Below are 144,179 nucleotides of genomic sequence, written 5' to 3'. Positions count from 1 at the left end.
AGGGAAGGATGGGTGTGTTGGGGAAAAAGACAATTGCATCTTTTAATTGAATCCCTGGAGCATTGAAATGCTCGAAGGTTGATTGGAATCCAACCGCCCTCAGCCTTTGTTTCTCCCCTCTTCCATAAACTAGAGCAAAGCATTCTGGGATATGATCATCTGAGAACTTGTATAGTAAAGATCCATAACCCCCAACGTATCTCTGTCGCTCTACTTTGCCCTCTGCTTTATGATCTTCCTCAGTTCACGTTTGTGCACAACTCTTTTCTCCCATGTGTTCTCCTCCAGTCGCTCCACCTCTGTGTGTGTGTGTGTGTGTGTGTGTGTGTGTGTGTGTGTGTGTGTGTGTGTGTGTGTGTGTGCATGCCTCCCTTTGTTGTTTGCTCGTCTGCGTTGTCATGTCCCAATCCATCGCAGAGCAGCAAGTCAAACTGCCACTTCAGATTCCCTTCTCCTCTGTGTTGTCTTGCCTTTCCTTTCTCCCTCCCCAGTATATTTTCCTCCCCCATAGCCTCACTCTCTCTCCTCCCTTCTCAGTTCAGGCCTAATTAGCGAGATTCATCCCTGATCAATAGACCTTCCTCATGGGAGCACGAGAGGCAGCAGCCCAGAGTGACGACGTGTGTGTGTGTGTGTGTGTGTGTGTGTGTGTGTGTGTGTGTGTGCACATGCATGCAGAGTGGGGTGTCAAAGGGTAATGTGTAAAACCAGCTTAGCAGACAGATACTGTATGCGTGCACACACATCTTTGTTCTTGGCAAATATCCTGCTTTTAACTCCACACACAACTTTATTTGTGCACATAGTATCCATGACACAACAGATTACAGCAACTTCAATTCATGTCTGCACCAGCCATTGACATGCAATATTGATTGTCCAAAACTGTTACCATCAATGGCACATTGACCACAGACTGGATATAAGTAGTGGATGTAGTCAACACATTGGTTTATGGACTGTAGTTTTGAAGCTTGAGTTTGGCGTTTTGTCATCATCTTGGTTTTAAGTACAACTGAATAAGGCCGTTTTAAAAGATCAACATGTTACAATGAACTTTTATGAACTGAAAATACAGTGGAAGGGTTACATTTGTGAGACGAACTTCCAGACTGGACAGCACAATGGAAGCGACCCGTAGATAGAAAGGTAGCCCCGCCCTAAAATACGGGTCGACAACCTTTTTGATCTGAAGTGCCATTTTTAAATTAGTTTGTTAATCAGTGTGCTGTATCAACATTGAGGTTAAAATTAAGTTTAATTATGTCACCATATCATATATGTTAACCTCCCACAGATCTATAATCATATTCCATCCATATAGGCAACGTACATAGCACCATTATTAAAAAACTAAATGTCTCAGGACATTGTAATTGAATACAAGGTTGCCATCCTTACAAGAACATCCACATCTGAGTTGAGATCATTAACCTACCAACCTTCCACCAATCTTCTTCCTCAGCAATAAACATCTGCCATTAAAGCAACAAGTATTAGCCAACCAGAAGCAGAGAAGGGCGGTCTTTGCAGTATGCTAGTGGGAACCTACCCCCGTCCTAAAGCATCCCCTGCTTTATGGTCTGTTTGACTCTAAATGGACCATAATGTGCTAAATGAACATCATGCTGTATTGAAGAAGACTTGAAACTAGAGATTGAGACCATAAACTCATGTTTACAATGTTTACTGAGATAATAAATCAAGAGAGAAGGAGAGTAATTTTCTCATTGACTTCTATACAACCAGAGGAGTCGCCCCCTGATGGACACTAGAGAGAATGCAGCTTTAACACGTGAAGCTTTGACTTCACGTTTCAGACCCGGAGGTTTCCGCCTGGCTGATACTGCAGCATATTCTGATGCAAAACAGTTTGTAACAAAGATTGTATTTGTCGGGAAATATGCTCATTGAACTCCATAGAACAATTGCATAATAATTATGACGCTGTGAAGCTGAAGTGTGATGATTCATATCTGGCTGCATGATCCATCCTTTGTTTATCCGCTACAGTCTTGTGAACTTGCCAATGTGCTTCATGTTGGCTCTGAGGAATTCAGTTGAGGAATGAAACTGGCAGCTGAATTCTACTAAGACATTTTACATTTTATCTGTGTCTTTAGGTAGCCAGGTAGGCAGGTAGGCATGATCATAAAGCTTCAAATAAATTATTGTTATAACATCAGCCAAACAAAGCCTGCCACTCTCTCCATATCCATAATTAACAATACACTTTTGCTAATTTCCCTTTTTAAAGCTGACGAGGGACAGACTCTGCCTCAAGGTCACAGCAGAGGCAGTGTATTAACATTTAATGGCAGTCATATACAGATTTAAAGCGAGCAGTGCGGGGAATTAAAAAAAAGGAAGGCTTGTATCTACAGTAATGAGTCGGGAGTGAATGGTGGGAGCGTGTTTACGTGCCACCGATGTGAGAGCAGAGGGCCCAGGGTCGCGGAGGGCCATCTGGGCCTTACCATTTGATAATTTCACGGAGCCCTGTGGCCACAGGCACATTCTCTTTGCTGCTGTGAAAGAATGTGCGTGTTTGTGTGTGCGTATGTGTGCCTCTGCTCCTCTATTTTCATAGAAATCCCTCATAATCTTATTGGAAAACAACAGCCAATTAAAATAACTGCAATTCATATGCACAAGCCTCAGCCAAATTTATCCGGGGAGCCTCGCAAAAGAGCGCGGTTTCAATATGGCGACGTGCGTCGTACTCGGCTGTGAGTAAGCGTTAGCTATATATGCACAGCGCCGGGGAGACGGAGTCAAAGAGAGCTACGAGAACCGGTCGCCACCGTACATGGGCTCCAGAGAACAATCCCAAACCACTCATCAGCTATTCTGGGAGTAGAATACATTCAGCTCAATTAGTGCGGAGGGTTGGATATGTGTTTAGTTGTAGAGAGTGAAATTTTACATTTAGAATATCATGATCGATATCTTGCATCACTTTTTTTGTAATTTGTTTGATCACCTTCACATGTATCCAGTGATAATCACACATATCACTTCAGCGATAATTTGATCATATTTTATCCACTTTTATCTCAATCACATGAATTATTTGTGTGTTCTACCTGTGTGTGTGTGTGTGTGTGTGTGTGTGTGTGTGTGCTGTTGCCTCGGTGCCCTGGCGTCTTTAGGCTGATTACTGCAATGCCTGCAGGGAGTGCTCCATTGTTTATGTTATTTATGAGCTTCATATAATTGGGCTGAGAGCGGCGAGGCTCCGTCGGCGGCGTGCTCCTGTTGGCTTAAGCACAACGCTGTCTCAGTCAGCACTGCAGGCTGTGTGGAAGGTGAGGCTACAATTAATGTGATTTACTATGCGGACGCGTGATGTGGCGGTTCACGAGGACCAGTTGATTGTCACACATGGAACCAGAACTCTCACCTCTGCGGTTCATTTCATTTGGAAGCTGTGAAACAAGTCGTTTAGCTCGTCTCACTGGCGCTGATGATTGCGTGGGTGGATGTCTCTGTTAGAGGAGGGTTAGCTTTTTGTTTTGCATAAAGACTTACCTTTGCCAACATGCGCGCCTTGAATCAATACCAATAAATGAATAAATACCAGCACCCCAGTTCATTTAGACATTTTAGAGCCCTTGGTCTCATTCTGCATTCTTGTCGTCTCCTGGCTGTAACACAGGGGAAATTATGATTATAAAGCCTCTAAAGTCAGGAGCATGTCAGCAATCTCTAAAGCAACTCAAAGAACTCAACACGTATGAATTATATTTGCCAGTGAATTATTTTCTATTCTCTCCATCTCTTTTAGGGATGACATAAGAGGTGAAATAACTAGTTGATTCATATTTTTGATAACCATTTATCAATCATAATCTCCAATCATTTTCTAGTTCCAGCCTCTCCAGTGTGAACATGTGTTGCTTTCATTGTTTTATATTAATGTTAACTGGATTTCTTTGGGTTTTTGAACTGTTGGTCAAACAAAGAAAGACGTTTGAAGACGTCGCTTAGACTTCAGGGAACTCTGATGACATTTCTGACCATTTTTTCCACATTCTAAAAACGTAAAAAAAGAAATCCATGAAAATGGTAATTGTCAGAGTCATCATTAAAGACAATAATTGTTGGTTGAAGGCCTACATACGTTCTTTAATGTGTATTAAATGGATGAATGTTTTCCTGAGAAGATGAGTTGTTTTTTGTTTGCAGCTTTGGGTTAGAGTGACTTTCTAATGTATTTCTTTGCCATAAAACCTTGAATTGCAGCTGTGTTTGAAAGGTGCTGTGACATTAAATGACCCTTCTTGCCTTAACTTCTTAAGCCACTTTAGACTCGTACTAAACCAGTAAAATGTTGCAGAAAGTAATGTTCAGGTGTTTTTAATTGAATTATTCTCTTTAGATGACAAAATGTAACTAAAGACACTGTATTTGGACCAACATGTCAAATCAGTTGAGCTAACTTACTGTATATTTTCAGGCTGTTGGGTGTAAATGAGAACTCATCAGTGATTGTCCCTGAATTTACACATCAAAATGTATTTTTACACATTAAAATATTAAACATGACAGTAGTACAATTTAGAATGTGCCGAGGGGCACTGAGCAACGTCTGTATTTGTCGAGTTTGGAGGAAGAACGTGTCATTTGCGACTGTCTGTGAGCAGTTTTCCATCTCACATTGTTATAATCGTTCTGAAGAGATAAAACTACCTAATATAAGCAGAATGTGGTCAAAAGGTTTTTTATTTGTCTTTGTGACTTTGTCGATCATTTTGTGACCCCTGGATGAAGTCCAACCCCCAAGTAATTGGGAATTCCAGCAGTTTTATGGGTTCCCATTGTTTGCAATGTGAGAGACCATGTCCAACACAAAAAATACATTTTTGAGTTTTCTCACCCAGCCTTGTTTTGGACATGTTGGAGCCCAGCTCGGGGGAGACACAGCCAGTCATATCCTAATGAGTTGTTGGCAGGCCAGCTCTGCTTCGCCTGTCCAGAAAGAAAACACTGGCAGATAATTGATCAATTTCCTTGCTGGGATGTTTTCTCTGGCTTTGAGACTGCGAGTTAACGAGCTGACCGTCATAATATCATGGGTCATTTCCAATGAAGAAGACGGAGGCTAATGACACTTTAGCAGTGGCAGCTTTGACAGTGTCCAACAGGACAGCGCAGCGCTGGCTGTTTTGATTGCATCACGAGTCACCTGGGGTTAGTTAGTGAGAGGCTGTTATTATGTCTCAGAGCTATTAAATAGGTACTTAATATAAGGAGTGAGATGATGTTTCACTTTTTACTATTCATGACTAAAAGCCTTGGGAAAAAATGATTCACTACTTGGAAAATTGTTTAAAAGTCTTCCTGAGTGTGTTTAAAAACATCTGTAGTGACAGTTTGATGAGTACGTTGGCAGTCTTGCAGTGTGGACTTTGTTGCAGTAAGTAGCTAGGGACTGACAGTAAGCGTCAATGAGCAGTGGCTCTGATATAAATCAATCAATGCAGTCCGGTCTCATTCCTAGGTGGTCAAATACCAATGCTTTGTTGCGCCCCTTTGTGTCTGAAACCAACGCACAATCCAACTTTTAGCATATCTGTGAAGCGCACCAAGCTTTCAACTACACTGTAGACCTATCGCCGTCATTATGCTCTACATCTCCACAAAGGCCATTACCCCTGCTACTCACTCCACTCTCACCAACTGCCTCACTGACATTAAATCATGGATGCAAAACAACTTCCTCAAACTCAACTGTGATAAATCTGACATGATCATCATCGGTCCCAAATCCCTCACTAAAACCAATCACAACTTCTGCCTCACCATCGACAACTCCACTCTGTCTCCCTCCCCACACATCCGCAACCTCGGAGTCATGTTTGACAGCAACCTCTCCTTCGAGCACCACGTCAAACAAATCACCAGAACTGCCTTTTTTCACTTAAAAAACATAGCCCGTCTCTGCCCATCACTCTCCTCATCTGCTGCTGAAACTCTTATCCACACCTTCATCACCTCCAGAATCGACTACTGCAACAGCATTCTTCACAGCACATCATCCAAAATCCTAAATAAACTCCCGTATATCCAAAACTCTGCTGCTCGCCTGCTCACCCACTCCCGCTCCCGTGACCACATCACCCCTGTTCTCCAGAACCTCCACTGGCTCCCCATCCCACAACGGATCGAATACAAAATCCTTCTCCTCACTCACAAAGCCCTCCATAATCAGGTCCTCTCTTACCTCACCGACCTGCTCCACCACCACACTCCATCCCGTCGGCTCCGCTCCTCTGATGCCAACCTCCTGTCCCTTCCACCCAGGACCAAGCACCGGACATGGGGTGACAGAGCCTTCTCCGTATCTGCCCCCTCCCTCTGGAACTCTCTCCCCAAACACATCCGAGACTGCACTGAACTTTCCATATTCAAATCCCAAATCAAAACCCACCTTTTCAAAACTGCTTTTAATGTGTGACTATTATTTTTTTATGTTTTTTATAGTGTATAGCTTTTGAGTGTCTTTGAGTACTTTGAAAAGCGCTCGATGAATAAAATGTATTATTATTATTATTATTATTATTATTGGATGAGCAGAGAAGCTGCTTTGGTTGTCCATTCACTCAGCAGACCGGTGTTCGTGTCCCGCATGAAAACAAAACTCAACGTTGACTCATTTTTACCAATGTAATTAACCCATGTCACTATACGTATAGCGTACTTAATTAAAGTACATAACAAACATACCTGCTGTATTTCAACCCAAACCACAACCTCTTCCTAAACCTAACCGTGCACTTATGTTGCCTAAACTACTTCAATGAAAGAGAGTGTGACAACGTATGAAGTTTCACACTCTCTGGAACTGCCATACAAGGCAACCTCTGCAGAATGTTTCACAGCTGTTCTTCAATGCCACCGGTGTGAATAGGCAGTGTATGAAACAGGGAGTGATGGGCACTGGGCAGCTGGTGCTGTGTAGTTCACTGACCAAGTAGACTTGAGGTTTCATGAGCGACACTAGGTCAAAGAGGTCAGTCAGCTGATTGTTTCAGTCTGTCATCCTGCAAACCCCAGGACACCCATTTTCTCCACACTTCTTAAGTAACATTTCACTTTGTCTAGTCAGCAGACCTGCAAAACAAGTAACCTGAAAATCACAACTCCCAGTGCACACTAGTGTATTCATTGGAATACTACGTATTACAGCAGTGTTCAAGAAAATGTTTTGGAAGCATGATTTAAAAGAGAAATTGTAGAGCAAAAAATAAGCAGTGCAACATCCACCGAATACTTTGTGATCTATCCACGTTTCACAAGCACCAGGTCAGCTTCATAAACTCCCACTGCTCCGCTCTTTTTCAATGCCAGAATGAAAACAACGTCTCTCGAGATGCATCTCCTCTCAGCAGAGACCGCTCATTTGCACTTCTCTGTGCCCACGCAACTTGGCCTCAGTGCAACTAATGCTCTCATGACTTGTTCACAGTTCGCCCTGCCGTTTCTGTTCCATCCTGCTATGGTGAGATGTGGGAACAATAAGGATGGGAATCGCTGTTGACGCACGCTGGCATTCAAAATCTCCTCTTCCTTCTGCTTCATGCGTGAACCAGTATTAAACTCTGCTATTTTATCTTTGTGTGCATCCATTTATCTGCAGATGAACAGTTTATGCTGTTGTTGTATTTACTGCCAGCAGGAGTGATGCACACCGAGGGCTTCTTGTCCTTCCATTAGTGTCCAACAAACAGTGCTTACCCACCTTGTTTACATTCTGCTTTTATTCTCTTTAAGTGTCTTAATGGACATTGGATTTTCAAGTGTCACCAGGCCCACAATGCACTTCAAGTGGATACAATTCAAGAAGTAATGAGAAATGTTGATTAAAGCTGATGTATGGATTTATTGTTGAAGATGAGCTGAAACCGTTTTATATCTTGAACTCATCTTGTAATCACTCTCATAAAAAAAAAGAAGAAACATCCTCATTATGAACCAGTGTGAGGGCATGCATCAGAATGAGGAGAGATTTAATTGGAAGGTCCTCATCACAATCCTTATCTCGGTGTATATCCATCCGTGTTTCCTAAACAACCTGCGCGGTATGTTTCCAGTCCAATTTACAGGATCCAGCGTGTAGATTTTCTAACTCAGCGTGCGTTCTGCCTCATAAATGTTAACCAGACTCGATGAGGAACTAAATGTAAAGACGGGCGCACGTCCTTTCTACTGGAAGCTCTTTACACCCGGTGGTTTAGAGCACAGTGAATGTTTTTACATTAAACGGCGACCAAATTATGCTTTGAATCATAAAATCTCTTTAAATATTCATGTGGAATATTGTAGCGGAATGTCGGTCTGCTGCTCTGATGAACCCTGTTTGCCCTCTGGAACACTGACTGAATGAGTAAACACTGTCATGACCACAGCCACAGGACTCAGGAAGAGGTAATGGACTGTAAGTAATGTGCAACAACAGTTGCCTGAACAGCTGTAGGGTTGCTTCATATCAGGTGTTGTGTTTATTGAGGATGCTATTCTCAGCAACTTCCTATGCGCCACGCAGCAATGGTTCACCTCTGCAAACTGCTTCATGGGGCCTTTTTTTGCTCTTTGGCCCGTCCACCTGCTCTAAAACTCAGTCAAACAGGTGTTTGTGCTCTGACAGCCTATTACACAGTCTGTTTAACAACTGCAAGTAGGTCATTACCTGCATTAGTTCTCTGTGGGCTTGTGTCTTGACATGAGTTGCTGAGTCAGAGCTGCTGTGCTGTGTAGGCATACCTTTCAAAGGCAGTTGTTCAAGACAAATGTTTTTGCTAGAATCGTGGCTATAGGGACAGCAATGTTGGTCCGCGGGTGGCTTGGTCCACCACTTTGGTCCAGACTGAAATGCGTCAAAATCTCCTTCATGGATTGACATTCTGTACAGACATGCACGGTCCACATGATGTATCATAATGAGCGCCACCAGAATGCTCATTACTGGGCTTTAAGTGAAACGTGTCAAAAATGTTTGGAGGGATTTTCATGAAATTTGGTCCACCCATGTATGACCTCATCAGAATAGATTGTGATGATCCTCTGACTTGTCATCTAGCCATCATCAGGTCAAAATTGTAATTGGTCCAATACTATTTATGAATAAATACCTGCAAAACTAATGACGTCCGACTTCGCTGTGTTTTGCGTTTAGTGCTATTTAGCAAACAGACACTAAACCTAGATTGTGAACGTAGTAAAAATACATACAGTATACCTGCTAAACATTGTCACTGTGAGCATTTTAGCATGATGATGTTAGCATTTAGCTTATAGTACAACCTAACAGAGCTGCTGGTTGGACCCTTCAGTAAGGTCACACCAACAAAGCCAAGTCATCAGATCGCTGCTCTGTTCAAATTACACAACTTGCTGTCTTGAAATGGGGAGTCCTAACCTTGTGGTTTTTACACTACCTGACTGACTGACGACAGGGGGACGTATGACTTAATATGTGCATGGTCTTGCTTGTTGAGGTTCTCGTTGGCACATGTGTAGCCTCTTTCCACACGTGTTTACTATAAAACTGTATTCCTCTAGGAGCGACGACAACAACTATGATCCGTGTTGCAAATGTAAAACATAGCTCACACCGATACAGGTGTCACCAACACCCTCAACCCTGTCTTGCGCTCTCACTGGCTCTCAGACTCGCCGACATAGCCAAATATTCTGCATGCTAGATATCTGGAATGTGTCTGTGATGCATCAGCTCGCGTGTTTAAACAGTTCACACGTAGCACTCAGATCACACAGATCCAACTGTCCTTGATTTGGGGCTTCTGTGGAGGAGCTCCAAAAACGGTTGGCGAGTAGAAAATCAGGACTTAAGTCATATAGTGCGAACTAAGCTCCAGATTCTTGCATAACCAAACACTAAAATGACTGAAATAATTTCTTCTAGAGATTCCAATATCATTTATCAGTATGGTATTTGTAATACAAAAAAGGGGGAATTGGAAGCAAACCACCGTCCAAATGTTTAAATGTTTCAATTCTGTCTATTGATCGTCACTACTGCTTAGTGAGACAAGGGAAACCCAATGCTACAATATTGGCCTGTACATGTGTAGGTTAAATAGATCAGGAAAACACAAATACAGACCAAACAGATGGTAAAGAGAACATGTCACAGTGATCCCTTCTCTGTCCTTCAAATTGTCCGGTCTGGGTTATAGAAGCATCCGGGTTGCTGTTTTCCATCAACAAGATTGGACAACAATACAAAACATGTGACACCTCCCTGAGGGGCGATGTCAGATGACGGCGGCAACACTCATTGTTACACTTTAATGCATCAAACCTCCCACTCCCCCTTTTACTCCCAAATATATCCATTATTCACCCCTCATGGTCTGACCTTGCGTGCAATCCTGTGATAGCTCTCATTCACCCGAACTTCAACCCAGCTGACTCCCTCAGAGTGATGGGCAGGGGGGCTATTGTCTTGTGATCAACCAGAGAGCCGCAGCACTCGGCTGGGTCTCGCCTCGGGAGTCGCTGTCACTGGTGTACTAGCGTGCTGCACGTTCTCCCTGGGGTCACGCCACGTCCCCGGTCAGGCTGGAGGTGGCATAAATAAAAAGAGACAGGAGAGAGGAGGAGAACAATGAATCCCCCTCTTTCTCACCCTGCTTCCAGCCTTGTCTCTCTTCCCCGTCAGCCACCGGGAACGTTGTAAATCAGAGGGCAGGGGTGGGGAGAAACCTGAGCCGAGAGCAAGGGAGTAAGGCAAGGAGACATTAAAGTGGGAACCTGGCTCTCTGGGAGCCCGGCCATTCCTGTCATCATTAGGGAGCGTGGGAGACAAAGGCAGGAAGAGATGATGATGAGGCATGGGATGAAGGGAGGGGGGGTTGTGGGCTAGAATACACACTCTCAGATGGGCGTATATAATAAAAACAGCAAAAACAAATATGCGTATCATCTGTCTAGTGCTTTTCTGCGTCAGTCGCACAGGTCATTAATCCAGATTGGCTATAGGTTTAGCTCTGACAGCGCGGCCGCTGGGAGACAAAGGTAATCCAGCAGTAATTTTCAGCGGACAAGGGATTTTGATTTCTACCCTGCCAGGAGGGAGAAAGCCAAAATCATCTAGGCATGGCTTTCTTTCGGTGCAGCGCTGCGTAGCCTACAGCCAAGCAATGTCCTTGCATTCACAGGATAAAGCCATCTCTGACAATGGCAGGGGGGGGGGGCTGATGGAGAGGGAAGAGGGAAAAGGCTGAACTGAGGCACTGATGAAAGGGATAAGACAGTGTGTGTGTGTGTGTGTGTGTGTGTGTGTGTGTGTGTGTGTGTGTGTGTGTGTTAGGGTGTTTGTGTAAGTGTGTGTGTGTGTGTGTGTGTGTTAATGGTTGTACCTTTGTGTCTTTGTGTGACTCACTCTACTGACATTTTTATACCAACCACATTCACAACAACAAATGTCTTTATAGGAATGAAAGCATAACAAAAAATGTAATGATCCTGACCTTATCAGTTATTTATTAGTTATTATATATAAAGGAAAGTAAAATCAAAACAATCTATAATCACAAACAGTTTCACATCAATAGAGTGAATGAGTCAAATAAAGGTTAAATAAAAACCTTTATTCATTAATGAAAAGTCAATTAATTTGTATGTGTTTTTGGCTAGATGCTTGAAATAAGGTCTGTGGTTAACACAAGCTGACATTTTAAAGATTTGTTGTACGATATAAAATACATCAGTAAATACTTCTCTGGTGAATTTAGAAGCCTTTACGTGTCTTAAAAGGTGGTTGATAACAAGAGTCTAGATGAGACGACTAAGCGTCCTCACTGGAACACTAGTCCTCCTTCAGTTTAGTGCTGGACATGAAGTCATGTGGCCGTGGTGGAGTTGATTTATAATAGCATTAATAACGTTAGCTTTTTACTTCTGGTATTATGTATTTACAACAATTACAGAAGTGGTGTTCATTTGTGAAGTGTATCTTGCAGAACAGAATCTGTAAGTATCATCAACGTTTCTTTGTCACAGAGATTATTTTCTGCAATAATTCCAAATCCCATTGTCTTTTTGAACCATTGGGACGCTGACTTCCTGGTTGGTCTATAAAAATACATCATCCCTGCAGCAGTCTGTCCAACCACCTGATACAGCCCCAAATCATTCCTGGTTGATAAATGTTCTCCCTGTTCTTACTGCTTACCAAGGCTGTCGAGGTAGGTTTACTCAACTCTCTCTCGCTTTCGCTGACACAGATCACTGTCCCTCTGGCCCCAGGTATCTCCCTCCTTCCCTCTCTCTCTTAGAGGTAACTAAGCCCTGTGGAATGTTTCGCGCCCCTCTCCACGACCTCTGCAAGTGTTTGGACTTGGCTCTCACCCATCATCTCACGTTTTCCCCCTCGAGGTAGTGAGGCTTAACCCTGACAGCTTACGAAGAGGGTCGAGGAGGAGGAAAGCCAGTGCCGCTTTTCACCGGACTCTTTACATTTACACGCCAGACAGAGGGAGGAGGTGTTGCGAAGGAGAGCGCCGAGAGGCATGGAATGGAGCTCCGTGTAAAAAGAAAAAGCTCCTCAGGGAACCTTTAGGGCTTATCCACACTAGAGCAGCAGAAGTACTTCTATTGGCCAGGTTTTTTTATGCACGGAGCTCAAGGTTTCACAGGTTTGATTTCAGCTAAGTAGGTGATACAATTGTCTCTCTTCATTACAGTATAGCTGTATCCAGTCTATCTATAATTAATTGCTCACATTTTTTGGTGCACGGTTTCTAAGCCAGACCATGAGAAACATACTGTTTTACTGATTACTGAAGTCAGCTTTATGTGAACGGATGCAAGGCTCAAACAACAGCTCTAACTTCTTAATTTTCACTCAAATATTATATGGACCCCTGACTGTAAATAAGAAGTGGTCGTACAGTTTTGAAGCTTCAAGTTTGACATTTTGGCCGTCGCCATCTTGGTTTTCGGCTGGCGCCATTTTGTTTCTTTAGAACCAGAAGTGATATGAGAGGATGCAGCTCCGCACAACCGAACACTAAATAATACATTTTCTCATTTGACTACGTGAACGGACAGTGAACCGTGATAGAGACCTGTCAATCACTGTGTAGCCCCGCCCTAAAGCATACCCTGCTTTATGGTCTGTTTGACTCTAAATGGACCATAATGTACTAATGAACATCATGCTGTATTGAAGAAGACTTGAAACTAGAGATTGAGACCATAAACTCATGTTTACAATGTTTACTGAGATAATAAATCAAGAGAGAAGGAGAGTCATTTTCTCATAGACTTCTATACAACAAGAGGAGTCGCCCCCTGATGGACACGAGAGAGAATGCATGTTGAAGCCACTTTCACATTGGCTTCACTTTTCAGAACTAAAGGGTTGTCATCTGGGGCACCCTGAGCCACCCAACCCCCCGTGTAACATGCATTTAGCTTACATGTACACAGATGCTTATCTATAGATTCAGGTCTGTCAGACTGCGTTGAGGACTGAGATATACCAGCATTTCTTTGAGCTGTGTTTACCGTGTTGAAACAATAATAAGGACATGGATGTTGAGGTGGTTCGCTCCAATAAATACATCGCAGTCTATTTATCTATCTGCCTATCGATCTATCTGTCTGTCTGTCTGTCTAGCCATCCATTTTCCATCCATTCATCTACCTAAAAACCACTGACAATGAGGCCATGGAGTTGGACTGGAATAAGAAAATTAGGGCCAAAACCTTTTTTTGTTTCTGTCATTTTGGCTTAAGACATTCCTACATGCCTGTAAATGGAATTACTTAACTGGCTGATCTAATTGAGAGTGACTTACAAAAGATCAAGCTCAAGTATTCCCGACCTTACACGCAACCTTCACAGTGCTTAATGTAGGAGCACATAAAAAAAAGGAGAAATAAGTTAACTTGAAATTCAAACCACAATTACTGCACGAACAAACCATCAGCGATCATATTTAATGTGGCAGTAACAGTCTGTGGCTTGAAGAAATGTAAGAGTAAAGACCAGATGTGCTTTCATGAATGTGACTCATACCACATTTAAGGTGTGGCTGGTTCTTTAAAGGTTCTAATCTTTCGACAAACTACTGCGTTACCGAGCGTCAGTATCTCACCATTTACTGCCATCTCCCATTAAAATGAGACCATCTCTGCTGTGAGTGTTATTTTTCTTTATTAGATCCATTTTCAATACTACAAATGAGCTGGCTGTGTATATTCATGGTGTAATTACTTTCCCTTTCCTGATTTGCCAGACACAACAGCTCTGTCCTGGAAAATATAATGGGCTATTTTGCACCAAACACCGCTAACGTAATAACAGAATATTAGCTTACCTCTCAGCGGGGGGACCGATGAGATGGGGTCAAATTCAATGCAGGAGACAAAAGCTTCTGGCGTTTTCTGTTTGCAATCAATGTTGAAAACATGGCATTGTCTGATCTGTATGTGTGTGTGTGTGTGTGTGTGTGTGTGTGTGTGTGTGATAATTGCTCCCAGGAAGTGGATATGATGAAACAAGGGTATGAAATGGCGACTATCGGGCAGCAATCTCTCTTCCTATTTCTCTCATCATCTCACAGATGCTATCCTCATCTTTTGATTTCATATGGCTTTCCCATCACATTCTGCTGCAGAACCGGTTGGAGAACACGTTAACTGATCAGTGCCTTTTCTTTCCACTCTTGCCGGTGGCATTCTATATATTCTTTCAGAAAATACAGGCAGGCCAACTAACTGCTAGGCTTGAATGGCTCCTGTCACACGCCGTAATAGCTTGTGTGAAAGGCCAGGGCTGCCTGTTAATGCCAGGTGAGAGAGAGGGGAGAGACAATTTTGTTCTGGCTCCCTGGGAGCTTTGTCAGAGTGTGTGTGTGTGTGTATGTGTGTGCGTATGTGTGTGTGTATGTGAGCATGTGTGTGTGTGTGTGTGCTGGAGGGAGGGCCGTAATTGCCGCCGCCGCCCCTCCTCTGCAGAGCGAACTGGGAGAATTGGAAGAGTCATTTTATCTCTGAGGAAGCGAACGGATGGGAGCTCTGCGGGGTGGGGAAAAGAGGAGGCTGAATTACAGAGCTGCGCGGCATGGCAGCCGGTAGTGTACTCTGACCCTCCGTCCTGACACCACTTGGAGCCTGAGAAGAAGGCTATTTCGAAAGAAGATGCACATCTTCTGCCAGAAACTGCGAGGGGGCGGACACAATAACATGACTTACTGTACAATGTCATGCAATACGACAGCCATTCACCAAATACTACCTTTGTGAAGATGATATTGTCCAAGGATGAGACAGAGACAATTTTGTTCCAGTTTTGTTCTGTGCCCAGTATGTTGTTAAGGTGTCCTAAATAATGGAACTACAACCTGTAGCTTTAAAGAAAAAAACACCTCATTGTCACAATTCCAACAAAAGCTGACCTTTACAAAGGTGTTCTTTGTTGCAGGGCTGCTGTATTCAAGATGGAATTACTATTATTGCACAAACCTTCGCTGCTCTCTTCTGTGTGCTTTGTAATAGTGACATTCAAATTAAGGTTGTTAGTTAGACTACACTTTCAGTAACTACTCATCTCATCTCATCTCATCTCATCTCATCTTCAACCGCTTATCCGGGATCGGGTCGCGGGGGCAACAGCTCCAGCAGGGGACCCCAAACTTCCCTTTCCTGGGCTACATCAGCCATTTCAGTAACTACTGATTTGGAATTATTTGTTTTTCATTGGAGGAGTCACAAGACGTTGTTTTGCGAGGTAAATGTGAGCATCGGTTGTTATAAAGGACGGGTCCGTTGGAGGTTTTCAAATGCCAAATACCAGTGAGCTAATCTTTAAAAAACCTATTAAGCCCCAGAGTGCCCCAATCGGGGCCAGAAAGAAGACTTTATGAAACACGTGTGAAACAATTTACTAATCTGGAACAGAGTATAATGATGTTATACATCTGATTAAACAGCAGAGCCTGGGCTACAAAGTCATGTCAGCTGTTTGTACACACTCCAAACACAACTCAAACAAAACAAAATATATTACCAAATATCAAAATCCATATACCCCTAGGCAAACGCACTCACCACATTTATGCCTCTAGCTCTGCGCTAACTAGCTCTGTGCTAACTCACATTAGCTCAAAACAACGGCAGTAACCTGAGGATTACGGGCATATGACTCATATTCTGCTACAATCACGGAGTTATGAGCAAAACAACACCAGAAAAGCAATCCTCAATATCGATTATGATCATAAACTGCACCTTACTTTTGGATGTTTTGAGAAAATGAAGCCTTTTTCCCAGTTAATCCATGCTCGAATCTGTTCACCGGATATTTTGTGTCGCACTCAAACTCATTTGGAACGTGTAGAAGGCTGTACTGACCAGATATCATGATTTGACTTTTTGGTACATGAGAAAATTAAAATAGCACACATTTTGGAGACCTCATCTGAACTCTCTGTACTAAAACTTCTAATGTTCTTGTGCTTCACTTTATCAAAGTCAAGATTTGCACAGAGACTGTTCACATATTGTGCTATGATTTGGGAGAGGTTTAAACCTTCAGCTACATAATTTCTAAGAAATGAATATCCGGAAATTGCTTTTTTTTTTAGGCGAAAATTACAATTTTCAATTTGTGCTGTGTGCCATCTTCATTTACTCTTAACGAATAACATATATACTGATATTTACACATCTGAACAAATCTCACAAGTGTTCCCTTTATTATAACGCCAAAAGTATTAAAATATACCTTGTAGTTGCAGAAATATACTCTTTTTAGTATGGATATGCAGTTTTTGAGCAGACACCTAAGCATAGGTGGGGTTTAAAATAATTATGTGAAAGCTAACACTAGCTGAATCAAGGTTAGTTGCGCTATGTTTGAAAAGGTGAAACTGAAAAGGTCAGTCCTGATTATTTGAATGGGGGTTGTGTGTAGATTCCTGTGTTCTGCAAGGTGAAAATACTGTTTTTATGAATGTGTGTGGCTTTGAAGAGAGCAATATAACAGCTTCAGTTCCCCGTCAGAAAAGACTGTCATGGCGGCGAGGTAAAGTGGCTGTGAATGGGAGCATATGGAAACCATATTTTAGCTCCTAAAGAAATTGTGTGTGCTCTATATTTAGAATTTCTTTACCACTTTGTTTGCCATCAGACAGCCCTTTACGACGTGGGAAGCCGTTATGTCGCTCACTTCAAAGCCACTATACTCCATTAACAAAAACAGTAATTTTGGCCTCACAGAACACAGGAGTTGCTGGTCTACAGCTGCCTCCATCGGTTACTTGTTATGTTATTTGGGACTTTGGGATCAGAACGTGGTGACAGCGGTGCATTGCTTAGCAGTGCAGAGCACCACTGCTCAAGAAGTTAGAGAGTTAAAAAAGATAAAACGTTTTAAATTGCATGCCATCTGTGTTACTAACGAAACCCAAGTGAACAATTAAGTCAGATTGTAGAGTGACACCATTGCTGTAATGTATTCCAAGGTGCACTGAAGCTCCTCTGGCCCGGGACCAATGAAAACATATTCAGGATTCCTCCGTGCCCTCATCGTCCAGCCAACTCAAAACACAGCCAAGTCATGAAATGCTAAATTATGGTTAGACATTCAAAATAACCATTTTCCTCACCCAACTCAGCCCCCTTTCATTTCCATTATTGGCAACCCACTCAACTGCTGTCTTCAGAGTGAGATCCATGGAGCTTACGGTGTGCGTGCCAAATGTAATCCCCTCATTACAACGTACAATCAGTGTATGAAACCAGTTGAATGGTTAAAACCCCGGAAGATAGACAAGAGGTTAATGTCGCCTTTGACGCTCCAATCTGCCCTCCTCATCATGAAGTGTGTTGGAAAACAGACGGGGACGCCCGGCCCACTCTGTCTTCATACACTCATATCAAATTTGCAGATTTGCAGAGAGAACGTGGTGGAGGTGGAGGTGGAGGGTGGGAGGAGACAGAGGGCGCGTCTCGCTTCAGAGCCCCAAAATTAATAGGGGGCCCCTCATTATGGAGAAACGGGAAAGACAAAGAGGTCTTGGTGAGGAAGGGGTGAGCTAGAGAGCTGGATTCTTATATAATGAGAATAGAGGAGAGAGTGTGAGACATGGGGAGAAATGAGATGATATCATGTGAAAGACAACTCCAGCCTGAATGCAGCCCATCAGATCGCTCATATTTCACACTGTGGGACTGGGTCCAAGCTGAGGGAAGCCAGCGAGAGACACAGGAAATGAGTTGCTCCCTAAATAGCTCTGCTTTACCTTCTCCTTTTCTCCCCCTCTTATTTTCTTCCCCCCGACCCCTTCTCCTCTCACCATCCCTCAGGGAGGTTGGGTAACAGCCAATCTCATTGAAAGGCAGATCAATAAAGAGATATATTGTCATCACGGAGCTCCACCCACTTAATCAATTAATCTATAATAAAATCCATTCACTGGAGCCTCTTAAAGGGCCCGTCCTCCCATTACCAGCTACGTGTCAAAATAAGGTGCAGACATATAGGGGTCTCATTACTAGTAATGATGGTGGGAGGGAAGGTACAGGTGATACGCACTCAATGGCATTCCTAGGGAACAGTGCTTATGTTTCACAGAATGGAATATACAGTATATATATATTTAAATTATATATATATATATATATATATATATATATATATATATATATATATATATACGTATATATATATATATGTGATATATATATATATATATATATATATATATATATATGTGATATATATGTGATATATATATATGTGATATATATGATAAGAATAATAGGTTAGCCAACCAACATTGCAAGCCTAATGAGTTATTGTCCATGCTCTGCTGCATCATCAGATAGGGACACATGCATTGTGCTCAGTGCACTATATGCTGTTGATGCTATCTTGTTATTTTCTGCCTCAAGCTTTAGGCCGTAGTGTTATAACCACGTAATAAACGCTCCTTCATGGTCAACCATGCGGCCATTGCAAAGGTACCTTAAGATGAGCATTCATTGTGGAACACGTAGTGTTTGAGCTGCAAATCAGAGTGCAATGTTTGTGCAAATAAAAGGTAGTATTTGCACACTTTATCTTGCACGTTTACTGTATGAAATTATTTCACAGAAAGCTAATCTTTGACATAAATAGCCTTGGGTGCACAGATATCAGGAGGACTTTTCTTCCCCATTCTCAACTTCTTCAGCTCTAATTGGAAGTATGCAAAATTGCCTCTTGGATTCTCCCAGCAGTATCAGAGCTGCCATCACTGTTGTTCATATAAGTTAAACATGATTTATACCCAGGAAGGAAGTGTTTCTGGTGACAGATGTTGGCCATTTATTTGTGGGCAGAGCAGTATATAATTTTATATGGCGTCGTAAGGACAAAAGAAGCTTGTTCCCTTTCCTGCAGCGAACAAGACGACCATTGTGTTTTGAGATTTGAGGCTTCTTTATAACGTGACGTATCCACATTCTTTCTCTAAAGCATGGATTTTTGGTTGCTTTACTGATTATGTGGGTTCTTTAGCACTATGCCCTATCATTTAATCACACAACATTGATCATTTCAGCCAATTCTACCTTTTATTCAGAAAATATTGTAGATGTTTCTTTTTTCATTCACCGTTGCTCTATAACATTATGTTCATGTGCAGGGTACTGCCTTAGGCACTACCTTGATGCACAGTATATGAAATGTAATGTGTGTATGAAATGTAGTATATGAAATGAAATTTGTTACCAAAAAAACATTTTAGTCGCCTAAAAATGGTTTTATTCAGCATTTAGTTGTACTTAGCTCCACCCTCTTGTGTCACTTCTGGTTGCAAAAAAACGACGGCCAAAAATGACAAACTGGAGGCTTCAAAACGGCAGTCCACAAACTAATAGGTGACATCACAGTGACAACGTCCACCTCTTACATCCAATCAAAAGTCATCCTTTGAGAGAGAACACACACACACCAAACCACAAAGAAATAATGCATGAACCCAACCATGTCTTTTTTTATTTAATGAATAGGAGGTGAGGACGTGAGTCTCGTTTATAGGTATCCCAGAACAGGAAACAGTTCATGAATCATGGAGCTACAGGTTTGACCTACTCAGGAAAATGATCAAGCAAATAGAAATATTCTTTTTCAAGAATATGTCTTTTTTTAAGAGCTACTTAAGGCACCCGCTGACCACTTTGTGACATTATCTCTTCTTTAAATGATAGAACAATACTATGGCTTCTGCATGAGGAGTATCAGATAACACCAAAGTCACTATACAGCAATACAAACTTAGGACGGCCTAAGTGTGTAATAAACACCTCTGCTTCATTATGTTTGGGGGCTGACATGCAAAGAGAGATGTGTGTAAGAAGTTAATGAGCTGCTCACTTTGTCTCCATGGCTATTACATTTGATTTGTGAGGAAAAAGTAGACTCTTGATATCGCTCTTTACTTTCATAAAAGCACTTAATCAACTCTTAACGGTGTGGAATAATGAAATAACTTGTAGCGGCAGCACGCTCAGCCAAAACAAATACTCAATCAGAGGTCAGGCATACATCATAGTTGGCCGCTAGTTCATTCACCATCAGAAGCCCGGTTGCCCACTGTGATACGCAAAGAACACATGTTGATATTTACTTCTTTCATGTTAAATGTTGGCTGTCTGTAGTAATTAGTTGCAATAATGTAATATATCTTTAAAGCTTCAGCAAAAATGTTTCAGCAAAGACTCGATCGTCCAATTCTTCCGATTTAGCACTTGTAAATTTCAGCATTTTACTCCAAACGTTGTAAAAGATGAATAAAGAAAAGTCAGTGACCGTCCACACCTTTCAGATTAACTAGACTCCATAGATCATAGAGGAGCTTGTCTTTTCATAGTGCTGCCAGGAAATGCTTTAATGCTGCATTTCCCGAAAGCTGAAGGCCTTTGCAATACATTCAAATGAATGGCAAAAAAAACAAAACCTCAGAAAACCAAGCCTTTCTGTATGGAGAGAGCATAATTCTATGATCTATGGCTCAGCTGCAAGTGTGCAGCACGGCACCAAACCTCTCTGATGGGCTGTCGCTGTAATTCAGCACCTAATGTGGATAATTAGTCTAAATTCATGGAGTGCTTGATTCCACTGACAGCTTCGCCAAACGTTTGACGAAGGCACCGCGGTAGCGGCATCAGTCACAGGCGAACGGAAATGCAGTTAGTGGAGGGCCTCTTCATGTTTTATTCAATCACAGAGCGACGCTCAATTAATCAGTTTCTGCAATTAAATTAAACATGTACATGCATAAAACATGGAAGAAATATCAGGGGTGTTTAAGCCCCGCTTGGTTCCCTGTGAACCCAAAATAGAGTATTTATGTTCAGCCCTCTACAACAGGCTCTGAGGCTTTAGTGATGTGGAATCACTCCTTTTTCAGCCGATGTCAGGAGCCAGACAGAATGTGCAAAATCTCAGCTCAGTATGTGCCCCTTGATGCATACCACCATCCAATGCATTTCTATAAATGTCAAGAGCTGAGTGTTTACTAGGTCTGTCTGACCCCTAATATTTATTCAGCTCAACAGCACTCTGCCCAATCACTCCATATTGCTTCATTGCAGAAGCGTGGCTCTCCGTATGTCAAGTCTCATTGGCTGCAGTTTGCCGTATCTCCTGGCACATGTAATATTGCTTTTCGCTTTCCATCAAGAGCAGGCAGCGCCTGCGCTCAGATAAATACTGACATTTTGCAGTGGTGTGTGGGGTTTGTTTGTATCTCCCGGTGCCTGCGTGATTTCCGTCGGCTGATTTGTATACATAGCACCACAGTCGGCACGATCAAAGGTCTTATACATGTAAGAACACATTTGCATTTGGATTTATACTGCCGCCAACATAACTTATGCCTCTGTGGTTAGATAACAGCTTTGAGATAAATGTTGACATTTGCACCACATTGAATAGTGTGACTTCAATTAAATTAGGTTCTTCCTCAACAGATTTAATCCAAGTAGAATTATAAAGAGCCTGAGCTACCGGTCACATTTCCTGGAAAGCCAAATAGGATTATATGTTATGTTATATTATGAAAATATTAATAATCATTCTCCAAATGATTCAAATATACAAGATGCTGCTATAGCCTATGATGATGATACTAGTTGTGTGTCTCTTTCATGTCACCAGAGATTGAACTCTTTTACAGCATTTAAGAGAAGTGAATATCAAATCTATTATGACCCAGGCGACCATCAGAGGACTGTAAACATGTGGCCAAATTAAAATAAAGAAGGCAATGATATGATGCAGCAACGTACAGGTAGTGTGGTTTGAACCAACATGGATTTAATTAATTGGGAGAATACAGGGAACCAGCATTTGATTAGTACGCATCTGTAGGCTTCCTGAATTCAGTGAGATATAATTCTTATTTTATTGTAAACATGTTTTATGTATGTAGTCTTTAATTAAGATGACAGACCAGTTTTGGTGTTTCGAGTGTGCTGGCCCTTTAAGAGATTGGATAGTGAAGCTACACAGAATTAAACCAGAACAAACCGGAAGCGTTGTGAATGTCCCTTCAACATAATACCACAATAGGCGATAACATGGAGACATCAAATGAGCACGTGTAGGACCACAAAACTGGAATCATTAAGTTGATAAAAAAAAACATTCCCAATGAGTGTCGAGTGTCTGTAAATTAATAATATAGATTGTATATCATCTATCTATGTGCTTAATTACAAAGGGTCTGTTTTTGGAGTGATGAAGACTGTGATAGTGTTTTCATTTATTTACCACAGATTGAGTTTATTTATGGAAATTGGTACAAAGTCGTTAAAGCGTCGCAACGCGTTAGAAAATCGTAGCTTTATTTTGAAAACGGGACCGGAAACTACATCTCCTACTGCATGGCACTTTACTCCCGTGTTTTGGGCTCCGGGAGCGTGCGGTGCTGTGATGGGGCCGTAGTAACTCATTCCTCGTAGCGGAACAGGGGGAGAGTAACAGAGACGAGGAGAAGAAGTAGAGCTGTGTGTTCAACAAAGTTCACAGTGTTTCCTCTCAGCGCGAGGACTTCACGCACGTTGAGACTCACTCACCGTCAGCTCGTTGTGAGGGTTTGTCCTGCTGGCGTTAAGACGGGACCGACCGACCGACCGGGCGCTGCCTGCCACTCACAGCCGCCTCTCCTCTCATCACCCGCGGCTCGCTTTTCACGGACCATCCGCCGGGTTTCACACGTGTTTTTTGGAGCAGTCAAAACAGAAGTTCCTATGCTTAAACCGGCAGTTTAATTGTACAGCGGCCGAGATGCTGCCTGTGGAGTTTGACGCTGTGTCCATCCCTTAGCCTGGAAGTCATCCGCGCGTCTCTTTGGATATATTACCACCGCTGCTGGAGGACCGACCTCATCTACCTATGAATCACCTGAGTGTATAATGGAGTACCGCCACACTTCGGTTCCGCTACTGGTTTTATGTGCACTCACAACTTTGGCATATGGTGAGTTGAACATGGCATGGCTGGTTGTTTTGGGGTTGTGTTTGCACAGATGGGCTCATGCTCCATATCAGTGGCTCCATGGGTCTCACTGACTCCCAGCGCTCTGAAGCGGGTCCCACAGCAAACAGATAAATCAGAAGAAATGAATTTCACTCGTAATTGTACTCGTGCAAAGTTACTATTCCATGCCCCCATGTCCTTGCATTAATGTCTGGAAGCCTTACATGTCAGTATGAGTGAGTAATAATCCCCCCGGATGATGTCATTTAAAAGGCCACTTAAACCAGCGGACAGCAGAGTGGCCCATGTGCAAGCTGCACTGTGCGTCTTGCCCAAGGGACCGCGGATTCGCACCAGCATCTGCTCCCCACAGACATGTGCCCGTGTGTCATGTTCTGCAGCCTGCTCATTCATCTCTATTATTAGGCCCATTAGGTGAAGACGTATCCTCGGCGCACAGTGCAACAGTGGAACAGAATTCAGCGTGATTGAGCCAGTTTCCGCTTTGCTGCTGCAGGCTACTGGAAGTGAGCAAGGCAGGGTGGGGGGTTTGATTCCCCCTCCGTGGACGGCGATGCTAAGAAATGCATGATTTATCTTTTCCTCTTACTGTGATGGATAACAGCCTTGGCCAGATGCTGCGTTTTGAATGTGAAACTCATCTTCTATACTTCCATCTGATCGTTGTGTTGTGTAGATCTGGATACAGATGTAGTATCCCTACATACACAAGGCCAAAAGCAAGCAGCATATGAGCCTTGTTGTTTAATTGCTTCTTTTTAATTCAGCTCCTCTCGCACTGAACTATGGGGAGAAAGCTACCCTCTGCTACCTGTAGCCCGGCTTAATCGAGACTGGATGCTGGATGCTGGATCCCCCATCAATCACAGATGCACGACTGGTAGTTTGTGACCAGCAGGCCCTCCTACGCGCCTCACTGTTCGCTGCTCTACACAGAAACACCACCCGTCTGTGACGCACTAAAGCATTTCTCTTCCACTCAAGTGGGATGTTGTAGTCTTGACAGCGTGGTGTCGTCGAGCCTGGACCCACTGCTGAGACTCCCCTCTCTTTTTTACAAGGCTGTAAACATCGACTATGAACCCAGAGCATCTGAACTCAGCATCTGTGAAAGTGCTCCTTCAGTGACTCCAGATGCTCCTCTGGGACTACACAGGCTGCATTAAAGCGTCTTATTTTCACTTGAGCAAAAAACACACAGTGACTCTTAAGAAAAAGCCTTTGTGTCACATTTAGAGCCACTTAGATTTAAAGGGTGGGGGGGGGCTTCAGATCAGTGGCAGCGGGGAGATGTCTGCGATAAGAGCTTTATTTAAGAGTCTCTCCTTTTGGTATCTGAAGGGCCCGGAGCCAGAGTCTCATATCAGGGCCCTGGTCTTCAGACTGTTTGCTCAGTAAGGTGACACTGGAGTGAGCCCCGCTTATTGTCAGTCATCTCTGTCACTGTCAGTCAACGCAGCGTCTCCGTCAGCTCCTCCTCAAAGTCATACAGCTGGGGGGGGGGGGGGGGGGGGGACCGCTGCCTTGTTGTCTCCTGACTGTCCCCCCAAGCGAACCGGTGAACTGGATCAAGTAGCCCTGCGAAACCACACAGTGTGATCACGGTCTGAGCGTACGACTGGTTTCCTTCAGGGAGGGGCTGACATAGCACAATTAACAAGACGTCCCATTGTTCAAAGGCCTTTCTCTGGTCTGCTGGCGGTTTTTCACTTAAGACATGCTGTCGTCCACAGTGAGGAACAGTGGAGGAGGTTGTAGCTGTGATTTAATCTGTGACATTGCAGTATGCTCTCTTTAAACATGGCATACATGTGTCACGTCTTTTATCCTAAAGAACCAAATAGTTAAAAATTATTTAATTTCTCTAACTCATAAATCGGCACAATGATCGTTTCCTTTTTGTTTTGAGATTTCTGCCTCAAAGCCGGTACATTGAGATTGAATAGACTTTAGTTTGAGATAAATAAAGTCAACAGCAGCATCACGGTCCCTGTTGCTCTGGATAATCAAAGACTCCACTGCCAGCAGGTTCAATTATTCACCAAGCTTTATGCTCCTCTCTGAAATGCCACAAAGAAGCAAAAAAACTGCTCATTATAATATCATTTCCCATGAACGTCTTCACACTGCCAGGTTTGTTTTCGATGTCAGAAATCCTCACGTTTGAGAGCTGGAATCTGGAAATATTATCTTTGATAAGTCGAAACCTGGACAGATTAAACCAAAACGATATGCATGGCTGGATATCACAGAAAAGTGTCAGTGTCTGAGATTAATATCCAGTTGGTTTGAATACTTATTCATTTGATCTTAACAAGCACCGCTTGCATTATTAGTGGCTATTAAAGAGTTTTCCAGCCTGAACTCCTGTGCTTTAAGTGACTAAAAGGGACAACAATGTATCAAATCGCTCCAGTATTTAGGGAGAATGTTGCTGACGCTGCAAAGCACTCCTTCCACGCAACTCCTCTCTGTCCATGTCCGCCCAGCAGAAGTGCTGCTTTTTGCCCCTGACGGGCACAGACTGTCATCATACGTGTTTGACCTTATCATGGACCAACAAAGACTTTGGCCTGGTCTTGTTTGGGATTGCGTCACGTGACCTGTTGCTGGACTTTGTTGTGTCGAAGGACAGACATTTTTTATTGAAAGTTTTTCAATATCGTGTGTGTGAATGAATGTGAATATTTAGCTGATATTCACAACGTGGGTGCGACGCGAGTTTAAAGAACGAGACTCGAGTGTGACTCGGGTAGAGACAATGATAAACAGATCGGATCAAGTTGAAGGTAAATAATAGTTTATTTCTCTGTAGGGTTCTTTCCATAATGTTGTCACTTATAATAACAATCTGAGCCTGCCAGTGGCAAAAAGCAGCACTTATAGAGGTATATACTGACGGAGAGGATTGGCCCCGAGCAGCTGCCGTCTGCAGCGTTCTCTGCATCAGTAACTCCAGAACACGGGAGAATAAAAGATACCATCGCTACCTTCTCTCTCCTCTGGTCATTACCACATTGGAACATACATTCTGCTCAGGTTCTATTGGCACATTGACAACATGTCTGACAGGGACAGCTCTGTAGTCTCTTTCTAACAACTAACACACTCCCTGCACCTTCCCCCTCCCCCACCCGCCTGCCCATCTGTTTGTTACAGATCAATTAGCCTGTCGATAGCTCAGCAAGCTTTTTGGTTTGATGCACGACAAGTGAGCGGCATCTCTTGGAAATCATCGCGGTACGAGTGAGTCTTCGTTTTCTCAGACTGAACAGCAACACTCTAAACCTCCTCTTCCTGTCATCACAGAATCAGCAGCACTAATCACGCGCTGGAACTGACGTTTGAAGCTTAGTTTGACTTTTTCTACCCACAATTTGCTAAATTTAGAGCTGAGTGATCAAAAAGCTTGGGTTGAGCTGTGTTTTTGGTTCATGCTTGTCACTGAGCAGCCACTCATTATGTATCCCCATGATAATAGAATTTCACAGGCCCAAATATTCATTATGCAACAGCTCGACGACGCCTCGTGGTGCATTATTAACAAGTCATTTGTGCGTTGGACTGTAGCAAAATGCAGAAAAACATCACTTTCTCTTTGCGAATGTAACTGCAATGCTCAGATATCTAGACTGCACACTCCCGCCACAGAGGGCCAAAGTAAACACGCCGTGGGTCGCCAGAGACTCTCCACCGGCCATCAAAGGGAAGGGGAATAAACTGAGCAGGGACTCTATTTAGCAGCGAGCGCTGACAGGACAAGTCAGCCAGTCCCTCTCCTTAAAGGTCTGCAGGGCGACTGCCCAAGGGGCCCGACACAATGCCGTCTGAGCGGCCCACCTCAGGCTGCAGACAGATGGATGGCCCCCAGACAATAGTTCCAGTGGTTCTAGGAGGGCGGACCCCTCTGTCGCCGGTCACACTGCTGAAATAAACCGACCCTCTGACCGCGATGAAGTGTCTCAGCGATGCCGTGTCGAGGCGCCGTAAACACAGCGGGATAACTGGACCATGCAGGTGGCATAGGTTGTTGTTTTTGTGTTCCACGCAAAGAATCCCAGCTCTAGTCGCTTTGTCGTCCGAGTGGAGACGCTTCCCTCGCTGTCGCTGGCTCACGATTAAAGTGATTTGACGTCCACATCGAACACTGACGGCAGCGGTCTGCCAACCTCGTCTCCAGAGAGGCCGCTTCCTCCCTGTGTGCTATTTCTTTTTTCAACTGCATTGTGTGGCACAATGAACAACAAGTATACCCCATGCCGCCCTAACAACCTCCACCAAGAAGGTAGGGCTGCCTGTGCGTCGCCTGATTCGCTGAATCCAACCGGTGTGAAGCTGGAGCGCTTTGACCCTGCTCGTCATATTTTGCCTCTTGGGCAGAAGCCTTTTGCGAAGTATCTCGACGCTGACGGTTCAGGCGTGGTTAACCTTGTGAAACAGTTGGCGTAGCACCACACAGTTGACTGTTTGGAGGTAGTTCAGTGAATGAAGAGTGAGGGGGACGTCTCCCCTCCCGATTATTTAATGTTGGGCTTCAGAACAGACGGCGACGGCTCTCTCTGAAAAGTGACAGCTGCTGGAGACCTGTTATTTTGTGATGGGAGTGTTGATACGCGACGAGTGACTCGGCTACTTGTCCTCTGTAGCGGCAGTTTGATGATTGACGGTCTTGCGTGATGTCCTGAAGGGAAATCGCTTATTAAAGAAATGGGACTTAGGCGACGAGGCAATTAGAGTCCTCTACTTGTTATCTCTTAAGTGCAGCTCAGTGATAGGCAGCTGGGTTTGAATCCTTAAACTTCCCCCTATTACATCAGTTTCTCCACTTTAATTAGACTATGCACCCAATGTTCCTCCAAATCCCTTCGACAGGGTGTGTGAGGGTAGCGTTTCTCAATTTTTATCTTTCACTGTAACGTTATCACACTCTTAAATATGAGGGATCTCTCACCCCTACAGTCACACAGTTCATCTGATTCATATTACCATGTCGTTATGTAGTCTCCTCACAGTGCCAACAGTCCATCATCTTAACAAATGATCAGTGAAACTTTATATTTTGTAACTTTTAGAAGTGGTTTCAATGCCGGCCTGCAAAGACGCCTGGATCCTCCTCACAAGACTTCACACGGTTCCTTTTGGGTTTTTGTTCAAATTAGAAACATATTTTAACGGTTCCTCGGTTGTTGTTCTTCTGAGTTGTGGACTCAGGAAGTCCCTGTCTCGAGCCTTTCCTCCCTGCTCAGACGGATAGGAGCAGATAGCAGCCTGTGTGTGTGTGTGTGTGTGTGTGTGTGTGTGTGTGTGTGTGTGTGTGTGTGTGTGTGTGTGTGTGTGTGTGTGTGTGTGTGTAGGCGGTCACAGATCTAATAGCAGCTAATCTTGAGATATGCTGCTGTGGGACAGGAAGCCACTGGCATTCCCCCACAGCTGTATTAGGCCACCCGCAACCATGAAGTCCATCCTCCCTGAAGTGAGGGAGAGAGCACATACACTGCTCAACCTCAAATGGACTGATGATTAGTGGGAATAAATCACGCAGTCCTCAGCATACAGCCGTGTCTTGTCCATCTTAATGTTTTTCTTCCGTTTGCTCCCTGGTGAACGTCTCTACAGCCAGATATGTCCTCGTCTCCTTCCTCTTGTCTTTTCTTGCTCTCATCACACAGAACACTCGCAGCAAAACAGAGCGAACGGGGAGTCTAGTCGCCACATGCAGTCGCTGCTCTGCCGTTTCTTCAAAGCCCTGTCCAAAAGAAAAATCAATGCTTGTTGCTGGTGGGCCGCTGGAACATAGACTGACAACTCTCAGCAGGATGTGTGATAACGTGAAGGATGCTGGTCTGGTTGTATTTATATGCTTTTTTGAGAAGTTGCATTCAAAGTGTCTGAATGCTAAAATATGAGAATAGTTTAGTCAAACCATCCTCTGCATCATCAAAGTTAATCAACTCCCAAGCCTCTCAGCCAGAAGTAACTGTCAGGCTGAGATGTCTGCCCGGTTGCTCTCTCTTTACAGCAAGCTGAAAGTCAACATCCAGCCAGAACTGATTTCAGCTGGTCCGCCGGCATGAGGGGCCACGCTCAGAGGGAGCATGAAGCAGAGTTGTTAGTGGAAAAGGGCATTTCTTTGGAGTCGCAGTGGGAGTTTGGGTCTCTTTGCTCTCAATTTCCACAACCCCCTCTTCTAAAGGCAGGGCAAAAAAAAGCAGTGCCAGCCCCTACTCATGAATCTGTTCATGACCCCAAGAGAGACACGATAAAAACACCCAATTTCTTTTTTGCAAAGTTGACCCTGCCCATTTAGAAGCTTAGCATCAACACAGGCTCAATTAAGAAGATCGTCTCTTTATGGCTGGCGCTCTGCATTCTCATGCGAGTGCCTCATTTTGTTGTCCCCACAGGGTCAAAGAGTGGGAGGCTGCAGAGAAAGCTCCAGCATGCCTCCCTCACTGCTGCCAATTTAACTATGAATTCACATTTGCAAATCAATTCCTGTGGCTGTGGTGGAGATCGAGAGGAGGAGGAGGAGGAGGAGGAGGAGGAGGAGGAGGCAACAAAGCTGTAAAAACAACATATTCTGTGAGAGGGAAGCCAGCCCGCTAAAAAGAATTGCAGATGAGGGGGAGATGGGAATGGGAAAGTTGTTGAGTTGTCTTTGATCGTCATCTCACGCCCTCCCCTCCTCCCGCGTCCGTTCTTTCAACATGATGAAGCTCGGTCTGCTCACCAGGTTTATTGTACTGGACGTTCAGCTTAAGAAGACTTTTCTTTGCCATTAACAGTCATGTCTTTTTTAAAGCAGAATTGGGTGGGAGGGTGGTTATCTGGAGTGCAGTGTGAGGGTTAGCTCAGCTTAGCCTTAATTTGAGTTGCTAAGCCAGAGCATGGCTTAATCTTTCTTTTTTACCATAACTCACCACAGAGTGATAAGTATTCAGATTTATTTTGTGCAGAGTGAAAGGCGTTTGTCACCCGGCCCCTGTGGAAGACGCTCCATCCGTGCTTCATGTCCTTTTGGCTGCAGAGCTGTAGTGGACAGAGTGCGAGGTGACACGTGCGCCTTTCCGTGAGCCGGGGGTGTTAGCTCGGGGGTGATTAGCACACTGGACCTTCGGCAGGGAAACGGTTGGTGTGAGGTTGTTTTTGTTGACCGCAAGATCGAGTCATTATCTGAGCATTATGCCATCTGTGTTCAGGGAACGGTGTCTCTGAACTGCAGTCTGGGGACGAGCGTATTGACATCCAGAGCTGTGGAGGTGCAGCGGTTTAACGGCACACAAAGCACACGACTTATCAAGTGAAATGACTTTTCACAGCGCTCCAGATTCCAAATCAGAAGATCTGCACAAGGAACCATCCTCCGACTCACTCACAGCTTTTTTTTATATTAAATTCTCTGTCTTTTCCTTTTTTTAATGGTAAACTGTCGACAGCAGCACCTTTCTAATCGCATGCTCGGAGCAAGTTGACAGTCTCTCATTTGACCTGTGACTTGTTAGCGGGGAATTATTTCACCATAATTGGAGCGGAATTGCTTTCATGCCAGGAGAGGCTGCATTATCATCACAGTAACTTTTAATGCAAGGCTTATGAAAATAGAAAAAAGAGATTTCAGTTTCACTGTGTTGTTCTGGTGTTTCTGCCTTTTCCAGAGGAAGTAAATCTGCTTAGTGATGAAAGCCCACTTGTGTGTTGTGGTGAGATGAAGCTGGGGGGGGGGGGGTAATCCACTGTAGATCTTTGGCAGTGGTCCTCTGTTTTAGATTCATATCAGCATGACACAACCGAGCCTCTTGTTCTTGTCCCCAGATGAGAAAAAGTTCTGCCTCAGCACTTTGCCATATCCTCCATTATGGAGAGGACATTGCAGCAGGAGTTTGTGCTCCCCGCGGTACTTTTCTTCACATTTTCTTCTTATTTGTTTTTGTGCACTATTTCTCCGTCACCCTCTCATACTGTAGTCTCTCCTCCACCCCAAGTTCAAATCACTTAGGAGTTGTTTGACAGTGATTCCACGTGAGCCTTTTGAGTCAGCTTGGACACACGAAGCAAGGGCCCGTTGTTTTCCATTGGTGTGAATGGGTCACCCATAGCCATTTATCTAGGCTTGGATATGGGCTATAGCATATGATCTCTTATTCATTTCATATTCATCATACTATTCACTGAGCCTTTTTGACCTGTGTGGAAGACTTTTCAGACATTAATGTGTCACCCTTTGTCAAAGGCCAGATAATGCGTCTTCATAAGTATCAATGACTGACAGCTCTCAGATACAAGGCTGCATGGGAATCACACATCTCTTTAGACAGTAAGTCATCTTATCTCCACGCACCTTTCTTGTCAAACACACTCTTACAGTCTGGACTACAGCATCCCTGTGGTTTCATTAGCTCACGTCCTGCTGTACTACACCACAGCCAGGAGCTAATAGGTCCTCAGAGGGTCCAGACATTCCTATTAGGCACCCTGCTCCAGACAGCCAGTCGTACTCTTCAGACTCCAGCTGTCCATTTTACCCAATTTGAGTTCCTCTTTTCCAGCCCTGGCCTCATCCGTTACACACATCTATACGCTCACTGTGAGCTCTGTAGCTAGGAAATACCACCCCGCTTACAAATTCAAATGTCCTTGAGTTGTGTGGCGGCGCAGTCGGTCTCTATCAACATACAGATCTGTACGATGTCATACTAATGTACGGCCTGCAGCCGCACAAAAGAAGCGTGTGCAAAGATTGCTATCAAGACAGCGATATCGGTGTAGATTCAGAAGATGTCTCGTCATCTTTGGAGAATAACTGGGAGATAATTTCATCAAGTCTGAGTTCACGTGGACGATAGAGCTGGTGTTCAGTGGTTTCCACCTTCTCGTCATGATATTCAGCTCAGTCAACATGGTGGTCTGTTCTTCTTTAAAAGCCTTCGCTTTACATTTCATTTCCACATGGCTTGTTCCAACCAGCTTGGCCTGTAAAATTCATGAGTCAGCTATTAAAGGCTCTGCCCCCCCCCCCCCCCCAAAAGCTATTAGATGGAATGTCTGTACCTACGAACGTAAATGTATAAATGTATCGCATGAAACCTTTGATCTGGTAGCCCTGCATTATAGAGCTCCATAGAAACAGACATGTATTAGGCCCAGATAACATTAGACTTTCATGGATCTTCCAGATGTTCATCCGTGAGGACTCAGCCACCATCAACATTTACCACTTTCAACCGCAACCACTTAGTACAGAGGGCCAGCTGCTTTCACTCTGCCAAACATGACAAGGATTTCTGTTTGATCCTGATATGTTGACACAGATTTGACGACGTAAAAATGATTTTATGAGCATATATTATATATACAGATTATTTAATTAATCCAAAAAATAAATTGCACTGTTACAGCTGTCACACCACACATAAGAATCACAAAATAACATGAGGAATCTCAAAGAAATGAGAAATAAAGTTAAACATAGTAAAACTAAAAAGTAGGACTGTACTGTAATTCTGAATGTATTCAGTAATATTCTTGACATGATTAGTGCAAGTATCGTACATGTTAGCTCTACATGTATCTATATGTATTTGTATTAACTGTCAAAAGCACGTCAGTGATGAGATAGTATCTGTTCTCTATAACTGTGATCGTCAGCAAATGTGGTATGGTTACTAGAAAGAAAGTAGTTGGTGAATCCAGTTCAGTTCAAATTTATTTACTGGTTTAGAAACAATTTCACTGCCATTCAGCTTATGCCAGCTATGAACTCAAGACAATATACTGTACATTTCCAGGTTTAAAAAGAAAACGACAAAAAAAGAACATTGTGTATTTCCCCTGTTAACGGCAGTGAAATAAAACCCTAAAAGGTATATCTGATCCTTTCTGCTGTGAGCCTGGATGTCAGACATAAACCCAGCTGCAATTTAAAACTAGATGCAACTTCAAAGCATCAACAGCATTTGCTCCTTTTTCAGAGCGATCTATGTCTGTGTGGTGAATGTAATTGCGTTGAGAGCAGGGCCATCAGACGGTACTCTATGTTCCCATCAGAGACAACAACTTCAGCCGAGTTCTTAATCCCCCAAAACCTCACCGAGGATTTGTCACTTTGAGGGCAGGAATTTTGACTGCTTTTCTTATCAGGTGTTATCAGGAAGCACTGAACCTTTGAACCCCTTCTCATTCATGCACCTGTGGGAAGAACCGTTATGACCATCTCTCTTGATGTTGGACCTGATTACGCTGTTATACCTGTGCTCTAGCCACATTCTCAGCTACCTTCCCATAGGAGAGGAAGAACACAGGAAATGAGTTTCTACCTTGAGGACCTCCTGGAGGTTTGAGAGTTACCCAAACTGCAATAGGCTCCTTCTTCTTTCTCTGCTGTTCAATTCCTATTTAATGGAACAAAAGTAAGGGGGAACCTGCCCATCTCATTGAGATATGAGGTTTGCGTGCAGCTTCTTGTATTACCATACAAACTTTGCATTGGGGGGCTTCATGAAATGGGGCTACTTGCTGGATTTCATGTACCTGTTAGCAATGGGTCTGTCTGAAACACCTGAACTCAATTAGAGTTACAACACTCCTAAACGCTGAACAAAGCCATTCATGTTTTCTGTCTTCCTGTTATCTGCTCAACCGTTCCTGCCAATCTCCTGCTGTGAATATTCTGAAAACACAAATTTGCTTAATATGCCGCTATATGGCACAGCTAAAGCACGCAACACTGTGACAGTTAAAAATGTCTTTAGTTTAAAAATGGTATTAAAATCCCCTGCAACAATCATCACTGGAACAAAACCTGGTTATTAAAAAAAACAACTGGCAAGACGCACCTCCTGTTGCCATTCTTTCATATGCCCTCCAGGGTGAAGTTCCACTTGTGCCTCATGGTGCTTCAGTTTGTGTCATTGGTTTTCATACATAATTGTACCGCCAACATGTTGTCATTCAAATTGGAGGAGGAAAAGGAAAGAGAGGCAGAAGAAAAAAAGCAATTTCAAAGCTTGCAAAATAAAAAACAACCCCTGTGGGAACTACCTCGTCTGTCTGCTTCTGTCTCTGTCTTCATTTCTTTCTTTCAATCAGACTTCCAATGGAAAGCTGGAGAGTCTACAGACTCTGACCAGTATATATTCTATTGATAAGTAACTTAGAGAAACACAGTGCTTTACATACACTGCCTGGCCAAAAAAAAAAACGCCACCAAAAAAAAAAGTTACACACTCTAATATTTCGTTGGACCGCCTTTAGCTTTGATTACGGCACGCATTCGCTGTGGCATTGTTTCGATAAGCTTCTGCAATGTCACAAGATTTATTTCCATCCAGTGTTGCATTAATTTCTCACCAAGATCTTGTATTGATGATGGTAGAGTCTGACCGCTGCGCAAAGCCTTCTCCAGCACATCCCAAAGATTCTCAATGGGGTTAAGGTCTGGACTCTGTGGTGGCCAATCCATGTGTGAAAATGATGTCTCATGCTCCCTGAACCACGCTTTCACAATTTGAGCCCGATGAATCCTGGCATTGTCATCTTGGAATATGCCCGTGCCATCAGGGAAGAAAAAAATCCATTGATGGAATAACCTGGTTATTCAGTATATTCAGGTAGTCAGCTGACCTCATTCTTTGAGCACATACTGTTGCTGAACCTAGACCTGACCAACTGCAGCAACCCCAGATCACAGCACTGCCCCCACAGGCTTGTACAGTAGGCACTAGGCATGATGATCCAGGTGGCGACTTTTTTTTTGGCCAGGCAGTGTATGATGCTATTAAATAGAAAACACCAGTTTAAATGTCCTAAGTATAGCGAGTTGGATCTATATGTTTGATATCTGAATATTTCCATGAGCTCGTGATCAGCACAGTTCTCCCATGTTTACGTCTCTCCTGCTTCCACTCCACCACTCTTCCTACACTAGCGCAGCTACACTCTTCCCATCCGACGCCTGTGAACAATCTAAATGTATTATCTTGTCACATGTGCTCTTTAACTACCCTTAACAACTCTCAATAACACAGACTGTTCATTTTGGGGCTTTCTTCTCAATCTGTTGTCTGTTGTGTAATCTTTAAAACACCATATGGTTCTGGTTTGGAGATGTGTTTGCTGTAATTATACCCCAAATTCCTTTCCTGTTGTCCTGTTGCTGACACATGCATATTCCAAATGTTTCCTATGATGGACTCAAACTTAACCCTTCCTCTTTCCTCTGTCGTTTTACCTCCAGGGTCCCGACCCAGGTTGGAGGATGCGCCTCCCCGGATTGTAGAGCACCCATCTGATCTGATCGTTTCCAAGGGTGAGCCGGCCACCCTCAACTGTAAGGCAGAGGGCCGGCCGACTCCGATGGTGGAATGGTACAAAGACGGCGAGCGCGTTGAGACGGATCGAGAGGACCCTCGGTCCCACCGGATGCTCTTACCCAGCGGCTCCCTCTTCTTCCTGCGGATCGTACACGGCAGGCGAAGCAAACCCGACGAAGGTGTCTACGTGTGCGTGGCGCGCAACTACCTGGGCGAGGCGGTCAGTCGCAATGCGTCGCTGGAGGTGGCGAGTAAGTCTTTCATGTTTTGCTCTTCCGGCTTGAGGGCATGTGTACTGGAACATCTATCTTTGTGAGGACCAATTGGAGTTTTAGACCTAGAGATTTTCGACTTGCCCTTCGGAACAGAGTTGATGGGTAGTGGTTGAAATCTTCCCCTATGAAATGGGACAACCCTGCGAGACCCTGATATGTCGTCAGTAGTTTTTGTTGGTTTATTAGGGAAACAGACGAGACGAACCCGCTCTTGACAGAAAACCCGGCCCAAGGAGAGGTAACAACTTCACTGCTGGACTTAAGTTAAATTTTGTCCATTTAGCGCCATCAACGGGGGGAAATGCAGCATGGAAATATGTTGAATGCAGGACATTCCTGCACAAATCAGCCTTAAAACAAGATTACCAAGCTCTTTTAAACCCTTATTAAACCCTTATTAAAATACTTATTTTCACAACACTCGCATATGAATAACCTCCGTTTGGAGGGCCATATAGCCCTACCGCTTCACCCTAGCCCTCCATCACAACAGGGACACCCCTATGTGTGGATGAGCTAATTGGAGCAGGGCTAGATAGTAGTTGCAATGGTTGTACTGAGATTGCGCCTTGGTTGTGATGGTTAAAGTTAGGAAAAGGGAATGTCAGTGTGTGTCCTCACAAAGATCGAAGTACAGCGTGTGTGTGTGTGTGTGTGTGTGTGTGTGTGTGTGTGTGTGTGTGTGTGTGTGTGTGTGTGTGTGAGTGTGTGTGTGTGGCTGTGTTTGAACCAAAAGACAGAAATGGAATGCTGCTCCGTGCTAATGCAGGGCCGACACATGGGAAGTGAACGCAAGGACAGAGGACATGTGATGCTACGAGGACATTGTAGAGGAAATGTAGAGCTGGAGAAAACATCAATGCAACACAAGTCTGTGTATAGGCGAGGGAGGAGAGGTGCTTGTCCACATATCAGGTGTCAAACATCATGTCATGCATCATGTAGCTCTGGTAATAACAAACACATGAAATCACAGATAGTTTCACGAGTAATATTGTTGGCTGCGGATACAGAAGCGGAGGCGGCTTCAAAGGGCTCTCTGGGCTCTTATCATCGCTGTTTCTCGGCCGAGTTAACTCAAGACGCCACCCCTGACCTTGGTGTCAGATCTCCTGGCAGCTTGCACCCCCCCCGCCACCGTCCTCGTCCTCCTCTCCGGCCATCAACATTGCATCCTATCTCCTCCTGCCCCAGAGAGCCTGGCCTCTGTCGTGTTGCGACGGGGCCTGTTAATGTAGATGGATGACAGCTCGCTCCTGTGAAGAGATAACAGTTGTCGCCACTGGACAGGAAAGCTAAAAAAAGGCCACTGGAAGTTGTCAGCTTCTCTCCAGCAGATGATACTCCCTTAAAATACGACAAAGTAGTTAGTCTCTATTCTACCAACACCTTGGGATTCTCTCTCTCTCTCTCTCTCTCTCTCTCTCTCTCTCTCTCTCTCTCTCTCTCTATAACAAGGCTGGTTGTGATCAGTGGCACTTGAGTGGAATGCAGATAAGGCCAATTCCCCATTACTTTTAGTTAGACTATTATAATGAAGTATAACTTTGTTTTGACAGCAGCAGCATGTCATTTCAATAATGCAAATAAAGTAGAGGACTGTAATGTTTTTTTTAAAGTGGACTATAAACGAAGTGCTGCTGAATGACTTCTGTAATGGACGATCATTATGTTGATGTTGTCAGCCCGGTTCCAAACTTAAGAGCGTCTTCTGTACTGTGACTGTTCCCCAGTGAAACGGAATATTTGAACGGTGTACACTTCCAAGAGGGATTTAAACCACATTCTTCACATTTCATTGGACTGGTACTGGACCTGTAACAGGACCTGTAATGACAGCAGGCTGGTAAACCATGAAGTATAGTCCCAATAAAGGTGCACTTGAGTCCTTGCTTATCTTCTAAGCAGCATGCTTTTTGCTGCTTGTACAGGAACGCCAGTCAATATCTAAACATGTTCTCAACCCTTCACTCCAACCTCTTCCTTTATCATCCTCCCTTTAAAAGAGAAACCAGCTCAGGAATTACTCATCGCACTAACACAAACCAGATAAAAGCAGCTGAAAATGAACTCCGTTCCCCTTTAAAGTAAATCTGTGAAACTCTAGCCTCCTGTCAAACACCTCACGGCCGGGCATCATATTTTCCTGAAAGGCTCCAGCCCCTAACTTAATAATGAGGCCGAATTTCCCCTGACTGCCTCTACAGGAAAAAAAAAAGATTCATTCTCCATCCTCCATCTTTGAAGTGTGTTTCTCACTTTCTTTTCTAAAATCAGCACCAAGACCTCACTTTCACCTCGCTCTGTTTAGATAGCAGCGTCAGGCGCTGTGGGTGATATACGTCACATAGAAACTGAGCAGGTAGACGAGGCGGAGGTGTTGTGAAACACTTTCCACACAGAGCTGGTGGTTGGCTGTTAGTTTAGAAATTTGATATGCAGTATGAGCTTTCTATGAGCAGAGTCAATATTGTAGCCCGATTGTGTTCATTTAATTGTGGGAACCCCAATTCGTGATGGCGAATAATTTCCGATTAATTGTGCAGCCCTAACCAATGCTAGAACGTTCTCACTCCCCCATGAATAACCCCTGATGTGTTGCTGTGCCCAGTGGGCCGACACAGACTCAGACGAGGCTCTGTGGGTTTGTTATGCATCTTTCAGTCTGCAAGGTATCCAGCTTTCCTTCCTGATGCTGTGGTCCTTTTGGAAGTGACATTCAGACACATGCACAGGGACACAACTTGGCGCTATTGGCAGTTGTTCTGACAGATAGCGCTCCCTAAGTCATGGTGGTAGAGGCACAACTGCAAGTGTGTGTTTGACTCGTCCTCCAGAGTGTGAGTCTGCCAGCACAACCACGCAAACCTACAAACCTCACTTTTGGAGCATCGCCTCTAGAGAGAGAGAGAGAGAGAGAGAGAGAGAGAGAGAGAGAGAGAAGAAGAGGTTACACAGAACAAAGCAGAGCCAGTGCCAGCTCCCAATCCCCCCCAGAGATAATGCCACGGGCACATAAGCCCGCCTGGAGCTGCCAGGGGGCTCAGCGAGGCACCAGAGAAGGCGCAAGATGGCACTTTGTGGCACGGTGTCACTTGGAAGCACCGGGGGCAAACGGAGAGGGAGAAGCGTTGTGTATTGGTGTGTATATTTGGTATCGGGGTGGAAGCCAACACAGTGGGAAGGGTGGAAGGTTTCGGGAGGTTTAACCCCTCACAGTCCATCTGCTGCAGGCTGAGAGGCAGGCAGGGCTGAGGAAGGCCACTGAGCCATGTGGACGAACTGGCAGGAAGTGCTGACAAACAAACCTGACTGGAGTGTTTGTCTTGAAGTGGTTTATTTCACAACGTGTGTTAATCTCTCTGTGCATGTACCAAGGGGCTGAGGACTAACGATCTCCTTTAAAGCATAGAGCTCTAACTGCAGACAGCCTGTCGAGACGTTTCCATGTAGAATTGAAGCAGCAGTTGATAAGCGAGTCCTTAGAAGTGACTCCATCGCCTTAGCTGTAGTTCTGAAAGTGCACAAAGTTGTGAATTTCAGCTTTAAAATGATACGTCACCCGGAATCTGTCCTTTTGAAGATCAAACACCCTGTGCAGGCTTAAAAGGTGGCTGTAAAAAACATGTAACAGATTCCTCATTGAGGAGAACTTCTGCTGTAGTCACCCTGTATCTCAATAGGGAGGAAGTGTCAAACAGCAACTTATGCTCACACTCCTCACATCCCACCTGTCATCAGAGTGTGGGCACAGGTTCTGTACCTTGGCCAATGGGAAATCTTGACCAGTTGGTGGTGCTAGATAAAAACTAAAAACTAGAATTCATCCTCTAATGACTGTAGGGACGTTTCACTCCAGAGCTTAACCGAGTGTGCAAGAGCATCATCTGCATGCCAAATGACCTCTTTCCCAACCATTGGCAGTTCAGCGGTTACTTTGATTGATTTTTTTCCCACCTACATTTCGTGAAGACCTGTCCTGCTCTGCCTCTGGTACTTGCTGCCCTCTTGGCCAAAGATCGCCAAAAGATCTGTAATTTGATCAAAACTTTGATGCGGTAATTCAACTTAATATTAGCCCTCGTGCTGATTAAGAAGATCATTTAAAAACGTCACCCTGGACTAGACCAACATGACCAACATCAGTATGGCGAGACCTTTGCCACTACTGCTAAAAATAGTCCAATTCTTCCAAAAAGACAAGTTCATTTAAGAATGATGCACATACTAATTGTATTTTGGGAATAATTTGACGGGTCGACATCATACCAAGGTTTTGAATTTTTGAATTATTATAAATGATGAACACAACTACTTATGGAAGCTGATTGTCTTTCAGTAGAAAGGATAGATCTCTTTGTATGTTAATACTGTCTGAACATAAACTGTTCAGACATAAAGAAGGCACACAGTGAAGTTGTTTAAAATAATGCTTGCTGTCACTAGCTGACGAATAGTCTCTATTTTGGTTAAAAACACTCATTAGTACCACACCCCACACAACAGTGCACGTGTGGAGTTTGTTTAATGATCTTGTGATAATAACTTTAGTTCTACTTTGGACAACAGACGTCTAAAGCAACGTCATACCGATGGCGCTGATGGAGTTCTCCCGTCCTCTCTTGAGGCAGCAGGTTCCAGTCCGACCCAGGCACACCTGAGACCCCACAAGGTTCTCTAGAACTTCTCTTACGTCAGAAGGTCACACTGTCCTTTTATAGCACAGACGACTGGCGGTAACTCTGCAGGCTTTAATATATATTACATTCATTCTGAATGCTTTGCAGGTTTTATAGATTCTCCCACTAGAAGTGTGTGCACACCATTTATCCTCTACAATTAGGCACTCAATAACTCATCAGAGATGGTTCCGCTTACATCTGTAACAGTTCCCACTTGTTGTTAATGACGTGTTTGCTGAAGGGCTTTGTGCATGACTTTTTTCAAGCTTCAGTGGGTGAAGCTTAACCTTGCATACGACCTATTCTCTAACCCTAACCCATTTCTTTCAAACAAACATTGTTGAAGATGAAGAGCAATACAAATGTGTCACAATTGTAGGATCAAAAGAATGATTAAGTCCTACAATACATGTGCTGTGAGTGTAGCTGTCATCCAGCAGATCTTTGCTGAGCCTTTCCTTCCAGAATGTGTGTTTTCTGCAGCCCAATCCTCTCCCATTTCACGCATTAAAAGAGATTCTTTGATCCTGAAAATGCGGGCCTGCAAAGTTCTGCGCCAGGAGCAGAGGCCAATTCATGTCAGATGCATAAAAGTCAGTCAGCCACAATAGAACTAACGGGCCAGACACCCCTGGGTGGGGATTTGACATTCAGAGCGAGTGTTTTATACCTCTGACGTTTTTATTATTCCTGCTCCGGCTCCACTGCCTGGCTTTATGGCTCATGAATATTCACGCTAACAGGGGAGGGGAAGAGGTGCTGGGGGGGGTGGAGTAAGAGGCATTTCAAGTGACTGGGGCACAATGCCCCCGAGAACAACCCCCACCCCACCCCACCCCCCTTTTCTTTGCAAAGGCCGTTAGGAGGTCGAGCCTCGTGGAATTTGGGGAATAAAAAGGTGAAGAAGCGATGACATCGTCCTCAGCCCTCCTGTGAAGTTGCTCTTGTGGGTGTGCACGACCTTAAGTCTTTCTCACCCGTTGTAACCCTAGACGCCAGTGTGGGAGAAACAGCTGAGCAGCACTGTCACCACTCGGTCCTCCTTTCCCTTTCTGTCTCCTTCACACACACACACACACACACACACACACACACACACACACACACACACACCTGTCACACTGAGCCCCATGTGCACGAAAATGGATTTCAGGGTTTTATGGATTTGAAAATGGGGAAAGGATTTTGTGGGTTGGGGGGCAGTTTGGTGTTTGGTATGAGAGAAGTGTGGGCTGGTCGGCTCCGATAAAAAAGATAAAGTAAACCCCCACCAGTCCCTCCCTCCCTCCCTGTGCTGTCCGTGCCCTCTGTCCCTGTTATTAACCCCGGCAGTGTGGAGCCATATGGGCTGTGATTGGAGCTCGGCGGTGCATGTGGTCAGACACAGTGGAGCGCAGTCACGCTGATCTGTACATCTATACGCACCGTACCTGCAGGCTGCAGGCTAAGTGAGCACTGACCTGCTGTTAGCTTCTGTAGACACCTGTTACTGGGTGAATACTGGAGGATGTCAGTGCTCTTCTTACCAGCAGGTACATGTTTTTTTTAATAAAGTCCTCCTAATCCCATGCCACGTTTAAAAGATGCTTTTGTTGAAATACAGCTTTCACCCTCAAGATAAAATGCCTCTTTTCCTATTAACCTAAACTATATATTGTATTTCTTCTAACCTGCTCTCAGTGAGCTGCTTGTAGCTGTTGGGCTGCTTTGAATGAGCTTATTTGAACTGCTTAGCAGTGACCTCTCAGTCACTGTTGACCTGTACTGCAACCCAACATTTAAACTGAATCTTCAGTGTGATCAGCACATATAATCTTTTCTTGTTCTTCTTCTATAAGCAGTCCATTGTAGATGGCTTTAATGAGTAGTGCTCACATTTTTCATCCTATTCGCCCAACTCTATGAATTAGCAGGTAAGGAAAGCGCTCTTATTGAAGATTCATCCCCTCATCTGTGCATTTAACAACATTAGAATCATTGCTGCTAACATTGATTCAAACATATTTTAGGTTTGGCACCAGTAAGTGGTGTATGAGTACACATCCAGCCGTCCCTACATCCACAGGAGCATGGCGATGTTTCCCCAGCTGTCCGAAGCACTTTGCCCATTCAGACCCATTTGTCAAGACAGCCACTGTCAAGTCCTGTTTCAGTTACCTCCTGCACTCGTCTGCTTTATAACAGCCGAGACGTCCTCGTGCTTCACCGTGTCCACGTGTGGATCGGTTAGTGTGGATAAGATACAGTAACACCATCTCCTCTCACGCACTGAATTCTTGGTTGTCGGTTGCTCGATGATGCGTCCGTCTATCTGTGTGAAGCTCCGAGGTGTGTTCATGCTTCACTAATGGGATTGCAGGTCCCAGGCTCGTGTAGGACAGAGCCAGTGGCAGTTTTGTTCTTATAAACGAGGCCTATTTGCAGGCCTCAGCTCGAATAAAGATAAGAAATACCTAATTAAGTGTATAATTAAATAAAAAAATTTAAAAATTTAAAAAATTAAAACTTTTTTTTTAATATATTTTTGAGATGTGAAAAATCATGGAACTATCAGTATACATGTTACAGGTTAACATAAGATAAGGATGGAACACAGCACAACTTGGAAAATTCAAAAGCTCGCTCTGGAAAAACAGCAATTTCAGGATATTGTTTTTTGGAAAGTATGGAAATCCAAGATTTTAAATATTCCCAGCTCTTATAACAACTGATAAAGGCTCTCTATACACAGTTATACATAGATACAGTGAAACATTTATAAAATATAGAGTATATAAAATTAAAAAAATGATTAAATATTCCAATATTTGAATAAAAAAATATTTTTTAAATTCAAAAACACTCTATATCACTTCTATGTATCACTCCTGATGTTCAATGAATCAAAAGACAGAAGATTGGACCTTTTTTGAGTGTTTTAAGCTCTTTCTAAGCCCTTTTTAGTTGTTTAGTTTGTGGTCACATACTGCTTCAGATTCAGCCCACTCTCTCTGCTTAGGGCTGTATCTCAGCCCCCCTTTCTCCGATTTTCACCATTGAGACATCCTTCGAAGGATGTGAGCCAATAGAATTGCCTGGAATTGAAAGCTAGATGATTGACAGCACTATTAGCCAATAAAGCTCAAAAACGTCCCATCTGATGGCAGATCTGAAATCTAACTTGCTGAGCTTCCAACCCTCCCAAGAAGCCGAGGAGTGTCGGAGAGACACGAATCGAACGGATTCACACGGAGCACATGCAGCTGGACATACCAAGCAGTGGAAGTACGGAGATATTTCATTTTTTCGCTGAGATTCGACCAAAAGTGAGTACAATATTCGATGAAAGCTGTGTGACTTTTTGTGTTCGAAGCTGAATATCTCTGCGATAGTTTACCGGAGAGAGAAATGGAAATTATGTCCGTAATCTCCGTCAGGCGGACATGCTTTTTCATGCTGCATGTTCGTAGGTAGCACGTTGCTAACGGAGTGTAGCAGCTGTTTTCTCCGGTCTTTTCCAGTCATATCGAGTATGATTTATGATATTTTGTTATTTGTTTGCTTGGCTGATGGGAGATGTGTTTGTCTCATGTAGAAGTGACCTAGTTCATGTTGTTCCCAGGACGCTGAGGTTTCTGCAGAACTATAACATCATTATATTCGTTCTTCGTGGGTTCTCTGCCAGTTACTTTTAACACAAAACTCTCTAAGTTTTTATGTACTCTGCGTCCAAATGGGGGACCCTCGGGTTTATAAGGTTTTAAACGAAGGAGATCAGATGGCCGGAGTGAGGCCACAGGCCTCTGGCTTAACCCCCCGCCCCACACCCCCCCGTATGATCCGGCCGTCTGCCGGTCATTGAGCCAGACCCACCAGCCAAACCCTCCTCCAGAGGATAGCCATGAATTAATTAGACCATACTAAAGGCGAGTGAGACCAGTGTGTGTGTGTGTGTGTGTGTGTGTGTGTGTGTGTGTGTGTGTGTGTGTGTCTCATAAAGGGTCAGTAGGACAAAAGCAGAAGGATGAGGGGTTGGGGTGGGGGTGGTGGAGGATGAGGCGTTGACAACAGGTGGTGTGAGGAAGAGCTTTAACCACCTCCCCCCTTTAACGACAGTGCAGCACAGGGGCCACGGGGGCCGTGGAGAACAATAAAGGCCCCTTGCTCCAACCGTTGGGACTCACCAGTACCTCTGTACTAAATGGCCCCCCTCATTGGTCCTTTCCTGGGGTTCTTCCCATGTGCTGTCTTGTGTGAATGTGTATTCATATTTCTGTACAGCAACATTTTAAGTCAAGTGAACTATGGATGCACCATGCATTTCAGAAGCGACAGTTATTACCCCTACTTGTTGGAATTTATTGTTCAACATGATCCCATTTTCATATTTTATGGACAATAAAACTCAAAGAATGGAAACAATAACTATTTTTTATATCCACACCATGAATATTTAATGTATTTTTGTATGCTGTTTTTTTCTGAAGTATCTTGATTAAATCTGTAATTAATGGGGAGTCATTAGTCATGGTCTTACAGAATGCAAATGACCCCGTTAGGGCTCACTGAGGCCAACAATAGCCCTCTGGCAAAATTACACAAGGGGCTGAGTGGTTGTGGAGTGTTTGCCTCGGGGTACAGATTATTAAGAGGAAGACATGCAAACCAGGAAGTCCAGTTGGAAGCCTTATCAGATGCAAAGACAATGTGCTGCAGTTTATTTGGCTCTTGGGCAGCGTTGGAACTGAAAATGATCACATCAGCGCTTATTTGCATAGGAGCAAAAGTGGAACCAGGATAAACCTTTTTCCCAGACTGCTTTGCATTTTTGAGCCAGAGCCCTCTGCAGCAGCACCCCCGCTGCACCACTGTAGCGTCCTCATTGAAATTAATGAGGAGCCTGTGTTTTTTAATGTATTGCTAATGTCGGCCTGAATGCGCCCGTAGGGGGCATCGTGATGAAAGGCAGCCAGTAAGGCATCAGTAGAGAAAGTAGAACAAAAGGCAACAGTAGTGTGAGGAGATGCAACATGGAAATAGACTGAACTGACACAAATAACACACACCACAGCAGAGGCAAACGGCAGACGGTTGAGCAGAAAGAAATTCATCCAGAAGCAGGATACATCTGGGGAGTTCCAGGCGTCATAATGATGGACAGGCCATCACAATCAATACAAGGTTCAAACGAATCAGTCAAAAGCAATCAGAGCATCGACACAGAGCGGATAAAAGAGGGAGGACATGAGAGAGAAGGAGCTGGTGGTCAGTTGTTACCGAGCAGGACAATCAGAGTAAGAGTTGAATCACCAAAATGGAGCCTTCTAAGAATCACAACGGCCTTTACCAGACGAGACGTTGTCTTTGCACAGCAAGTTGTAGGTATTGAAGCAATCAGTGGAGTTATTGGGGAAATCATTGCGTTTATTGAACCACAGATTGGAGTTATTATGAGCTCCTTTCAAAGGACAGCTCAGTGTACAGTAGCTGCATGTAGTTGTGGGACAATCCAGCGTAATTATTTGTGTCCACTTATTCTGGCAATTGGAAAACTTCATTAGACGACCAATTCCAATTGGTGGGACTCATTCTGACTAATGATGACTAATTCTAGGTTTTGCTATCTTATATTAATTATTGGACAATTTATTCTGGTGGTTGGATGAGTCATTCTAAGTTGGAAACTATATTTTGGTAATTTGTCAATTCATTGTGCTGTCATCAGGCTAACTCACTCCAGGAACTGACTAGTCAAAAAAAAAATTGGACTTGAGCACACACTGTGGTGTACGACTTAATTTTATGAAGGATATGGTTTCTATCAAGAGACGTTTGTTTTTATACCATTATGTTTTGGGCATTTTATACCTTCCTGCGATTGTGATAGTGGGGAGAGTCAGGAAACATGGGGAAAGATAGCAGCAAGTAGCAAGAATCTTGCATCTGCACCTATGTGGTAGCCTAACCATCGGGTCGCCACATCGAGAGACATTTTAAGCAATATTTTCAACTCTGATGCAGCATCTCGTAAGCACTTGGTGGAAAATTAATATTTGAGTGGTAGAAAATATCAGTCTATTCCAAATCACTGGTGGTGAATGTTAAATTAGCATTATGTAAATCGGGATGGTTCCCTTTCTGCATATGAATAAGGCTTATGCTCTTCCCTTGTATGTAGCAGACTACAGTTTGCTACAATTATGTGAAGAGCATCTTCCTGAGCAGTGACGGCATGTTTAACTCTAGATTGCCTAATCTCTAATGTCCTTGATGGATGTGCTTTCAGTATATACCTTAATGTATCTTTGTTGTCTCACCTTTCCAATTCCCTGACCATTTCAAAGGCAGTCTCTTGCCTAGAACTATCCTTTGGAACTTTACTATCGACAGAAGCGTTCACCCTCGAGCAGTTGGTATGGACAAAGTAATTCTGGTCGCCGGCTCTTTGTGGTGTAAAAGTTATTCCAGGGGGATTTAGGTATATTTGACCTGTCTGCAAATAGTAAATACGAGGGCAAACAGCTGTGGAAAATGCTTATTGATTTCCACTCGCGTGTATTTGTTCAAGATTAATTTCTCCTTAAGACGCGCCCCCGACTCTGAGTTATAAAAGGTCAGCGAATGGGGGCTTAAGTCATTCAAGTGGAGCTAAATGGATTTCTGCTCCAAGATCCATCTGTTTTCGGAGTTTGTTGACAGGGTGAAAATTGGAACTGTTGCTCTTCCCTACCCCCAGTCGTAACCCCCCCCCCTCCTGCTTTTCAGTGCAGGGGTTTGACCAGCACGGCACCCCAGCAGGGTAAAAAGTGTGCTGGGCACGAGGCAGGATACAAGGCCTGGCCATCTGCTGCAGCTATGTGAACACGTCTGTGATCGTTTGACAGGGAGAAGTGCGGCATTGGTCGGGCTTGGGCCATGAGTTGCGTTAGCAGACAGGGACAGGTGTGTGTGTGTGTGTGTGTGTGTGTGTGTGTGTGTGTGTGTGTGTGTGTGTGTGTGTGTGTGTGTGAGAGAGGGTGTGGGGGAAGGGGGGGGGGGGTCATCTGACACGAGCAGACTGGCTCTCCTCCAACAGGAAGACGTTGATGTCAGCCAGACAACTCACCTTCTTCACCTCTCAGGCACCTCACCGGCAGGGAAAGTGGACAGTGTCAGAGTGCAGCGTGCGTGTGTGTGTGTGTGTGTGTGTGTGTGTGTGTGTGTGTGTGTGTGTGTGTGTGTGTGTGTGTGTGTGTGTGTGTGTGTGTGTGTGTGTGTGTGTGTGTGTGTGTGCAAACAACAAGGGACGCTGCTGAAAAAATTGACAGGACTAACAAGTTGGTGAGACAGCATAGAGAACTGCTCACATACTTACAAGCGACTGTCAGGGTTCTCCTGCTCTGTATCTGGCTGTTTTTCCACCAATGAAAGAAGAAACTGTTATCAAGTCTAGCTGCATCATACTGTTTGATGTGATCCTACAATGGAGGGCTGCAGGAATGAGTCCTAAAACCTAGAAATGAGTCTTCAGGTTCCCTTGTCTTCAAAGTCGATGTTTTTTTTAATGTGTTTTTTCTCTACTTGTAAATTTGGTATAAAAAACGCTGAATGAGACTTTACTGAGATTTTACTCGTGTATTTCTCTCTACGGCGTTGTTACAAAGTATTGTCCAGGAAACAGTCACTACTCGCGGCCTCTTTTTCTCTGACAGCGCTTCATTGAACTGAATGAGGGGGCAGTGCTTTACGACCGGTGCTATAGTCGTTCTGAACACGGCCCAAATCACCCTGTTAAAGTTTCACCTCACATTGTTGGAGTGGAATTCTTGAAGGAGCTCATTGCCACAGTCCCACTACAGTGGTCAATGATGAATGGGTTGCCCTTGAGTGTTGTGGGTGATGGACCCATTGTCTTTCGGCACCTCTGTCCACCCCGTTCTCCTCGAGGTCGAGTTAAGGAGCGTCTCTGGGTGAACTACAGTAGCCTTGATTGGGCCGTAGGGTCGGCTGAGGGCGGGTTGGGGGGGTGACGGGGTAAAGGAGCAGGGCGGGCGATTTGCCTTACAATGGGCTCAGCAATTCTCAGTGACCCTTTTAGCCTGCTACCATAGGCTGCACGATGTCGGCCATTACTAGATTAAAGTAATCCTCTTTTCAGGGCCAGACAATTGCTTTATTAGCTGACCACACACAGGAGCCCGACCACCTCGGTAATGGTATTGTTGTCGGGGGGCCCTCGGGCTCCGGGGGTGGGTGTTATTGGTGGAGGGTGGGCCGAAGGGGGAGTGGAGGTCTGTCTCCGTCGTTGCAGCTCTCCTTAGCAATGCCATCGTTACTTCTCCTTGTTTAACCCGACGCACCCGCCATTTTTGTCTGTGAGGTTCTTTATTTTCACGGTGCGACACACACCACTTACAAATGTCCACACGGCCCCCTCCACACCCAGTATTCCCACACATTAGACATATTGCCTGAATTACAATCAGATTAAGTGCGGGTATGGATATGCATGTTTGCAAAGCCCCCTCCTCTTCCTCCAGCCTTCTTAGCATGCGGTCCAGATTTTTTTTTTCTCTGAAGCTCTCCCCTGGCTTGTTTTTGCCAACAGAAAATAAATCCCATCAAAATGCTGTTTCATCTCCTCTTTTCCTCAGTTTCTAAAGGCATGGTGCATTTCCAACTGAGCAAAAAAAATCCTTTCAAAATCCATTCCAGAATGTGTGTTTTTGCTGGCAGATTGTTCTTTGTCAAAAGGGCATAAGTTCTTTTTTACGAGCCTGTCAATCAGGCGCGTACGGCTTCACCTGATAATTTATTCAGCTGTATGAGGAGTGGGGAGCCACTCGAGCTGAATGAAGTATTGTCAAACAGTGTGAATGTTTCATGAATAACGGGGGTAATTTGAAGAGATGTGTCGTGGTTTTATCTTTACGCGGTAGTGTCCATGAGAGAGGCAAACACTCGCTCTTGTAACAGAGAGTTTTCATGGACTGAACCCATTCACCTTGACTGTACATCTTTCCCCCTTTAGAGGTTGTGAGCCTTCGCTTTTCTTCATCAGTTCCAATTAAGACACTAAAGAGAGGGAGAAATAAATCTGAAACACGGCTTTTTGATAATGTGATATTATTGATCCACGCCTCTCTCCTCGCTGCAGGAGGTCAGAAGGCGGGGTCGGCCGGAGTAGGAAACAAATGATTGCATTGCACCGAGGACGCTTGAGCAGGGTGGACGCTTGTGGCGCTAACCTGGCCTCTCTCACCACCAGTCTGCCCTGTGAGATCTTTTTACTCTCTTGGAGGAAAACCCCAAGCCACAGCGTTACTTTAATTCCCAGAGAATTACAGAGTCCATACTCTGCTGACTTTGGTCTGCAGGTTGTCAGGGGTCGGGGGAAGTCATGTGTAACCCATCAGGAATTGCAGAGATGAAACGCATAGATGAAAAAATTGGCAGAAAAAAAACACATGAACACACACACACACACACACACACACACACAGGGCCAACATGGCATGCCAGAGGAGGTCTGCGGTGGATTAACCTCAAGGTTGCCGGGTGGGTGAGCACAGCAACCGGCTCACAATTGGGATGGGAACCTGCCGCTGAGCCCCACGGAGGTGAACACTCCCCATGCTGCGAGATTGGAAGGATTTCCATGCAAATTGTTTGTGTGAGAGTTGGTGTGTGTGTGTGTGTGTGTGTGTGTGTGTGTGTGTGTGTGTGTGTGTGTGTGTGTGTGTGTGTGTGTGTGTGAGTGTGAGTGTGAGTGGACACGTGTTTACAGGAGAGTTCTATCTCTGCCTGTGCACATACCTTCTGTGGTAGCAGGCTAATGGGAGGAGCTGGGTAGCGGCTTCGGTGTGAGAAGTGTTTTTCTACGGCCTCCCTCTTGACTTGAAATATGGCTGTTTCAATCCAATGGGCCTGGCATGCCTCCAGCCGGTTCTGTTCTCTCTCTGTGTGTGCATGTGCGCGTGTCAGTGGGTGTGCACGTGTGACGGGGGAAGGGAAGGACAGGGGTTAAGATCCAGCAGGATGAATGGGCCTTTAATTAAAACCTCCCCACACACATACTGCATGCACAAAGTACAGCATGAGGCTCGTTTAATCATTTCAAAAGTACCTATGATATTTCATCTTTCATTTTCTTTTACTTTATTAGTGTCTTGACGGAACTACCTGGACAAACCAGATGAACCAGCACACAGTACTTAATAGACCAAATCTGTGTAATGGAGAAGTAAAGAAAACAAACTAATGACGTCCTCAAATGTCTTATGTTGTCCATAGTTAATCAGTTCACTGTCTTAGAGGAGTTAAGAAACCAGAAAATATTTACATTAAAGAAGCTTTGTTATATTTGATCATTTTACTAATAAATTATCCAAATAGACAACTAATCGATTCATCTTTGCACACAAGTTTTCTTTTTATATATATATATACAGCCAAAGTAATAAAATGTTTTCATCTGGAGAAAATCTTGGGTGCCGCCCAGAATCCACAGGAATTCTGTTTTTATTGAACAATTCTCCAGGACGTGATGTACACCAAGAGCCAAATATTCAGCCGGTGCAGGCCGTGATGGGCCCTTTGGGTAGCTGGGTTTCGGCTGGAGGCAGAGAGGATTAGGAGTGCAGCTGTATACAGTTAGTGTGTTTATGGTGTAGAGTTGGGTGTTGGATTTCAAGCATCGAAATGCTTGACTGCAAAACTAATCTATGAAAGTAATACGTGACTTTTCAAAAACGTGAAATATTAGCACTCTGTCAGTCCAGCGATAGGGTTGCTGCTACCGTACGCTGCAGCAGATATCACTTATTTTAGGCAAAGGTGAAGTCATGAATTGAAACATCCCTCAACTAATTTTCATCAGTAAGTCCTGCTCTCCTCTCCCTTTCTGAGGCAGCGCAGTGGTCTCTGCGTCTGTATTGCATACACCTTGCGAGACTCCTCAGCTTCCGGTCCTTTCTATGACTTGCATAACATTCACCACGTGCACTGGTTAGCATGCTCACCCGTATGAAACGTGAGCCAGTTTAAACATGTAATCTTATTGTCACATGATTAGCTCCGTGCTAACAGGGCGCCCGTAGGTCGGCCTGATCGTCCTCAACCTCAGTTCTCAAGCTCATGTTGTGGGCCATGTGCTTCATTATAACACACACACACACACACACACACACACACACACACACACACACACACACACACACACACACACACACACACACAGACACACACACACACACACAGACCAACCCCCCCATGAGCTTCCCTCCAGTGTTTGTGTGTGATAATGAGAGCCTCCTGCGCTGTCCCACCACTACATGTGGGGCCCACGGTCATATTGGCTGCAGACTACACCACTGCCAAGTATTACCCCCCCCCCCCCCCCCCCCCCCCCCCTACATGTCTGGGTGTGACAATACACTGCTGTGGTGGGGCCAGGCCCGGGTGTTTATAAGCGCTTAAAAAGCCATGAAACGTCACACCTTGACTGATAACCTCATCTATTTTCTTTTCCTCGGCAGTGGCGGGGGGCCGGGTGGGTGACGGCGGCCCCTCATATATTATCACCTAATTCAATTTCGGGCAGTATTTTACATAACGTGGCTACGGCGATAACACACAAACATGACGTGAATATGAATTGCACGCCGTTGTGTTGGGCTTGCCTGCTGATTGCGTCGTAAGAAGAGGTTCATAATCTGCTTCTAATGCATCGCGGTGACTTGTGGGTTTCATTCCGGTGTTATCTGAGCGCTGTGGCTAGTAATTGGTTTTCCTGAGGCTTCCACATAATGTTAATTTGCACTGCAGAGATTTGGCCAAGACCAATTTGGTAACTATTGCTCTATAAAAGTGATAGAGAAGTGATTTGTTTTGTTTTAAGGTCTGATCTCTTCACTGATAATCACATAGAAAAGCAGATTTCCTCAGCATTCATCTCAACCTGTAGGGTCCTATGCATGGAAATAACTTTTCACGCTGCTGTCATCATGACCAGTGGGACCAGCTGCTTCTCAACCATCAGTCCAGGTTTGGTGGCAGCATGGGTGGGAGGGCTCTGGTAGAGGGTGCTGGGGGTTTGGGTGGGTGGGGTCGGGGCAGCTTTTGTGACTGTTAAACGGATTCAGCTGACGGGACTAAGCAGCAGCTAAATGGCCATGCTGGCGGATACGCTGAGGGACAAAGGAAAATGGAGGGAGTAAATTTGAAGGGAGAAATGCGTCAGACATTGATGAACAGGGTGTGTGTGTGTGTGTGTGTGTGTGTGTGTGTGTGTGTGTGTGTGTGTGTGTGTGTGTGTGTGTGTGTGTGTGTGTGTGTGTGTGGTGTAGGTGACCCCTCTGGACTCGTGGAAGGAGTAATTGAAATGCCCTGTCGATGTGATTCCGATTCATTTGGCTTTAGCGCCAGCTCAATCTCGCCGTCGGCCACAGGAGCATTTCCAGAGAGCTAAACCATGTTGGGTCATTTACTCAAGGCCACACAGTACTGTCAGAGCCAATGACAGCGCCAAGAGAAAAGAAATAAAATGAAATTACACTTTAAACCAAGTTGGGGGTTTTTTCAGAAGGGGGGACATTACAGATCAGCTGTCAGAAAATGTTGGTAATGAAATGGTAAGGGCTTCTTGACTGTGTGTGTGTGTGTGTGTGTGTGTGTGTGTGTGTGTGTGTGTGTGTGTGTGTGTGTGTGTGTTTTGTCGGTACACTGCAGGGGGGGTTCCAATCTCCAGTCAGCCTGTATATTGGACTGAACTGGTGATAATATTGGACTCAGACAGTGTTTTGCTGTATTTGCTGCTACAGCTGCCGTGCAGCGTATCTGTGTTTGTATTGGGGGGGCGGGGAGGCGGTGAGTGCTTAAAGGCAGTGAGGACATCTGTCTCCAACTGAGAGACCTCCGCCCCTCCCTCCATCCTCTCCAGACCCTCCCATCACCACAACACATACACAATATCCTGCGCGGGGCCGTTTCATCATGGTGTAATGGCTGATAGGGATCAGAGGGGGTCCACTCTGGATAATGAGAGTGGCTGATGGAAGATGGCTTCTGACGGGGGCCCCTGTCGGGCCCAAGGGCTCGGACAGATATTGCCTTGGGGACCCGGCTTCACTTACAGAGAGGACAGAGAAGACGTTCAAGCGTGCACCTAAGCAGCCTTGTGAAAGGGATAGGAATGATGCATGTGCTCTGGCGAAGGGCTGAAACCTCGGCGTGCATTTGGCGTTGCGTTCACACCGAAGCAGATTGCTTCGTGTCGGGGACAAGATGGGAGCTGACGGATGGACGGAAGACGACCTCAGTTCCCCACAACAGAGCTTGAACCAGAGGACGCCTCTCTCGACTCCCCTCCCTTCATCCGTCGCTTTGCTCTGCCTGCCAAGGGACTATCCGTCATTCTCTCTCTGCCATCTGAATATTTATTCTTGAGGGGGTGCTGACACACACACACACACAGTCCTTGGAACATTAACGACAGCGATAAAGCCATTTAATTAAAAGTGAGCCTGAGCTCGCCCCAAAGGTGTTTTTTATGTCCAATTAAATGCTCAAATGATGCCCTGATATACAGCAGGGTCGTGGTACTTTGCCCATGTAGTAAATCACAAGTCCAGTGGTCACAGATACATATTATTTTACAATAACAATGCTTTTTTTTGGCGTAGAATGGTGTTTTTTTGTCTTTTGTAATGATTCAGTGTAATTTGTAGTTCACATATCCATCATTGTGCATCACAAGCTGAAAAATACTGCGTGGAGATGGTGTCATTTCTTTTCTTGAGACTAATGTGCTTGTCATTGTGTAAAGATACAGTCTGACAGCAATCTGTCGCAGACAGGGAAGCTAAACACACAGATCTGATTTGCATTATTAGATGTGGTTGTGTTTGGAGCAGATGATGAAATCTTCTCTCATGATTCATCTGACTTCATATCGTGACATTGATTTGTAGAAATTATCAAGAAACGGTTAGCGATGCGACTACCATTTGTTTTCTCGATTCATCGTTTTGCTCTAAAATGTCAAGAAACAGTGAAAATGGCTCCACACAATCCACACAACCCAAAGATATTCAGTTTAATCTCATGTACAACAAAAAAAACATAACATCCTCACATTTGAGAAGCTGGAACCGAAGAGTGTTTCGGCCTTTTTGCAAGAAAAATTACAAAAACTATTAATTTATCAAAATAGTTTCTGATTCATTTTCTTTTTGATTGACTAATCTATTCCATGGATCCATTGCACCTCCTAAAACAATAAATACATAAAGTGATCACATGATAATATGAGTTGAGGCTTAATAATTAATACCTGAAAAATCAACCCACTTGAGGGGCCAGGCCTGGTAGTAATTGTTCCTGTACAGCCCAGACAGCCACAACGACATACAGTTGAGCCCAGTAACAAGAGCTTTAAAGATACAAAAACCAAGCTTTCAAAGAAAACAATACTTGAAATGGTTCAACAGATATTGTCTTATGTCTGTATTGCCATGTGTGCTACTCTGTTTGTATCATGTATGGTATACATTTTCAGGGTTTCCATTCCAATCAGACCTATTTCAAACACACGCGCTCCTTATCTGTGTGTGTTACTGTGTGTCTGTGCTCTGATTAAAGCCCAGTGGTGGGGATTACTTTGGCTTTGTTGAAGGGCTTTAAAGAAAGGGTCAAAGAGCACCCACTTAATATGGGCCCCAAAGGGCCTCATGGGTAATTGCCAGTGCCTAATAAACTTCTAGACACCCTCTTTTCTGGAGAGTGCGGAGGGCAGAATGGGAAAAAGATCAGGGGCCCCTGGAGCCACGATCTCAGGGTGGTGTGTGACAGGTCATCGCGGCGGTCCTTTAACCCCGCCGCATGGTAAATCAGACCCGGGGTGCAACGCACCGCCCTACTTCCCTCCCCACTTTGCATGATGGGACAGGTTACTGAACAATTTAGTCAGGGTTTTGTAATCTGCCGTGAATAGCGATCGGGAGAAATGTCAGCGGCAGGTACAGATAAGGTCAGGAATGTTGTTCCGCATATCATTCCAGGATTGGAAGGGCCAATGGGATTTGGAGTGCCCCAAATGGTCTGTGGCTTAGTAATTGGCCATCAGGATATGGGTCTGACTGAAGACATAAGTGGCAATAAGAGACATGTTTTTTTTGGGGGGGGGGGGTTTTCAAAAGACCGCAACATAGTGGTTCAGAAGCCCACAATGAATTGCGTAGACGTGTTATCAGGCGAAGGCAAGAACCAGCTCCTTCCTCCTAATGAGGGAATGAAAAATCCCCCCTTAAACACGGACATGACCTTGATTACAAACAAAACAGGCTGATTTATCTCCGCGCGTACACACCCACGTTCACCCTCCTTCAAAGAGGACACCGCGCTATCTTGACAAGAAGAGAAATGAGTCTTTGCCGCGTACGGCCTGACATTGAGATACAATGCATTTTTCACACAGCCAGGTATTTCAGATAGAGAAATGTCAAAAGTCTAGCGAGGTTATATGGATTTATGGACACATGGATGTATGGATGGTGATGATAATGCTAATGTCTTGTGATGTCATTAGGGGTGGTGTGTCATTAATTAGATGAGGCGGTGACCCACCCCTGCTAGCCTGTGACATTACATCGGTGTTCTCACAAACTTACACACACTCTGGTGTGCATACCCACCCATGTATAAAGACATGCACGCATAAATAAAATACACAAGCACAGGTGTGCTGCTGTACACATTAAGTGATCTATGAGTATTGATAGATGCTGAGGAGAAACAATCACATGTGCAGCGTCTTTGCTTTACATTCACTTCTTTTAGCCACTGGCACCAATGAAAGATGACTCGGAGCATCCAGTTTTACACTTTTGCTCTCCACTGTAATAACACGCCATATATTCTTCTCCGTTTGCTTATTTTGGTCCTCAAGGCCTCCCATACCAAGTGAACATGGTTGTTTTGTATTCTATTAATTCTCAGGGCAAATGTAAATAGAAGACACATTTTAGAAGGACAAGCCTTTGAATCAAGTACACAAGAAATAAATCAGGTTTTACAGAGAGTCACAGGGGCATTGGAAATAATACTGTTACTTAACTTACAGTACATATTGCTTCTTTTTTTCACTATTTTACATACCTACGTATTGTGTCAATGAAAATGCCAATATGTATTCAATCCCCATCCATCAATCAATCTGACAACTCAGTGATGCTCTTAAATCGGCGTGACCAGCTTCTAGGGCTTTCTCATTCCCCAAAGAGGACAGAGTCTCCAATGTTAATGGAATGGGGACGGCCCATTATTCCAAAACCACAATAGTACGAAAAAATGTCCCGGTGGACTGAAAGCCCATTTGTCCCTCAGCCCGTTATCCTAAAGGTCCATTCCTCCGAAGGCCCATTGCTCCGAAAATACATCAAACAAAAGCAGATGGCTAATAATTCATCAACTGTATGGAGATGGTTGTGGGAAATATTGAGGCAATATGGGATTTACAGGATTTTTGCATTCATATAATGACGTAGCTTGATTTGTTAGGTATCTAATCACCTGTGTTCGCCTTAACTCACATTATCATTTGGTCATTTTGTAAGCGACGTGTGCAGGATAAGGAATAAATCAGTCCAACACGTTCTAGGTTTTCCTCATAACTTTAGTGAAGTCCCAGCACCGAACCAAACAAGTCTTTCTCTCCTTTCTTAACCCTATAACCTCCAGTTGCCTGAACAGCGCCCACTAGTGGTAATATCTGCTACCAGATCATCAACTTAACATTACTGCAGACACTAAATATGTGTAAACAAGATGATAAATTTAATATCAGAGTAAACTTACATTTGCACATGCGCAATTATGTTTAAACTGAGTTTACGTTATGTTTCTATCACACAATTTTACTTTAACGGCCATTGTTCCGAAGTGCTACCGCTCAGAAATACACACTCTAGCTGCAACAAACAGAAGCACATGGCTAATTATTATACAGAATAATTTTGCCTCTGATTGGCTAGTATTTGTTGCCTTTGTTGGTTAGGTTGGTTAGGTTTAAGCACGAGTGTGATTGGTTAGGGCTAGGGCAAGAATATTGGGCGAGCCAATCAGAGGCAGGCTGTCAGAATAGTGGCCATTTTTTTTCAGGATAACGGGCTTTTTGACAAATGGGACTTCGGTCTAATGAGACATTTTTCGGACTATTGGTGTTTCTAAATAATGGGTTGTAAAAACAACGGCATGGCACCAATTGAATAGCCTCATGATTGGACCATGACTTTGTCAGTGTAGGCTGTAATGTGTGCTAATTTGTACTTATTGCAGTAGGAGTTGAGTAGAAGAGTTTATTTGATAAATGTAGAGCACTATCTCAGAAGTGCTTGACAAAGCGGCTTAATCAAAGTAAAATATAGCATTTACATAAATATGTCATTTCCACCACTGGTCTTGAATGTGTGAATATTGCTGCTGTTAACACATTTCTCTTCAACCTGAAAGATGAGAATAATGCTAAATGTGTTTGTTTGAATCAGAAGATTATTGAAGACTTGTATGGCGTTAAAATCAGTCAAAGTCAGTTTTATCTTATTCTGCACGTCGCTTCTATCAGCCTTTACAGACATATGAGTTATGCAATATTAATACACTTTAAAAATCAGTTTCTCCCCAAACATGACAAGATGCACAGAGAGGTAAAATACTTGACAGCTTTTCTTTGAGCAGCAATGTTCAGAAGTCTGTGAAAAACGCAAACTACAACACCAGTTTCTGACATGACTTGCACTTTTTAAGTGAAGTAACTGATTTCTCTCTTCATGCCTCAGCAGCTCTGCAGATCTTGAGATCTCTCAGATCACACTCAGGAGAAATTTGATTCAGGACATGAGTGGAATGTCATTACGTTGATATAAGTTATTAATACCTCAATGAGACGTATCAATATAATGTTAGGGAGTATGCAAATCAGCCAAGCTCTCCTCTGGCATCAATTAATCATACACCAACTCCTTGATGTCCAAATCTCACATCTTCCCATCGCTTCAAAAGAGAACTTTGTGGAATATTTGAGGGTTGTAATTTGATACCCACCAAATGCTCTTTTAAAAGAGTTGCTGCTCGTTGTCAGACATTTGTTAATAAATGCCGAGGAGAGATTGTGATTTGAAAGGGAAGCTTTTCAGATCCATTTTGGTGTCTTTTGGGGGGATGGTCAGGCCGGGTAGGAATGCCGTGAAAAACCATCTCATTGGTTTATCCCCTTTGTAAGTCTCTCGAGTGGCTAAGGCCAGACTTACCCTGCAGGCCTGCATGGCTTTGGTCTCTTAGGGGTAGACTGATGCTGTCAGTACATCATTCTAGAGTACAAAACCATCCTCCACACCTGTAATCTGAGAGGTCACAAAGCCTCAGAGACTGAAATAAGATAGAAGAAGTCTAATGCCTTCAGGTAACAGGCAAGATGTTGACTGCAGAGAGATGCATTTGGAAGTAAAGAAGACAAATCTCTATTATTTTATACATGGATTCCAGGGAAGCAAAAGAAAGTTATTTTCTGGATTGCCATGGCTTCCTGCTATAGCACTGATTTACCCTGGTTGAATAGTGACTTGTTTTCTTGTATCCAAGTGTATTTATATATTTGCAAATGGTGTGTGTATCTGTGTGTGGGTCAGATTGAATAATGCATCTACTTTTGTGTGTGTCAGCTAGAAAAGCCTTCATTATTGATGTGCTGTGACGACACACACATGACACAGACTCAATGAAGACCGTAGGGACGCCATGTTAAATCCACAGTCATGCATTATGCTTTGTGTTAGTCCGCTCAGTCAAACAGTGAGAGATGATCCTAATTTGTGATTTGCACCTTTTTGGTATTCACGTTGTTGTTTGTGGTCCTTTCGAAGGCCACATGTCAGTACAAATCCAACAGGACTCCATGCATGCATAGACGGATAAAGAACAGTGTCATCGACAGGCTAAATGTCAGGACAAGTCAGCAGAACAACATTGAAGTCAAAGCCAGATAAAAGACAGTATCATCAACAAGGAAGTTCACACACTCTAACCATGCCTCTTCTCTTCTGTTTTTTTTCCAGTTCTGAGAGATGACTTCCGTCAGACGCCCAGTGATGTGGTGGTAGCAGCAGGTGAGCCGGCTGTCATGGAGTGTATCCCCCCCAGAGGCCATCCTGAGCCCACCATCTCTTGGAAGAGAAACAACATCCGGGTCAATGACCGAGATGAGAGGATCACTGTGAGGTTTTTTTTTTCTGTAGAATTAATATCATGAAGTTAGTGATTTGAACTGGAAACAGCTGAACCACCCATGCTTTTGTTAGAGTTCTTAATTTGTGCTTTTTTAAATTTTTATTTGTACAAATAATAAGTTGTTTGCAAGCTCTTAGCTTTGTGTATTGTGGCGTTAATGTCACACAAGCTAATTTTCATAATTGTTCAAGTGATCTTCTGTGATGGTTTTTTTCATTCAAACTAAATTCTGACCAATCAATAATTCAGAGTTTGATGAAGAGGTGCTGATTAAGAATCAATCCAGTTCAATCATGGTTGATAATCAAGAAGCAGCATTGCTATTGAACTACGTTGATTATTGTTTAATTGAACCCTTCAAGAGTGCTCATCAGAATCAGAATCAGCTTTATTGGCCATGTATGCATACAATAAACAGACAAAAATATATATAAAAAATAAAACAAGGGCAACAAAAAAAGTAGAACAGATGTAGGTATAAACATTTAACAACTATGTACAATATAAGTATAAATATTAGAGCTGGGCAACAATTACAATTTTTAATCGCGATTAATCACATTGTTATTGCGCACTTTTATTTTAAAGTACTGCTATATGAACAAAAGTACAATAACAGTTGGTTTGAAACACTTTAAACAGATCAGGTTCTTTTTAACAGCAGTATTCTTTACACAGTAGCAGTTATATTTCTTCACTATCTGTGCTCAGTGTGCTGACTTTATTTAAAACGATAATAACGCGTTAACTTGACCAACACTAATAAATATATCCAAAAAAACTATATATATATATATATATATATATAAACATAAACCTATAAACAGCAATGGAATTGAGTTGATAGTGCAAACAGAGGTAATAGTGCAGTATGTCTGATTAATTATTCATCAAGTGACGGCCAGTGGAAAGAAGCTTCTAGAACTAAAGAAGGTGGAATTCAATAAAGCATGCATGTGTGTGCACACCATGTGCCCAGAGCTAGACCCATTCAAACAGTGTAAATAACCAGCAGAGCAGCCATCTGTCATGAGACACTGAAAATGACAGAGTGGCCTCCCTCTTTTCTAACATGCCTCAATATCCTGTTTCCAACCTCTTTCCATTTGTCTTTTTTCTTTCACCCTCCTCCATCACCACTTCTCCTCCACTTCCTCGTGATTTGCTTCCTCCTCCTCCGCTTACCTTTTCATCCATCTCCTTTTGTGCCTCTCTCCTTGGTCTTTGTACCCTCTTCTCCTCTTTTTGCTCCTGAATCTTCAGATGCGAGGAGGCAAATTGATGATTTCCAACACCAGGAAAAGCGACGCTGGCATGTACGTGTGCGTTGGAACCAACATGGTCGGAGAGAAGGACAGTGATCCTGCTGAGCTGGTGGTGTTTGGTGAGTCGTTCTTACCGCATCTCATTAAATTACGGTCAACTTGCAAACACTACATAGAAAGTGAAACCTATATTCCCATGTTTCATTTAAGTAGTAATCTAATTTATTTTTACATTACAACTTCCTTTGAAAACAGAAGAATCTGGAGTATTGGACTTCAATAAATGTCCTTTCCTTTAATTTAGTCGAGAACATTTAATAATCCTGTAGAGTAAGTTAATCTAATTGAATCCATTTGTAATGGTTCTTACAGTTAGCCTCACAGAACACAAGTATCCTCTGGATGTCGTTCCTCCTGGCTGTACTCTGTCTCCTCAGCCGATGTTGTTGGAGCAGAAGACGGATGTTTCCCTCCCAGCTGCCCTTTGCGTTGCTCCCCTGACCTCTCTGCTTCGTTCCCTCTCTTTGATTCTCTTCTTTGCTCGCAGCAGAGCGGCAGAATAAGCGCTCCCCAAAGTGTGTATTGATCTGAAGAAACAGATTGAAGATTGATATTTTATTTTCAGGCCCACCAAACCCCCCTCCTCTTCCTCACCTCCTTTCCAACAACAGTAACCCTTAACCCAGTGTGTACCACGTAATGTAAAGGGTTACCTTTATATTTAATATTACTGCCATGCATGAAGTTTGCAAGATAATAGCCAGTGCACATCTGCACTAATTTCTCTCTGCTGTCACCATTTTACAATTTTGATTATAATAAGAGCTGACAATGCACATCTGTCTCTCTGGACGTATGTATCAAGATTGATTGACCTGTTTACCTAAATGTGGTTATGCACCTGCATCGGGCCTGGAACTCTATCAATGATGATGCCCATCCTCCTTTCTGTTACCATGTTTAGTTGTGGTGATTTTGTTTTAGTTTTCACTATTTATTTCCTCTGCGGTCACTATTTATTCTCATCTCCATCACAGTCACGGCTGCTGCAACGATCTAATTACCCTAAAGTTTCATACCTCGTGCGTTTTTTAATCCTCTCTCCGTCCTCTGTCTCGGTCTAATTTCAGAGAGGCCGGTGTTCACCAAGCAGCCAGTGAACCAGGTGGTGTTGGCAGACGACACGGTGGACTTCTTCTGCGAGGTGCACGGAGACCCGACTCCGACTGTCCGCTGGCGGAGAGAGGAGGGAGAGTTGCCCCGGGGCAGGTACGGAGGAAAGGACACTCGTTTGTTGTCTGATATCTGCTCCACGATTCACTACCAGCCTGGTGTCATCAGAATACGGTGGTGGTCAGGGTGTCACTTAACAACATGTTACTTTTCCCTGATAATACACCAGCTTCCAATGTTCTGTGCTGAGCTAGGCAACATGAGAAACAGATTGAATTATTGATTTAAAAGATGATTTTCTGCGAGTGGATGTATTCCCACTGTTTTGAGTTAAAGCTTAGGAATTTCAAATTAGAGAAACCAGCTAGAGTACGCTGGATTTTGAACAACTCTTTTCCAATGACAGTAGCTAGCAGCACTAGCTCCAAAAGTTGCTAAATCTAGCGAGGAAGTTGCCAAGCACCTCTCTCCAAAGAACCACCCCCAAAATGATCAACAATGTTAGTACTCATAGCCGTCAAGCTAGCAGCTTTTGGAAAGCTGTGGAGCAATGAGTGCACAGGCAGAATACGAGCAGGTAGACAGATTGGTAGGCAACCAGTCATTTCATTCAGGCCGAATAAAACGATTGGACGAGCTTACTGCAGTCCTGTGACAGCCACAGATACCAGAGCATTTCATTTATTGATTGATGTAAAGAGAATTTCAACAAATATACTCATCCTGGCTTTAAGCCAACAAAGTACACAAGGTTTTAAAAAGAAGATGTTTTGTAGGCGTAATGGACAGCAAATCTGAAAAATTCCAGCTCCTATGGAGCCAATACATGTCATTCCAAAGATACAAGGTTCTTCTAGGAATCCAAATGTACAGCCTCTTGTGACGGTCATCCAAATACAATGCAACTTATTTATTAAACAGCTGTGGAACTTGCCCTGTACCTTTTTAAGATTGTGATAGTAACAGTAATGCCAGTGATAGCAGTCATGAAAGTATTGCATGGTAACACAGTGATTGAGGAACAGTTAGAGTCTTTGTGGATTTGACTGCATGAAACTTTAATGATCCCTCAGGGGAAACGGTAGAAAATGTTCCCTAGTTGTCAGCAGGATCCAGATCTCCACAGGGAGCCTAAAGCTATAAAACAATAATCTGAGATTTACCAAACCCGGTCTCATACTGCCGACTGCATTACAGCAACTTTTCAGATAGTCAGAAAAGCAGCGTCATTCTCAGCCTGATAGCTCTGCATTTTGTTACTTTTCAAAGGTTTAATTAACCCAGATAACTTTGCAATTTGCATTCAAAAATGAAAATCACCAACGAGTGTAGTTTTCAAAAAAGTATTTGTGTGTGTGTGTGTGTGTGTGTCTGTCCAGATTTGAGATCCGCAGCGACAGCAGTCTGCACCTGACCCAGGTGCGAGGTGAGGACGAGGGCACTTACACCTGCGTATCAGAGAACAGCGTGGGCAAAGCCGAGTCTTCAGGGACCCTGCAAGTGCACGGTGAGACATGGGCATGCATCCGAAGAACGTATCGGTAGAATGCCGTCCCAGAAAGTTCCATCTCCGGCTGCAGTCACTGACCGTGCCAGCTGGCTGCACAGTCATGATGTAGTTGTTAAAATCTGAGAATGAATAGTGGACTCATTTGATTTACATTACAGTCATTTAGCAGACGCTTTTATCCAAAGCGACTTACAATTCAGTATCTATCTACACACCGTAGACACAGCTACGGGAGCAATTTTTGGGGTTAAGTGTCTTGCTCAAGGACACATTGACATGAGACTAGAGGAGCAGGAGCCGGGGATTGAACCTCTGACCCTCTGATTGAAAGACAGCCCTGCTCTCCACTTAGCCACGGTCACCCCGATTTAATAATATGTGTGAATAATGAGGAAAAAAAGTATAATTTCCAATATGTTAATGTTGTTGTAAATGTCTCGTTTTCTTAATACTTGTAGTTAATAAACCCTCCTTTATTTCAACACAAATCGTTGAAATGAAACTTCAATGAGGACAGAACATTAGATTTCAACACTGAATGCATGAGTACATGATGTGCACAGATGGACAACTTTGCTACGTTGCGTCACAAAACACCCCCCAGTGGCTTCTGTGTTCTCCTCTTCAAGAACACGTCCAATGTTATTATCAATGTCCAAGATGTGTATATGATATTGGCCATAAGAAGTCAGAATAACAGACGTTGTGGCTACTTCTGACTCTCCATTTCATGCCACTGATAACATGCCGATAGCTGAAACTATAAGAGAGGAAAAGTGAAAAATAGATTTTGAGTTCCTTTTGGGTCTCGACTCGTCATCCCTCTGGAGAGAGAGCCAAGATCAAAAAGCAGTGAGATTGCGTTAGAATAAAGCCAGCCCCTTGAAGAGAGGCACTGGGAAGAGAAATCTGTCATTTGAGATGATAAAAGGGATTATTTAGGGTTTTGTTCTGTAGCATTTAATCCTGTTAGCAGGCCCTAATCCTAGGGTTCCCTCACTGTGGACCTCACTGTGGACCTACAGTCCTGTCAACACACACATGTGCTCACGTACTTTATCCACATGCTTGCACTAACAAACAGATATACATAATCTATTTATAATGCATTATAATCAGTTAAAATGTGATACAAAATAAAAACATTTGACTCTAATATGTCAACAAAATATATATTTGCTAATATTCAGAAAATATCTGAAAATATCTGAAAATATCTGAAAATTAATATTTCAGAAAATATCTGAAAATTAGCAAATATTGAATAAAATAATGCCTCATTTGCATATTTAAACATACATTTTCAGAAAACTTTTAATACAAAAATTATTTTCTTATGTAATAATCAACTGGGGAAGTTCCATGGTAATAGCTATTAGTACGAAATATAATTAAATATGAATAATAATAAATCTATACTTAACCTTGTATAAGTACATTATAAAATGCTTTATACTTTGTTGTGATTGTGGTCATAAAACATTATTCTTAGTTGTTATAACTACATGTTTATAACACATAATAGATATGGATGCGTTGAAAGTGCTACTGAATTTAGCAGCAATGAAGAAGTCCTTCAGCAGCTGTTAGACAAACAGATCGTGGGCTGCTTCATGCAGCTGCAGTATTATGGATAATAGAACCCCCCCAACAAAACCACAGATCAATCAGAACACAACCTCTACTCTTCACCTGTATGTCCACATTCATCACTTCGTCTACCCGTCCAATCCTCCTTTCTTTTGGGAGCGCTTCCTTTAAATAGCCCCTTTTCACAGCGGTCATGTTGTCATGTCATGTCAGGGTAAACACAGGTGATCCTGATCATATTAATTATGGTTCTGTTTAGTGTGTCACAGTCATTCCAGGGAGACGGCTTGCTGTACGCTGGCCCACCTAAATGGAACAAGGCCATAATTAAGGTTATTAATCACACCTGTGTTTACCCTGCTGTGACTGTGAGTGCTGAATAGACGGCTGTGGCGCTGCAGTCTCACTCCGTCTTGTTGAAATATTTCAACGAGTGTCACCATTCATTGTGACCTCATCCTCTCATTCATCTCTCTTTTCTTTTCCACCCCTTTCTGCATCACTCCATCGCAGTCGGCCCGTCCAGTAAGTATTCCATTTCATCCCATCTTGTGTGTGTGTGTGTGTGTGTGTGTGTGTGTGTGTGTGTGAGAGGCTTAACGGACATGAGAGACAGTCATACACATTTATGTAGCGTATGAATCCAGAATAGTCAATTAGTTTTGAAGTAGCTCTGGAAACGCTGAGTAGGCTTTTGTTTTTCAGTCAGGCTTTAGCGCATCTTTAATTTTGTGCACAAATTGAAAACATAAAAGGTGAATGAAAAGACTAGCAGTCTACAAAATAAATAAAAGTACTGTAGTATCATGGTCCTGCAGTAATGTACGGATTAATCACACATACTCTGACAGTTCAATTTCCTCGCTGGGAAAAATAGTGCCTCTATGCTTTGAAAAATGCTACAGCTAACAAAGCTCTGTGGTTTGGAAGCTGACAAACTCATCATTTAACACCAGGCTGCTTGGGCATGATATCCAAGTGTTCTTGTGTACTTATGGTGATTAAATGGCACAAAGCTGTGAGCGGAAAGGGAGCACAAGACGCTCCTTTTGTGTGCCATGAAATAAAAAAAAAATACCAAAGTAGACCCTTTTTACCATGGAAGAGTTGTCTTCAGGAGCTTTTCATTGGCGATACTTAAAGACAAACGTGTAGTCTAGGAAAGTAGTTTTGCAGCTATCTGAGGAATCGACTGTCAGAGCAGACGGTTACTTTTTCCAATGTCACAACAAGAACAATGTTTTGGTAGCACAATGGAGAGAAGTGTGTGTTTGGAGAGATTGTCTTTGTGTTTAGTATATCTGTGGCTTTTGACTCTTCAATGTCTACATCTCTCTTTTCCCTGAAAGGGCCTTTGTGCTTTACAGGCTGACACCATTCTAACATTTCATCCTTTCCACCTCTCCGTCACTTCAGATGTGCGTGGGCAGGGGCAATTGAGAGGAATGAAGTAACCCTTTTAAGCTATGACCCACATTGGCAGAGGGCATCAACACAGTTATGTCCATTAGAAAGAACAGTTCTATGCAGCAGAGGTTTGGGCAAATATGTGCTAATGTTGGTGGATAATGGATCCACACTACATGAAATCAACTTTTCTTAACACATGTTCAGCTCTAGTATTGAGTCTTACATCTGTTAACAACAAATCAGCCAAAGAGATTTTTCCCAATACTTAGTTTTCAGTATGGTATCAAGGAAATTCCATTTTAATTAGGTATTATTGTTGGCGCCGCTGTCGTAAAAACAAGCAGATCGCTTTCCGATTTCAACATGGCTGCTGCTATCAGCTGCTGTCCAAAGCAAGAAACAACCGGAAGAGTCAGGATTTCTATGATGAAGGCAGAGTCCAACAGCCGTTACTATTAACAAGTAAGCAGGTTTCGTTAGTAATCTAGAAGAAAGAAATACCTTGATTTCTTTCAATCTCCCTCTTCGCCTTCTTCTCCGCTCTTTTTCTTTTGGTAAAGTTTCCACAGTTACTCCAGTTGTTCGTCCATCCTCCCTTTTCACTACTTTAGGGTTAGCTGTCGGGGAAAACAGAAGTGCCCTCCTCTTCCTGTTTTGTTTGCGCAACGTTTGACGCATTTCACCTCAACTCTACAAAAAACAGTCATTGTCATCAGTCCAAGAAGAGAACGTGAACATTTTCTTTTTCATCTGACACACTTTTTCTAAAGTGCAGATTCATCATCAGGCTGGATGTTAGACGGGGTTTTATAACATCTCACATTACCTGGCCATCATTTCCATGTTGGTCAGAATAACAAATTGGCTTGTTGGATAACTCCCACTACAAGACCTCGGATTATCACGTCAAGCGTGCCCGATCCTGACTGGTCTAGTTGCCCATCTGCTTCAAAGCTAACCCTGGATGCTGAGCACTAAACCAAACTAAACAGAGACCAACGCTTTATTTGTGCCGTATTCCATTGGGATAGCCTCCTAAATTCAAAGTGCAGAGCAGGACATGATGTGCATTCTGACAACTTGAGTCTGTCTCAAGCCTGACTTGACTAAGTCCCGTCTGTAAATGTGCACCCAGGCTTGGAGGGAATGAAGAAAATAAGACAATGTTACAGAGAAGGAAAACAGCTGTACCCCACATGCTGATATAATGCTCTACATAGAGTATGTACAGGAGGCAGGGTGAATGTCTCTGTCATTTACCCTGCGGGGAAGGTTAACTTCTCTGCCTGTGGGTACCTAGACATTATAAAAGCAAAGAATTACAGTGCTGCTGCTATAACTTATACGCAGTCTATTTAAAGCTGCACCAGCCCTCCAATTTATATATTGAAGTTGGATAAATAGGCATGAGTTCTGGGCACAAAGGTCCCACTCCAAATTAAATAACAGCATAGATGAATTACGGTCCAGCTATAATACATTATGCTTAGGAAATAACCACCTCCTCAATCATGATTTGTGAACAGAAACAGGGTCAGGGTAAAGGGTGTGTGTGTCTGAGAAAGAGAGGGTGTGATATGAAAGGATGAAGCTGAAGACTCATGCAGCAGCAGCAGCATGAGAGTGTGTTTACTCAGGCATACGTGTGTCAAACAGGCTGTCTGCATCAGCGTGGGACTGTGACAGCTGCCTGTCACATCCAGGCCCCTGAGGAACTCCTGCTGGGAGCGTGTGTGTGTGTGTGTGTGTGTGTGTGTGTGTGTGTGTGTGTGTGTGTGTGTGTGTGTGTGTGTGTGTGTGTGTGTGTGTGTGTGTGTGTGTGTGTGTGTGTGTGTGTGTGCCTCCCCCCAGTACGTTGGTGCAAATCGCACGTCAAGTGTTCGTTTAGGGGAGTGGGGGAGGTAAGACGCTTTGGTTGTAAGCACTTTGTCTGCCTTTGCTATGCGACTGAGCAACACACCGTGCTCGTACGACAGCGACGGAACAAATCTCATTCTGATCCGTCGTGGTGGGAGCACATTATGTGGTGCGCAGCTGAGCCTGTTGAAACATTTGTCTGCTGTGTTCTGTTTCAGACTATCTTCCATCGATTATGTTTCTTCCATAAAGCTGAGATCAGCAAACCATCACCAGACAAGCGCGCCAATGTCGGGCGACTCTGCAAAACCCTCCTTTGCCTTCCATTCAAAGTTTTTGACAACTATGGCTGGAGCCGAACCCAGCTGACATTGGGCAAAGGCAGTACACCCTGGACAGGTCACCAGACCGTCTCAGGGCTGCTTCAATTATGTGCTTTCATTTAGGTCCAGTCTTCTTAACGCCATTCGATAGAAAGCTTTTGCTGGGACCATAGAGAGCTTAAGGAGGTGACCACTATATACCAATGATATTGTTATTGGATGATCTATTCCTTTAAGGTAACTGAAAACATCAGGACACCATCTCTAACCCTAACCCATCGTCTCATGCATTAAAGTCAAACTCGCCACACGCCCATCCACCACCCCGACCTCCACACCCTGACTTTCTGCCTAGCTACATACAGTAAAGGGAACACCACTTCCTGCATTACAACTGAACAATAACATTGGGAGTAACTTGTGAGGTGCAGAATAAGAACATGATTCCCAGATACGGGATCACACTACATCAGGGTCTGCAACCTGTTTTCATCTGATGTGTTAACATTAAGTTTACATACACATACAAATGTAAGTCACCAACAGATCTGTATTTTATTGGACGTTGTAATTATTAAGAAGGCTACTATCCTTATGAGAGCACCCACATCTGAGTCAATCATTAACGTACCAACTTTCCAACAATCTTGTTCTTCAGCTGAAAACTTTACAAATTCTGCTAAGAAGGCAACTAGTATTAGCCAATCAGAGGCAGAGTAGGACAGCTCTTCACAAAATGTGGATGGAAAAAAAATCATTGAAACTACCGTAAACAACCGCTAATGGTTGTGAAAGAGGTCATTTGACCAAAAAACGTGTTGCCAGTGTGCCATGTCTGAGGTTGCCTGACCCTGCACTACATGATATAGTCCCTTAAATGGCCTCATGCAACAGACATGGGTTGCCTAAACAAAAGTGTTGGGCCAAAAGATATTTCTGGCTGCTCCTGATCACCATTGGATGTCATAAAGGCCACAAGCTAATAATCATCAGGAAACAATGTGGAGTCTGACATGCTGTTTTGGACCACCATCACCTAATCTGAACATATATTTTGGGTCATCTGATCCCATCGTGAAAGTAATTGTAACCTTCACCGCCTACTCTAGCCTCTCCCTTAAAGGCTGAACTTTAAATTTAAAAAGTAAGGGCTGGCCGTATGTCTTCAGTTTTGCAGCATTTAAGAAAACATTTGCTCCTCATCACACAGAAACTCAGTAGTATCCAAAGAGACCAACCTACACGCAGACCAGCCTGTCCTCCTTCAGTCTGACTGGACTTGCGGTCCTTGTTTATTTTGCTTCCTCTTGGCGTGTTAGCCTTGTTCTGTGTTCTCAGCTCTGCTATCCAGCACATGAAAGACATCTCCTTCTCCTTGTCAAGTGTTTCATTCCTTATTTAAACTCTGCCTCCTGCAGTTATCAGTTTATATGTCATCGTTTTTGCACAGCCGGTTATAGATTCCGTAAAATTGGAAAATGAAGGTGCCATGGTGTTTGATAAACAGTGACAGCATTTCTGCTTTTTTTGTTTGTTTTTTTACAACAAAAGCTGTCATACCTTCAAGCAAGAAGCCCAGAATGTTAAATGACTGTACGACAATGCGCTGTGCAAATAGCTTCCACGACACGCAGGCATTGTTTTTCAGCTTTCTGTCATGTATATTTCAGCAGCTCTGCTACGATCCATCCCATGTATGGATGCCTGCCCTAAATCTAAAGCTCAGTGTCGCGCCGAGTGTACCCATTATTGCTAATTATTTATTACAGCCTCAGGCAGTGTGCCGGCTTGCCTGCTCAAATCAAACATTGTTATTCTCCAGACAGGGCTGTGTAGCGCACCAAAAAACAGCATTTTAATAGCCTGAATATTCCGAGCTGTCACCGTATTTGGGTCAGAGTTAGAGCGTTGAGTCAGGCACGAGGGGAAAATGTTCAGGTGTTGACGAGTTTTTTTTTGTGTCGGCACAAGTGGGACGGTCTCCCGTGTGTTCATCACATCTGTATGAGCCTAGAGTAGCATTACATAAGAAGTGGGTATTACACTGCATTTCTTTAATATTTCAGGCCTTGCATCAGTCCTGACAGGAAGCCCGTCCGTAAGGTAGCTGGGGAGTGGAAGCCGCGGTTCAGTGCTGCTGCATGGTTCACATCCAGGCCACCGGGAGCATCTTTGATCCCAGGATACGACCCTGCCAATCTTTGCAAAGGCCCCCTTAGCTGTGATCCATCCTGAGGCTGACACTCGGATCCCCTCCTGCTGTGTGACGAGGCCCGTGATGGAAGCGATCTTTAGGATGATAAAGGGCGGGGCGAGATGAAATGTGTACGCAGGGCATGCAATGAAGCTTGTACACTCGTGTAAGGTGAACGGGCAAATCACAAAGAGGGAGGCTAGGTAAAGTGTTATGTGTATGAACCCAACACAACATAATACCCGTTGGGTTTTTATTTTCTCTCACGAGGTATCTTTCCATCACTAGATTCATCATTCACTGGATTTGCAAGTTTAACAAAAAAGCTAATTATTACATGTTTACATCAACTAGGTATTTATAAGGAGGGCACACGACAACATTGCATGCCATGTAAGAAACCCCAAAGCCATTACAGAATATGTGTCAGGGTGCATTATGACTTTTCAGCCTTTTGATCCTTTTTTCATCCAACTTTTTAAACTTCAAATAAGAAAATGCAAATTGAAACACTGGCGGATCAGTGATTCTTCTTTTAGTTGTCTTTGTGTTCTTTAGGACGCTTCTCCACCTCCCCTCTCTCTCTGTCTCTCGGTCTTCTCTCAACACTAATTGAGACGGAGAATGAAAGAGGAGCAGGAGATCAGGTGGGAAGATGAGAAATCAATTAGGACCGGTGGATGGTGTCATTATGCATTCACACCACCCTGTCACTTGCTACCGAATCAATAGAAATCAAAGAGGCGTGTGTGTGTGTGTGCGTGCGAGAGAGAGAGAGAGAGATACACAGAGAGTCGACGCAAACATAGACTTCCCCTCCTGCCCTCCATCTATGTTCAAAGACATCTGATTAGCCTGGTTCCTGGGATCATAAAGGTGACTCGCAGACCTGAATCCAGGCTCCTGTGGGTTCTGGGCTGGTGGTTAATAGGCTCTCCAGCCACCCAAGCATAGGCGATCCATTATCACGGCATATAGTTTAACCAATAAGCATCAATCAAAGCCTAACAAGTCAAGGTCACAGATAATCTGTGTGTCCCGTTGGAGACAAATAGTCCTTTTGGGCCTAATAGTTCCAGGTAGTAAGGCTCCACAGGGACTAAAGTCAGGGCTGCTCCCTCTCTTTCTGGTTCGTTAGTGCTCTCAGCTTGTTCTCACTCTGTTGTAGTAATAGTAGTAGTAGTAGTAGTAGTGTGGGACTCAAGCAGTGTTCACTCCACATTCTAGTATTTATTCTAGTCGCGTCCAGTACTACCCTGCTACGTGTTTGACCAATCAGTGACATTCAGCCTACAAAGACCCGCCCCCATAGTTCCTGGACCTAAAGTTCTGCCTCTGCCCTTTTCCCCCACAGGAACTCTCCACAGGGACTAGGAACATTTTGGGGAGGGGTCCAGGGTCCATATTAAGTTCTGAAGACATTTAATCCCCCGATAGAAAGGTCCTGGTCGTGGGGGTAGTACTTTCTGAGAGTACAGGATCTTTCGGGGTGGGGGTTTTGCAGAGATGACCTTCGCCGATTGTTCAAACACGCACAGCGCCGCTGCTTCAACTCGTGTACCGCTTCATTCATACACAAAGGAGATTGAGGGACGCAGAGAGATCATTTGTCTTTGCTTGATAACATTAAAAGTAAAGTTTGAACAAGGGCGAGCGGTAGGTGAGAGAGACAAAAAGCACAAATAAATAACCCAAGAGATGATTTAGTGAGGACACACTCTTCATTTCTCTCCTCTGTATGTCATCACTAGTGCGTCAGTAAATACTAGGCAGCAGTAGAAGTCGTCGTTTGTTTCGATCAAATGGGCGGACACACTTCTTCAGTTCTGCACACAACAACGGGCTGAAGGAACCTTTTAGTTCTTTGAAAAGTCGTCCCGGGACTAAAATTGAGGCTCTGAATTTAGTCCTAAGTTCCTCCTGGTTGAAATGCAGAAGCTATGTGTTGCTGAGTCTGTACAACCCTGAAAGTGGAAGCAAAAAGCGAACACCGCTCAGGCTTTGGAGGCTAGTCTAGAGTAGAGGAGACGCTTAAAGGAGACCTGAATCTGTTCTCAGCCTTGTTTGACTTCACTTGTTCTGAATCATCTTCATTTCTTCATCACTCTTTTTAACTGAGCATTCACAGCCACAACCCCACTGTGTCCACTACGTGTGTGACGAATGCTGCTCAATATTTACTTTTCTGCTAAAACTGTGTTACTTAAGGGATTCTTTTTGTTATAGCTTTGAAGCATCAGTAATTCAAAACTCTGTGTATGAACCCAGAGAGTGCTGCCGTCCTCTCGCCTTCACATGATGCGTTACTGCTGGTTATTTTGACACAAAATTATCCAATGTTAAAATATTGAATCAAGAATAATTGGTTGACTGAATATGTAGACGTGATGAATATTTAAAATGAGGGTTAAAATTGAGTAGCCGCTGATAGTAGAGTAACAGCTGGGTGGTTTATCAGCTGGCACAGAGCTGCTGACATTCTCTTCAATGCACTTGTCTTACTGTTATTGGAGAAATGTTCTCTATATCCAAAAGTCCCTCTTATTCATACTGTCTTTTAAAGTTTTTGTGGCCTTTACTGTAAGTGCTGAGGCAGTCAGATGAAGTGTGTGTGTGTGTGTGTGTGTGTGTGTGTGTGTGTGTGTGTGTGTGTGTGTGTGTGTGTGTGTGTGTGTGTGTGTGTGTAATAAAGAGACAGGGAGAGCTTGAGTGAAGGAGTTGTCAGATCTGAGTTGCCGTCGTCACTGGAGGCCTGTCACGGCTAAATGCACTCAGTGTCACCGCTGGCACCTCCTCACTGTATTAAGCCTCACTCAGCACGCACACAGACTATTCTATTGTTCCCCCGATAACGATTTCCCTCCATTGTCCATTGCGTTGCAGTGCCCCCTCAGATCGTGGTTCGGCCGCGGGACCAGATCACAGCCCCGGCTCGCACCGTAACCTTCCTCTGTGGCACCAAAGGAAACCCTCCGCCGGCCGTCTTCTGGCAAAAAGAAGGCAGCCAGGTAAGAGACTCTGTGACTCTCTGTGAATCTCTTTCTCTTTCATCGACGATGACTTCACTTCTGCCCTCTGAGGCGTCCATCGGGGTCTCGTGTTCACTTTGCGTCTGAAAGCTAAATTAAAATTGTACAACTTTTAACAGTGGTTGACATTATAGAACGGTTCTGGTGCATAAAGAAGGGAGTTAATCCTGAAGCTCCAGCAACACTTTATTATAAGAAAGTTTCAAATACTGTACGGTGTCACCTACATCCAACATTAGACACACCCCTTACAGGGAGACCCCCCAGGTAAAAACACTGGTCCATTTAGAGATTTTGGTCTATTTTGCTTCCATAACATTTCTTCTTCCAGACAAGTGAAAAGAAAACACCCAAAATACACATTTAGGTGATTCATTTCCTACTTTGTCTAACCCTCATATATCCTTCATAGCCTGATCTATACATCAGGCTATACATGAATATGTGGCCATGAATGAGCTTCATACATGCTCATTTTAGACCAATCAAAGGTAAGGGGAGATACTACAGGTGAATAGGGTAAAAACATCATATAACTAATAGATATCACATGAGACGTCCCCAGCTTACTACTTACATTAAGAGAATTATTTTTTGTTTAAATATGCAAATTATGCATTGTCTTATGAAATATATGCTGATTTGCATACATATCCAGAACAGAAATATTAACATTGGATAATGTCAGGTTCAACATGTTAGAGTAAAAGGTTTTTCTAAAGAGAATTTGTGATATCTCATTATAAAAACATGTTTTTAGTAGTAACATGTTGTATAAATCAGGCTATGTATAATTATATATATGAACAGACCCCTCGGTAAAAAACCTTTAGAATATAGAAATTTGCAAGTAGGATGAGTATGAAAGCAGCTGAGAACAATGACACAGACACTATGATGAACACAGCAGCCAATGACGTTCTGATGTTAGGCTAAGCTACTTCCCCTCACATGCCTCTCTGGTACACGTGCTTTAAAGAAAGCCTGCATCTCTGCTTCTCACTGTCATGTTCCTGACTCTCATCCTTTGCTTTTATCATTATGTAGTTTAGTGCCAGGGTGACTCTCACACACACACACACACACTTGCACATTTATACACACCTCACTTTCCCATCATCCACACAGGGTATTATTCACCAAAGTGTAAATCTGCTCAGGCGTGTGTGTGTGTGTGTGTGTGTGTGTGTGTGTGTGTGTGTGTGTGTGTGTGTGTGTGTGTGTGTGTGTGTGTGTGTGTGAGTGAGGAAGGCGAGCGTGTGATAAGCACCACAGCCTGTTGGAATGCGCTGAAAGGCCCGACGAGAGTGCGTGGGTGCCTGTAGCATGGCTCCCAGGTACAGATTAGAGAAGGGGGAGATTGGAGGAGGCCTGGAGAATGTGTGTGGGTGAGAGGGAGAGAACAAGAGTGGAGAAGAGAGATAAAGAGGAGAAAGCGCGGAGGACGAGGGGGGGCGGGGGGGGGGAAGAGTATGTGGGTAGCATGTTGGGATTGAAATGCCGCCGTTACTTCATATTAAATGAAAAGGGAGAAGATCAGGAAAAACACTTTTGGTGTCATTTTTTTCTGGATGAAAGTAACAACAGATGTGGATGCAATGAAAGAAATAAGTTACGTGTGTTTTCTTGATTTGTTTCAATGCACATCGACGACCAATACTGAAAATAGGTTTTTAGCTACAATGCTGTTGTAGCTCTTCTGCAGCAAGCCAGCAGCCACAGTGTGTTGCTGTTCATCCTCTGTGCCCTTGTTCCTCCATCCATCCCTCAACATCATTTATATTTAGTGTGTATTGTTGTAAGTTTTGCAGTTTGAGTACACACTTAGTCACAAAGAGATAAAGTTTCGAGGTTCGTCCTTTGAATGAAGGGTCTTAGTTCATCCATCTGTTTGTGGTCAGTCACGGCGCTCTCCTTTCCTCTCTTCACACTGCATTCAAACTATCCTCCATGTCTTCACTGCTTCATTTCAAAGCGACCCAAAGTGTCTATTTTGTTTTGTTATTTATCCTTGAGCATTCGAAAGAGCCACATTTATTAATTCAGATGATGTAAATTCAGATTCTTATTAAAGCTGCTATTTGAATAGCTAATGTTGAGGGGTTCAAGACTTTCCTTTCAATATCAGTTCTCTGAAAAGAAGCACAAAATAAAGCCTATATGTGAAGCTGATTATGAAAAAAGTTAACAAAATTGAATGACATGTATTTCAAAATGAATTTTACGATATAAAGTGTGTACATGATCATGCAGAATTTAAATAAAAATACTACTCCTCCTCACGTTTCCCTTCTCCAGATCCTGCTGTTCCCCATCCAGGAGCCATCACAGTCGGGCCGGTTCTCCGTGTCACTGAGCGGCGAGCTCACCATCACTGACGTCCAGGTGGAAGACTCCGGCTATTACATCTGCCAGGCCATCAGTGTGGCCGGCAGCATCCTGACTAAAGCCCTGCTGGAGGTGGAAAGTGGTAAGTGCGAACACACACAGGGGCGTGGAGTCGCGGGATTACAGTAATCTGATTACATTGATAGAGCGCACGAGTATCAGATCACATCAAAAATGCTGTGATTGTTAGCTACAATATTTATGATTGCATTTTTGGCATCTGAGTGAGACCGATATGTCTGTTTAAGGGCCAATGTGTAGGATTAGGCAGCGTCTAGCAGTGACGTTAAAGGTTGCGACCAACTGAAACTTCTTCCACGTGACAAGCATGAAGAACTACGGTGGCCGATGTGGAAACGCAGATGTTTGTCCATTCTGGGCTACTTTAGAAACATGGCCGACTCCGTAAAGTATGCGTAGATACAAGCTCTCTGCCGATATATCCCCCTAAATTCTACACTGGCCCTTTAAAACTTTAGTCAATAGAAAAATAAAATATGGACGTGTGCAATATGTGTGACCTCAGCTTGCAGCTTTTACACACTAAAATATGAAACACTCCTCTGTAAACTTACAACCTAATTTTATTCAATTTATTTTGTATAGCCCAAAATCACAAATTTGCCTCAGTGGGCTTTAACTAGATGAAGTTAAAAGAAAAATGTCTTCCCTAATGTTTAAATTTAACATTTTGTAGTTTCATATTTGATTAATATCTTCTCCCAATCTGTTGATTGACCCCACCCCCACCCCCACCACCCACCTGTGCAGCGATATATTCAAAAAGCCATCCTTCAAATCCTTCTCAAATTAAAATGTGCTAACAGCAGGAGTCCTTATCTGATGTAATCAAAAGGGACAACTGGTGATAGCACTATGCAAATAACCCCGCTGCAGCATATGCTGCCCCCCCCCCCCACACACACACACACACACACACACACACACACTCAGGGAGTAAACAGGGATTTTGTTCAGCTCTTTCTACGCTAACTCCTGTGTTGACTCTTCACACTTTGGGTTTAGCTGCAGCTAGCTGTATGAAGGTAGATTTGTGTCTTTATTACGCAAACAAAAAAATATGTTTTGAAAGCAAATTTCTCGCACTGCAATCAAAAATCAAGTTTGTAAGTGAAAATATATAAACTGACAATAAATTATTTGTTAGTTTTGCTTATGAAACTATAATTTTTGGTTGCAAAACAAAAATCTTTGCTTTCAAAACGAAAGCTACGGTTTCAAAACCAAAAGCTACGGTTTCAAAACCAAAAACTACGGTTTCAAAACCAAAAGCTACGGTTTCAAAACCAAAACCAAAACGTAAAGCTACGAGTTGAGTTTGGACGTAGTGGGCGGGGCATACGCTGCTGAATGAGCCAGGAGTTTCTATTGGTGGGTTCGACTTGGTTCCCGGCATCTACTTCCACTGTAGAGGTTACTGTGATGAGCGGCATGGAGGTAAGTTGACATTATATTGCTCGGTTAGCACTTCACTTTGTTTTCATGTTGTTAGTGTCGTAGAGTCTCTTTTTTTAAAGAACGACATGAGGTGTTGTTGACATGAAGCTTCACTTTCTGCGTGCATGTAACGTAAGTCGAACCCACCAATAGAAACTCCTGGCTCATTCAGCAGCGTATGCCCCGCCCACTACGTCCAAACTCAACTCGTAGCTTTACGTTTTGGTTTTGGTTTTGAAACCGTAGCTTTTGGTTTTGAAAGCAAAGGTTTTTGTTTTGCAACCAAAAATTATAGTTTCATAAGCAAAACTAACAAATAATTTATTCTCAGTTTATATATTTTCACTTACAAACTTGATTTTTGATTGCAGTGCGAGAAATTTGCTTTCAAAACATATTTTTTTGTGTGCGTAATAAAGACACAAATCTACCTTCATACAGCTGATGATATCAGAGCTTTCTACAGAGGAGAACAGCAGTGAAGGCTCTGACGTCTGAAGCACACGGTACGCTGAGTGAAGTGTTCTATTTTTCGCTCAGTCATCGCGTCGCGCCGGTTCCCATTGCAGAAAAAGAAAAGACAAACTCTCAGTTCCAAACATACTTCAGCTCCAGCTATGATTGTGCAGGAATTTACTCCACTCTTCCAAACTAAAGATTAAGTCCGCTAGTTGGCAACACTCTTACCACGGTGTTTACATTTAAGGTTGAACCTCAAGACATGGAGGCGTGGAGAGCAGCCTTCTGAGTCCATGTGTTTCTCTGTGGGTGAAGCAGGCTTCTCTCTGGAGGATACATGTTCAGGGTTTACAAGCAGCAGCAGTACTGCACATCAAACATGTGTGTCCATGCCGATGTAAATGAAGCTGACAACATTTATTTATTTATTTTTAAATAATATTTCCTCAAGCTAACAAAAACTCTCTTCAGATTCTCTCACATTTGACTTTCACACAGTTTTTTTCAAATGTAATAGAAGTTGCAGGGATACAGTTGAATTTTGTATTATTGTATGTAAGTATTAAATACAATAATAGTGAATAGCTCATTCACTACATGATAGCGAGTTCAGATTTTGGTTTCTGGTCATTGTCGTATATAAAATTGTCTTCAGACAGGCTTTTACACCCCATAACACAAAGACATCGTCCACCAAGACTATATTCCAAATAATCCATGTTTACTCAGAGCTATAGTGTCTGTTGAAAAGACTCTTTTGGATAGATATTATTATTGTATTCATTATTGTGGCCCATCACTGTGACAGAAGGTACAAGCATCAACATATTCCTTCCTGTCAGCGATCTGCATGCAGCACTGAAGCCAGGCCAGAGAGAAGCGACTGCAGAGCCTCTGGGATGAATGTTCATGCAAACATAAAGACTGGTAACCCAGAGCATCTGTTGACTTTATTATGTCTGTAAATATGACTTCCAGGACAATGATAACAAGTACCACATCAAAAACACATCAATCATATCATACAGGCCTAATAGTTAAACATGTAATGGATTTAAAGCAGAAGGTGAGATGTAATGTTTCCATTTAGTCTGTGATTTTTAAATGAAATGTAGTTTCTGAAGTGTAGGGCAGACCAGTGCTCTAGTGGGAAGTATTTGAGCATCAAAAGATGGCACCATGAAGTTGTGAGAGTACTTGATGATAATGATGATTGATGGTTGATCAATGGTTAGATTGTGAATGTTGCAGTGTATTATTGCGAAGCATAGACAGACGTCACTCCCCTCACACTGTGAGTAATCTGGGCTCAGTTATGGCCTTGTACCCATAGACATGATATAAGTATTGGACAGAGTCACCGTGACCCTTTAGTGTTATGGGCTACGGTTTTGAAGTGTCAAGTTTTGACCGTCGTCATTTTGGATTTTGGTCGTCATAAGAACAACAGAACGCTGAGTAAGATATTTTTAGGCAACCAACATTTTATAATTAACTTTCATAAACACACTGTGAAAGGGTTAAAGTTAAAGAGGGAAAAACATGCAACTCACAGAGCGGCCATCGCCTTGGTAGAGACCTGTCAATCACCGTGTATCCGTAAAGCATCCCCTGCTTTATGGTCTGTTTGACTCTAAATGGACCATAATGTACTAAATGAACATCATGCTGTATTGAAGGAGACTTGAAACTAGAGATTGAGACCATAAACTCATGTTTACAATGTTTACTGAGGTAATAAATCAAGAGAGAAGTAGAGTCATTTTCTCATAGACTTCTATACAACCAGAGGAGTCGCCCCCTGATGGACACTAGAGAGAATGCAGCTTTAACACATGAAGCGTTGGCTTCACTTTTCAGACCCGGACTTTGCCGCCTGGTTGTATCTCAAACCATCTAACTTCGTTTTCTGTCCTCGCAGCACCATCGGACCGCCTCCCGCCCATCATACGACAGGGCCCAGCCAATCACACTTTAGCTCCTGGCTCCACCGCTCAGCTGCACTGCCACATCATGGGCAACCCCATCCCCAGCATCCAATGGGAGAAAGACGGCCAGAGGATCCTGGGAAACGATGGTCGAATCAGCTTGATGGAAAACGGCACCTTTCAAATCACCAACCTCCAGGTATTTGAATGAAAGACTTTCAACTGACGTGTAGACACAGTTAATGTTATATAAACTAAATGAAAAACTTTTTAATTGTTATTTGCCTTTTAAATTCACAGCTCTTCTGTGATGACCTTAACTCATTTTAATTCATTGTATATTTTTTACTGCTTCTCATTCCATCAAATCACAATTTCCAGGGAACTCATTAAAATGTATTCATGATCTTCATGTATTACGATTTGCACATCAAACATGATGCAGTACATGGAAGATAACCAAATTCTAAAATTCCACGAGATAAAACACACAGTTTTAATTGCAGGGAAAGTATCGGGACATTTTTTACCAGTGACTCAAATGATGAGTTGTTATGAGAAGAGGAGAGGTGAGGAAAGTAGCAAAACCGCATCTGTGAGGCGTGATCGCCATGATAATGAGCGCACCGGGCCATTAGCAGTCGTTAGCATCGTCTTACTCCGCGCTAATGAAATCCATTCCACCCAGAATTCCCTCCCGGGTATGAAGTAGCACCTGAGGTCACCGCAGCCTCTGCGAGACTCGGAGGAGGCTCGCACATTAATTGATTGTGGGTTCTCAATGATTAACGATCGCTGAGACTTGTAATTAAATCCTCAATACATCACTGCGAGTGAGGAGTGGATGAATGGGAGCGAGAGGTAGAGACGGAGGAGCAGGAGGCTGAGTGAGGGGAGAGGAGAGAAGGAGACGCAGTCGGGAGTCAGGACCCTGAAGTGCATGTTACACTATATTCATGTCATGCAGGAATAAAAGGGAGAGACTTGACAGCTGAGAGCACCAACTTGGAAGTCCTTGTGCTTTTGAACTATGTAGAAGTTGTCTGTAGACTATGGCTGTGTTTGATCAGAATCTACACAGTGAGCAGACGTGCCCTCAGTGATGGCGGCGCGTTTGATTTGATTGTTCTACAGCTCACACCTGGTATTTATGGCTTTGGATTTCACAGGTAATTTCACAGCTGTTTGTTTCATTTGAGATGTTCTTCCGCACACTTTAGTTCGGGGCTTGTCGGCGATGTCAGATGTTGGACACCAGAGTCCATCACTATAACGCAAAGCAACAGCTGTGATGATGGCAGAAAACACGACGAAGAGTCTGTACTGTGAGCTAACAATGCAACGCTAACATGCTGACAGGCTGATGTTAAGTAGGTATAACTAATAAGCACTAAACACTAGCTGGAGCTGATGGGAAAGTTTTATGGCAAATTCATAGTTTTACCTGAAGACTAGAGGCATAAGGGATGCACTTATGTATTACAATTCATTAAGAGGGGAACGTGGATATTTCTACAAGTGAATCCATCCAATAGTGGTCGAGAGCTTTCACTCAAAACCACACATGTCAACCTGCTGGGACGGTTAGATGAAAAGTCGGAGGCTCATCAAAATCATTACCACACATCATCTGGGCATTATTATTATTATTACGGTCATTTAACAGACGCTTTTATCCAAAGCAACTTACAATTCAGTATCTATCTACACACCGTAGACACAGCTACGGGAGCAATTCTGGGGTTAAGTGTCTTGCTCAAGGACACATTGACATGAGACTAGTAGAGCAGGAGCCGGGGATCGAACCGCCGACCCTCTGATTGAAAGACGGCCCTGCTCTCCACTTAGCCACGGTCACCCCGTGGGCACCATGAACGAGAGAGCCACGCTGCTAACGTGGTTAAAAGAATGTTTGAGTTTTTTTCCTATTTTTTTATCAGTTAGTACCATATTGTACTCACTCAGTGTGTACAATATTAGTCAGACAACCGGGCACGTTTTAAACAGATCCCCAGTTTAGCCAAAGATAGTAGCATTGTTCACATCCATCACAGTTTGCCGTTGCCGCATCACCGTGGTTAGAGAAACACTTATCATTGAGCACAATCTTCCTTAAAATGACCGCAGGGTCACCAGGGTGACCGTGGATAAGTGGAGAGCAGGGCCTCCTTTCAATCAGAGGGTCGGTGGTTCGATCCCCGGCTCCTGCTCCACTACTTGCTCAAGGACACATGTCAATGTGTCCTTGAGCAAGACACTTAACCCCAAAATTTGGTGTGTAGATAGATGCTGAATTGTAAGTCGCTTTGGATAAAAGCGTCTGCTAAATGACCGTAATGTAATGATGTAATGTTAAAATAGAAAATAAAAATTAAGTCAGCGCTTCATAAACCCATCTGAACCTGAAATAATCAGCGTAAAGAAGTCGATTTCATCGGGGTCCCTGGAGTGGGACAGATGGTCTGTTTGTTCCTCGTACCCTGGCAGTGAGGAGGTGCCATTACCCCGGGATCTCTGCCAGACACACACTACCACGGCCCCTCACCGGTGCCAAGACGTGTCTCTCCTGGACAGACGGGAAGTGTGTGTGAGTGTGTGTGTGTGTGGTACTAGTGCTGGGGGGTTTGTGCTGCTGTTCTGCTAAACGGTTGACGTGGGCATGAGGTACGGGTGTGTGTGCGGGTATGCACCTCACGCCCACGTGTGTGTGTGCGGGTATGGCAAAAGTAAAAAGAAGCTAACAGGAACCCAAACAAAGCCCGAAGAGCGTCAGCAGGACTACGCGGACAAAAGAAAACGGATTACTGGGAGTAATCACGTTAAAGTAGGAAATCGAGTTCATGTGTTGACTTTAAATCTTGGCGTACTCGTGTTATAGCCGGTAATCACGTTTCCCTTCTGCACCCGCCTAAAAAAAGGATCTGACATCATTACAAACCTTCTGTGTTGTGCAGAAGGCCGATACCTGTGGTGAGGGGGTAGTTAGCAGGTGGTGGACGAAGAAAAGGAAGAAGACATCAACACTCAGATCACTTTGTTTGACTGATTTCTAGGAAGTGCGAAGCAGAAATATCCCAAAGATTTAGTCAAACTAACGATTAATAATCTCCCCTCTTTGGATGTGGAGCTCCTCCCTCCCGTTCTCCTCTCTTCCTCTCCCTTCATCCATTTTTCAGCAATCTGTTTTACGCACAGCGCCCAGAGCTGCCGGGCTTGATTAATAGTCAGGTGTCCCGGCTGTTTACCCCACCCGCCCTCTCCACCGATTCCCCGTCCGCCAAATCAAACGCCACCATCTGGGGACCCGCTTTGTACCCCCTTCATTCAGCCGGCCCACGGGTCAACTCAAGGCCAGGGCCTAGAGAGAGAGAGAGAGAGAGAGAGAGAGAGAGAGAGAGAGAGAGAGAGAGAGAGAGAGGAGGAGGAGGAGGAGCAGCGAGGGATGCTGGGTAGGATGGAGAGTCACCTGTCCCGCGTCCCGCAGGACCCTCTGACAAGCCACTTAGGCTTGAGTAATTTGTCTGTCAGCGGTTACTGATGAGCCGGCCACGGACGCGCATGTGCACGCCGCTCAGCGAGGCATTAGTCACGATAGGCCCTGCCTCGCACATCCTCTGCATAATGTATAAGGTTTTCAATGGGAGTAATACGCAGACTAAGTGAATAAGGGGAGGCCGATTGTGTTTGCGGCAGACGGGGTCCTGCATGTAAATTGATGAACTACAGAGGACTGAAAACCTCTTACAGCAAAACGGATGAAAAACTAATTAAAATTCCCTGTGACACTCCCGCACAGCGTGCAACAGGAGAGCGATTTAGAGAGCCAGCAGTCCTCGCAGGTGCAGTTAACATTATAATACAGTCAGTACCCCTACCCTCGCCGTGTGCAGTTAATGGAGCCCAATTCATAATTTATCTAGTTTTACAGCTACTCTCTCTCTGGAGCTTTTATTGTAAACAAACAGGGTTTTGTTTTCTTACCACATTGTTTGAGTGCATTTCATACCTCATAAAACCTTTGCGATGTTTGAAAACTCGCCGTCTTGTTTCTTCTTTGCTGCTTGTTTTTCTCGTACACCGCTGCCTTTAACGGGGCATTAAGGCCGCTGGTAGTTGTACGTGCACGTCTGCCCTTTGCACTTGGCGTGTTCTTTTTTATGTCAGACTTGTGGCATGAATGCACGCCCTCGAGAGCTGGTCAACGATACGACGGCACGCCCATCAAACATTGTCAAAATTCCACACTACAATCAGGGCTTTAAAGGAAAGTTAAGTTCACATTCAGTTTCTCATCCAACCACAACACACTATCCTTGAGGTAGTAGACCTGCTAAATCTAACTCCTTTGCTGGTGCATTGCTACGTTTCTTGGCGCATCATATCCCTGCGTCGGTGGTGGCGTATTGTGGGATGATGAAATATTAATCCAGTTGGAGTAACAGATGAGTTTGAAGTCTTATCAGACACCATAGCTAGATCATTAGGTAAACAGTAGTAATACGGCACTCACTACAAAGTAATGTGAGGAATGAGAAATGAGCATTTGCACGTATTTGATGGCATTTCTTTGCATCGGTACTCATTCGAATGAATTAGGGGGTTACTTTTTCCAAACAGTGATGTTGTCTATGTGAACTCACTCTTCAAAAACATTGCATTATAGCGTCAATAGTTGTCTTTTTTATATCTACCCTGTGGCTTCTTTGACATCCTTATATTCATCAGGCGTCGAGAGATTTCCTTCTGCCGCATGTCTACAGTTTGTTTAATCCACGACCGTGTTGCTTAGACTAATTGGACTGTGTAACAGCAGCTGCTAAATCGGGTCCAGGTTAAAAAATAGCGAAGTTACCCTTTAAAAGAAAGATGAAGTGAAATGAAAACAAGGGAAATAGAAAAAGAAAGACCTGGAGCAGTGAAGCTAAAGCAACGCTGCTCCTGCTACCTCGGTGTCACATTCCCCAGTGTACAGACCCCCAACATCTCCCTCTGTTGTAAGCAATTTCACAGCCTGTCTAGCTTCTGGCTGGCCTCCCCAAAAATTTGATAGCCAGCAGCAGTCACTTGTGCACACACACACACACACACACACACACACACACACACACCTCTTAATTACATCTGCTCATAGCATGTCCAGAATGCTAAGTAGCTGTTGAATATAAAGACCGGCTCCTCAGACATTTCTCGGCCACTAGCTGCTCATTAAAATTCTGTCCTTTGATCCCTCCTTCAACTCTCCTCCTCTGCCGTGTAGGAATAACACGAGGAACATAAAAGCCACCAGCTTGACTTTAAATTCAAATAGGTCCACTGACAATATTTAATTTATGAAAAATAACATAAAGTCACTATCGATGACAGAATGGCCAGAGTAAAAGCAGCCAATGAAAGCAGATGCATATGTTAATACGCGTTGCCAGATGATAATTAAATATTCTTATCCAATTAACAATCATTGATGCCCAAGAAAATGCATTCTTACTTTTAAATTTAGATAAACATAACCAATATATTGCCTGGATGCTGCATTTCACTTTAAAAAAACATAGTAGAATATTTATTAATAATATATTATTTTCATTATTACCAATTTACTGACGTATCAGAAAAAGACAAATTATTCACAGCCATGACGTTACTTCACATCCATGCAAATAAAAACCTTTTACATTGTCATAAAGCACAGTGTGTGTGTGTGTGTGTGTGTGTGTGTGTGTGTGTGTGTGTGTGTGTGTGTGTGTGTGCGTGCGTGCATGCGTGTCCTCATGTCTGTCCATGCATCAGTACTTCTGTCCCTACTGTCAGCAATAGAGAGGCAAAGCCCCTCCTCTTCCACTGTCAAGAGACAAATCATTCTTTGACACTGTTTGAATTGTGGCGTAAATGATAATTTTTCATGTCAAGAAACTATGTAATAATTTATTAGACAGACATACACACATTTTATACGGTGGTTTACCGGGGGGGGGACCTCATCATGGTGCTAGAATCATACAAAAAAAGTCAGAAAGACAGACCGTAATGCTGTTGACAGTGCTGCAGGTCTGACTGTAACGTGGAAGCATCAAGAGTCACCTGCTTGGCTCCGTGTGGACCGCGGCTCTCTGCTCTGCTTTCCCTCTGCTCAGAACTCTGAGGGCAAACATCGTGGTTTGAGAGATATGACATTTAGTCTTGATCGCTGGTAACGGGTTCATTAACGTAGCAGCCAAGGTTCACTCTCACTACACTGATCACACACATTTTGCTGTTGCCAGGAAACGGACTCCGGGGTCTACACCTGCCTGGCTTCCAGCTCCAGTGGAGAGACGAGTTGGAGTGGAGTGCTCACAGTCAAAGGTAAAGTCTCTGCGTGATTGAAATGCATGCAAATGACTAGCAGCTATAAATGTAAAATTATTTGTATATCATTTATTTCATTAAACCTTTTGCACAGCTGAAAACCGAACCTGAATTTGATTGTCACTCTTCTATTTCTGCAGTATTATTAATTTGAACACACATTGAACACTGTACTTGTATAGCAGCTTTCATACAAGAAATGTAGCACAAAGTGCTTTAGAATAAAGAGAACGAGACGGAATGAACATGAAAACAGGGAATTAAATGGAGTAACAAGCTGCTCTGATGACACAGAAGGTTGTTATTGGACTATCAGCGCCGTGATGGTTAGTTAAGATCCAATAGTTGTCATGAGAAGCAAAAATTGTGAAGTCTGTTAGAAGTGAGGAAGTCGGCCCGCAGCGACGCTGATGCAAACGTTCAGTCATTAGATTACACAGAGGACATTATGAGACTCTCGTGTTGACGTCTCGTCTCCTTCCTGCCTCCATCTTTATTTCCTGCCTCACCCTCCAGAGAGCGCAGACCCGTCCGTCGCCCAGGCCGCAGAGCCCTTCCAGCTCCCGGGTCCGCCTCACAAACCCATAGTCACGGACGTGTCGAAGAACAGCGTCTCTCTGACCTGGCAACCCAACGCCCACGAGGGGGGAGCGGCCGTCACCGCCTACATCATTGAAGCCTTCAGGTGAGTTCCCCAAAATCTAAGACACGCACTTTCCCTCGTTGTTGTGTATTTCCGCGGTCTGAGATACACGTCTGCTATTTCAGAGAATGCGTTTGTCTCTAATCATACCTGTTCTGTATTTAACGGTCCAGGCCGTGTTCTTCTTGTGTTGAATATCTTTAAATGTAAAAGCATCTTTCTTGTCAGAACAGAAGACCTTTTTCATTACGGGACACTATAACATCTTCACTGATTTCCAGACTAATGCAATTCTTTCATGCTTTGCAGTTCTTTAAAGAGAGCCGTGCTGCTACATTTATTAATTAGTATTAGACCTTGAAAAGACGAAAAACTCAACAGAACAATTTAATGGATTAAATGTACCAACAGGAGTGCATTTTATTCCAAACATTTCAAAACGTGTCAGAAATGTAACTAGCGTGCGAGAGGACTCATTTGCACACTCATGAATGCACCACAGCAGAAAGTGCCACTTGAGTGGAAGTCCACCTTGGATTAATTAGTGGGGAAAGTAGATTTAGCTGAGCAGGATAGGAGGAGGCCTCCAGATGAAGATAGGACGGCGTTATGGGGAAACATGTCACTCCGACTCGATATAGAGGAGAACACCGGCAGAGCTTAATCAGATCCAGACGTCCACCGTGGCCCGTGGCAGCTGCAGAGCGTTTCCAAGTAACGCACGCTGATTCTTTATAAAGCAGCTGGAGGGGACCGCTGGGATGTCTGCAATAACATTTCTTTGCCTGAGGTGCTGAGGTGTGTTTGTGGGAGCACAGAGAAGAGCAAAGGGTTGACACACGTGTGTGTGTGTTTGTGTGTGTGTGTGTGTGTGTGTGTGTGTATAAAGTGTACGTGTGCTCGCTGTGGCAGTGTGCAGATGGAGGGGGCTGTCTGTAAGGAAAAAGAACAGATTGACGGAGCGGAGAGGGAAATGCACGGTGTAATAGTGTTTATTTAATGTAAGATGGCAGACGTTCCATTCTCCTGGTGACACTGCATTCATTTTCTCTTGTCTGGGGCCACAGCCTTGTGTGTGAACTCCCAACTCCTCCACAAAGTTACCTTGAATCCAGCTCCAGCATAGGGCAGCCTACACACCCACACACACACACAGATGAGTATTCATGAATCGTTTTCCTCTTTGGTCTAATTGTGCAGTTCAGCACAACTGAAGCTCCTTCACCTCAGTACCTTTGGGGGAATTCTAAATGGTTGGAGAGGCCTTTGTGACTGCCGCTCTACCAAGGTGACGGTGGATTCACGGAGGAAGAGGAAGAGACGGGATGATGATGCATCTGGGGGAGTGCCACAAGGCTAAGAAGATGCTCTCCTTTCCCACCGGCAGCTGCGTCGTCTTCTTACAGGCCCCCATTACATTATTTATCAGGACGGCAAATTGCATCACTTGAAGATCTTCTCGCAAGCACAAACTTCTCTGAGTGACTTTGCTCACATCTGCTATTGTTTAGCAGATGAAAAATATGAGAGGGAGCCAAAAATAGATCCCGCTATCGCCTGGAGATCTTCTCAAGCTTTGGTTAAATTGTGCAGCTGCGCATCAAACCGGCATCACTGGTTCAGTGGTGGAATGTAACTAAAGGAGCCTTCCTTTGCTTGAGTATCATACTTAAGTACACATATGATGTACTTGTACCTTACTACAAGAGTAAAATGCTGATACACATTAATGCAGGAGTAATAATAGCCTAATGACCTTTGTTTAATAACATTCTATTGATTAGGACAGGTAAGGAACACTGGCCACTCAAAACTATTTGAATTCATTAAATGTTGTGATGAATATCTTTGTCTTGCTTGGTAAATTTCACACAAATGTAAATATGCCTTGTCATCCCGCTGTTTAAAAGTTTTTTTTTATTAGGTTTTAATGCAGTCTCTAAAACATGTCAATAATAAGACAAGTGTGTCATACTTCATTATAACCAGTGCATCATTTTAGAATGCTATTTTTTCTCTCTTTGTTTCTCACATTCATCTCCCTCATTTTTATTTTAGTCATTTATCTTTCTTGACAAAATATCTGAAGTCTTGGATGTCTGACTTTGTACCATATATTTTCTTAATAAAAATGTTTGCATAGATTCTGTCTGAGGAAACATTTTGATGTTCAGAAGGGTTCAATGTAACAGCAAGCACCAGACCTCATGCAAGGCACAGTGAATGGACTGAGATCAGGTTAAAGATCAAGTTTGCTCATCAAATATCATATTTCATTCGAAACTGAATCATTTCTTTCTGCTTTCTTTTCACAGCCAATCAGCGGGAAGCACGTGGCAGACTGTAGCCGACATGGTCAAGATGGAAACGCACACCATCACCGGCCTCCTCCCCAACACCATCTACCTGTTCATTGTCCGAGCCGTCAACGTCTATGGCCTGAGTGACCCGAGCCCCATCTCTGAGCCCGTCAGAACCCAAGGTCAGTCTGCGCCTCTCTCGTGACTCGCATCGAGGCTCATGTCTCGCCGTCCCGTGTGCTAATGTGTCGGCGGCAACCCTCTGAGGAGAATGTGTGTGTGTCCCCTCAGATGTGAGTCCTACGGGTCAGGGAGTGGACCACAGGCAAGTGCAGAGGGAGCTGGGAGAGGTGGCCGTCCAGCTGCAAGAGCCCGTCACGCTAACGACAGCCTCCATCCGCGTGTCCTGGACTGTGAGTGGCTCTTTGTGGGTCTATGCTTTACGTAGGGCCGGTTGAAGGTTCAGTTCTCCACTTATCTTTTTTCTAATTCCCCCCTCGATTCATCAAGGTTGACCGTCAGTCTCAGTACGTCCAGGGCTACCGTCTCTTCTACCGACCCAGCGGGGGAACCTGGCTCCTCCAGGACATCAACTCCCCCTCCGAACGCATCACCGTGCTCACCAGCCTGCTCAAAGGAACCGAGTACGAGATGAAGATCCGTCCCTATTTCGACGAATTCCAGGGAAAGGACAGCCGAACGTTACTGGTCCGAACCCCGGAGGAGGGTAATAAATGTGATGACTTGTGAAAACGTGTCCTTACCAGGAAGAGATTCAAAGAACAGTGTCTGTTAATAAACTAGGCCGGGCCCTTCTTCCTTGACATCGCAGGGCCTTGGAAATGGCTGTTCATTAGCCTGTCTGGCACCGCATGAATCTCAGTAACGTTATCTCATTTTGGGGTTAATTTTATATCCTCTGCAATTTTGGGTTCATTTATATTGATCCCAGTTTTTATTAAACTCAGCTTCCACACACTGTGATTTTTGCAGCCCGAGGTTTTCAGCAGTTTGATATGAGTTGATCCAAAGTCTAGATTCAAATTTTTTTTTTTTGACGGCAGCACTTATAGACTTTGGATTGACCTGCCTGAGTAGCTTAGTCTGTCAAGAAAACAAAAAAAACATGATTAAATGTTAAAAGAAAAAGATAAAGCGTGATTCTATCTCCTGCTACAGCTCACTTTCATGTTTCTCGACTTGTGTTTTGTATCTCCTCGCTTTTATTGCCTTTTAAATTTAGTTTTGTACTCACTTGTCATTGTGCTCACCATAAGTATGTTGCTGTAAAGACATGAATGATGTCCCCCCCCCCCCAGTCCCCAGTGCTCCACCCAGAGCTGTCACAGTGGTTACAGTGAAGCTAAGCAACAGCTCCAGCATCAGCGTCTCCTGGGAGCCTCCGCCCAGCGAGATGCAGAACGCCGTCATCCAGGAGTACAGGGTAAACACTGCGTCCTTATCTGAAGTCAGCAACGACTGCGACACGCTTCCTTTTAAACAAAATTTGCATTAAACAGAAATTCTGTTTAAATTATGAGATTTCCTTAATTATAGTTGTACCAGTCACAAATGAGGAAGCCGAGGGGTTTTTGGAGGATTCTGGGCGGTCACAAGATGACCCTAATATTTAGTTCATTCAGGTTATATGCAGACATAAAAAATAATTCAAAGGGAAAGAAAAATCCTCAGGCTGTGTTTGTAGGACTTCAAACGTAGAGGCGAGCACTCTGGTTAGTGGTCAAGTTCAATGCCTACTGTACATTTAACACCGGGAATATCTGACTGATCAAAGTGATGAAATATTGCAGAATGTAGTTTGCTGTTTCGTCAGTGAATGCAAACACACTCTCGACTGAGCCCTATCTCGGGCCTCTGGTTTAAAGAAACTAGAGGCCCGAGATGAGCCGCCTGATGAATTCAATGCTGTCTCTGTGAATCCCACCAGGTTTGGTGTGTGGGCAGCAGCGGCGGCGACAACCAGACGCGCTACTTCATCAACAGGACGGTGGACGGGAACACGTTGTCCACAGCGCTGAAGGGCCTGCTGCCCGGCGTGCTGTACCAGGTGGAGGTGGCGGCGGTGACCGGCGCCGGCATCGGCACCCGTAGTCAGCCGGTGTCTGTCCTCATCAGTGAGTCCACAGTGACACAAAGAGATGTAGAAATATGAGCGGGCCAAGATGCAGGTCCACTACAGACACACTTGTTTTCTGTTTCATCTAACAGTAATGGTAAAAATCGATACTTTGGTTGATGACGAGACACATTCCCATCAGGCTCAGCTGTGTTTTGGACTTAGTGCTAATTAGCAAATGTTAGCATGCTAATATGCTAATTTAAGAACAGGGATGGGGTAAATGGTTTACCTGCTCATAATCAGCATGTTAGCGTTGTCATTTTTACCATGTTACCATGCTGATGTTATCATGTAGCACATACATTAGCTTAATTGCTGTTGAATGTTTGCTTTTTTATGTCATTTTAAGTTTCAAGAAACAATTCTCTAAATTGTTAGAGTTGTAAATTTTATTTTTTAGATATATTATATATAAAGGTTGTTTCTATCATCTTTAAATGTATTATAATGGTACTACTACTGTGGATACACTGTTTTAATTGGATGCTCTGTTTGGCTTTAAAGACCATAAAGCCGTACAAAATGAAATACAACAGATCAACAAATAACATCCTCAGTCCTTATGATGTTGTCTTATTTTGCCCTCCACTCTCCCATTTTCTGCCCCCAGAGCTGCCAGCTGAACAGCCCTCCATGCCAGGCGGCGGAGGCAGCGGCACCAGTGACGGCGGCGAGGAGAGCAGCGTGAGTCTGGCCGAGCAGATCACCGACGTGGTCAAGCAGCCGGCGTTCATCGCGGGCATTGGCGGAGCCTGCTGGGTCATCCTCATGGGCTTCAGCGTCTGGATCTACTGCCGGCGCAAGAAGAGGAAGGAGCTGAGCCACTACACCGCCTCCTTCGCCTACACGCCAGCAGGTCAGGAGGAGTGATTCACATGTAGAACAGCACATTGTCAATGACTCCGTTGCTGCCATCTGGCACTTATTAGGGAAGTCGTGGAATCAGTCATTTGGAAGGTGGTATTCAGATTGTAGTCCAAGGCATTTCTGTTTCTGCGTGTATGGTTTATTTATCAAATAACAGAACAATTACATTCAATAAAGGAAATGAGAACAGCTCATCTTTAAGTATTAAGTATCGTCTTAACCGAGTCAGTTTACCTCCTCTCATCACTCTCTCTTTGTCTCTTTGTCTTCTGCAGTTGGTTTCCCTCATGTAGAGGGAACAGTACTCAATGGAAGGTAATTACATGACATCCTGTTGTGTATCTGTACTCTGTTTAAATTCACAGTAATCAATAGAAATGAATGAGTAAATGTTTCTGTCCAGATTTGCTTGCTGTTCTTGTTGTGTTGTGTCCGACCACGTCTTAAATTAACGCCAGAATGTCTCTGTAGGCCCGGCATGCTGGGAGGCAACGTGGGCAACTACCCGTGGCTGGCAGACTCTTGGCCCACCACCAACCTGGTCCACAGCGGCAAAGAGGCAGTCAACTGCTGCACCAGCAATCACGACACGGCTGAGAGATACTACAACGGTAGGAAGCTGCTTCCGCTGAATAGTCTGGTAGAGACGGTATATGAACGTCCGTCTGTTCCGTTAAGTGAAAGCATCAAAGTGTGTGGTGATAAGTAGAAGTGTTGACATGACTTGACCTCCGTCCCCATGTAGACGCAGGCATCTCCAACTACCTGAATCAGACGGAGAAGTACAGCATGGGCGGCTCCACCGAAGGGCCCATCTACAGCACCATCGACGCCACCAACGAAGACCTGCGCGGCTTCGCCTACGCCCAGCACGCCTCCACAGCCCCCTACGCCTCCACCTCCATCATGCCTTTCACCAACCAGATGCAGGCGCCTGCTGCCCACAGCGGCGAGCAGCAGGAGGATGGACACTGGATCGCCCAGCCGGGGCTGTCCGGAGCTCAGTACGCCCAGCCGGACCGCTGCAATGGTACCTTTACCCACTCATTATATCCCCAGTGCTGATGAATATTTATCAAAAATCTCTTGATAAATATTTTTTAAAGGTGCCGTTATTCCAACTTACAATTTACAAGTCTTTTTCATATCGCCCAGCCCTAGTTAGTCAGATACACGAGCAATGCATTCATTTGGAAATAATGAGATTAGTGGACAACAAATATAACAATAGGTAGCAGACCTAGTATCCGATATACTACGTTTTCTATTGATCTGGTTTTGATTCTACCCTCGACATTTGCAGTTGTATAAATAATTGAACTTGCTGCACACGGGAGAAAGACACTTTCTTCAATGGTCAAAAGAAAATAGATCTTTTGCAATAGCGTTTTGCTCCTAAGCCATGTGATATGTGTCATGTGTCAATTATGCTCAAGAAAAAAAAGTGTCTTCCTCCAGAGAATCGTAGCGTTTCTCTGTGTTTCTACAGGTAGTAAGCCCAAGCAGAAGGCGATGGGTAAGGCCGTTAAGACCCCGTCTCTGACCTGGGTGGAGGCGCTGCCCCCTCCTCCCCCCATCGGAGAGCTGGAACAGAGTGAGCCAGATGACCAGCCCCCCGAGCACGAGGACATGGACATAGGGTGAGTCGGACACACACACGCGTGTCTCTATAATTTGTATCACACTGCTACACCATCACTTAGACTTAGCGTCACCTCTAACAGGCACATTGCATATTGAACCCAACGCAGCTCTTTTGCCTCCGGCCTTAACAACTCAATTATCTCGGCTTTGGTCAGTTGCTTTTAGTGATTAAGCTGTTTTCTCGACACAATTTGCTGTGTTCCTCCCTTCCATAGATAGAGAAAACTATCATTCTGTCTCACGCTCCTAGCAGCAATCTCACCCAAGTGGGAGCTTAGTCTCCTGCAGTGTTGCCAATGGCAAAGCCCTCTAGGTTGCCTGGAAGAACAGAATTAATGTAGCCTCGTGGCCAACAATGTTGTTTAAGAGCACACTCGCACAGTTAAGATCCAGCTACGTCTCACACGCTGTATCATCTAGCTGTGACGCTGCTCTTTGTCTGTGTAGCTCGGACGAGGAGTGGTGTCCCCCCCTCCCGGAGAGGACCTATCTGATGGAGGGCTGCGAGGATGGACCCTGTCCCCCGCAGAGGAACAACGCCTCCTCCCCGGCCACCTCCTACAGCCACCAGTCCACCGCCACACTCACGCCGTCGCCTCACGAGGAGAGCCGAGCGCCCCGTGACCTCCCCCGCCTCAACCACGTCGATGGCCAGCAGCTCTCACGGTACGTGAACTGGGAACATTGACTATTTGAATCCACAATAACTTGTGACCTTGAACTCTTCTAATGAACAAACTCAATCCTCTGCTTTTTTTTTCACACATCCAACACAATCATTTAACATTCAGAAAAAAGAACACGATTGTCTGCAACAATGCACATTGACCATTGTTAGCCAAATGGCTAATCCCATAGCCAGATGATGTGAAATTCTCCATTTAAATAACAATGATACAGAACCCTCTGCCAAACAGAGGATGCAGTTAATACACACAGTTTATTCTGTTTTTGTAAACCTCACTCTGAACCATCGGTTTGTTCTCTCCAGTAACACGTTGCCCTTACTTCCCATAGCAGAAGGTTACCCTGCGGTCCACTGCCAGTTCCCCAGGCGCCGAGCCCGCTGCTCACTCAGTCCAACCCAAACCTCTCCGGCCAACAGCATCACGGCTCACTGGAGGTTGGCACGCTGCAGTGCCAGAGTCCTGCCCATCGCTGCCTCCACAGCCAGGGGCCGGCTCCGAATGAAGACGGCGTCAGCGCGACTACACCCGGTAAAGAGACTAACGAGCCGGCACATAACACGCACACACAGAAAGGCACGGTGGCAAATAAGATCGCGAGAGCTGAACATTCACGTACACATTCACCCCAGAACCGTGTTGACTCACTAATCCATATGCATTGAATACATCAAATGCTCTGTTGAGCTCTCTCTGATTGTTCTTCCTGTCTTCACACAGTGCACGGCCGCTCATCCCCAGCAGACACATGCTCTCCTCCCAACCAAAAATCCCGCGTGAAAAAAAAGGTGTCGAAGAGTTCAGCGTACAGAAGAGATGTGCAAGGAGGTGAGTGGGTTCAGACACGGTTGCTTCAGGGATACGGGGAACAATAACGCCTCCGTTGTTGACATTTTCTCACATTTAACACGCGTTATTGAACATATCGGAAAAAGAGTTCCCAAATAAAGGTATTATTTGGCGTGAATCAAATGTTCTCAGTGGCTGAAGATGCAGCTCTGCTGCAAAAGAGAAAATCACGTCTGTGCTTTTCTCTTCCTTTTACTACTTATTGCTCTTTGTCAGTGAGTGAATAAATGCACCCCATGATAACCCATATCCCTCAACACTGTCTGTGAGTGAATACATTACATTACATTACAGTCATTTAGCAGACGCTTTTATCCAAAGCGACTTACAATAAGTGTTTTCAACATAGGTATTCAAGAGAACTACTGGTCACCAGAAGTCATAAGTGCATCTCTTTTTTTTAAACGAGTATCTAAGAGCATGAACTACAATATACCTACAACTCTGGTACAAAGGCGAGCTGTGCGGCTAGTGGTCCTGGTTCTATGCACAGCTTTGACTTGTGATCTTAGCTTACAGACACATTGCACTCACCATAGCTGCAAATGAGAATTATCTAAAGTAGCACTTTACCAATTAAACTGCACAACCGGCTATGAATCACACAATCAGAGCCCTCATTTTAAACAGCAGAGTGTCAGTGTTGATTTAAATGTTCTCCTGTTTTCTGAAGGAAAGTCTCTCTGGTTCACAACAACAACAAACAACAAAAAATCTGTTTTTAAAGCAATGTCAGAAAACAGAAACCTGACACTAATATTAGCGTCAATGTTTTTTTTATCCCTCCGCTCTCTGCTTAGACCTGCCCCCACCTCCGGAGCCGCCCCCAGGGGACGACAGGTTGCGGGGCCCCCAGGGGTGCGTGGAGGCCGGCAACGCAGTGAACGGCGCTCCGTCCTCCCTGGAGAGGAGTGAATACAGCAGCAGCAGCAGCCACCAACGGAAAGGCTCGGGACAGAGAGCCGCCGACAGTAAGGCAGAGTTTCACGGAGTGTAGCATTCCAGTCGTCACTACGTTTTTAAGAGCACAGAGAGAGCATGTTCCTCCTGAAATGTGTCACTCAGACTCAAATCAGAGATAGGATGAAAAAGACAAAACGTGTCCAGTGTTGTAACCACGCTCAGATGTTCAGTGTGTACCACATTTCTGCTGTATCACACCCTGCTACTGCACTGCAGTACCGTCTCCCGCAGTGTTACGCAGTAGAGGAAAAAATTAGAGTGTTCATGACCGGTTGTTAGATCATACCTTGAATGAATGCCGTAGTCACATGTATATCATGCAGCTGTGATCATAAGTTCCTGACCATTAATAAAAAAAACACAAGCTGTGTTAAACAATCCAGAAAACCTGCAGCACGATGCCTCCTCATACATTTTGGCCTTTATTCCTTTACAGCTAATAACCAAACACCATGCCAGGATTAAATATAGACAAGTGGAAGGAATTTTTGCATAAAGAAAATCTTACGTAGAGCAGCTTCAAAGTGCAGATATATATATTAATCATCATTGCCCCACTGAGACGCCGTACTGCATCACAGACTAAAAGCCCTCACTGTTTCCCGGCTCGTGTCTGTCACTATTGCCTCCTCAGATGAGGAGATGGTGCCGTACAGCAGTAAGGCCGGTTACCTCTCCAGGAGTCAGATGTCCAGTAACTGCTCGACCACAGGAAGCTCCTCATCCAGAGGCTCCACGGGCTCCCGAGGGCTCCACTCGGCCCGGAAACACAACGAGGTAGTATCCAGCGACGCTAATGACTTCATAATTTCACAGTTTCTTTTTATGCAAGAGAAAAAAAAAGTTCTCTTTTCACCTCAAACGTTTATTTTTAATAATTGATGCGTTCAGATATTCATGAGCACGGGAACAAAGACTCTTCCTACCATGGAGAGGTTCATGTGGTTTAGTTTTATCTACACGTCATTACTTGCGCTCCATAAAACACACATAATCTCATACGTGCAGGCGCATGAAAAGAGCTTCCACGTTCCCTTGTTGCCCCCACACACACACACACACACACACACAGATCTACCATTATGTCTACTCAGGCTGGGCTTTACTTTGCTCTCTCTGGAGTGCACTTCACTGCGGGTACCCTCCTTTAAATGCAACCCCCTGCAGGCTCTCTAGCGTCTTCATGGCAGAACAAGCTGCGCGGAAAGCTCTGCGGGTATTTGGTGCCGGGGAGGCGAGCTGGAGTTTGACGCGTCCCTGCAAATTACTGGAAGTAGACCGAGGTAGTGGCTGATAGAGAGCATAGAGAGTTGTGTAAATCACTTCCAGCTACTATGGCTCAGCAGAACCCCGGCTCCGTCTGTCCACACGTAGAAGTGTCCTTGAGTGAGACAGCTTTGTCTCCATCAGTGTCTCAGTAAATGAGATTGTAAAGCGCTTTATACGTTGAGGTCGAAAAGCGCTATATAAGTGTGGCCCATTTACCAAATCAGATCTATAAAGCATTTCCTGTTTGCAGAGAAAACGTCTCTGGCTGAAGTGGAGAGAAACTTCTAAGGAGAATCAGGCCATTATTAAATGTTAAGAGTTGCCATTAATTGTGTATACTGTTTGCAATAGTATTTCAATATCCAATTTTCCTTTTTGTTTAAAAAATGTATTCACAGCTTGATTGTCCATCTTTTTATTTATTTATTATAATATAAGTAAAAGTCCTGCTGATCCAAGAAGGGTTTTAAACTGTTCTATTTAGATAAATAAGTAGGACCATGTTCTGAACCCATAAGGAACAACTCATCCTCCAGAAGAAAACAAACCAACTTTGGAGATACGTGCTTTGATGAATGGAATGAAAAACTGCAATCTGAGTTCACTAGATTACAGTTATTAGTTATAGGAATAACTTACCACCACTGCTTTGAGTTTACTTGTAGGCAACATGAGAGTTATATTGTCAGTACAGCAACAATCAAACAGGTTAGAAGTAAACCTTTAGAATCTACTTTGAGAGGAAATGACGTTGGGTTTATGAGAAATGAGCAGCGTGGCAGCTTTAGTGCGGTAGCTGTTAGCTTTAGTGCTGTAACCTGAGGCGTCGTGTGTGCAGAGAGAAGCGATGGCCCCGTCCCGGGTCAGTCCATGCTGACCTCAGCACACATCCGACATGGGAATGTAGTAAAGCAACTTGTAAAAGTGGCACGCACACACATGCTCCTTTCACTTGCTCTGAACACACACACACACACACACACACACACACACACATTGGGCTCCCTTGTATCTCGAGTCTCTCAGGTCACCCCCCGCCTGTGGAGCAGTAAGGAACACCCCCCCCCCCCGGACTGACCTTACTGGCCTTTTCACGCCTCCCTGAGGACATGAAAGCTTTGCAGTAAAGTTTGGGGTGTTTCTACAGGAAACTTGGGTTAGGTTACCTCGGCCCCCTGTGGTGCTGCTGACTGCTATCTCTGCCCTTTGACCCCGACGGACAACCAGGCGCTTGTTGCTGTCCTCGGGTCTGTTACATCAGCTCTGAGGCTGCTGACACGATACGCAAACACGGAGTCATCGATATTAGAAGGACATAGATGAGACCAAACCACAGCCCACACAGAGCTTCTGTTCTACTGCCGTAAAGAGGATCCGCCGTTACACCGGCTTTGTTCTTTATTGAATTTAGATAACATGATGGCGTGATGTGCAAGGTCAGCGTCTAGTGTGTGTGCCTACAGTCACGCTATGCCAGCTGTCCAGTTTACACAGACTCTGTCTCTAGCTCCGCTGGCCCCCCAAATGGTTCCACTGCAGAACAGCGAGGTGAAATTACGGCGCAACGTTTTCTCCTTGATCACCTTTAAGTCTCTGCTGTGAACCAAGATTGTTGTGGGTTGCCCTGCACCACGTTTGCCCTTTGGGGTTCTAGATCAAATATGAACCTCCAGAGAGGGTTCTTGTTGGAACCCTGTCACTATAAATGGGTTATCTGTAGAACCTCTCTTAGTGGTCTCCAGGTGGAACCTTTCAGAGATGGTTCAAGGTATAACCCTTTATGTTGGGTTCTAGGTAGAACTCTCTAAAAGGGTTCCTGGTAGAACCTGCCAGGAACCAAACAAGTTTAAGAACCTTAAATGGAGTTTAGTCCTTTATTTCTAAGTGAATACACTGAATAAAGTACAACACATTTCTTTGTGTGGTTTACAGCATTCAATGAGTGAGTGAGTTGTGTATATTTGATATGAGGGAAACACCACATTACTTTAAAGTGTTTCAGCATCCAAAGCTGAAGCTGAGAGGTTACGAAGTGCTTAGTAGTGGGCACTTGCTCTTAAATGCTGCTTTGGTAAAAATGTAAAAAATGTATCATTATTGGGAAATGATGGAGAGGAAATAAACTACGGCCAAAATGAGTCCTCTATTGCAGCCTGCCTCCTGCTTATACTGTGTGTAATCATTTGAGCAGACATTTGCCTGAAGTTATTGAAATCAAGCCGTGTTCTACGTAGTAGTTAGAATTCATATTGATGTTGAAATACTTTTGTGTTCCCAGGAAATGAGATAAGGACACCGGTGACTGTCGATGCCTCCATCGTCCACCATCGCTCCACTGTGGACACACAGAGTGTTTCAGGATACTGGACTCTGTCATCGCTGTGAAAGAAAGCAACAACGGACTTTATATCATGTTTCTTTGGGTATTACTACGATTATTTAAGGGCAGACGAGTTCCTCTGATTTGTAAATATCTGTGTCTGTACTGTTCTTTTGTGGGCTCTGGATTCAGGGAGAGAGACGTATATTGTATTTATGAGGATAGGAAAAACAAAACAAAAAAAAGTCTGTTATTATAACAAAAAAAATAGCTCATGTCTTCTTGAATGTGCCAACCTTTTTTTTGTCAAAATGCATAGTTATTTTGGAAAAAGCATTAACTGCTGTTGCACTCTCTTGTTGTCACGGCAAAAACAACAGAAAACATGAAGCACAAAGTGTGACGCTGGTCGGAAAAGCCAAAACGAGCGGGATCTCCCACCGGGATCCCCGCACCCATCTAGTCCGCTAAGAATGTCGTACTTTTCTATGTTCCCCTCGGTTCCTCTGCAGCAGAACGGTCCAGTGTGCCAGCAGACAGACGAGCTTTATCAAAGTTTGATTGTAACCCCGCCCCCTTGGTCGTCTGAGGGACCGTGAGATGACGTTTGCATATACTACTTCCAAAACAAACAGAAACCATGTCTGTGGACTGACTTTTTTGTACTCTTGTTGTTTTGTAAATGTACAATAAAATACATTTGCTGATCTAAGCCTGTACTCGTCTCTTTGGAGCAGCTTTCAGGAGGTGCGGTGCAGTACAGGTATTTTTACATTACATCAAGGACAACACCGGAAAGTATGCATCCTTCTTCTGTGGTTACATTTCAAAGTTGAGCTGTAGCCAACGCCAGGCATCAAAACAAACCCACTCTCTCTCTATGAGTAATGATGGAATTCAATCTTTGTTTCCCTGGACTCTGATTCTTTCATGAGCTGCAGTGAAGAGAACGTAAAACAAACAGGAAATTAAATGATCAGAAATACTGTAAATAAGTGCCTCATATTGTCTCATATTAGCTTTAACTAAACTTGAAAAAATGTCACCAATCTTTAAAGTCTTAGGTGAAGTCTTAGGTGCTGATGAGCAAACCTTTAAAGATCATTCACACCTTAATGTGAGTCACGAGGTCTCCAGTGTCTTAAAGGACAGCTGAGAGTTATCAGTCACATGAAGGAGTGAATTTTAACAGACTAAAAATTACAAAACCGCATTGTGAATTACATTTTGAGGTAAACCTAATTTGTTGTGGATAACGTTTGCTTTTGAAGTATCACAATTAAGCTTCATCCAAATCCGCAGACAAAACGTTAACGTTAATGTTTTGAAAGTGCGTCTCTTCCTGTAATCCAGGAAGAGACACTGGGAACACAGTTTAGCTGTAATGGAACATTATTTAGTAGGAGACAGGGTGGATGTGTCTCATGTTCCACCACCATTCTTGGGGTATTATTCGGCCAAATCTATCCATAAAGTTTCAGATCTGAGATTCTTCTATAAGTCATATCAGCAAAATGAAGGCTGAGAACTGTGTAAACTTGTGTGTTAGTGCAAACTTCTACAAGCTCCTGAAGCAAATCCAAAACATTCAACAGCTAAACTTCTTGTAGCCTTCAACCTCCTGACCGTACTTTCCAGTCAGACCTTAATAAATAAATAAAAACTGCCTCATTGCTGAAGCTGTGTTTGCTTCTTAATCTCCCGACGCCCTGGTCGTCCTCCAACTTCACAGTGCATTGCACCTGGGCTAGTGCTGTACGCCCCGAGGAGCATGAAATTGCCAAGCTCTCAACTCTGAGAGCACACCACACACTCCCTCCTGCTGTCCGACTGAGAGGCCATGCCTCTGGTGCTCTCCAGACGCTCGCTGTGTCGTGGCACTGACTCTCAGCCTCAGCTACACTTCTGGATGGAGAGGCCCGGGGTGCATTCCTCCTCTCGGTGCTCTGTGATCAGCTGAAAGGAGCGCGATGAGATGCTGCAGCACCAGCCTTGTTTTGCAGTCCACAGATGGAGACGGAGGAGGTGGCAGTAGAGGAACACTCGGGGGGAAAACAGAACATCAAGAGACATGAGGAATGAGATTGAGATTTAGGCTGTTTAGGGTCTGATATGAGGACTACTAGGACACCTATTATAACAATACTTTTCATTCATTGCAGGATTTCCCATCTACTGGTGAATCTGTATGGGTTGAATTGGTCAAATCTATAGAATGTATTGATGAAATATGAGTGTTCAGAAGCAAGGTAAAGCATACACAGTAATGTACAGTAATGTAGTGGGTCTGATCCTGTGACCCAGAGAGGAAATTACAGTTGGGTTCAATAGAACTTCACAGTAACTTCTAAAGGGACTAATGTTGGTGAATGTGGGGGCAGATAAGCTGCGTTCACTGGTACATCCAGTACACATAAGTAATATGTGTTACTACATAACATAGTACTTGAGGTTGCTTATATTTGACCTGTGTATTTTATACTTACTCCATACATTTCAGATGGAAATATTGTACTTTTCACTTCACACCACTACATTTATTCATCAGCTAAAGTTACTACTTTCTTTTCAATTAAGATTAAAGGCACATGATGAACATGTCAAATGCAATGCATTGTTGAAGATTAATATTTCACTAAAAAAGATTAGAAAAGAAATCCATAATGTGAAGACAGAGTTGTGTAGCAGAACGTTCTTCTTCTTCTTCTTCTTCTTTTATACTCTATTAATATCTCACCACCCCTCAGATTTAGACTAACCTAGCTTCATATAGTATATGAAGTAGATTGAGCAGCTACAACAGTAACACGCCGCGCTGATGCATCAGTATTAACGATTTAATAATACCATATCTAATATGATATCACTCACAGGGCACATTTAGTTTGCTGCACCACTACTTATAGAATACATATGAGCTGACAACACATTGCTGTTCTGTTGAATGCAGAACTTTTTACATTTTTATATCCGTGCTTTTGCTTGTATAAAGAATAGTTCTTCCATCACTGACTCTACTGTCAAATGAGGATTTCTTGTTTAATGTTTTCTTTGAGAAATAATCAATAATTGCTATTTACTGTAATTGATTGTATCCTAAAAGATAGAAATTTAATGTTTTTTGAAATGCAGCAATCTATTTCTAAAAGGACTAAAATGGTCTGCTTGGGTGCTGCTGCTGTAATAATCAAAAACGTCATCCTATGTGCCATCTTTAAGATCTTCAGAGGGATTAGATGTTTTATTTTCTTGTTTTTTAAACTCTTGTAATAGTTTCTGTCTTGGTAGGGAAGTCACATGTGTTCTATGTCCTTCCACAGATCATAATGCATAATAGGTTGTTAGCGTTCATGAGCCTGTGGAATTAAAAAACAAACAAGAGCGAAGGACAGCAGATAAGAACAATGAGAAGATTTACGTGACTGACCTTCTGTAGCGTGAACCCACACCCCTTCACTTCCCTCCACCCCTCCATCCCTCCCTTCTTCTCCCTTTCCCTCGGCCATAAATCACGGTGCTCATTCATTAGGCCGGTGTCAGGGCCAGAACGCCCACCGGGCCTGAAAGAAGAGGGCCGGCGGCCTGAGAGGAGAGAAAAGAGACGGAGACAGAAAAGGCAGGATGAAAAGGAGGGGACGGCGTCATTCACAGCCCTGTACCCTCATTCCAAAATGCAACACACCAATTTCCATGTTAATTTTCCCTGTGACAGCAGAGATGGATGTTTGTGACTTTTTGGCTGATGTGATGCATACATAGACGTTAAAATGAAGCCATTATGTAGGCAGCAGGGTCAGAGGATGTAAGGTAAATCATTTAGAGGCTTGCAGTGCAACAAAACACTCAACACATTTAAGACGTTACAAAATGATCAATATTTCGTATTAATATATATGTTTGAATATGTAATTGTTGAACAGACAGCACACTACAGGCCAGGTCATCATGCTGCATGTTGACTGGCTGCAAGTCACTCCCAGAGAGAGCAAACATTTGAAGAGCTAAGGTTTTGTTTGTTCATCATATAATCATCACCTCAGTATCTGTCGATACAACAGAAGAACCCGTCGGTGTAGAAACCATCTGTGAAGCATCGCATCGCCCACCCACTGCAAGGAAGTAGTACCATCTAATTAAAAACCATGTCGTTTTACGAGATTAAAAAAGAGAAACAAACAAACAAAACATCTAAAAAGTCGTTTTTTTTACACATTATCTCTCTATTTGTTATCTATTATATATCTATTACCTGATTCAGAGCATTGACAACAGGCTCAAATAAAACAAAATGCAAATCAAACAGGCACAGATGGATACATCTGGTGTCCATAGTACGTGGGTGCGTTGACCCAGTGCAGGGTAGTTGGGCCCCAGTGCACACTATTATGATGGGCCCCAGTCAGGCGGCAACCTCTGGTTCTGAGAAGTGAAGGCAAAGCTGAAGTGTCTTAAAGCTGCATTCTCCAACCATTCTCCAACCAGAGGAGTCAGCGGGCGACTCCTCTGGTTGTATAGAAGTCTATGAGAAAATGACTCAAATCAAATCTCAATCTCATTCCTCATGTCTCTTGATGTTCTGTTTCCCCCCCAAGTGTTCCTCTGCTGCCACCTCCTCCGTCTCCATCTGTGGACTGCAAAACAAGGCTGGTGCTGCAGCATCTCATCGTGCTCCTTTCAGCTGATCACCCCGGGCCTCTCCATCCAGAAGTGTAGCTGAGGCTGAGAGTCAGTGTCTCTCTGCTTGTGCCTCAGTAAACTACCAGAGCCGTATACATTTCCCAGTAAACATGCTAATGTTCAAGACACGTTTCTTTGTGTGTGTGTGTGTGTGTGTGTGTGTGTGTGTGTGTGTGTGTGTGTGTGTGTGTGTGTGTGTGTTGGAGCAGTCAACTGGCCCTGTGTGACTGACAGGGCAATATTGAAACAGATCAGCCATACGGGGGCCATTGATTTCCAGTTAATTGAATGATTAGCACTTTAGCATGCAACGCCACAGTTAACCACTGCTGTCGATCAATGCGAGCGTGTCACTGCCGCCTGAACTGCCGCCTGCATGATGGGAGAAATTAGTTTACATGGACACAGCCCTGTTCCTGTAGTCACACTGGAGCAGCGCTGCCTGGATTATGTGCTGCTGTGTCTCTGTAATCTATGTTCCTCTCACGTTATATTCTATTTCTGTCCTTATGCTCTATTTGCATTGACTCCCTGTAGAATCCTATCACTTTTGTGGCCGAAAACGAACCTCATTTCCACACAGATCAATAAAGTTTCATCGTGTTGTGTCAATAGTGGCGCCTATAAAGTAATTGGAATGAAGCTAATGCCTTGTAGTACGACAGAGTATGTAAACGTAATATTGTAAAACTGCCAAATGATTTAAATTCCACATAAGTGTTATACAAAGTGTTTATAGGTTCATGACCACGATGTTATATATTAAAGCTAGAAGCCCAGCTAATTACACTCACACGCCGCTGCCCGTGTGTTTACGTCTGGCCTTAGAATGGTAATTATCCATTCGGTTAAATAACAGACTGCAGGGAAGACATGCAGCAAAGCTACATGTGTGCACGCCCATGTGTGTGTGTGTGTGTGTGTGTGTGTGTGTGTGTGTGTGTGTGTGTGTGTACAGTGTGTCCATGGTTTCAGGCCATGTCTAATATGGGTCATTGGTTTGTTGACTTGCTATATAAAGCTGGTATTTTGACACATGAAAATCTGTGATGCACAAATCCCAAGGGCCGCGAGCATGCATGTATCTCTGTGTGTGTGTGTGTGTGAGAGAGAAAGAGAAAGACAAGCAGACATAAAGTAGTGCTTGATTCATTACTATGTGAGTCTCATGCCGTGTGGTCTGGTCGATCAGTCAGTGTGTGTGCTGCTCAGAGGAGCTGGAGGCTTCATGTAGAAACATATGGCCTCTAGTGAAGGAGACATATGAAGGATAATCTCTTCAGCAGTCCACCACACACACACACACACACACACACACACACACACACACACACACACACACACACACACACACACACACACACACACACACACACACACCTTGCTGCTTTGCATAAAGATTAAATACATTTGACATGATGTGAGAGTTTAACACAGTTCAAAGCTTGATGTCTGATCTGTTTTTGTAATTATTCATGTTTTTAGTCGGCTTTGACTTCACTCCTAATTGCAGACTTCATCTGACAATAACTGCAACTGAAGCAGGCTGATTATCTTCAAAATGAAATTCAAAAAGGGAAAAGAAATGAAAAAAGCTCAACCTTAATTCTTTCATATTTTTGCAGTGGAACAAAGTCTACTCTAAACCTGTATCATGTGACTGTACCATATTAGTACAGGCACAGTTCCTCAAAGGGCTTTAGTTTTTCAGAACAAAAATATCATGTGTTATGATATATATATATATATAACAACAAAATGCAGCCAAACGTGATGAAATCAATTAATAAGTGAAAAAGTGAAAAATGATGGGGCATTTTTTTCACGTATTGCTTGGCTTTAGTTCACAGAGCCCTGATATCTGCATAACCCCATTTGATCTGTAGCCCATTTCATTATCACATACTGCAATAATTTTGGACCATATTCTACACAACGTGCCACACTGGTAGACAAAGACAGTGAGTGAAGGTAACTGAGCTGTGCCAGCTATGTGTAAGTGACGCATGTTGGAGTATGTGTCAATGCCAAAGACTAAAAACAGAAACATACAAACAACTCACAAAGTCACAACCACTCAAACAAAAGAGTGAATTCAAATAATGAATCTTCTTCATCCTCAACAGGAAAATGGAAAACCGACTGAAACGGAAAGCAGTCTCCGTCTCTAGAGGCAGGTGATGTTCTCATATCAGAGTGTTGTGTTAAGTGAAGGAAGAGTGAAAGAACAAGCACAAAGTGAAAGAAGGAGAAGTATTCTGGTGTGGTCACACACAACCCTTTACAAATGTATGTCCAAGTAACCGACACGTTCCTGTCCTACAGATGAACAAAGACGAACAAAGACCTGCTCTGAGTCGTCAAGCGTGATTCAGACCAGACGAGGAGCATTGAATCAGCGTACCACATTCAGGTGAGGTAAGAGTGTGAAACTATTAATACAGCATTAATAGATGTTTTCTTTCTCACTTAGATGCTGTGACCAAAAGCAGTTGGGCTGTGAAACCAGAAGCTTTTATGAAGATGTGACTCCACAAGGACCAGAAGAAGCACTGGAGGAATGACAGCATTCCATATGTGCAGAACAATGCAAGGTATGAAGACCACAGGTTAAAATGAGCTAATATCAATTACACATTATAAAAGGAAAATGTTTTTTATATTTAGTTTTGATAACGAACCCCTTTAGCCCCCTAACTAATAACCTTTATTAGTTAGAAGATTATAACTAGCAACATTAATCAGCATTAACCATTGTGGTATGCTAAAACAATTGCAACTTTGTTTAACTAAATTTAAACAAACACATCTGAATGTTGCTTTACCATTTTAAAGTTACACTTGACAGCAATATTTGTGGGATAATCATATTCAAAATGTTTGAACTCCCATAATGGAATGTAAACATGAAGTACAATGTAGCCATGGATTCAGTGAGTTAAACACAATATATATAAATACATACATTTATATTAAAGTGTCAGATTATAGTATGCCATGAACGTGTCATAAATATTGCCACAAAAACAGTAGCCTTAAATTAAAACATGAGTAATGTTGTTGAACAGAACGCTATAATAAAGTCACAGTAATATGTGAACTAAAAATGTCAAACTATAGTATGCCATTAAAGTTAAATGAATAATGCCAAAGTAGATTATGCCATAAATATGCCTTAAGAAATGAATATAATAATTTGCCATAGAATGTCATAATAATTGTCATAGAATAGTATTCCTGTCAGGTATCACAAAACGACAGACAAGAACCCAATAGCACAACACAGAAAACAGTTCAGGTGTAGAAACCGGGTTTAATAACCAGCAGATGTCAAACCAGGTAGTAATCCGCGTGGCAAACAAATCCAGTGGGAGCAGGCAAAAGAGAAGGTCCAAAGTCCAAAAAGGCAGGTCAATACACGGATAATCAGGATCAGAATCGGAATGACAGGTTGCTGGATAGCAAGGGAAACACACTAGACAATCTGGCAGAGAACTGAGGGAAATGGGCCGGTACATATACACTGAGGGGCTGATTGCTGATGAGGAGCAGGTGAGTATGGAGGTGGGGCAGGCCAGGTGAAATGAAATCAGCAATTAGTGCAGAGCGGGGGGGAGTGGCAGATTCTGAAATGACATGAGAGTTAGTGTGGCAAAACAGGAGACAGACAAATGAAAAACTAAAGCCTGGCTGAAGTTGTGACAATTCCATAAAATGTAATAAATAATGCCATAAATAAAAGTGTCTCAGTTATTTCTGTGTAATGTTTCTGTCTTCACATGCACTAAATCATTCGACAGTAATACATTGTTTAAAGTAATATTCATAGTTGTGTATTACAGACTAACTATAAACTAGATCCTGTTCTACAAACTCATAAAAACATTAAGTGGCGCTATGCACCTAAAAATGATTGCAATCCACCAAAAAGGCAAAGAAGAAGAAGAAGAAGAAGAAGAAGAAGAAGAAGACCACACTGCAATTGTTTCAAGTCCATAAATAAAATGACAAAGAGATGTAGGATTTGGACAAACATGAGCAGTTCTTCTTCTTCTTTTAGATTCTCCATGATGTTGCATTACTGCCACCTTCAGGTTTCATCAGTACCTTTCTCCTGGTGGTCCTGAGATAACCGCCTCCCCCTGCTCACTGTCTCCACACTAACACTTTGTTCTGTTCTGTGCAGGTTTCTGTGTACAATTTTCAATCGTATTACTGTTACTTCCTCTTTCCATTTTGGTCCCACATGTCCGATCCTCCCTCTGACGTTGATAACTTAATATTGTATCATATTTCAACGATTGCTTTTTTTGCCAACTTGTCTGCTGTCCTCCCAGGATACCTGTGTGCTGTGAGCCTAACCATTCTGGAGTTAATATTCACAACGCAGATCCTGATGACTCCTACTGCTTGCACAGAATCTCTATGTATGAAAATATGACTGCAGTTCTCACGTCATCAGAGTGGTAACAATTCAACAGCCGTCTTGTTAAATCCCACTCGGTGTCGTGGCAGACCTTGTTGCATGTTTGCTGGTCATTTGATCCATCTGTAGAAATGTGAACACAGGCTTTAGACTTATAATCCCTAGAACTATATCAGTATTTGCTACGTCTTATTCCTGTGCTTAATCTTAAGTAACTCAGACGGGTTGTGTTTATATTCTTATAACTCCAGAAACAGCAAAGCACTTCTTAGCTCAACATCCCGTCTCATCTGACCCCAGATACTCTGAAGAGCGCGTTGTGCTTTGCAGCTGCATGACGAACACAAAGTCATTGAGGAAAATCATATTAGATTCCATACATATTGGAATATCTGCTGGGCCTAATACTCATAAGATTCGGGCGAGGTTTGACTGAACTGTCGAGTGTTTGCAGGTAATCTGCTTTAAACTACGTGAACTCTTTTCTTTCTTTAGGAGACATTATTGACGTTCCAATACAGAACTCACACTCTCCGTCTCTGTATAAACACACACATGGACGAGGGTTTAATTATTCTCTCCAGCGGGTTTGTAATTAGCAGCCATTATCAGGTGCAGCAGCATCGTTTCTCTTGGTTAATCAAGCCCAACAGATGATTGTGAGCGTCACCTCCCTGCTCCATGTCGCCTTTAACCAGCAGGGTCAATGGAAGCCTGCCCACAGGGTGTGATGCAGATACCTCACTTCCTTCACTTCACTGACACAGAGACTGAAACAGTGACGCACAACATTTTCAAAGTGAAGAACCCTCTACGAGAAACTGAGAATACATCCTGTATGGTAGATGTTTCAAAATAAAATGTAGCAGCCCGTATGAAGGTGTTTTAATTTAGGACAACATAAGAGAAAACATCAATGTCAAAAGGTAAAATAAGTTCAGCTTCAGTCAAACATTGTTGCAGACAACATGTAACATGTCAGCACGTTTTATTTCACAAATGTAAAGTCCTCGCAAAATGTAAAACTTGATTTCAAACAATTCAAAACTATAAAATACATCTGTTATGTGAACAAAACACACATTTTTAAACATGTAAAACTTTGAATCTACCACCATTAGTGACTTTCTATATAAAACATAAAGCATGCAAAGACTAACCGATGCAGCATAACTTTTCCAATATCCTCTGTTGAATGCTTCTTCAAATTAAACTTATTTAAAGGTGAAACCTCAAGTTAGCGCAATTAATTGTGAACAAAGGACTTTTAAAGTATGAACTTTTTCTACTTTTGATACTTTCTGAACTACAGAATGTTTCGTCTGATACAAACATAAAAAAGTGTATAAAATATAAAAGAATGTAAATGAAAGCACCCAAAATAATCTGGAAAGGCAGAAAATGATTTGGAATGTGTTTTAAATTCTTTAAATAACATTTGTTGAATATGCAGAATATATACACACTTGATCAGGAAAACAGTCTGTACAAAATGTGTAGGACTTGGGCAAATAAAAAACCCTAAATAAAACCTGATAATAAGACACAAACGTGTGTTGCACAGAAAGCTCCAGCGCTGCATTTCTTCTTCCTAATGACTGATTTCTCACCGTCTCACATCCAATTATATTTCAAATCCAGATATGTATTTATTCTTGACTGAGGAATCAAACCCAGAATTATTTAGACCTGAACAAAAGTCTGCGAGGTGTTTCGACCACGTTGTATCGTTCAGCGTCCCTAAGCGTCGAAGGGTCCGCCGTTCCTGCCGGGATAGTGAGCTCTGCAGCGAGCCTCCATCTCCTCCACCCAGGCCGAGCTCCAGTCCCACGCAGGAACCGGCTCCAGCTCGCCGAACAAGTCGCTCTCCGTGCGGAATGCCGAATACGAGGCGCTGAGGGGGGAGGCTGGGGGGGAGAAGTCTAAAATACAGGAGAGGGGGAACAACACGTTGTCATGCATTTCAATACGGAGTGGAGGGAGTGTAGTGAAACAGAAAGCTCTCTGCCTGAGCAGAAGGTGACAGAACGAGCAAACGTTTCTCTGAGGAGCAGCTTTCAACGCTGATTCTCTGAAGAAAAGCTCATTTAGAAGCTCCTGTGAAGCAGCCGTCTGCCACTGACAATAGAACTATTCCAATATGTCGGAGGCACCAACACAAACGGTACAATAGTTTGATCGGTGGCCTCTAAGGACGCCAGACACTCGAGACGACTTCTCTACGCGTCTTCACAGGTCTGGACGTTCTACCGGGTAGATTACATTTGTAGGGTCCGTGGAAGAAAGCAACCGAAAAATGTCTCCACCATGGATCTCATCGGACATTCAAAGGTGAGTCACGTCAAGTAGTCCGAAGAGTATTCAAAGCTAGCTGGTACTGAGGCAGAGAAAGCATCTCCACTCGCCCAGCTGGGGGTGACGGAGACATGAAGTAGTGTCTCTACTCCCAAAAGGATGGTTAGTAGTTCTGTTTATAGTGTTCCAAACGTGTTCCATCCCAGCTGACATTGGGCAACAGGGCCGACACACATAGACAGACAACGTCACGCCTCCGGGCAATTTTAGAGTCAACAATGAACCTAAGCTAAGCCGGAGAACCCGGAGAGAACCCAAGCTGTCAACGTACGACCTGGGGATCGAACCTCTAGCTGCGTGGGGACAGTGCTGGCCACTAGACCAGCACCAGAAGTTCTGCTGAAGAGAGAGTTGAAAATGTCACACATGTTGCCTGCCAAAAAATAAACAGTTGTTACTTCATGATGCTTTCTCGTCTCTTAATTGTAATACAATGTTCAGAGTAGTTCAATGAATAAATCTGTAAATAGAAAGCTTCAAACAGACCCTGTGATCGTGATGATATCGGTCGATAGGACTTCTCCTGATCGGAGAACCATACATACGAGTCTCCAAAGATTTTTCCAAATCAAAAAGGAAAAATCGCTACAGCTCTGGGTAAGAGAGTTGCCAACGGTGTCATCTGATCTGAGGCTTCGGACCGATGTCATGAGTTCAACATCAGCCATTGTGAGACTGCATTAGCACCTGCAGACAGCTGCACTCAGGAGGCTTTCACATTCTGTGTGTGAAGAATAGCCGAGGCACAGAACAGCCAAAAGTGAGAGTTTTGGTAAGTGGAGAAAAAGCTGAATATGGCTGCAGATGGAGAGCAGAGTGAGTGACACCTTACTATCCTGTCTCCTACACCAAAGACACTGACGTACAGTGACAGTGACATGTAGAGTCTAACCTCTATCTGTCTTCTTTACAGTGATTTAGAATCTTAGTCCTCAAACTAGAGTTCGGGTTAGCTTAACAAAAGGTCTGCTCCTCCATACTCAGCTGACGAAGCTGCATGTCACCAGCTCGATCATCCACAGACGGAGGGGCCCATCTAGTGGAGGAATGCAACACACACACAACAGGCCAGGATCCTCAAATAACGTTCAAATATCACTAAGAGTCTTATTTTCTTTATTGAATAATCTGTTGATTATTTTCTAGGTTAATCAATTAATCGTTTGGTCAGAAAACATTGAAAAATGTCCATCCTAGTCCGAGTCGATGTCTTTAAATGTATTGTAAAGTTCAAAACCCAAAGACATTTAGTTTATTATGATGAAATATTCACAGTAAAGAGGCCGGAGAAAAAAAAGCATCTTCTGCAATTTTGGCATTAAAATACTTTGGATTATCAAAACAGTTGGTGATTATTTTTCTGTCGATGGACTTTTCAATTAGTTGATTAATTGTTGCAGCTCTAAATAACACATTTTCTGAAAGAAGTGGTTCCCAACCGCTGCGAGACTAATCTAACGGCTGACAAGACGATAGAAACTATCTCTGCTAACGCAAAGTATGCTAAACTTTGTTTTGTGATTTACTCTAAAAGATATTGTAATCAAATAACACATTCATTCCACCACTGTCTTAAAGGAGAAGTCTGGAGAGTACCAAGCCAATACCTTCTTCCTCTGAGCCATAGAGCTCCATTAAAAACACAATAAGCCTCACTGTTGCACTGGGTGACATGTACCTTCATCACCATCAACACACACACAGTAGTTTGTTTTGATTCGAGCCAACACAAACCATCCGCGGTGGACGTGAAAAGGATCACGCTCCTGTTTGTCCAGACTGAATCTGTTGAGGAACTATTTAATGATGCGTTTGGTAAAGAGCATGGCCCAGTAAAAGCCTTTCCTCCTCTGCTTACCTGACAGAGAAGCTCCACTCATGGTCTCCGCCGCCGCAGCCAGCAGGCGGGCGAAGTGTGCGCTGTCGTTGGTGTAGCAGCTGTCCACCGAGCTGATGAGGCTGGTGCGAGCGCTGGCCATGTCGCTGTCCGTGACGGAGCTCCAGGTGTTCCACAGCGAGCTGTCCCATTCGCTGTAGCAGGAGGAGGGTGTGCTCCGGAGGCGAGCGCGTCGAAGGCCTATCGGCGGGAACTCGGGCTCACCGGCGGCAGGGTCGGCGTCCAGCTGACCGGAGCGGACTGGGCCGCAGATGTAGCCGTGGGTGGGGGAGAAGGGGTGAGGCGAGGAGAGGTGCTGCTCAGGCAGGGCACTGATAGAGAGAGGCGTGATCAGACGAATGAAACTGGCATGGAAAAGATCAATGGTTGCATTAATGTCGACAACTAGGACCACCAGCTGTGCTGCATCTTTACCTGCACCTCTCAGGTTTCGGGCTGAGCTCCAGATACCGGGCGGCTTCCTGTGCCGTCAGCGTGCCGCCCTGTTCTCCGTCCACTGACGTGGAATAGGACGCAGTAGACGGGTGGCCGTAGGAGGGGCAGCCGTGGTCGGTGGCTCGTTGTCGCCCGCGGCAGCCCGACGCAGCACACACTGACTGCAGAGAGCCCGTGTCCCCTGTGAGCCTCGTGGAACGACTGGAGCTGAGGGAGATGCAAGAGACGGGCGTGTAGGACATGTCCTCTCTGAGGACAGAGTCTCAGAGTTGTCTTTGTTCCACATCATGCAAAAAAAACTTATTCTTCTAAGTACAGCTAAAAATGTTGATTGTAAGTGATCTTACATCACTGACAGAGGCTGAGGGCATTTTTGTAGGACATAAATAACACACTGAACAGTTATTTAGTATTTGACAAGGAATAAATAAATAATAGGAAACTGTACAGCTAGAAATCAATATGCACATCAGCAACAACTCCAAACAAGATCACGGAGCAGATGGCATGTTTGTATACTGTAGACTATGATGGGATGGGTCTTTTGTGGAAGATTAAAAAACTCTATAATTCTGCACCTGACAGCTGTGTCCATGTGTCCATGTTGGGATTAATAATAACTTTAGGGTCAATCTGTTTCAAAATGTAAAATAACATACAATTCAATTAAGAAATTCCAGTTTCTATATATGAATAAAAATCCACTTATTGCATTGGTTCATATGAAAAGTGAACAGCCCTTGGACTAAGCACATTTTCATAAATGTCTCTGTTATGATATGTTATGTTTATTTTATTTGAGATCTGTTATTCCACACAACAACAACCCCCGGTGCTACCAGTGACGACATTACTGCAAACATCTAAAACTCTTCAGTTATTTGGACGTCCCTTCCTCAGCTGGTACTGAGAAACAAACGGCTTTTAGTCGTCCGTCTCCACTAAATATATAGAATCCTACGTAAACTTCTTATGTTTTTAATGTTTTTTGTGTGTCGTTTTCTTCCCATCTTGGATGTTTCCACTAACGTGAGGCCATTTCTTGGACCTCTCAACAGGACAAAAACATACTCAAAGGAAGGAAGTTTAGGTTTTCTCCAGAAAGAGAGGATGTACTGCAGGGAAGCCTTGTTTCCTCGTGTCATGTCTATTAAGATTTAGAGCTAAACGCAACTGCACTGGAATAGATAGGCATGGCTGTGTTTGACATAAACCTCAACAATTCAGCACCGATAAATCTCATTTACCCGAGTCCTGTATCCTTACATCACACTACTTCTTCATGGCACCCTAGACATGTAGTGTTACCTATTTTCCACCCTCCACCACCCAGTCTGACCTGTGTGTGTGTGTGTGTGTGTGTGTGTGTGTGTGTGTGTGTGTGTGTGTGTGTGTGTGTGTGTGTGTGTGTGTGTGTCTCTTACCCTTCATCTGAGGCGAGGCTGTGTGTGTCTGTGGTGTCCTCCATGGGCATTGGTGGTGGGGGGGGCAGCATGTCCAATAGGTGTAATGATGCAGAGTAATGCAGCAGGCGAGGACAGCCAGCAACTGTATCACACTCTGGACAAGAACAAAGGACAGGTAGAAATAGAAATAATAAATACTTCTAATTACCTGCAACCAATAACTATTACTTCGGATGTGTGCCACAGAACCATTTATAGCTTATTTAGCTTATGGACAACAATGACAATGCATGGACTGTCGTACCGTGCCGGCCTGATGGGACGTGACTGAATCTCTGTTTGTAGAGTCTGGATGGACGAGCCTGGTTCCTGGTCGGCACTGTGGGGACGCTGTTCACTGCATGCAACTCTGTGGGGAAACAAATAAGTTAATCTAGAACGCATTACCAAACATTCTATGTGGATACATTGTCAAATGCTCTTTTGCTGTCTGCACGTCATCAGAAATGTCACGTTCTCTCCCCTAACCTTGCTTGCTGTGGCTTTTTTCCCACGTCTCCCTCAGCACACCCATCTTGGGCTGGGCCCGTATGGCCTGCTTCCACGGCAGCGCCTCCCGGCTTCCGAGGGGCGGGGTCTCGGCGACAGGCCGAGGGAATATCTGGATGGTCTCGGCTCCTTGCTGATGGGGCGAACTGTGAGGCATCTTGGGGCGACGCCCGGGACTGTCGAAGGTCTTGAGGCCGCTGCCCAACAGGTCCACGTAGAAAGTGCCGTAAACGCCACAGCTGTCGGTCACAATGGGGACGGCCGAGTCCATGCGGCTGCGGTCCTTCCAGGAGACCGGGAGGCCTGGTGAAACACAGATGAGTACGACACTCCAGAGCATATTCATCAGAAGTGATGAAGGATTATAGGTAACTGACATGGTGTCAGACACATTGTTGCCTTTTCATTCTGGTCCGTTTCTTGTTCACATTGGCTTTGCGAAAGTGAACTGAGTAGCACACAAGCTCTCCACACTTCTGTTTTAACTGCACTGGAGTTATCATGCTTACCAAATGATCTTGTATAAATACAGGTTAATAACCACAGATGATGAAGCAGATGGATTTACTAATAATTAGGCTTTTGAATTCATGCAAAAATAAGTAAACACAACATTTCACCCCCCAAACACAAGGCATCCGCCTGGAAGCTGACTGACAGCACCCTTTTATTTGACTGACGCCTTTCACATCAAACCAAACTCAGCGGTTAAACGGAGTTCAGGTGAACGAAACCACACAGCTGAGGTGTGACACCGCCCAGCCAGGAGCCTCCAATGTCCAAAGACAAGAAGCTCAGCATGCCAATCGGTACTCACTGGTGCCCCTGAGTCCTGGATGTTTCTGACCGTGGGCCCACAGGTCCTGATACTTCTGGTTGAAGGCAGGTCTCCAGCCTCCAGAGATCCAAGGAGAGTCTGGAGCTGCCATCCTGAAGAGGAGGCAGCACAGAGAAAGGACTTGAGAAGTTTCATCATGCTTTAGCTTTAGCATCATCTGTAGTGAAACTACGTACGAGTAGTCATTCAATCTGAACTAGAACTATAAAGATCTAGTTCTTTCATAAAGTATCATTAAACCACATTTAGCTTTGGCGGTTTGAACTTACTCATATGACTTCAGAGTGACTACATTTCACATGAAACCATACTTGTCAATTCTGTGCACCTTACCTGTGTTTTATGATGAGATCGTCACTGGCTAGTCTGCGCAAACCTAAAAGAAAAACATACAAAAGTATTAAAGATTATACACAGCTGTGGTGAGAGTATTCAGATCATTTACCTGCTCAAGTAAAAGTATATGTATATGTTAAAGTATGAGAAGTAAAACAGTTCATTGTAATCCCAAACCGTAGGGCTGGATGAGCCCTCGCTAACTTTATATAGAGAGACTGAGGAGCCAATATTCACAAAGTCCCAGACTGGATGAGCAGCAGCACCGTCTGTTTGAGTTTATCGGCAGCCTCCCAAAATGCTTTACATTTGTTTCTCTGCTCCCTCTCCCTTCCACAATCGTTAACACCATGTAGTACAGCAAAAAGTACAATATGTACCTTTGAGATGTAGTAAAGTAAAAAGTACAATATTAACCTCTGACATGTAGTACAGTAAAAAGTACAATATTAACCTCTAAGATGTAGTACAGTAAAAAGTACAACATGTACCTCTGAGATGTGGAGGAGAGATTTTAAGAAATGGAAATATTGTATTTCCAAACCAACTATAAAGTGTAAAGTACAAATACCTCAAAGTTGTACAGTGCCTGAGTAAATACACTGAGCAGCTCTGTAGCCATCTTCTTTCATGATGTAATCTCAGACTTGCAGGTGTAAGTGAGACTGTTTTGAACTTTCTGCACCTTTAGCCCTGCTATGTCCTGGTATCAGGCGGCCTGTCCTGCTGTGGTGTCTGAAGAGGTAGACGGCCGCAACCATCAAAACGCACCACAGGAGGGCGCCGATGCTGCCGATCAACACAGGGTCCCGAAGAAGGGCCAGGACCCGAGACTGATCCCGTCTTTGCTCGTCTGACTCGGGGGGACCGCCAATTTGTGGGTCTGAGAGGCAAACAGAAAGCAGATGAAATCAGATATGATGACGTCTCCTCTGTGATGTGGTTTTGATCACAGCTAAGTGAACAGCTAAGTTTTAGCATGTGCCTTTTTGCTCACTGATGACACATCCGTGAGGGTCACTCAGCATTCCCACTCCAGCCCCGTTGACAGCTGCAACGGTGATCCAATACCGCCTCCCGGGTTTGAGGGTGGAGATTTCGAGGTTGTGTTGGCCGCTGTCCACTGTCCAGTTTTGGTACTGCTGCTCCTCAGACTCCACGCAAAACACCTGCAGAAACAGAGTGCATGAAGCGCTACAGCTCGTGCACAAAGGCAGCTTATTGGGATACATAGTGAGGGATTATGTTTCCACTCTGCTCAGGGGCTGATGCTACATACGAGTGTCAGGAAGTGTTCTCCAGTGATTACCTGGTATCCCTGTATGATGCCGTTGTGGGTTTCGTGAGGAGGAGGCCCCCAGCTCAAATGGATGGTGTTATTCTGCTCATGGCTCACTGTTATGGACACAGCCAGTGGAGAGGCACTGGGCACTGCATAAAGAGGAGGAAGAGCTATCCTCTAAACATGGCTGCACAGTCCAGTAAAACACAAAAGAAAGCAAAAAAGAAGGACACAAATATTCCTAAATCGGATCATTTCTCACCTGTCTCAGGGACTCTGAGGTGCCGGGTGTTGCTCTCCCTCCCATAAAGGCTGCTGCCATAGGGACGAACTTTGAACTCGTACTTGTAGCCCCTCTTCAAGGGGCCCACAGGAACCTGGAAGCTGGGCAGAGCCACCTTCTTGGCTGCCCAGTCGGAGCTGGCGGGCAGCAGAGAGCGATAGAGCACCTCAAAGCCGTCGAGGTAGTGAGGCTGGGCTGGGAGGGACTGGAGCTGGTCAGAGAGGAAACACCACATGGATCACACGCCTGAAAAACATTCACGCCGTCTCTGAAACGATCTGAACCAGACTGCCCATACCTTCCACTGTACTCGCGATATGTTAGACCCAGGGGTCACGATAGTGACGTTTTCCAGAGCGACTCGCAAGGCTGACAGCTCTTTGTGGAGGTCTCTCTGTTTAGTGCTGGTCGCCTCTGGAAAAACAAGGTTTATAAATATATATATTTTTTAAGAACAGGTGAGAAGGTTTTTGCCAGGATAATCAGGATAAAAGTTCCTGAACATTTCTTTATTTGTGTGGAAAAAAGGTGGAAAAAATAAAAAGTATTGCCATTGTATTGTAATTGTTGTAATACTCATTAGGGCATAAGAGGCTGAAGTGCACCCCTACCCCATTAAACCTCACCTGGAAGAAAACATGAACACTGTTGGTCCTGTTTAGAACACGGGGTAGTAGTGCACTTCAGCCTCTTGTGGCCGAAATAAGTATTACATAACAAACGCATCAAAACATGATTGTACTGACAAAAAGAACCTGGCAAGGCTTTATTTTTCACTTGTTTCCACAGATGAAAAAGAAAATGAAGGAACCTCTCCTGGTCAAACCTTTTTCACCAGAAAAATCAGAAACACAGGAGCGAGCTATAAAGGTCATATATAGTTGGTTTGTACCTGGGTCTGGTGTCATGTTGTTTATATGGAACTGTTGTAATGTCCATAACCCTAATGAAAGGCTGTAAACGGACGGTGTGCAGCAGTTTTTCGCTTTATGCAGGTAATGTGGAAGTCACGCTTAGTCAAACTAAATGAGTTCATTAGGCTCCCCTCTGACAAACAATATGAATCAGATTACTGCTATAAACAGTAGCAACCTCAAAACTGAAAACTGGAAATCTCAGAGGATTTGGGCTCCTTGTAAGAAGGGTTTGCTGCTCGTAGCTGCAGATTGAAATACTTTTAGTTGTTGCGTTCGTGGTGGATGCTTGGTCGCTGTGTGAATGTGTTTTGCAGTAACTGTAGCAACAATGTGAGCGTGTGAGTGTCTTAGTTTGTGATTTGTAGAACAGGATTTGTGCACCTGCAATGAAGAATTTCAGACAGTGTGTTTGGGTATGCAACTCCTAAAACATTTTATTCTGTGACTTCAAATGTACTGATACACACATGCGACGACAACTTCCACTGTCTCAGGTGCTCGGGGGTTTAGCTCCAATAATACCTTCATATTTGTGAATGTGTAAACAGACAAAATGAAGTCCAGCACTAACACCCCCTGAGTCGGCAGGCAACAAAACTGTGAAGTGAAAAACAGTCAGTGATGAAAGACATTTTGGAACCTCTGCTTACCTTCAACTAGTAGCTGTGCGCTGGCAGTGACCACACCTGCATCATTGACAGCAGTGCAGGTGTACTTCCCAGCATCCTGGGCTGTCACATAGTGGATCTGGAGAGTGTGGTCTGGGTTTACGAGATATCTAAACACACATAGAGCAGTTAGTTTTCACATTTACTGTCCCTCTGATCTCTGTTAACAATAACTGAAATGTGGATTCAGCAGATATTTTAGTGTGTTTCATTTACAATCAAGAAAGTCAGGAAGGAAAGAAGCCCTGAGAAGTGAAATACCTCAGTGTGTGAATGGCAGTATGAATTGGGATAATGCAATTTTGCAGTACATGTCCAGCCTAATGTTAAGCATTAGTTAGAAGCTTCCAGCTACAGGTTGAAATGGTGACTATCGTTAAAAGTATCAAGTCAAATCTTTCTTTTTCCTTTAGAGTTTCTCACAGGAAAAGGGAAAGAAGTCAGCACTGTGTGACATGAGGTCTGCTTTTCTGCACGTTACAGTAATCTGAATGCAAACATGTATTCACTCAAGGTCCCTCTCTGATTGGAGCGTGTATTTCTGTGTATTGCCATAATGAATACCTGCCGTTGGGCAGTGGCCCCTGCTCTCTGCTCCAGACCACAGCGGGCGGGGGGTCCCCTTTAGCCTGGCAGTAGAACTGGGCAGACTCCCCCGTCCTCACAGACACATTTTCTGGCTTCAACACCAACACCGGCTTGGCTGCAGTGGAAGAGAAGAGGAACTTTCTACTGTACCGTACCGCACATTGCCGCACTGTGGAACTCAGCTCCACGTTCACAGTGATATCGTTAGAGCAGTACTAATAAGTAGCTACGGGAATGTGGTCTCACCCAGCACAGAGAGCCGAGCCGCCCTGCTCTCCCTCACTCCCCCGGTGTTGCTGGCCACACACACATAAGCACCAGAGTGGATCTTCTCTGCAGGAGCGATGATGAGCTTCCCACTCAGCTCCTACAGTGCAGACACACAGGACCAGAGACACACACTTCAGCTGTGAGCACTTCTGACTACCGATATATGACCCTCTGCTGCAATAGTGTATCTCTACATTATTTATATATTTGTAGTTTCTATCCTGTACATTAAAATATCAAAAAGTTATTTTTAAAGAACCATATCAGTCACCCCCGTTCCATGTCCGGCATCTGATTTATTTTGATATCTTTGACAGATTTAGAAGCCACTAAACTAGGGACACTTTGTTGAAATAATGTGGTGGGTGTTATTTCAACAAACAAACAAACAAGTAACACAAAGTAAATCATTTTCAGACGTGGGACATCATAGACGGCTTCATTTGATCTCTAAAGTGAAGTCTTTTTGTTGTTCAGGTGTCTGTAACATACATGTTCCTAACAGCTTCATTCACACATGACAGTGACAAGAAATAGACGCCACCTGATAGTTACACCTGGTCTGCAGGTTTACAGTTTGTATATTTGAGAATGTTAGTTTCCGCTCTGTTTCGTGACAAATAAAAGAAAATCTCTGTTGATAGAAGAGTTGATAATTAAGTGACAAATTGATAACAGTGCTCTTACAGACTCAGCTCAGACTAGTGCAGTGTAGAAATGTCACAAGGCTGGACGTCTTACTTCAAACTGTCTCTATCATTCAGACTCAATGTAAAGCTGCCTTCACGTGCGTGCTGAGGGCTTACTGTGTAGTGGTGATCAGTGTTGTTGATGGGCAAGCCATTCTTCTTCCAGATGACATTAGGTTCAGGGTGTCCCATTGGGGGGCCACAGTTTAAGACAGCCACCTCCCCCTCTGCCACCTCCACATCACTGGGCTGCAAACTGAACTCCTCCTGCAACACTGCAACAACAGACCAGGGTCAGGCCACACAAACATCACTTTGTGTTGATTTTGGCGGTCCCTGTGAATAAAAAGCGGTAGTGCCTCTGAGCACCAGATTCCCTTTGAAAAATCTCTTATTTTAGTGCAGCAGGGTCTGACAGTCTCCCCGGCTCAGTCCTGGTTCTGGTTCTCCCGTGCCTCCCTTCCCTCCAGCGGGCCCAGGAATACGGCACGACCGTCCAGAAGCTTGATGTCGGTGTTGGCAGTCGGAGCTCTCCACCTCCCGTTGGAGCTCCGACTGATGGATCTTGGTCTGTCCACGGTGGACCGGTCTCTGCTGGAGGATCTGGGTCTGTCCACGGTGGACCGGTCTCTGCTGGAGGATCTGGGTCTGTCCACGGTGGACCGGTCTCTGCTGGAGGATCTGGGTCTGTCCACGGTGGACCGGTCTCTGCTGGAGACCCCGCCTGAGTCTGAGCTTAACACATATTCATCTACAGACCCTTTAGTCTCATGGATATGTCAGAAACATGCATTGTGTCCTGGAGATCCCTGCCCTCTTTAACAGCTCTAAAACATACTTAACACTGTATAACCACCTTGATACCTCATGAATATTTAGATTTCCTCTTAACATGTTTCAGAAGACGTCTACAGACAATGACGCCTTCAGAGACCTCATCTTTAAACATGATGTTCTCATGATGTTGGACCCACACCTGTCTTCATGTTCATCAGAGAGTGAGACCTCTCTGTAGACTAACTGACCTCAGACAATAATAACATCTCTGTGTAGGACAGCACATTTCTCTGTTCATGCGTAGATCATAGAGCATGAAACATAAAATATGTGCTTGTTTGGTGTGATAAATATACTTTATGGTCCTTTATATACTTTGGCACTTTCACCTGCAAGCTGTTTGTGACAAAAGGAAGAGTTACCAATTCAATACGTTTCTATATATTGGGTTTTGAAAAGTTCATATACTATAAGGGGAAAATGGCTGACTTTGTTAATATTATGATTATTGTTTTACCTATAAAGCAGCAGTGTTTGTGAGAACCCAAACAATGTGAAGCCAATGTCATCAAAACACATTTTTACATATAACAATCAAAGGTTTGCCCCCCCCCCCGTTTAGAGTAGTGTTGGGGGATCATGATGGACAGTTGATGTGCATCATTACACCGTCTGTTCATCCCTCTAATCTCATGAAAACACTGCAAAAATCCTGAATGAGGATTGGAACACATTATCACCAAACTAAAATCAAACGTTGTAAATGTGTTGTGTGCATGCAGCAGGCTCAAGTGTCACATCCCTAACCGAACATCACTGTGAGTTAGTGGCTTTACTCTCATTACCAGTGACAAAGGCAGGCAGTCAAAGAGCCTTTAGAGCCGGTTAACAATCAGCCAACACTACATCCACATATAGAAAACTCCTTTAGAGGTAGGGTTAAAGAAAAGACGAGGTGCTGCATGTCGACGGCCTCACTGGGATCCAGATGAGTAAACATCTGGCTGGTCTCAGGTCAATCAGCCTGCTGCACAGCACACATTCACAGTGGAGCACAGTTCCCTTTCTGCCTCTGTCACTACGTACATCTTCATCAGCCCTCCTCGCACGTGCGTGCGAGCGTGTGCATGCGTGCGTGGGTGTTGGCCAGGCCTTCATCTCCCCATCCGTCACCTCTCAAAGGGATTAGGGATTCAACTTCCCTGTGTGTGCAGTTATTAGAGCAAGAAACAGGATTTACAGAGGGTATCCTCCTGCTTGTATTGCAAACTAGTTGTGTTTCCAACAGTGATAATATCATTCCAAAATATGAAGTCCGAAGAAGTTTTGGATGAGGATACATTGTTACAGAGCTTTGACTCAGATATTCAGCCATAATACACGGCCAAAGAGATGCAGTGGAGAGAGGCTGAGGCCGAGGTTGCACGATCGGGTGTCAGAAACTTGTGTGCAGTGCATCCTGGTACATGTAGGCACTGCTCTAGAAGCAGGAGAACTCAGCTTTCTGGGTCAATATAGCAGCACCGAGGAATCGAACGCTTCAATCGACTACACATATAATCAACACTGATTGGACATCCACATAAAGGTGGTGAGTTTGCCCTTTAACTTCAGAAACTTCATGAATTAGCATCTGGTAGGGTCACCGGTCTCACCTGCGATGTACAGCGATGCGTTGCGGCTGGTGGCCGTGCCTGCACTGCTCCTGGCCACGCAGGTGTAGACGCCCTCGTGCGACTGACCTCTCCTGCCCCCTCCCACGCTCAAGAAGAAAATGCTGCCCTCCGATAAGACCATGGGTTGCAGCTGTCCGGCCCCCCCCGTCTCCAGAGGCTGTCCGTTCCTCAGCCACTCGATGGCTGGCGTGGGGCTGCCGTCCGCCCGGCAGGAGAGCGTGGCGGGATTCCCCACTTTCACCACCACGTCGGCCGGTTGGTGGACGATGCGGGGCGGCGTCTCCTGTCCGTGAACTCTGGAACCTGAGGATGACGCGGAGATTTAGTAGAGACTGTTAACAGCATCCACGTGTATTCTCCTGTGTGAGTTAAATACTTTAATACTTGACAAACAAAGTACATACAAAGTATTAGTAAAAAAGTATTTTCTCAATTAATTAAGAACTTTAGTGCAAAATTAACATAACTTTACTCCGTGTTTGTTTACATGCATGCAAACAAACACGGAGTAATAACATTAAGACAACAGAGTGATTTAACTACATAAGAGTCCTCTAGGAACAGAATTCTTACCCATTCAGATTTTCAGAGAAATTTTAGTTTGTTATTACAAATTTAGACGACGATATCTGAATTCATGATTTCATCACGATATGATTCCATTGAAAGAAGATATATTATCATGTTGAATTATCGCCCAGCCCTAATTTAGAAAAGCTGAAAAAGCAGCAGAAATACAGTAAGGTTGCCTTAAAGAAAGGACTGTATGATTATTCCACGATGACAGAAATAAGTGGAGTTTTCTCTCCTGATAGCAAAAGCTAATTTGATAATAGTGCTCTTTCCCCCCACATTCATGTCCATATAATCCTATACACGCCACTGCTATGAACTGGTTGTGATCAGTTTCATGTTCAGCATGTTAAGGACTTCTGTGGTGCTGAAACTAAGTGAACGACTGGAAGACTTTCTCTCTTACTGGTCGGCTAAACACTCGTAGGACAAAAAAAGCTTTCCAGTTTAGTAATCTGTTCACGCCAAATTGTTATGTAACTTAAAAACAGTAACAATTTGTGCAACTTTGAAGGTGACGGGAGTGAAAACGAGTCATCCTCAACATCTGTTGTCTTCTGGGTTCAGGATGATGAAGAACATTCAAATATGAAACAGGATGAAGGCTCTACAGGATGATTCATTTTCCTCGGGAAACTATCGTGTTTTTGCCAATGATGTTGGAATGTTTAGGCTTTCTAGAACTTCAAAAGGGTTGGAAAATAGAGCATTAATGCCATAAATATGGTGTGGGCTGCGTGTCATCACCACCACTGATACAAATCCACAAAACATACTGTATCATTTAGAGAGTGTGCTGTATAGAAAGAGCCACACCTGAAGCACTCTGCATCCCCACAGCTGAGTTAATCTAAGTGGCTCTAGAACTCCCACAACAAACACATTTTAGCCATCGCTACCAACAAACAATGTCTATTTGCAGCCGGCAGCAGTGGAATGCCATTGTTTGAACTTCCCATGGAGCTGGATGACCACAGTGAAGGGAAACGGGGAGACTGTGATCAGCTTCCTGACAGGAGAGGAAGCAGGAGGGTCTCGGGAACGTCGACCCTGAACAAAAGCTCACTGGAACTCCCCCATCAACAGCATATCCGCAACAGAACAAAAGACGCTCTTTAAGTGGAATTTCACCGTCGACGAACTAAAAGAACATCTTAAAAGATAAGTTGCAGTCACTTCATGTCAACAAGGCCACTGAAGCTAGAAGGGTCTGGGAGAGAGAGGTGAACCCTCACAGATGCTGCCTGTGTAATTCACAATCAGGCACCTTACAAAATAAAAGAGCGTGCCAAAAAGAAAGCAAAAAACAACAAAAGTCTTAAGATCTTCTGAGAAACACCTAAACTGAAAATAATCTTAATCTGGCCAAATATGTTTGGCCAGATTAAGATATTTGTTTCACTATTTTCTGACATTTTATACAGCAGACGATTAATCAATCAATGGAGAAAATTATGATTGGTAGAGGAAGGAGATGACGTAACACATGACTTTACCTGGAGGTTCATAAGAGTCGCTGGAGGTGTGAGGGTTTCTGATGTTGGACTATTTGTCATTCTTTGGCAAATGAAACTTTAACAGTCTAATGTATCTTACTGTGTGTGAAAGCTGCTGTCTATATATATATATACATATATATATATATATATATATATATATATATATATATATATATATATATATATACACATACATACATACATACATACATACATACATATACATATATATACATATACATATACATACATATATATATATATATATATATATATACACACACACACACAGTGCTGTGAAAAAGTATTTGCCCCCTTCCTGGTTTCTTATTTTTTTGCATATTTGTCACACTTAAATGTTTCAGATCATCAAACTAATTTTAATATTAGACAAAGATAACCCGAGTAAATACAATATGCAGTTTTCATATGATGATTTCTTTTATTAAGGGAGAAAAGCTATCCAAACCTACTTGGCCCTGTGTGAAAAAGTAATTGCCCCCCCTTGATAAATCATGAATGAATTGTGATTTTTTGGAAAAGCTGAGTTCAATTTCACTAGCCACACCCAGGCCTGATTACTGACAGACCTGTTGAATCAAGAAATCACTTAAATAGAACCTGTCTGACAAAGTGAAGTCGGCTAAAAGATCTCAAAAAGCAACACATCATGCCACGATGTAAAGAAATTCAAGAACAGATGAGAAACAAAGTAACTGACATGAATCAGTCTGGAAAGACCCCAGAACAACATCTGAAGAACTGCAGGCCTCACTCGCCTCAGTTAAGGTCAGTGTCCATGATTCAACAATAAGAAACAGACTGGGCACAAATAGCATCCACGGGAGAGTTCCAAGGCAAAAGCCACTGCTGACCAAAAAGAACACAAAGGCTCGTCTCACATTTGCCAAAAAACATCTTGATGATCCCCGAGACTTTTGGGCAAATATTCTGTGGACTGACGAGACAAAAGTTGAACTTTTTGGAAGGTGTGCGTCCCGTTACATCTGGCGTAAAACTGACAGAGCATTTCATAAAAACAACATCATACCAACAGTCACACATGGTGGTGGTAGTGTGATGGTCTGGGGCTGCTTTGCAGCTTCAGGACCTGGACGACTTGCCATAATTTATGGAACCATGAATTCTGCTCTCTACCAGAACATCCTGAAAGAGAATGTCGAGCCATCAGTTCGTGACCTCAAACTCAAGCGCACTTTGGTTATGCAGCAGGACAATGATCCGAAACACACCAGCAAGTCCACCTCTGAATGGCTCAAAAAAAGCAAAATGAAGGTTTCGGAGTGGCCTAGTCAAAGTCTGGACTTAAATCTGATTGAGATGCTGTGGCATGACCTTCAACAAGCCGTTACTGATTGAAAACCATCCAATGTGGCTGAATTAAAACAATTCTGCAAAGAAGAGTGGGCCAAAATTCTTCCACAGCGATGTGAAAGACTCATTGTCAGTTATCGCAAACCCTGGATTGCAATTGTTGCCGCCAAGAGTGACAAAACCAGTTATCAGGTTTAGGGGGCAATTACTTTTTCACATAGGGCCAAGTAGGTTTGGATAGCTTTTCTCCCTTAATAAATTAAATCATCATCTAAAAACAGCATTTTGTATTTACTCGGGTTATCTTTGTCTAATATTAAAATTTGTTTGATGATCTGAAACATTTAAGTGTGACAAATATGCAAAAAAAATAAGAAACCAGGAAGGGGGCAAATACTTTTTCACAGCACTGTGTGTGTGTGTGTGTGTGTGTGTGTGTGTGTGTGTGTGTGTGTGTGTGTGTGTGTGTGTGTGTGTGTGTGTGTGTGTGTGTATATATATATATATATATATATATATATATATACACACACAGTGCTGTAAGTTAACACATGAATGATTCCAAAATGTCAAACGTGGGCTTCTTACCTGACAGGAGAAGACTGAACACTGATGCCAACACGATACTGAAAACTCCGCTGCTCATCACTGACAGTGAAGGTAACCCCGCTGGTAAGTAGCGTTTATGAAGCTAACTGTTGACTAGCTAACTGCGTGAGAGTCCAGTTTCTTTTGGTTTAAGCTACAAACACACTTTAAATTTACTTTCCAACTTCCCACAATGAACATCAACTTCAGCTCGGTTCCTCCTCTCCGTGAGCGCGCCCACGTCAAGGTAACGTAGTGACATCAGGCTTCCTGTCAGGTGGACTTTTCAAAATAAAATCCCTATTGACTTCTTTGTTTAAATTAATAAAATTATTCATTTTACAAATTGTATATCCTCTGTGTTTAAATATGCCAACTTTATTTGACAAATGCCAAAATAGTTTACTGGACAACACAACTTCCCACTTATCCCACTAATAAAGGACCCAGGTCATTTTTCCTCACTTGAAAAATGTATTGATTTTGTTGCTGAAAACACAATATGAAAATTAAAGCTGCAAGCAGCATTGATCGGGCCCTCGCAACGTCACACACGTTGAGGGTACTGGCAGGACTCTGGTTGATGCGGCAATGCATTTCTGTGACCATCATACACTGCATGCACAAGTTAGATGATATTTCCTGCGTCGACCAGCAGCATAGCAAGACCATGTTGCCAGGTCTTAAGCCTCAAATGTTTTGAGTGTACCTCCGATACAATCATAAATGTAAGCCTGTTAAGATCATTAAGAAAATGAACGTGTGAATGTGCCTCAGTATTTGTAACATAACAGACTGTCAGGTTACTGGGATGGAGTTCAACTCCCTGCAGTGTCCTACTGATTGTATTTGGACTTACATGAAAGTTAACAGAACAGCAGTGTCATTTGTTTTTACTTGAACACTTTAATTTGACACTGTTTTCATTTTAAGCTCTTCTGTAACTTTAGATTGTAGTGTGAAGCATTCATTGTAACATTTAACCTGATTCTCATGTAGAAGCTCTAGACAGATCATTTATACTAATGCCCACTGACATGGTTTGAAAAACACTGTTGATTAACTTTTGTTCTCCAAGCATCTTAGTTTGCACATATTTAGATCAGAGAAGTCTTTTTCTCATGGTGTGCCCACAAACCCTGTTTGGGCCGCTGTTATTATAGAATTCTGTTTACGTCCGTGGTTGCCAGTAGGTGGCGCTATGACTATGAGTTAATATTGGCATGCAGAAGTCCTAAAATCACGACAGCAATCAAGCATGTCAAGTTTGGGGCAGTTTTGACAAAGTAAGGTTGAGTTACAAAAGCTGGATGGATGATGGCGAATCATGTAAAATTGCCGCAACACCAAGTCCATGTTATCCGATGAAACATCAAGCTTTTAGTAACTTTTAATCGTTAAGGTCTTTAGGTTGTTCTGACCAAATTCTAAGCTGATCGGATTATTTCCCTAGGAGGAGTTCGTAGTGCAGCACCTGGAAAAGGAAATAAAACCACAAGAAATTCATACAAAATTCAAATTGGCTGACTTCCGGTTGGGATTAGAGCATGGACCACTATGACTTTTTTTTAAGTCTACATGTGATACACCTGCTTACTTAATTTCAAACATCTAGGTGAAACGTACTGCGAGGGCTGCATCGTCGAAATATTGTAGGGGGCGCTATCGAGCCGAGTTGCCACTCTGAAGCATTAAAATCACATCAGATAACTACATTCAGGATTTTAAATATGTGTGACAAGTTTGATTTTGTTTTGAGTATTTTTAGCCCCTCAAAAACACCTTTGTTTTTCATGGCGAGGAATGCATCGCCATGGCAACGGCATTTTACGAAACAACAAGCTTTGAGTAACTTTTAATCACAAAGGTCTTTAGATTGTTCTGACCAAATTCTAAGTTGATCTGATTAGTTCCCTGGGAGGAGTTCGTTAAAGTAGAGCGCCTGGAAATTGAAAAAATGACACTAGAAATTCAGACTAAATTCAAAATGGCTGACTGGGTTTAGGGCATGGCCCCAAGAGACTTTTATTTAAGTCCACATGTGATACATGTGCCTACCAAATTGTGTTAATCTATGTGAAACGTACTGCGAGGGCTGCTTCGTTGAAATTTTGTAGGGGGCGCTATTGAGCCGATTTAACACTCTGATTAAATAAAATCATATTATAGAACTACATTTTGGCCTTGTGATCTGTGTGTCAAGTTTGCTTGTGTTTCGAGCTTTTTTAACCTCTCCAAATGACCATCGTTTTTCACGGCGAAGACTGCGTTACCACGGCAACGGCGTTCGACGAAACATCAAAAGCTTAGAGAACTGGCATTATGAACTTCTTACATTTGTGTGGAACAAATTTGATGTTGATCTGATTTTCCAACTTAGAGAAACAAGCCAAAGTATAAAGACTTTAACTTACTGTTGCCAGTAGGTGGCGCTATGACTATGATTCAAAATTGGCTTGCAGATGTCTTCAGGCCTGGAGTTTAATCAAACTTGTGAAATCTGGTAAAGATCTGATGATGCGGAGTCGAGTTACATCAGTTTATTCGTTCATGGCGAAGGATCGAAGTTCGCCGAGCCGCCACGTCGCCGTCCTTCGACAACTTCTTACAATCTTCACAATGAAGCATTATCAACATCTTAAGGCTTTTCTGACAAAACTTTAGAGGGATTGGAATAATCAGTGAGGAGCAGGATGTCAAAGTACAAAACGTACAACTTCCAGTTGCCACTAGGTGGCGCTATTACTATGATTTAAAATTGTCATATACATGTGTTCAGGGTCAAGATGTTATGACATATGAGAAATTTGGAGCAGATTAGGCAATGTACAGCCGAGTTACAACAACTTCCTGTTTCATGGCGAATGGTGTTTTTTTGCCGCCACGCCACGGACACATAGTTCGATAACTTTTTGATCTTTGAGTATCGTTTCACTGCCAAGGTCTCAAGAGCATACTGACCAAATCTGAAGGCAATCGGGTTTAATCTCTTGGAGGAGTTTGTTAAAGTACGGTGCCTTGAAACAGTCCAAAAATGTCATAAAATTCAAAATGGCCGACTTCCTGTTTGGTTTAGGATATACCTCCTTTTGACTTTTTTGTACGTCCCATCACGTTCCACACACCTACCAAATTTCATACAGCTAGGTGAAACCCAAAGTTGGGGCTACTCTGTAGGGGGCGCTATCGAGCCAAAATGTCATGCCGCAGCTGGACACCCCAATAATACTGGAATTTTCACCACGATTGAATTTTGTGCCAAATTTCAAAAGATTCCCAGTATCCCAAGCACCTCCTTTTTGCGATGAAACTGGTACGATAATAGTAATAATAATAATAAAAATCATTAGAATAACAATAGGTCCTCCGCTCCGACTACGTCGGTGCTCGGGCCCTAATAAAGTGACTAACCGTTGACATTATTGTTGTATATTATCTGGTAAACCACGGCAAACTCCTCTGCTTCCTTAACAGATCAGACTCTGCTGAGTGATGGACAGTCGGAGTATGGCTCAAATATTGAATCATATACTATTATAGTTTTTCATGGTTAACAAATCAAATAAAAATGGCTGTAGTGGATATTATATTGTTACACTCTAAACACAAGCAGCTCTCCCATCTTGGCTGTTTGTTTGTTTGTTTTTGATCATTTGTGGCAGCAGCTCTGTCAACACTGCTACGAAACAGGAAGTTCAGAGTCTCCTGTATCTCTAAACAATAAGAGGACATTATGTATCTCTCTCTCATGCAATAGGACCCCAAAGTACTTCAACTGTAAGTAAGCAGTTTGCATTGTTATTGGAAATCACTGAATGGGAAAGAAATTTACTTTGTAGATAAAAAAAATACTGGCTTTGTGTTCTAAACCTATTCTATACTAATCCAGCAGGAAAAGAGAGTATATTAAAATAATACTAGATTGTGTGTGGACACTGTTTTCCCACAATGCAATACACATAGGAAACGGAGGTGCAGTGATGGTATAAAGTGTAAAAAGGTAATGGAATTTAGTTGAAACGTAACTTTGTGAAGGATAAGAAAACGGAGTTAACTAAGTTCCATCGCGACAGAGCAAGAAATAAGTGAGCTACGGCTACTTCATTCCTTCCATTGGCTCACATATATGGAGCATTGTTTAGTGCGCGGCTCATTGTGAGGCTCAGAAAGGCCCTGGCTAAGTGATGGATGTTTATATTGATCCAACAACTTGGGTTTGATGGCCCCGGCATCGGCCAGCTTTCAGCGTGCAACAAAAGCCTTAGAGAGGATGAAGGATGATACAACCCATGGGAACGGTGCCACGCCACGATGTGCCGAGGGAAGGGACCTCTTTCAGGCTCCGGACCAGAGGTCAGGAGGGGTATTGGAACGGACGCGGAGGGCGGGGACAGAATAGGAAGAAGAAAGAAAGTGTCAGCTATAGTGAGGAATGCGATAAAAAGTGACTTCAGAGTGAGTTCTGAGTGTAATTCAAGTGTGTTTTGTAAAGGCATCAACGAGCGCTGTCGACATGAATAACCACTTTTAAGAAAACTAAAAGTATAATCTGTGTTGACATAATGCCATTTGCATTCCATCAGCATTCCATTTTCCAAATTCTAATGAATGAGTTGAATAATCCATCTACATGCAATACTTTGACTGTTTAACAGAGTTTCACGTTGCATTGTCTTTTGCAATCAAACCTTCAGCTGTGAGCAGATCGGTGTTGGGTTATTAACACTTTTTTTTTTATTTCACACACAGTTAGAACATGATTATGATTCCCATAGGGGCTTTAGGCAGATGGCTTCCCTATGGCACCAAAATCAAAAGGACATTTGAACATTTGGACGATTGTACACACATTTTATTTTGTATTTGTCTTAAAATACTCTTTCCTCAAAGGCAGTGTAACTTTATATTGTTTAGCCTCAAACAGCTCAAAATATCCTGAACATTGTTTTAGTTACTTCATAACTTTTTTGAACTATATAATTGCTTATAAATATGATTTTAAAATGATGACTGCTGTTTAGGACTAACTGTCAAATATGGTTAAATACAGTTAAATACAACAGATGTTCTTCATCTGTGAGATATTTTGATAGTGCTTTTCACAGAGCACCACCCCTCTCAGATCAAAATCAGTTAATCAGTTAGAAGCTTGTTTAACTGAGTTTGACCTCTCTGGGTTCTACATTCTACGTTTCGTCGTCTTATTTTATTTTTGGCAAATAAAAGATAGAAGATGCAAAAACAAGAAATATTTCCGTATTTGGTGTATGATCATTTCTGTATTTTGTCACTTACATTCAATGTTCTATATCTCACTAAGGGAAGAGTTAATATTGTTCTACATCTTATTGATTTGAATAAAGTTAGAAGTAAAAAAAACACATTTTAAATGGGAAAATGCTTGAATTTACAATCATTATTATTTGTACACATGCAGCAGTGTCTGTGGTCTACCAAACAATGAGCATGTTATTTATATTTTCAAATCATTTTCAAATGACCTCAGCTCTATACGACTAAAGGCACAGACCTTGCATGCTAACTCACGGGTTCATGCAGCAGGTTGCAGCATCAGTGTTGCGTCCTCCAGTCTGAAACCTTGTGTGGGTTTTAAAGACTCACCTTTTTTGCGGTGCGGCCGGCTCTTGTGAGCCGTGTGCTTGTGTCCCACACCGTGACGAACATGCTCCTTGACCCGGCTCTTTGACCTCCTGTCCAGCCCTGACTCTGTTGGACACGCATCTTGGCACTCGCACCTCTGCGAGAACTCTACCCAGGTGTAGAACCAGGACACCCAGAGAAGCCACGCACCGACCCGCATCTTCAGTCAAGACCTGGAACCCCTACTGCTGCTCCGCTGCACCGTCCATACGCTCAGTAAAAAGTGATCTGGCTCCACAAACATCCAACATGTGACCTGTCCTACGCTCCACTGGTTATTCAGAGATAGTTAAACAGTGTGTTTTCTTCATATTCCTCAAACATGGCTGTGTGCTCCCCTTCCCTCCCTCTTTAATTTGGCTGCTCTTGGTCTCCCCATCTCCCTCCTCTTTGGGTCCTTTTTTTTCTCCCGCGGTGGGAGAACTCGGGGGGGAAACAATGATCAAAAAACAAGTTTCAGACCTCATGCTGAGCGAGTAGTGAGGGGAAAGGGGACCATGGGGTACTGTCTTGTTACAACAACATCTGTGCCATTCATTCTGCATGGGATGAGGGGGGGGGGCAGAAAACAAGGCTCAGTCTCGGGGAGGAGGAGGTTGAAATAAGGGGGAGGTAACACAGAGAGGCCTGTTTTCCCAAGTCAGATCACTTCCATTAATCAAATGTCTACCATGTGACTGATCAAATGATGCAGAACACTTGTTGATTATGTAGAGCATTGCACACGTGGAATAATTCATGCTTTGATCAATCAGAAAGAAAAGAATTTCGCCCAAAACGACCAAAACCAAATGCACTATACAAACATTTCTTTCTCCTGTGAGTTCAATTCTTATTTTTTAGTTCTCATGCTCAGATGTAAATTATCGGAGCAGGAGAATGTTTTTCTTTTGTTTCAGAAGAGACAAAATGGGTACAAAGGCTTCTTTTTCTTTCACTGCATTGCTTTAATGTGACAACTCAAGCCCCCCCCCCCCAACTCACTACCCAACCTCCCACCAGTCAACTAGCCAAGCAAATTTGTAGCTGCCTGTCTGCACAGTATGAGTCTCATACATCATCTTGGCTCGTCCATGAGAAGCAAACCAAGTCAACCTTGTCAGTATGTTCTGCTTTAATTTCAAACACAGTGGGTTTGTCTGGTTTGAGTAGACTCCCAGAGCGGACAGAGATTACACTGCCTTCTATCAATTGGGGTACTATAAAAAAGTACTGTCAATAGTTTCCTGAATACCCCAAATTACAGACACCTCGTTGCAACTGAAATAGGGTCATTTGGTTGTTATGTAATCAGTCTTTTAAATGAATATGAAATATGAATCATGATTGACTTTCCTTATAATAATATCTCTAAAATGCATGAGGACAGATTTCTATATCAAATACAGAATCAATACACAAAACCATGGAAATACAGCAAGTACAGACGTAAACAAGGCACCATCACTGCGTTGGTGTCTCCCAACAATATGCACTAGTTTGAATGTCTTTCCTTTAAGCTAAGAAAAGTGGAGCTTTATGTCCAAAACCCGACTTAAATAAACCTAACAATTCAGTCGAGACTAAAGCGGTTCCATGAAAGCCAATTAAAAGAATTAAAAGGAAATTCCAATTCAAGCAATCAGACTAATTTGCATCAGGTTTAAGTCGTGAAGATAATTGTGTGCGCATTCTATTCTTAAGCAGCCTGAGAGCAGCAGTCCACTTTAGATGATGTGGAACACTGTGATTGGTTTATAGAAATCAAACAAACAAAAATCTACCTTTCTACCTGTCAAATATTAAAACTGGCCCATGTTTTACCTTAATGCTGACCCCTGGAATATAGGCCAATAGCTGTTAACTGAAACTGCATACTTAAAACTTTTTGCAAGTTATTTATATATTACAGCATCCATTAAATGATGTGTAGAGCTTAATACAATGGCATTGTTTAAAAGGAGGTAGCATCATTTATTTAAGTGCTGATGCTGTAAATTGCAGCTTATTCATTGTTCTGTCTATAACAGTCTAAAACAGTAAAAGCAGAGGTTACTAATATTATTATGATAATGATGGCTTGGTTCCGTGCAGGTTTATGTGTAAGCCATGTCAGTAAATCAACACGACGGACCTTTCTCACAGCCTCCACACGTTTCACCTTGTCATAAGAAGAGCACAGGTGTTCATGTGTTCACAGTGAGCCACCATAAAAAACACCAAGACCATGAAAATAAAACTGCTAAATGGAATTCAGCCATCATTCAATTCAAACACCATTTTATTATTTACACCTTCTTTTCCCACTGCAGGTATTATTAATGCTATTTATTACATGTGTTTGACAAGTCAAAATGTCTCCTGTCAGAAGGTTTATATATTTCATTAACTGAGCCTTGGTAAAATGGAAGAATACTGTGAAGAAATACTTCAACATAGCAATACACAACTAATTAGCACGTCTTTAGTAGATATGATCACTCTGTCTTTACTAACAGGCCATGTACCACAGTTCTTCAAAGTAGCTGTAATTAAACTTCTTCTTAAGAAGCCCACTCTCGATCCAGAGGTGTTGGTTAACTATAGACCTATCTCTAACCTTCCCTTCCTCTCTAAGATCCTTGAGAAAGCAGTCGCAAATCAGTTGTGTGACTTTCTACAAAACAATAGTTTATTTGAGGATTTTCAGTCAGGATTTAGAAAGCATCATAGCACAGAGACAGCACTGGTAAAAATAACTAATGACCTTCTAATTGCATCAGACAAAGAACTTGTCTCTGTTCTTGTCTTGTTAGACCTTAGTGCTGCGTTCAACACCATTGACCATTACATCCTGTTACAGAGACTAGAACATTTGATAGGCATCTTCCCTTTCCTTCATCTTTCCTTCTTCCCGCCATGGCCCTTTTGAAACCCACTGCTAATATAATTTTTATTATTACTCACATTACTATTTCTATTATTGATACCATTACCGCACATTACTGACTTTGCTTTTTCCTCAGAGTCTTTGTGCTTTCTCGCCTCGCAGGTTTCTGTGGATCCTGGTTATACCTGGATCATGGCCTTGCCTCCTGCCGTGGTTCTGTCATATGCATTGAATGTGTTGTAACTCTGTTATGTTGTTCATTCTGTACACATGACATCCATCACACTTCTGTTCATCCTGATAGAGGGATCACTCCTCTGTGGATCTCACTAAGATTTCTTACTTTTTTTCTCCATGTTAAAGGGCTTTTCCTGTTCCAATGTGAGGGTCAAAGGTCAGAGGATGTCGCATGTGTATAGATTGTAAAGCCCTCTGAGGCAAATTTGTGATTCGTAATTTTGGGCTATACAAAATAAATTGAATTGAAATGAATTGAATGAAGTGCCCCTGTGGGGTGCAGACCCTCCAGTGGAGAAAACATGATGACGTGCATTCCTGGATGTTATAGAAAAAGAGATGCAATGCACTAATGGGTGCCCTTAAATGGAGAAAACATTTGGCAGTGCCATATAGGCTACCCAACATTCTAGAAAAAACGTTCTGTGCTCTGATGCCCTACTGCAGGGGTCACTAATAGGCGGACCGCGGTTGGGATCCGGACCCAGACGCCATTGTATCAGGACCCAGGACCCAGGACCCAAAACCGATAGATAATTGAGAATTATTCAATTTTGAGGTAGTGCTTTTATTTTAACCGGCGCAGCTTTTTCAGCCTTTACGGCACTTGTTCAGCGGCGTAAATCACATCATGTGATGCAGCTCAGCCAATCAAATATGGGTATTCTGACTAGTTTCCTGACTCGAGTGAGATGTAGACGAGGAATGAGAACGAGGAGTAGGAGAATTATTACGTGAGTCAGAAGTTATTTCACATGACGTTCTCCAAAGAGAGAAAAGTGTTCAGAGAGACCAGAGTCTTTAACCAATAATGAACAGACTCTTACCGGTGAATTCTCCCCACTGACCAGTGACGTGCGGTGAGTTTCGTGTCTGGTGAGGCACTGACACTACATAAATCAGATTTACAAATATATGAACCCAATAGAGTAGCTTAAATCACCATTAAATTGGCAGCTTGCACATTGACTACTGGTTGTTTTTCATATCAGCATTACACACACATAGGTAAGGTACATATTTGATTCCACCGGGAGCGTTTCAGAAGCGGAGCGCTCGCGTGCGCCACCTACGAAAATCTTGAGATTCCGCGATAATCTGCGTAACAACCAGGATGTATAAAGAGAACAACAAACACATAAAAGGTTACTTTACCTGTCCGACATTGAACTGCTGTTGATTTGGTCATATTTCCTTGTTTTTTGAGACATTTTTAAAGTTGGATATAGAATCATACATTCTTGTGGTCAAAGCAAAATATAAGAAGAAGAAAAGTGTAGAAGAAGAGCAACGACAGAACAAGCATAAACCCGACCCGTGGGCTCTCGCACGCCCTCTTCTTTGAGGCAGAGTAATGTTTGCTTCTCTGTGCTTTTTCACTGCGGTTTCTGTCAGATCAGCAACACTAAATATGTTCTACACAGACGTGAAATACATTACCTATTCTATGGAAAGAAAGGACATATAATAAAAGTGTCTACAAATATTACAGTGGTGACAAACAATGAGAAATCAAAAGGCACGTGCTCAACCCAGTTAGTGAGGGATTCACAGTCTGAGGTGAGGCACAGCTCTTCGCTGCCTCACCTCACTGTCTCCTCTGTTTGAACAGGACATGCACTAATTCAGCAATTTTGATTATAAAAAAAGGTAGAAATGATTGGAATCATACAGAAATTACATTTATAGCACAGCTCAGTAGAGACATATTAATATTTATTTTATTTTAGCATTATTTGATTTTTACTTGTCATGATGGCACCGCACGTCCCTGCCACTGACAGTTTAAAACCAGTGTGTCTCATATGTTCAGAGACCGTGACGATTATTAAAAGCGGTAATGTAAAGCGCCACTACGAGACAAAGCACAACTCTTTTGAGCAAACGTACCAACTCACATCTGAAATGAAGACACAGAAAATAAACCCAAGAGCCCAATATGATCAGAACACGTTAATTCACTGACCAACTATGATGTTAACAGAGAGAATAGAGCTGAAACAAGTAGTTTAATAACCACAGATAAAGTCCATGCTCACACATTTCTCTTGTTAGAAGATGAGAAAAATATAATAATGTGGCTTTTTTGATTGACACCACTTCACACCTGAATTAACTGAATTTAAAGCTGCAGGGCATTACAGTGAAATACATTTTTCTAAAATGAATTACTTTATTTTAAGATGCACATTTTTCAAAAGCTTTCTGTTATGTCAGTTATTCTTTAATCCAGCCCTTATTTTACTTGAAATGAAAAGAACATTTATTTATGTATACCTATGTATTATTTATAATCCATCCAGTTAAATTTGAAAACTGAGAATAATAATTGTTAAAATATAATTGATGTGTACTTTCTTTATTTGATTTGACAGTTGTTGACTACAGAGACGTTGTTACTACACAGTAGTAACGTTTACTAGTAACGTTTACTATACAACTACATATATATATATATATATATATATATATATATATATATATATATATATATATATATATATATATATATATATATATATATATATGAGATTTTATCAATCTTGACCTTTTGGAATTTTAATTGAATAACCCTGCCCTACTGCATGCAGCTGGTGCACTTTTCATTTTTGTTCGCCCCCGCCCTGCAGACAGCCCGAGTCTGCCACTGTGAACAGGTAGGTAACGAGTCAGAAGCCACACCTGAGGAAAGAATGAGAAGGCACAAAGAGCAGGTCGGAGGCAAAACGTTGAGGCTCCAGAGCCAGCTGATGATGATTTTTCTTCTCCTTGCAACCTGTTGCTCTGACAGCTAAGCCAGCTGAATGTTTAAAAAAAAAAACTTTAAGCAGGAGATCATATTGACCAGGAATGTACACACAAGTCAAAGAGTACTGTAAAATGTGCCCTGAATGTCATGTTATTGTAGGGAAATATAGAGCACTTGTACCTCTAATCTTTCTCCCAGTTAGTTCTACACCATTTGAACAGATGTTGACATACTTGGCTCAGTTGAAAGGAGTCAAGCAACAGGTTAATTTCTTCGATGTTGGCAGTGGTGAAATTAATGAAATACCAGAGTATTTATATAGTTATATTAACATTTTCATGTAATCTTTATGAGCATCAAGTAATATTTCTAAATCACATCACTTTCGTTGGTCAGGGCCAAAAGGTAGGTCAATCCAAAAGCTAAAATATTAAAACGCAGGCCATTTGGAGCTGAGCAGGAACTGAGCACGCTCCATGGATCACTGTGGCCACCCATGTTACACTATTGTGAACACTTTCTTTGATCAGTGTAGCCATTGCCTTTCTAAGGCTGGCCAATATTCAATCATGTCTTCAGTACTGTCAAAATGGAAGCCCCCCCATGGGGCCGAGCTGCGGCCCCACGATGGGGCGTCATGTCCAAGCAGCAGAGGGCTATTGGTGAGCGACCTGACCTCTAATCTCTAATCATGGTCCAACCGAGAGGCAGAGCTGCAGGGTAATTCCTTCCCAAGAGAGAGAGGTAAAAGGCCAAGGCAACACCAGGGTCTCAGATTGAGGATTTTGCCCCCCTAGTGTGTGTTGCAATTATAGCATCCCTTGGCTATACACAAAAGTGCATAATAGAGCGCGACCAGGCAGCGCTGAGAAAAAAACTCTTCTTGGCCCCAAGGTTTGTTGCTTGGGTGACAAGGCCCCAGTTCATTTCCACGTTCCATCACCAACTCTTTCACAGCTTAGTGAAATACCCAGCGAGTGAACTCTGGTGTCTTTAGGTTTGCCAAACATCCACTTGTTGTCTAATAAACCCTTATTTAATCCATGCCAATATAAGGATTTAAAATGAACTTCACTTTTAGTTTTACCCCATGGAGCCCTCATCAAGTTTTATTTACCAGACATTTTGAAAGGATTGCAAACATTGCCGTCTGCTTGATTTAACATGAACTGAAACGCATTCTTTTGGGATAAGTGCACAAACTATGCCCGAAATCTTTAATGGATATTCAGTGTTGTGGGGCAGTGACGGTATCCGTATCACAAACAGAGGGCAAGATGGCTGAGGATGTGAACGGCAAGCCAGGAGTTCTGCTTCAATGCATCTGAATGCAGAAGAGGAGGAGAGGAGCGCACCCCGTCCCCTCCACGGTTTCAAAACCGAGCACCCTGAGCTTTCCGCTCACACCTCTTTGCCCTTGCATTGCTCCCCCTTTCTCTATCTCGCCCACCCCCATCTCTTTATATGTCCAGCTGGCTGCGCCACAAAGACTCTGTCTCACAGTTCCAAATGATCCTCAAACCCCCACATTCTTTGTTCTTCTCATTTTCCCACTCCCCAGAGACAGAGTTTAGTAGCAAAAATTAAAATGAGGCAAGGGTGGAGGGAGAGAGAACGATTTAAAAGGTGAGGTAGAGTGAGAGAGTGTGTGAGAACCAGAGAGCAAACCAAGGACTACAGTCAGTTCTTCTATAGACAGAGACTTTGGGGATTTTGGAGACCTTGACTTAGCAGACTTTAAGACAGTGAGGAACTGTTGCAGACATCTTTTGCATTGTCACCTTGACATATAAACTACAGCAGAATGTTCTCAAATTGGCAATTTTGCTGACAAGTCAAAGTGATGGAGCCCAAAGATTGTTTTGTTAATGTTAAAGGGAATTTCTGGAACCTCTCCTTTTATTTTCATTGCACTCTAATCGGCTCGTTTTTCAGTGCCACTTTCTGCGGGGGCTAAGATCATGTTTTGCGGTAATCACGCGGTCAATTACAGGCAACAAGTCCCTCCAGGTTGAAAGGTTTTAGATCCCCCCTATCCCACCCTGCTGAAATCCCCCAGTTCCCCAGCTTGTGTGAAATCATGCAGTGGATTGTTGCACGGAAAAAGAACCACAGTATGGAGATGTGGGCTGGAACTAATAGGATTGGTTTTGATTCATTAGATTCTCTTTCTTCATCCTGGTTGGAATTCCACTCCACGTCTCCTTGGGCTTCACACTTTTAAAATGGAGGTGGGGGACGGTGGGGGGACGGGGCAAGTGTTTAGAATAGAGCCTCCAGACTGCAAAAGCTCATTACTCTCTATGGTATCATCTGCTTATTCATACCCCATGGAATCAGCATCATAACTATGTGAATGCAGCTCTGTGTTTGTCAAAGTACTGACAACACAGTACAGGATATGATTCAGTGGTTGGCGAAATGCGTAACCAAAATGTAGAATAGCAATGCACAATTGCAAAACACATACACAGCTTCTAAATAACCTCTCAAATGGAAATGTTTACATGTTATGTTACATAATGCTTTGAAGGAAATGGAGATGTTTGACAAAGTTGATGTCCAAGGACACTAGGCGTAGATGTTTTCATAAATCACCTGCCCAATCCTCACTTAAACGTCTTACTACACACACATACACTAACGATGCACCTTCCTAGCTGTCAGACCAGCTAGCAGTTTATTTCATGAATAGCTTAAAGGAAAATATGCTTATTTGCTTTCTTGCTGATAGTTTGTTGAGAAGATTGATACCCCTCTCTAATGTTTGTACGGTAAATAAGAAACTACAACCAGCAGCCGGCTGACTAAGCTTAGCATAAAGACCTTGTTCTGTCCAAAGTCAACAAAGTTCACCTCCCAGCAGATATGGGGACTTAGTCTTGGGACTTGGAGGTTAGACAGATGTCTTACAGTAGATTATAAGATGTCATTAGTGGGACACCCAGAGTAATTACATTATGGTTGTACTCTAAGTGCTATTGAAGAATAGGCATGCAATAATGGTTATTATTGCATGCCTAATAATGTTAGCAATATTATTCTGGTACCCTGAATGACTTCAGTTCTTCAGGGCAAAATACAGTTATTTAATTGGAATAAAGTTTTCATTGTTTAATTTCTTATATGTAGCTATGCTGTGTTCTAAGCACACTGGACAACATGCAGCAGATGATAGAACACTCATTACAATCAGAAGAGACCTGACACTTCTCTTGGACTCTAGCTCAAAGACTTGAGTTCTGATTTGGACTCTAGCTCAAAGACTTAAAAACAGACTTGGACTTTAGCTCAAAGACTTGAGTTTTGGACTCTAACTCAAAGACGAAACGTGACTTGGAGTCTAGCTCAAAAACTTTAGACTTGACTTGGTCTCTCTTGGACTTTGAGTCTATGTCGTGCAAACTGGATTGTCGCTAGGAGTTGAGCATAAACAACAAGATGAAATGTTGTTGGCAGAACACATCGGTTTACCAGCTGGCCAGAGAGCAGTGAACCTACATTTACAATATAAAGTATATCAACATAAAAAATCTGCAAATATTTATAGATAAAGGGACCAATCAAAATACTAAAATACAAATAATGTACGAATCATGTGAAGCAACTGCAAATAGACAGGCCCAGAGGACTATTTATCCATTCAGATTCAAATAAATGAGTTCATTTATTGACTAGTTGAGACTATTAGTAGACAATATTCACATATGATATGATTCACATATAACAAAATTAAATATGTATAATGAGAATGCTTTTCTGGCACCATGAATTAGCCATGTGGGCTATTAGTTAAAGCTAAAAGCTAGAAGACAAAGATGAGCCAAGTAGATTGTAAGTAAAAATCAAAACTTAGAAACTTTGGTTGGCACTAGTCAGTCTAAAGTTGTCTTCATGTTTGCATGACAATGTCAGACAAACAATCCACTCTAGTTTCAGCTGATTGTTTGACAACTGAACATGATGAAAGGGTTTCTGT

General features: G+C 43.3%; 2 protein-coding genes across 8 annotated transcripts; one reads left to right on the top strand and one right to left on the bottom strand.

Moving 5' to 3' along the window:
• Positions 1–22,942: 22,942 nt before the first annotated feature.
• On the top strand, positions 22,943–101,353 carry robo3 (roundabout, axon guidance receptor, homolog 3 (Drosophila)). 3 transcript variants are annotated; one of them, XM_068721177.1, is made up of 27 exons: positions 22,943–23,506; positions 35,760–36,086; positions 59,860–60,017; positions 61,295–61,415; positions 62,427–62,565; positions 63,849–63,976; positions 74,237–74,361; positions 76,681–76,852; positions 80,609–80,814; positions 86,876–86,957; positions 87,477–87,645; positions 89,919–90,085; positions 90,195–90,316; positions 90,414–90,630; positions 91,223–91,347; positions 91,852–92,038; positions 92,654–92,899; positions 93,186–93,225; positions 93,382–93,521; positions 93,656–93,940; positions 94,400–94,550; positions 95,002–95,220; positions 95,575–95,771; positions 95,961–96,068; positions 96,890–97,060; positions 97,687–97,829; positions 100,600–101,353. In XM_068721177.1, the coding sequence occupies exons 1-27, from the start codon at positions 23,443–23,445 to the stop codon at positions 100,609–100,611; spliced, it is 4,221 nt and encodes a 1,406-aa protein (XP_068577278.1). In that variant the 5' UTR covers positions 22,943–23,442; the 3' UTR covers positions 100,612–101,353. The 3 variants fall into 3 exon arrangements, with proteins under 3 accessions (XP_068577278.1, XP_068577276.1, XP_068577279.1); XM_068721175.1 differs by having other exon boundaries at positions 95,572–95,771; XM_068721178.1 differs by lacking the exons at positions 97,687–97,829; positions 100,600–101,353 and having other exon boundaries at positions 95,572–95,791; positions 96,890–96,979.
• A 9,343-nt stretch (positions 101,354–110,696) lies between these two features.
• robo4 (roundabout, axon guidance receptor, homolog 4 (Drosophila)) lies at positions 110,697–134,704 on the bottom strand. Of its 5 annotated transcripts, none has more exons than XM_068721356.1 (19): positions 134,328–134,704; positions 124,690–125,013; positions 122,375–122,532; positions 121,545–121,665; positions 121,275–121,413; positions 120,693–120,820; positions 119,424–119,539; positions 119,105–119,336; positions 118,870–118,991; positions 118,546–118,729; positions 118,246–118,443; positions 117,558–117,600; positions 117,204–117,316; positions 116,366–116,689; positions 116,142–116,246; positions 115,856–115,991; positions 114,411–114,680; positions 113,958–114,307; positions 110,697–111,666 (listed from the first exon to the last, which is right to left on the bottom strand). In XM_068721356.1, the coding sequence occupies exons 1-19, from the start codon at positions 134,524–134,526 to the stop codon at positions 111,485–111,487; spliced, it is 3,444 nt and encodes a 1,147-aa protein (XP_068577457.1). In that variant the 5' UTR covers positions 134,527–134,704; the 3' UTR covers positions 110,697–111,484. The 5 variants fall into 5 exon arrangements, with proteins under 5 accessions (XP_068577457.1, XP_068577459.1, XP_068577458.1 ...); XM_068721358.1 differs by having other exon boundaries at positions 114,411–114,638; XM_068721357.1 differs by having other exon boundaries at positions 118,558–118,729.
• Positions 134,705–144,179: the final 9,475 nt, after the last annotated feature.

This window comes from Cebidichthys violaceus, unplaced genomic scaffold, assembly GCF_023349555.1.
Source record: "Cebidichthys violaceus isolate CVI_PGR_0920_01 unplaced genomic scaffold, fCebVio1.0.p SCAF_27, whole genome shotgun sequence".
Taxonomy (NCBI): domain Eukaryota; kingdom Metazoa; phylum Chordata; class Actinopteri; order Perciformes; family Stichaeidae; genus Cebidichthys; species Cebidichthys violaceus.
This window is presented reverse-complemented; position numbering and strand designations above follow the sequence as displayed.

What these genes read in the sequence shown, in the direction of transcription:
- robo3 (XM_068721175.1), top strand. Translation starts at nt 23,443, where the DNA reads ATGGAGTACCGCCACACTTCGGTTCCGCTACTGGTTTTATGTGCACTC. An exon ending in TGCTGAGCTGGTGGTGTTTG is followed by an intron (nt 61,416 to 62,426) that starts GTGAGTCGTTCT and finishes GTCTAATTTCAG; the next exon opens with AGAGGCCGGTGTTCACCAAG. An exon ending in GGAGAGTTGCCCCGGGGCAG is followed by an intron (nt 62,566 to 63,848) that starts GTACGGAGGAAA and finishes GTGTCTGTCCAG; the next exon opens with ATTTGAGATCCGCAGCGACA.
- robo4 (XM_068721356.1), bottom strand. Translation starts at nt 134,526, where the DNA reads ATGCGGGTCGGTGCGTGGCTTCTCTGGGTGTCCTGGTTCTACACCTGG. An exon ending in CGCATCGCTGTACATCGCAG is followed by an intron (nt 122,533 to 124,689) that starts GTGAGACCGGTG and finishes CTGTTGTTGCAG; the next exon opens with TGTTGCAGGAGGAGTTCAGT. An exon ending in GATCTCATCATAAAACACAG is followed by an intron (nt 117,317 to 117,557) that starts GTAAGGTGCACA and finishes CCTCCTCTTCAG; the next exon opens with GATGGCAGCTCCAGACTCTC.